Source organism: Hyla sarda, chromosome 2 (assembly GCF_029499605.1).
Source record: "Hyla sarda isolate aHylSar1 chromosome 2, aHylSar1.hap1, whole genome shotgun sequence".
Lineage (NCBI taxonomy): Eukaryota > Metazoa > Chordata > Amphibia > Anura > Hylidae > Hyla > Hyla sarda.
The window spans coordinates 167,316,239-167,460,417 of NC_079190.1; the positions used below are offsets into that span (position 1 = coordinate 167,316,239).

A 144,179-nucleotide genomic window follows, 5' to 3' on the forward strand; every position below is an offset into this window, starting at 1 on the left:
CATAAGATACTTCTTTAAGAGAAGGAACAGCATAGGACAAAGGCAATGGGAGGACACGGACTGCTCCCGGGCCATGCCAACTGAGGGTTGTGTCTGAGGAACCCACCGACTGTTGACTGGGGGTGTCAGATGTCACTTGTGATGATGTGGATGAGCGTGTTAAACAATCGACGACGGCAGATGAGTTGCTGGTGGAGACACGACCGCTGGCTGATAACGGGAGCTCAGGCCTCTCGCTGCGACTCCTGCTGCCACTCGCCCCAAGTCTGCTGCCAACTCTGCCTGAAGTATTTAGGCCTCTGCCACTCCTCTGTGCACATCCTGGCACTTCTCTGCCTGACAAACTTAGTGAGATTATGAGGGTATTACAATATGCTACACTACTCTTTAAACAGTATTTGTCTAGAACAGCAGCAGGTGATTACTTACTGCTGTCCTTGAACAGTGTGTAGGCCCTTGACAGATTAACAGGTACTAGATGACACAATACTTGGATGTACGTATGCGGTATGCACTGATGAGGGCAGTAATATGCCTAATTATTAGCAGAAAAAACTCTGTATTTTTGTAAAACACCAGCCGTTGGATACTATTGTTTGGACTTTGACAGTATGGAGCACCTTGACAGATTAACAGATACTAAATGGTACAATACTTGGATGTACCTATGCGGTATGCACTGATGAGGGCAGTAATATGCCTAACTATTAGCAGAAAAAACTCTGTATTTTTGTAATACACCAGCCGGTGAATACTATTGTTTGGACTTTGACGGTATGGAGCACCTTGACAGCTTAACAGGTACTAAATTATCACGATTCGGCTAGCTGGAGGTGGATCCTCTGTGCCAGAGAGGGATTGGCGTGGACCGTGTTGGTGGACCTGTTCTAAGTTGCTACTGGTATTCACCAGAGCCCGCCGCAAAGCGGGATGGTCTTGCAGCGGCGGTAGTAACCAGGTCGTATCCACCGGCAACGGCTCAACCTCTCTGACTGCTGAGATAAGCGCGGTACAAGGGAGTAGACAAAAGCAAGGTCGGACGTAGCAGAAGGTCAGGGCAGGCAGCAAGGATCGTAGTCAGGGGCAACGGCAGGAGGTCTGGAACACAGGCTAGGAACACACAATGGCAACAAGATCCGGCGAGGGAGTGCAGGGGAAGTGAGGTATAAGTAGGGAGTGCACAGGTGAGGATACTGATTAGCCCTGCTGCGCCAATCAGTGGCGCAGTGGCTGTTTAAATCGCAGAGACCCGGCACGCGCGCCCTAAGGAGCGGGGCCGCGTGCGCCGGGACAAAACAGACGGGGAACGGGTCAGGTACGGGAGCCGAGATGCGCATCGCGAGCGAGCGCGTCCCGCATCGCTAATCGCATCCCGGCTGGAAGTAATATCGCAGCGCACCCGGTCAGCAGGTCTGACCGGGGCGCTGCGAATGAGAGAACGCTGCGAGCGCTCCGGGGAGGAGCGGGGACCCGGAGCGCTCGGCGTAACAGTACCCCCCCCCCCTTGGGTCTCCCCCTCTTCTTGGAGCCTGAGAACCTGAGGATAAGACTTTTGTCCAGGATGTTGTCCTCAGGTTCCCAAGATCTCTCCTCTGGACCGCAATTCTCCCAGTCAACCAAGAAGAATCTTTTACCTCTGACTGTCTTGGATGCTAGAATCTCCTTCACCGAAAAGACGTCAGATGAACCGGAAACTGGAGTGGGAGAAACAACTTTGGGAGAGAAGCCGTTAAGGATGAGTGGTTTAAGGAGAGAGACATGGAAGGCATTGGGAAAACGGAGAGAAGGAGGAAGATCGAGTTTGTAAAAGACAGGGTTGATCTGGCACTTGATTTTGAAAGGACCAAGATAGCGTGGTCCCAGTTTATAACTGGGGACACGAAAGCGGACATACTTAGCGGAGAGCCATACCTTGTCTCCGGGAGCAAAAATGGGGGGAGTTCTTCTTTTCTTATCAGCAAATTTTTTCATCCGGGATGAAGCCTGTAAAAGAGAATTTTGGGTTTCTTTCCATATGGTGGAAAGGTCTCGAGTCACTTCATCAACAGCGGGCAAACCAGAGGGCATGGGAGTGGGGAGGGGAGGAAGAAGGTGACGGCCGTACACCACGAAGAATGGGGATTTAGCAGAAGATTCGGAGACTCTGAAGTTGTATGAGAATTCGGCCCATGGTAGAAGATCTGCCCAGTCATGCCCAGAAACAAAATGTCGCAAATAGTCACCCAGGACCTGATTAATTCTTTCTACTTGCCCATTGGATTGGGGATGATAAGAAGAAGAGAAGTTTAATTAGATGTTGAGCTGCTTACAGAGGGCCCTCCATAATTTAGACACAAATTGAACGCCTCTATCCGAGACGATATGCGTGGGCAACCCGTGAAGGCGAAAAATGTGTATAAAAAATTGCTTTGCCAACTGAGGCGCCGAAAGAAGGCCTGGAAGAGGGATAAAATGTGCCATCTTGGAGAATCGATTAACGACCACCCAAACAACTGTGTTGCCACGGGATAAAGGCAAGTCAGTAATAAAGTCCATACCAATCTGTGACCAAGGTTGTTCAGGAACAGGCAGAGGATGAAGGAGACCAGCAGGCTTCTGCCGAGGAGTCTTATCCTGGGCACAGACAGTACAAGCCCGCACGAAATCAACAACATCAGTCTCCAGAGTAGGCCACCAATAAAATCGAGAGATGAGTTGAAAGGATTTTTTGATGCCAGCATGGCCTGCGAGGTGGGAGGAGTGTCCCCACTTGAGAATCCCGAGGCGCTGGCGTGGAGAAACCAAGGTCTTCCTTGGAGGAGTTTGTCTGATGGAAGCTGGAGAAGTGGAGATCACACAGTCCGGAGGAATGATGTGTTGCGGAGAGGCTTCCACTTCAGAGGCATCTGAAGAACGAGAGAGGGCATCGGCCCTAATGTTCTTGCCAGCAGGGCGAAAATGGATTTCAAAGTTAAAACGGGCAAAGAACAACGACCACCTAGCCTGGCGAGGGTTCAGCCGTTGGGCAGACTGGAGATAAGAGAGATTCTTGTGGTCAGTGTATATAATAACTGGATATTTGGATCCCTCCAGCAGGTGCCTCCATTCCTCAAGCGACAATTTTATGGCCAGTAATTCTCGATCACCAATGGAGTAGTTTTTCTCCGTCGGAGAGAAGGTCCTAGAAAAAAAAAACACAAGTAACAGCATGCCCGGAAGAATTTTTTTGTAGAAGAACTGCTCCAGCTCCCACCGAGGAGGCGTCTACCTCCAATAAGAAGGGTTTACATGGGTCAGGTCTGGAGAGTACGGGAGCAGAAGAAAAGGCAGACTTGAGATGTTTAAATGTGTCTTCCGCTTGAGGAGACCAGGACTTAGTATTGGCGTTTTTCTTGGTTAGAGCCACGATAGGAGCCACAATAGTGGAAAAGTGTGGAATAAATTGTCTGTAATAATTGGCGAACCCCAAAAAACGTTGGATAGCACGGAGTCCAGAGGGGCGTGGCCAATCCAATACGGCAGATAGTTTATCTGGGTCCATTTGTAGTCCCTGGCCAGAGACTAAGTATCCTGAGAAAGGAAGAGACTGACATTCAAAGAGACATTTTTCTATTTTGGCATAAAGTTGATTGTCCTGAAGTCTCTGAAGAACCATGCGGACATGCTGGCGGTGTTCTTCTAAGTTGGCAAAAAAAATTAGAATATTGTCCAGGTAAACCACAACACAGGTATATAGAAGATCACGAAAAATTTAATTTACAAAGTCTTGGAAGGCGGCAGGGGCGTTGAAAAGGCCAAAGGGCATAACCAGATACTCAAAGTGTCCATCTCTGGTGTTAAATGCAGTCTTCCATTCGTCCCCCTCCCTGATGCAGATGAGATTATAAGCACCTCTTAAGTCCAGCTTGGTAAAGATGTGGGCGCCTCGTAGGCGGTCAAAGAGTTCCGAGATAAGAGGTAGGGGGTAGCGGTTTTTTACAGTGATTTTATTAAGTCCGCGGTAATCAATGCAAGGGCGTAGGGAGCCGTCTTTTTTGGAGACAAAAAAAAATCCAGCTCCGGCAGGAGAGGAGGACCTGCGGATAAACCACTTTTTTAAGTTCTCCTGGATGTATTCCGACATGGCTTGAGTTTCCGGAGCAGACAGAGGATAGATTCTGCCCCGGGGTGGAGTAGTACCCGGGAGGAGGTCAATAGGACAGTCATAAGACCTGTGAGGAGGCAAAGTCTCTGCTTTTTTTTTTCAAAAAACATCAGCATAATCCAGATAGGCCTTGGGAAGACCAGATACCGGGGGTAACTACAGGGTCTTGACTGTGAGTACTGGGAGCCGGTTTAAGACAGTCCTTGTGGCATGAAGTACCCCAGTTCTTGATTTCCAATGTGGTCCAATCAAGGGTTGGGGAATGGCGTTGAAGCCATGGTAATCCAAGAAGAATTTCTGAAGTGCAGTTAGAGAGGACCAAAAATGAAATTTTTTCGTGATGGGGTCATATGCACATTAAGAGAGGTTCCGTGCGGTAACGCACGGTACAGTCCAATCTTTCATTATTAACAGAGTTGATGTAGAGGGGTCTGGCGAGACTGGTCACCGGGATGTTGAACCTGTTGATGAGAGAGGCCAAAATAAAGTTTCCTGCAGATCCGGAATCCAAGAAGGCCATAGCAGAGAAGGAGAAGGTAGAAGAAGACATCCGCACAGGCACAGTAAGACGTGGAGAAGCAGAGTTCACATCAAGAGCCGTCTCACCTTTGTGCGGAGTCAGCGTGCGTCTTTCCTGGCGAGGAGGACGGATAGGACAATCCTTCAAGAAATGTTCGGTACCGGCACAGTACAGGCAAAGGTTCTCCATGCGGCGTCGTGTCCTCTCTTGAGGTGTCAAGCGAGACCGGTCAACTTGCATAGCCTCCACGGCGGAAGGCACAGGAACGGATTGCAGAGGACCAGAGGAGAGAGGAGCCGGGGAGAGAAACCGCCTCCTGCGAACAAAGTCCATATCCTGGCGGAGCTCCTGACGCCTTTTGGAAAAACGCATGTCAATGCGGGTGGCAAGATGAATAAGTTCATGCAGGTTAGCAGGAATTTCTCGTGCGGCCAGCACATCTTTAATGTTACTGGATAGGCCTTTTTTAAAGGTCGCGCAGAGGGCCTCGTTATTCCAGAATAATTCGGAGGCAAGAGTACGGAATTGGATGGCATACTCGCCAACAGAAGAATTACCCTGGACAAGGTTCAGCAGGGCAGTCTCGACAGAAGAGGCTCGGGCAGGTTCCTCAAAGACACTTCGAATCTCCGTGAAGAAGGAGTGTACAGAGGCAGTGACAGGATCATTGCGGTCCCAGAGCGGTGTGGCCCATGACAGGGCTTTCCCAGACAGAAGGCTGACTACGAAAGCCACCTTAGACCTTTCAGTTGGAAACTGGTCCAACATCATCTCCAAATGCAGGGAACATTGCGAAAGAAAACCACGGCAAAACTTAGAGTCCCCATCAAATTTATCCGGCAAGGATAATCGGAGGCTGGAAGCGGCCACTCGCTGCGGAGGAGGTGCAGGAGCTGGCGGAGGAGATGATTGCTGAAGCTGTGGTAGTAGCTGCTGTAGCATCACGGTCAGTTGAGACAGCTGGTGGCCTTGTTGCGCTATCTGTTGCGACTGCTGGGCGACCAATGTTGTGATGTCGGCGACAACTGACAGCGGGACCTCAGCGGGATTCATGGCCGGATCTACTGTCACGATTCGGCTAGCTGGAGGTGGATCCTCTGTGCCAGAGAGGGATTGGCGTGGACCGTGTCGGTGGACCGGTTCTAAGTTGCTACTGGTATTCACCAGAGCCCGCCGCAAAGCGGGATGGTCTTGCAGCGGCGGTAGCAACCAGGTCGTATCCACCGGCAACGGCTCAACCTCTCTGACTGCTGAGATAAGCGTGGTACAAGGGAGTAGACAAAAGCAAGGTCGGACGTAGCAGAAGGTCAGGGCAGGCAGCAAGGATCGTAGTCAGGGGCAACGGCAGGAGGTCTGGAACACAGGCTAGGAACACACAAGGAAACGCTTTCACTGGCACAATGGCAACAAGATCCGGCGAGGAAGTGTAGGGGAAGTGAGGTATAAGTAGGGAGTGCACAGGTGAGGATACTGATTAGGCCTGCTGCGCCAATCAGTGGCGCAGTGGCCCTTTAAATCACAGAGTCCCGGCGCGCGCGCGCCCTAAGGAGCGAGGCCGCGCGCGCCGGGACAACACAGACGGGGAACGGGTCAGGTACGGGAGCTGAGATACGCATCGCGAGCGGGCGCGTCCCGCATGGCGAATCGCATCCCGGCTGGAAGTAATATCGCAGCGCACCCGGTCAGCAGGTCTGACCGGGGCGCTGCGAATGAGAGAACGCTGCGAGCGCTCCGGGGAGGAGCGGGGACCCGGAGCGCTCGGCGTAACATAAATGGTACAATACTTGGATGTACCTATGCAATATGCACTGATGAGGGCAGTAATATGCCTATTAGCAGAAAAAACTCTGTATTTTTGTAAAAACACCAGCCGGTGGATACTATTATTTGGACTTTGACGGTATGGAGCACCTTGACAGCTTAACAGGTACTAAATGGTACAATACTTGGATGTACCTATGCAGTATGCACTGATGAGGGCAGTAATATGCCTAATTATTAGCAAAAAAAAACCTCTGCATTTTTGTAATACACCAGCTGGTGGATACTATTGTTTGGACTTTGACGGTTTGGAGCACCTTGACAGATTAACAGGTACTAAATGGTACAATACTTGGATGTACCTATGTGGTATGCACTGATGAGGGCAGTAATATGCATAATTATTAGCAGAAAAAACTCTGTATTTTTGTAAAACACCAGCCGGTGGATACTATTGTTTGGACTTTGACGGTTTGGAGCACCTTGTCAGCTACTAAATGGTACAATACTTGGATGTACCTATGCAGTATGCACTGATGAGGGCAGTAATATGCCTATCTATTAGCAGAAAAAACTATATTTTTGTAATACGCCAGCTGGTGGATACTATTGTTTGGACTTTAACGGTATGGAGCACCTTGACAGCTTAACAGGTACTAAATGGTACAATACTTGGATGTACCTATGCAGTATGTACTGATGAGGGCAGTAATATGCCTAACTATTAGCAGAAAAAACTCTGTATTTTTGTAAAACACCAGCCGGTGGATACTATTGTTTGGACTTTGACGGTATGGAGCACCTTGACAGCTTAACAGGTACTAAATGGTACAATACTTGGTTGTACCTATGCGGTATGCACTGATAAGGGCAGTAATATGCCTAACTATTAGCAGAAAAACTCTTTATTTTTGTAATACACCAGCCGGTGGATACTATTGTTTGGACTTTGACGGTTTGGAGCACCTTGACAGCTTAACAGGTACTAAATGGTACAATACTTGGATGTACCTATGTGGTATGCACTGATGAGGGCAGTAATATTCCTATTAGCAGAAAAAACTCTGTATTTTTGTAAAACTCCAGCCGGTGGATACTATTGTTTGGACTTTGACGGTATGGAGCACCTTGACAGCTTAACAGTACTAAATGGTACAATACTTGGATGTACCTATGCGGTATGCACTGATGAGGGCAATAATATGCCTAACTATTAGCAGAAAAATTTCTGTATTTTTGTAATACACCAGCCGGTGGATACTATTGTTTGGACTTTGATGGTATGGAGCACCTTGACAGCTTAACAGGTACTAAATGGTACAATACTTGGATGTATCTATGCGGTATGCACTGATGAGGGCAGTAATTTGCCTAACTATTAGCAGAAAAAACTCTGTATTTTTGTAATACACCAGCCGGTGGATACTGTTGTTTGGAATTTGACGGTATGGAGCACCTTGACAGCTTAACAGGTACTATATGGTACAATACTTGGATGTACCTATGCGATATGCACTGATGAGGGCAGTAATATGCCTATTAACAGAAAAAACTCTGTATTTTTGTAAAAACACCAGCCGGTGGATACTATTGTTTGGACTTTGACGGTATGGAGCACCTTGACAGCTTAACAGGTACTAAATGGTACAATACTTGGATGTACCTATGCGGTATGCACTGATGAGGGCAGTAATATGCCTAATTATTAGCAAAAAAAAAAACTCTGTATTTTTGTAATACACCAGCTGGTGGATACTATTGTTTGGACTTTGACGGTTTGGAGCACCTTGACAGATTAACAGGTACTAAATGGTACACTACTTGGATGTACCTATGTGGTATGCACTGATGAGGGCAGTAATATGCCTAACTATTAGCAGAAAAAACAATATTTTTGTAATACGCCAGCTGGTGGATACTATTGTTTGGACTTTAACGGTATGGAGCACCTTGACAGCTTAACAGGTACTAAATGGTACAATACTTGGATGTACCTATGCGGTATGCACTGATGAGGGCAGTAATATGCCTAACTATTAGCAGAAAAAACTCTGTATTTTTGTAAAACACCAGCCGGTGGATACTATTGTTTTGACTTTGACGGTATGGAGCACCTTGACAGCTTAACAGGAACTAAATGGTGCAATACTTGGATGTACCTATGCGGTATGCACTGATGAGGGCAGTAATATGCCTAACTATTAGCAGAAAAACTCTTTATTTTTGTAATACAACAGCCGGTGGATACTATTGTTTGGACTTTGACGGTTTGGAGCACTTTGACAGATTAACAGGTACTAGATGGCACAATACTTGGATGTATGTATGCGGTATGCACTGATGAGGGCAGTAATATGCCTAACTATTAGCAGAAAAAACTCTGTATTTTTGTAAAACTCCAGCCGGTGGATACTATTGTTTGGACTTTGATGATTTGGAGCACCTTGACAGCTACTAAATGGTACAATACTTGGATGTACCTATGTAGTATGCACTGATGAGGGCAGTAATATGCCTAACTATTAGCAGAAAAAACTCTATATTTTTGTAATACACCAGCCGGTGGATACTATTGTTTGGACTTTGACGGTTTGGAGCACCTTGACAGCTTAACAGGTACTAAATGGTACAATACTTGGATGTACCTATGTGGTATGCACTGATGAGGGCAGTAATATTCCTATTAGCAGAAAAAACTCTGTATTTTTGTAAAACTCCAGCCGGTGGATACTATTGTTTGGACTTTGACGGTATGGAGCACCTTGACAGCTTAACAGGTACTAAATGGTACAATACTTGGATGTACGTATGCGGTATGTACTGATGAGGGCAGTAATATGCCTAATTATTAGCAAAAAAAACTCTGTATTTTTGTAATACACCAGCTGGTGGATACTATTGTTTGGACTTTGATGGTTTGGAGCACCTTGACAGATTAACAGGTACTAAATGGTACAATACTTGGATGTACGTATGCAGTATGCACTGATGAGGGCAGTAATATGCATAATTATTAGCAGAAAAAAATCTGCATTTTTGTAAAACACCAGCTGGTGGATACTATTGTTTGGACTTTGATGGTTTGGAGCACCTTGACAGATTAACAGGTACTAAATGGTACAATACTTGGATGTACCTATGCAGTATGCACTGATGAGGGCAGTAATATGCCTAACTATTAGCAGAAAAAACTCTATATTTTTGTAATACGCCAGCTGGTGGATACTATTGTTTGGACTTTAACGGTAGGGAGCACCTTGACAGCTTAACAGGTACTAAATGGTACAATACTTAGATATACCTATGCGGTATGCACTGATGAGGGTAGTAATATTCCTATTAGCAGAAAAAAACTCTATTTTTGTAAAACACCAGCCGATGGATACTATTGTTTGGACTTTGACGGTATGGAGCACCTTAACAGCTTAACAGGTACTAAATGGTACAATAGTTGGATGTACGTATGCGGTATGCACTGATGAGGACAGTAATATGCCTATTAGCAGAAAAAACTCTGTATTTTTGTAAAACTCCAGCCGGTAGATACTATTGTTTGGACTTTGACGGTATGGAGCACCTTGACAGCTTAACAGGTACTAAATGGTATAATACTTGGATGTACCTATGCGGTATGCACTGATGAGGGCCTATTAGCAGAAAAAACTCTGTATTTTTGCAATACACCAGCCGGTGTTTGGACTTTGACAGTATGGAGCACCTTGACAGCTTAACAGGTACTAAATGGTACAATACTTGGATCTATGTATACGGTATGCACTGATGAGGACAGTAATATGCCTATTAGCAGAAAAAACACCAGCCGGTGGATACTATTGTTTGGACTTTGACGGTATGGAGCCCCTTGACAGCTTAACAGGTATTAAATGGTACAATACTTGCATGTACCTATGCTGTATGCACTGATGAGGGCAGTTATATATGCGTAACTAGGCAGAAAAAAAAAACAGCCAGTGAATAGTATTTTTTGGACTTGCACAGTATGTAGCCCCTTGACAGATTAACAGGTACAAAATGGTGCAAATGCACTACAGTCCACTGAACAATTACGTATTTCTGAAAAGCAGCAGGACCCAGCAGTGCAGCACCACAAAAACACAAAAAAAAAAATCAGGGATTAAACCCTAAATTGCACACTGTCACACAATTCTGAGCAGCAGAAGTTTTGTGGAGCAAATAAAAAAAATCAATTGGGCTGAAAAATGAGGAGATTAGATGCTTCAGAAAGTTCAGGCAGCTTGGAGATCTGTATGAGGCAGCTGACAGCTATCTGCCCCTCTCTGCTGCAATGCTCAATTACGTGAATAGGAGGTTTAGCAATCAATGATCCTTCTCAGTGTAACAGCACAGCACTCTGCACTCCTGTCTTTCCCTAATGCTGATGTGACTAGCAGTTGCAGTGTAACACTGTGGTATGAGCTATTCACACACACGCAGTCCCGTCCTCTCCATCTGAGTGCATAGATTAAATGAAGAGAGGCAAGATGGCCGTCGATTATATAGGGGCTGTGACATCACAGGGGTCAGTGAACACTGATAGGCTGCATCTCACATGTGATTCATGGTCAGCCCGCCTACCTTCATTCCCGCCACTGTTTCCTGCCCTCCCATAATCCCCTGCCCCATGTACTCACATGTGGATCCGCCATCTTAGGTCCCCAATAGCCTGGAACGCTGTAAAATGGAGTTTAATTAAGCGATTTGTGCGATAGAATCGCGGCGATATTCCTATTCGTTGCAAATCGAATTTTTCATGAAATTCGTGTGGAATTCTGGTTCGTCAACTTCGATTTGCTCATCTCTAGCTGTATACTTTACGATAATTTATTTTTTATTTTTTGTGGGTCAATATGATTAAAATGATACCCATGATTACATACTTTTCTATTATTGTACTGTTTTATAAAAAAAAATCTAACTTTTTTCACAAAATAAGTATTCTTACAATTGTCCTAATTTACCCTTTTTTGACAAATTATTCTGTATACATGAATGTATTTTTTGCGCCGTGATCTGTTATTTTTGGTACCACTTTTGCGTATATGTGACTATTTGATCACATTTCATATATATATATATATATATATATATATATATATATGTATATATATTTAGAATGTGTAGAATGTGATGTGACCAAAACACAGCACTTTTTTTTACGTTTACGCCATTCACCATATTGGTTTCAATAACAATATATTTTATTATATTTTGATGTGGTGATATCAAAAATTTTTATTCTAATTTTTTTTTTATTTACGCTTTTTTGGTGGTAAAATGGAAAAAAGGGGTGATTTACATTTTATTGGGGGAGGGGATTTTTCACAATTTGTTTTACACATTTTATGCTCCCATAGGGGTTTAATCCATTAACTGTCCAGTGCTATGTATAGGCATTGCACTGATCAATATTATCGGCGATCTTCGGTTTGCTCGATGTCAGACTAGAAAAGAAGACCCTGGGAGAGCGGTAGAGGCAGATGAAGGGACCTCTGTTTACCATTTTGAATGGTTGGATCCCTTGCAGCTATGCCATGGGCGATCTGATCATTCATCAGAAGGCCTGCATTGCTGCAGATGCCGTGATCTGCATTGATCACGGCATCTGAGAAGTTAATGGCGGACATGTCTGCCATTACTGGCGGGTACCGTTCTGGTGCTTGTGTCATGTGCAGGACGTAAATGTATGTCCTGGTGTGTTAAGTCTCAGCGCATCATGGGTTAAGGTGGGATGGAGCCACTGGACCACCAATGACGTGTCTAAAAACTGCTTAGATGCTGCAATCACTATTTATCCAAGCAGTAAAATATCGGACACCACAGTGATATCCGATATCTGTCATTAGTAGAGATTAGCAAAGTAACAGTGATTTGATTAGTCATAAACTTCTCGGCTCGGTAGTTGCTGACTTTAGCCTGCATAAATTAGTTCAGCTTTCAGGTGCTCCGGTGGGCTGGAAAAGGTGGATACAGTCCTAAGAGAGAGTCTCCTCGGACTGTATCCACCTTTTCCAGCCCACCGGAGCACCTGAAAGCTGGACTAATTTATGCAGGCTAAAGTCAGCAACTGCCAAGCCAAGAAGTTCGTGACGAATCAAAACACTGTAACTTTGCTCATCTCTAGTCATTAGTAGCAGTTATAAATAAATAAATAATAAATAAAAATAGTTTTTGCTCAAATCATATTTTCTAAGTCAATGGCAACATTTTTACATCCCAGTAGGCAATCAAGATAGAGGCACACATCATTGATGGTAAATTCTTCTTCTATATTAAGTATAAATACCCACACACATAGATACAGGGGTGAGACATACTGTAAAGGGGTGTACAGTCTGAACAGGAGGCAACATGGGCATATGAAGCTTTAGGAAGTTTGAAACGGCTGTTTCCTCCTGTTCGGACTGTACACCCCTTTACAGTCTGTCTCCCCCGGTTTCTATGTATGTGAGTATTTATACTAAATAAAGATTAAGAATTTACCATCAATGATGAGTGTCGCTATCTTGGTTTCCTACCTGTGATGTTTGCTACTAATGCTATGAAGCAGAGCAACATTCGAGGTGGATCATTGTAGCACTCATACAGAGCTGTGCATTTTTATATTTTGTGGCATAAAGTCTATGGTGGACTATGGTGGCTGTGCCAGACTTTTGTCCTTGACACACTAGCGAGACTAGTGTGTGGAGGGTTAATTAAATTCCTTATTTTATCTCATAGACCAACCTATTAGGTGGCCCAAAAAAACCTTTTTTAAATCCCACACCACTTAAAATCATATAATTTATTATTAAACTCACACACCAAGTGACTTAAAAACACAGGAATAGCCCTACATTTCATATGTCTGTATTGAATGCCTGTTATACAAGCCGCCAGACTTGCAGTGCTTATATCATATAAGTACACAGTCCCAGCATCTGCAGTACTGTAGGACATGTCTGGCTATACTGCTATTTAAAACTTGTAAGTTCAGGTCCCCCTCAACAGTTTCGCCATGTCCGCGGCTTTGTCAAGAGGTCCGGGACTCTTGACATTGCCACGGACGTGGCGAAACTGTTGAGGGGGACCTGAACTTACAAGTTTCAAATAGCTGGATAGCCAGACATGTTCTAGCGTACTGCAGACGCTGGGACTGTGTACTTATATGATATAAGCACTGCAAGTCTGGCGACTTGTATAACAGGCACTTAATACAGACATATGAAATGTAGGGCTATTCCTGTGTTTTTAAGTCACTTGGTGTGTGAGTTTAATAATAAAGTGTACGATTTTAAGTGGTGTGGGATTTAAAAAGGTTTTTTTAGGCCACCTAATAAGTTGGTCTATGAGATAAAATAAAGACTTTTGTCCTTGGTCTTCTATTACTTGTCCAATATTTTTACATTTTACTATTTCTGGCAGACTATGCAAACTTTTATGCAAAACTATATTTAACACCTTCCTGTCCTAGGGCATATGCATATGTCCCAGTTGCTAACATGTTAGCACAACTGGACGTATGCATATGTTCTGGCGATATCCTGATCAAAGCGATGCACTGCAGGAGATTGCTACCAGGACCCGGCTGTCAAAGCCGGGGTCCCGCCGTTGCTGCCGAGACCAGGATCATGCAGGTTTCGGCAGAATTAACCCCATAGATGCTGTTATCAGGTTCCCCCTGTTCACCAACGGCGATCCCGAGATGCGATCGCGGGATCCCGTTAGTTGCCATGGGAGCAGGAGGCCAGCTGATGGCCTTCTGTCTTCCTAGTACGGCAGCCTGTGGGGTCTGCACAGGCTGCATGTCAATGTATACTGACAGTTATACTGTGCTGCAGTACAGACGTACTAAGCACAAAATACCCCAAGGTGAGAAAAGGGATCTCAAAAATGTATAACCATGATCGTTTGCCCACAGAATAAAAATAACATAATGTTTACCATATAGTGAATGCCATAAAAGGTTATTATTATTATTCGTCAGAAATTTTCTGATTTTTCACAATATTTTGGAGTTTTTCACAAAAAATGCTGCAGCATCCACAAAGATTTACTACTTATATAAAGTACCATATGTGTAAAACATTCTCAGAATCACTTTGCTAAGTAAAAGCATGTCAGACGTCTTACCACTTAAAGAGACACAGGCTAGAGAAATTGAAAAATTAGGCTTGGTCATTAGGGTAAAAACAGGCAGCATCCTTAAAGAGTTAAACTCACCTTAAAAATGCTGTAAGATGAAAACTTCTGAAAACTTTTTTTAGTTACAGCTTCTGAGAACACTTCAATATATCTTCTTTTCCAAGTTGTTATTAAGTGCTATGAATGATCAATTTGTATTGTCTTTAATGAGAATTTCCATACACTACTTTGATGTTCCTTTTCAGAGAGTAATGATTTTCAGTTGTAAATTTCTGCTCCCTGGAAAAAACCCAACAATACGGTAAATTAATCAAGAGGGTTATAAATATGATTGCAGTGTTTTTTATGTGTCCTAGTTTTGATTTAATGATAAACTTTAGCATATTCTTTAAATAAAACATCAACAAAATAAAATTAATGCCTGTTTCTTCTGATTTGACATTCATTATATGTATTGTATTATTCAAAATTATTCAAACTAAATGACAATTTATGCTCTCAAAATACTGTCTAATCTTTTTAATCATGGTGTACTATTCTTGATGACCAAATCAACAACATTTTACTTGACATGCATAATAACAGCACAGAAATTTGAATTGGGAAAAAGCACATTAAAAATTTTTCAAATTTTGGAGAATGTGTGTATCTATTTTAAATTGGTTTCTGGCTTGCCATTCTAAACATATTGGCGATATTTATAGTCTGTGGTGTTTTAGTAAAGCTCCTCACATTTTTAGTTAGAATTTAGTTAGTTTGGATTTAATATGTTGATATTACCATTGTGCTCCATCTCAATCTGGGTCAGTTTGGCTTTTTTTCTTGTGTCAAATGGCTCCAAAATGGGTCAGAGTACATTTCACTTCACTGGATCACTATTGGGTCCCAATGGATCCCATTGACTTAAATGGATTCCGTAGGGTATTCAGTAGTTTACCAGAAGTTTGTGAAGAAAAAAAATAGTACTGATAATAGTACAATTTTTTTTCTCCACTAAACTCCTGTCGTTTTGACGCATTGCCCGACAGAGCTCTATATAGTGGAGCCCAACAGCAAAGTTAATGAGGCCTATGTTTGTCCTGGTACTGCCACCAACATTCTTACTGGTAGAGGACATACAAAGATATGGAGGCTATTGTTATATTTTGTAGTGATTTTGCACTCCCCAAGTAGTCAAGTCAAGAAACTGCCAGTCAACTTTCTTTACCAATGCTTTCAATGTGTATTTATGTTAAGGGTAGAAACACTATAGGGGACATTTATCACGGTATTAAGAGCCTTTTTTTGCTTACAAAAGTCGCACAAAAAGTTGCACGTGCAACTTTTTTAGGTAAGCAAATAGTTACAAACTTACCTAAGCAAATTTTAGTTTTAACTTTGCAGTGGTCACAAATTTATGATGTGCAAAAGTCACACATAGGCAAACCCCTTACAAAATGTTGCAAGTCTGCTCCAGGTCTGACCTGAAGTACAAAACTTCTGTACGTGAGCAAATTTAAAAAGTCGCATAGAAGTCTGACAAAAGTCTCAGCTGCAACTGTTTTGCTTTGCTTATTTCCTCCAGATTTATCAACCCCCTGTGACAGAATGATAAATATGTTGCATATAAGCAGAACTAAAGAAAAAAAAAAAGCATTCAAACTTGCTTACCAAAGCAAACAATGATAAATGTCCCCCTATATGTCCGATTAAAATACTTGTAACTTAGCCTAAAATGTGCAATCCACATTTACCGTATATACTCGAGTATAAGCCGAGTTTTTCACCACAATTTTTTGTGTAGAAAATTAAAGGGGGTGTCTGGATGATAACGAAGCCCGTGGTCTTCAACCTGTGGACCTCCAGATGTTTCAAAACTACAACTCCCAGCATGCCCGGACAGCCGATGGCTGTCCGGGCATGCTGGGAGTTGTAGTTTTGCAACATCTGGAGGTCCACAGGTTGAAGACCACTGATTGAAGGGATTGACAGGCGGTGATGATGAAGGGGGGGGGGAAGATGACAGGGTGATGATGACGGGGGTCTGGATGATGACAGGGTGAAGATGATGGGGGTGTTAATGATGGGGGTCTGGATGATGACAGGGTGATGATGATGGGGGTCTGGATGATGACAGGGGGTCGATGACGGGGTTTTAATGACAGGGGTCTGGATGATGACAGGGTGATGATGATTGGGGTTTGGATGATGACAGGGTGATGGTGACGGTGGTGTTAAGGACGGGGATCTGGATGATGACAGGGTGATGATGATGGGGGTCTGGATGATGACAGGGTGATAATGACGGGGTGTTAATTACGGGGGTCTGAATGATGACAGGGGGGGATGATGTATTTCCCACCCTAGGATTATAGTCGAGTCAATAACTTTTCCTGGGTTTTTGGGGTGAAATTAGGGACCTCGGCTTATATTCGGGTCAGCTTATACTCGCATGCTGGGCTACCCTGACATCATCTGAGTTTTTCTAGTACTCCCTCTTTTCATTCAGGTTCTAAAACACCATGGGGGACATTTATCAATGTTTGCTTATGTACTCCTTTTTTTTTAGTTCTTTTTTTGTTGAATTTTTTTTGCTTATATCCGACTTTTTTCTCAACTGGTTTCAGCTTGTTGATAAATTTATTTAACGTAAGTAATTTTTTTTTTTTTTTGCTTTGATATTGGCTCTTTCTGCTCCATGTCTGAGCTGGAGTTAATTTAGTAGGTTTTTTCATGTGATGCGACTTTTTTGCGACTTTCGTACTTGATAAATCTCTGACCACTGCAAGTCAAAAATCACTTTTTGCTTTGGTAAGCATGTTTCATTATTTTTATATTTTTTTTGCTTAGGGCACTGCACAATCAAAAAGTCACACAAAAAATGTTGAGCAAAAAAACCCTACTAAATGCTTTGATAAATGTCCCCCCCCCCCATTTGTTTGTTAACTCTTTTGCTAATAGCGCCATTGCCAGACTTGCGCGAGTTCTGTAAGCTGCATTTACCTAGCAGTTGTGAACAAGATCTTGTTTACCAGGCTTGGCTCGCTCATCTCTAATTATGAACCACCTATTCATATATTAATATAATTGCCAAAAATATTGTAACTTAGTCATATCTGGTTATATAAGAGGCCCTTTGAAGTGTTTTTCTTCTCTACAATCTTTTAAGAGGAGTGAGCACAAATAACAAAAATGACTGCCTAACAGTGTTTTTTATACACTCAATAATTGAGAATGATCATTGTAAAATAAATACGTGTTCATTGATGAAATATTGTGGAAGAGCAATGATCCAGTTAATAGAGAATATGTTGCATTCACTACATATAATAATACAGGCTTACAATAGGTCTGAAAACTTTTTGTTTTAGTTAATTACTTAATATCTAATACAACAAGGGAGCTCATTAAAGAAAAGGCAAAGAAAAGAGAAAAGGTGTCAGAGAAACTTAATTAACAGGATAGATCCCAATTAACACATTACATTTCAAGACCCGGTCTATTTTTTTGTGGCAGATCAGAGAAAGATAAATAAAACCACAGCCGTGAACACATCATGTTTATTCATACAATATGGCTAAATAACAAGTTCTGAAAAGAACAAAAGTTTATAATAGCTTCTGTTTTACAAAGCTGTCTCTCAGCTTGAAAAGACAATATTTAACCCCTTAAGGACGCAGCCCTTTTTCACCTTAAGGACTGAGCCCTTTTTCGCAATTCTGACCACCGTCACTTTACGAATTATTAACTCGAAAAAGCTTTTACTGAATATTCTGATTCTGAGATTGTTTTTTCGTGACATATTCTACTTTATTTTGGTGGTAAATTTTCAGCATTACTTGCATCCTTTTTTGGTGAAAAATCCCCAAATGTCATGTAAATTTTGAAAATGTTGCATTTTTCTAACTTTAAAGCTCTACTTGTAAGGAAAATGGATATTCACAATGCATTTTATTTTTCTTCACAAATACAATATGTCCCCTTTATGTTGGCATCATAAAATGGACATATTTTTGCTTTTTGAAAAAATTAGAGGGCTTCAAAGTAGAGCATAAATTTTCAAAAATGTCATGAAAATTGCTAAATCTGAAGGGACAGATGTTACAGAACTACAACTCCCAGCATGCCTGGGCAGTCTAGGCATGCTGAGAGTTGTAGTTTGACAACATCTGGAGGGCTACCGTTTGGGCACCACTGTAACAGTGGTCTCCAAACTGTGAGCCTCCAGATGTTGCAAAACTACAAGTTGCGGTTTGGCAGTTGCGGTTTGGCCTTCCTAGTGGTTGCCACAGTAAAGATCACTTTACTTTCACTTTCATCCCCCGTCGTGGCAACCCACTGTCTTGCGCTGCCATTGGTCAGAATCAGTTCTGACCAATAACAGGGGATAGGAGGAGATCGCAGCACTGTGACCTCGCTCCTAGCCCTCGGGATGATCGGGGCTGTCACTGACAGCTCCAATCACCACTATTTTCTGTGTGATCGGGTCACCAGAGACCCGATAAGCCCCGAATAGCAGAAAATTGCATGTCTGAATTGACACGCAATTTTCTGCGATCGCCGACATGGGGGGGGGGGTCTCAGGACCCCCCTAGGCGATGTGCCAGGATGCCTGCTGAATGATTTCAGCAGGCATCCCGGTCCGGTCCCCAACCGGCTAGCGGCGGGGACAGGAGTCCCCACGGGCGTATGCATACTCCCCATGTCCTTAAGGACTCGGGATGCAGGGCGTATGCATACGCCCGGCGTCCTGAAGAGGTTAATAATTATACAACTGCTAAATGAAAAACCCAGCATCAGTACCTAGTGAGTACTATTACTATACTGTCATGTCATAGCCCTGGTAGCATGTAGGATTCTACACCAGAAAAAATGTTACCATTAGTTCTAATGAATATGGCCACACTAAAGCACAATATAACTGTATATATCTCCTCAACACATGTCAAGGTGTGTCACAGTGTCTTTACAGTCATAAAGTATGAACCCATAGATTCTTTTTGTACCTCCAAATAATCTACTACATATATCAGTCATGTGTATATGAAGCCCTATTTATCTATAGGGGCCTTATAGTAAGTATTTATAACTTAAAGGATGATTTTATTCAAAGCAAATATCAGGACAATAGTCAAACTAGACAGGAGGATACTTAAAAGGGGGTATCCAACGAACGTAACAAATGTAATAAAACTCACTAGGTACTGATACTGGGTTTTTCATTTAGCAGTTGTGTAATTATTAAATATTGTCTTTTCAAGCTGAGAGTCAGCTTTGTAATACAGAAGCTATCATAAACTTCTGCCTTCTTGGCAAGTGTTACTCACCCTAAAAAGGGAAGCTCCACACAGGAATCTCTCTCTATTTCCACCTAAAAACCCTGGGAAATGGCAGTATTTGTAGGGGGGAATAGGGAGAGGTTGCTGTGTGGGGCTGCCCTTTTTAGGGCGGGTAACACTTGCCAAGAAGGAAATTAATAATGCAAGAGTAGGGCCTTACAGGGGAAGTTTTTACCCCCACCAGTTACAATGGACCATACGTTGTTCCCTTCCAACTTTTAAAGGTCTTTGCATCACATCAATACTTGGGGGTGTAGGTGAAACATGGTGTTTTTTGCACACCTTTCCTTTTGTTTGATAAAAAAAAAGAACTAGGTACATATATTTTATCCTAAGAATATTATTAAAAGTTAAGTTTTACATAATGCATATCCACATTACTTACCTGTGGTCTGATGCAGATGAATGCCTGTAACTGGGGAGCAGCGTCTTAAATATGTTTAGCACTATCCATATTTGTGAAGTGTTGGTGTGGCACCATGGTCAATCTACAGGGTGGGCCATTCATATGGATATACCTTAATAAAATTGGAATGGTTGGTGATATTAACTTCCTGTTTGTGGCACATTAATATATGTGAGGGGGGAAACGTTTCAAGATGGGTGTGACCATGGCGGCCATTTTGAAGTCGGCGATTTTTAATCCAACTTTTGTTTTTTTCAATAGGAAGAGGGTCATGTGACACATCAAACTTATTGGGAATTTCACAAGAAAAACAATGATGTGCTTGGTTTAAAGTAACCTTATTCTTATTTACAAGTTTCTGACCACTTATAAAATGTGTTCAATGTGCTGCCCATTGTGTTGGATTGTCAATGCAACCCTCTTCTCCCACTCTTCACACATTGATAGCAACACTGCAGGAGAAATGCTAGTACAGGCTTCCAGTATCCATAGTTTCAGGTGCTGAACATCTCGTATCTTCACAGCATAGACAATTGCCTTCAGATGACCCCAAAGATAAAAGTCTAAGGGGGTCAGATCGGGAGACCTTGGGGGCCATGCAACTGGCCCATGATGACCAATCCACTTTCCAGGAAACTGTTCATCTAGGAATGCTCGGACCTGACACCCATAAGGTGGTGGTGCACCATCTTGCTGGAAAAACTCAGGGAACATGCCATCTTCAGTGCATAAAGAGGGAGATACATAATCATGTAGCAATTTTGCATATCCAGTGGCCTTGAGGTTTCCATTGATGAAGAATGGCCCCACTATCTTTGTACCCCATATACCACATCATACCATCAATTTTTGCGTTCCAACAGTCTTGGAGGGATCTATCCAATGTGAGTTAGTGTCAGACAAATAGTGATGGTTTTGTTTGTTAACTTCACCATTCACATAAAAGTTTGCCTCAACACTGAACAAAATCTTCTGCGTAAACTGAGGGTCCTGTTCCAATTTTTGTTTTGCCCATTCTGCAGCACCTGAAACTACGGATACTGGAAACCTGTGCTAGCATTTCTCCTGCGGTGTTGCTGTCATTGTGTGAAGAGTGGGAGAAGAGGATTGCATTGACAATCCAACCCAATGGGCAGCACATTGAACACATTTTATCAGTGGTCAGAAACTTGTAAATAACTCAAGAAATAATAAAGTTATGTTAAAACCAAGCACATCATTGTTTTTCTTGTGAAATTCCCAATAAGTTTAATGTGTCACATGACCCTCTTCCTATTGAAAAAACAAAAGTTGGATTCAAAATGGCCGATTTAAAAATGGCCACCATGGTCACCACCCATCTTGAAAAGTTTCCCTCCTCACATATACTAATGTGCCCCAAACAGGAAGTTAATATCACCAACCATTCCCATTTTATATAGGTGTATCCATATAAATGGCCCACCCTGTACTCTGATGCATCAGGCATTGGTGGGTGGAAATCCTGGCTGATTCATGCCTGATTCCTCTTCTCAAGGGTCAGTCTCTCCACATTTTTGGTGGACAGACTAGTTCTCCTTGGGGTTACTATGGCCTCCTCCACACTAAACACCAGCTTTGATGGCAAACTACTGCCCGGGCAGGACAGCTTTTCCAGGGCAAACTCTGCTAGTTGTGGCCAGAAATCAAGTTTGGCTGCCCAAAAGTCCAGCGGATCTTCAAGGTGTGTTGGTATGGTCATGTCAAGGTATGCCACCAACTGCTGGTTCAGGTCCTGCTCCAGGTCTACCTGCTGCTGCTGAGTTGCTTCACTATGCGGGTGAAGTAAGCTACGACTGTAGACTCAGGCTGCTGCTGATGGAGCTGGTACTGTTCTTGCCACCCCACCCCTCCCCAGCAACCATAGCAGGGGAAGGTGAGGTCAGAGGGCCCCCCAAGTCAGACCTGCGAGAGGATGGATGATGGCACAGATAGGCATCGGCCAGCTGACTACATAGGATGTCTCTGTAGTAGGTCAGTTTGCCATCCCTCTCATTGGGGGTAAGAAAAGGCCCGCATTTTGTGCCGGTAGCGAGGGTCCAATAAGCGGGAGAGCTAGAAGTCATCCCGCTGCAGAATGGTGACAATTCAGCAGTCACTACGCAAGCAAGTGAGCATGCATCGTGTGTTTTGTGCAAGTGACTCGGAGGGACTCCCTGCCTCCATCTCCACTGCATACTGTCACAGTGTCTTGGTCCTCTGTCTCACCTTCCTCATAACTCTCTAGCTCCTCTAGCTGCTCCTGCTCCTCCTCTCCTGTCAGATGATTAGAAAAACCGCCCATCTCGCGAAACCTAAACTGTGCTCCATTGTGCCTCTCCCCCTACTCCCCCAGTTCAGCCCCTACAGTAGGCTCCACATCTCCAGTGCACTTACCAGCCATCGTTTCCAACATGTGTTGTAGTATAACATTGTTCATCCCGTAATCCTGGCGACTGAATAATAATGTGGCTTCCTCAAAGGGCTTGAGCAAACGGCAGGTGTCATGTATGAGTTGCCACTGGTTGTGATTGAAGTTACACAGGGGAGTCCCTCTATCTACTTGGAACATCAAGATATCTGTGATGGCTTTTCTCTGTTCTTACAGTCGTTCCAACATATCAAGGGAAGAATTCCAACATGTGGAAACGTCACAAATCAGACTATTTGGGGGGTGTTTTGCAGTGTACGAGTGGCTGAAGTGTATGCAAAGTTTCCTTCCCATTGTTAGGATGTCTTGCAGATGGGAGGAACACTTCAGGAACTGCTTGACAACCAGATTGAACACGTGTGCCATGCAGGGCGCATGTCTCAGGCTTCCTTGTCGCAGCGCAGACAAGATGTTCTTCACGTTGTCGGTCACCATGGTTCCAATTTCGAGTTTTCGTGGAGTAAGCCATGATTCGGTTTCTTGATGAATGACTTTTAGCAGTTCCTCCCCTGTGCGACTCCATTCGCCAAGGCAAACCATGTGAAGAACAGCCTGACACTGCCGTCCCCTGCACACATGGTATGCTGGAGAGGAACTGAGACTTGTCCGTGCAGTGAAGGCTGAGGACACAGTGGAGGATGAGGAGGCTGAGTTGCACACTGTTGCAGGACCAACAGCCTGAGAGCGTGGAGGAGGAAGCGGCCTTACCTGTCCAAGTTGCTGTTGTGCTTGTGCAAGAACCACATTCACTCAGTGGGCCGTAAAGGACATGTATTGTCCCTGACCGTAGCTACAGCTCCACACGTCGGTTCTGCCGTTCACTTAGGTACACACCAACAGGCTCAAGGACTGGCCCACCTTCTATTCTACAAAATTGTGCAGGGCTGGTATTGCCTTCTTTGCAAAGAAATGACGGCTCGGGACTCTCCACCTTGGCTTGGCACAAGCCATCAGGGACTGCAGCACCAGCAACTTGTACAGGAGCACATTCAGCTTCTGCTCCGTTGGATGAGTGGGCACATACTGTTGTCTCTTGGATATGGCACTTCATGGTGATGCTGTGTATGTTGATGCAGGGCCGTGGTGCCAACATTGGGACCCCGGCCACGCTTCACCTTCTGCCGACACATCTTGCATGTGGCCAGGTTAACATCCTCCGGATGCTAGATGAAAATCTGCCACACCGCCGAGAAGCTGATTTTCCTACCAACAGTCCGCACTGAGTGACTGCTACTGCCGCTGACTCCAGGAACCCCTGTTCCACTAACTCCAGGAAGGTAGGCTGCCATGAAGCAGGTGGTGTACCCTGGGCACGTTTGGCTCCAGACTTTGCACTTCTGCCACCATGCTGACTGCCAACCAACCATACTCCATCCATCCATGTCCTTCTCAGGTTCCTCAACAGTGTCTCCTACAGGAGCCTGAACACTCACAAAACCACCTCCCACGTCACTCTCCTCATCACTACTTGTCGCTTAGCGGAGGAAGTGGCAGATGTCTCCTCCACTTCTTGGCTGTTTAGTAGCTGCTCACTGTCCTCTGTCACTAAATAGTGGAGCTGAAATCACAGCATAAGATACTTCTGTGGGGGAAGGAACTACATAGAACAGAGGCAATGGGAGGACTGGGACTGCTCCTTGGCCATGCCAACTGAGGGTTGTGTCTGAGGAACCCACTGCCTGTTGACTGGGGGTGTCAGATGTCACTTGTGATGAAGTGGATGACAGTGTTAACTAATCGATGATGGCAGATGGATTGCTGGTCGAGACACAACCTCTCGCTGTGACTCCTGCTGCCACTCACCCCTAGTGTGCTGTGACCTCTGCCTGATGAATTTAGGCCTCTGTCACTCCTCTGTGCACGTCCTGGCACTTCTCTGCCTGACATACTTAATGCGTATATGAGGAGTAGTATAATAAGCTCCACTACGCTTAAAACAGTATTTGTCTACAACACCAGCAGGTGTGTACTTTTGGCTGGCCTTTCACAGTATCTAAAACAAACAAAGAAAGATACAGCGCTCCATGGTGTATTAAAAGATAAACCTGTGAGGTATATAGAATAAAAATTCCCTGCTCACCTATGGAGGTTGTGTTTCCACATACACAACAATGGTGAGCGCATGTAGTGGTGGTGTCCGCAGCCGACCAGTCAAACGTAGAAATCGGATGGATAGCTTCAAAGAGGAACACCGGTCTGTGCGTGGCGCTGGACACAAATGATTCACATGAATGGATAAAAGCAAGGTAGTTTATTCTCCCATCATGCTAGAATAAACTACCTTGCTTTTATCCATTCGTGTGAATCACTTGTGTCCAGCGCCATGCACAGACCGGTGTTCCTCTTTGAACTATCCATCCGATTTCACAGTATCTAGGCCCTTGAGACTTTAACAGGAGCAAAATGGTACACCACTTAGATGTATGTATATGTTGTCCACTTATGAGTGGAGGACAATGCGCTCCAGTATGCTTAAAACAGTATTTGTCTACAGCACCAGCAGGTGTGTACTTTTGGCTGGCCATTCACAATATCTATGTTACGCCGAGCGCTCCGGGTCCCTGCTCCTCCCCAGAGCGCTCGCGGCGTTTCTCTCTCTGCAGCGCCCCGGTCAGACCCGCTGAGTGAAAGTAAAACAATCTTTACTGTCGCGACCACTAGGAAGGCCAAACTGCAACTCCCAGCATGCCCAGACAGCCAAAGGCTGTCTGGGCATGCTGGGAGTTGTAGTTTTGCAACATCTGGAGGGTCACAGTTTGGAGACCACTGTTACAGTGGTGCCCAAACAGTAGCCCTCCAGATGTTGTTAAACTACAACTCTCAGCATGCCTCGACTGCCCAGGCATGCTGGGAGTTGTAGTTCTGTAACATCTGTCCCTTCAGATTTAGCAATTTTCATGACATTTTTGAAAATTGATGCTCTACTTTGAAGCCCTCTAATTTTTTTCAAAAAGCAACAATATGTCCATTTTATGATGCCAACATAAAGTGGACATATTGTATTTGTGAAGAAAAATAAAATGTATTTGGAATATCCATTTTCCTTACAACTAGAGAGCTTCAAAGTTAGAAAAATGCAAAAATTTTCATGACATTTTGGGATTTTTCACCAAAAAAGGATGCAATTAACGCCGAAAATTTATCACCAAAATAAAGTAGAATATGTCACGAAAAAACTATCTCAGAATCAGAATATTCGGTAAAAGCGTTTTCACGTTATTAATTCGTAAACTGACGGTGGTCATAATTGTGAAAAAGGGCTCAGTCCTTAAGGTGAAAAAGGGCTGCGTCCTTAAGGGGTTAAGACTTTAACAGGAATAAAATGGTACACCACTTAGATGTACACACAGGTTACACTTAATAGAGGACAATATGCTTTTAGGTCTCTGCTCACCCTAACTGGCTGGCTACTATCAGCTTTTCAGTTGTTGTACACACCAGTGCTGCAGCACACAGTTGCTTTGTACTACACCCAAAATTGCACTTTCTCTCTCAATCTCACTACCTTCCCTCAGTGCTTCTAGGGTGGATTTGGGCTTGAGGTGAATGGCTGCCATAAAAAAGCTTTTCTGTGCAACCTTATGCTCTATGTCCCCCTCTGCAATAGAACCCTGATGTGACTGGGAGGTGAATCACTGCTGTAAAAATGCTTTTCTGTGCAACACACACTGCAGTCTGTCCATCTATCTGTCTGCAATAAAAGGCTGAAGTGACTGTCTGCAAGATGGCTGCCGATTATATAGGGCGGTGACATCACAGGGGTGACTGGATGCTGATAAGCTGCATGCTGCATGTGATTAAGGGTCATCCCACCTACCCGCCTTCCCAGAATTCTTTGCCCCATGTTCTCACATATGGATCCACCATTTTAGATGCCCTGGAGCCTGGACTGCACTAAATGGAGTTTAATTAAGCGATTTTTCCTGGAATTTGTAACAAATTCAGATTTGTCAGATTCGATTCACTCATCATTAGTCAGGACCTAATATGCCAATGGCAGTGACTTTGGGGACCTCTGAGTGTTGCTATAAACATTGTTTATTATAGAGCAGCTGACCCATATTCCACCTGGCTGAACTGCATGAGAGTCTGGCACTCCAGCCCAGGTCCTGCTGCTTATATCTTAGCTCCTCTATTACTCCTAACAACTGATTTAGACTCTGTAACAGGAAGTTGCCATACTACCTTCTTCATTTTCACTATACAGTTCTTATCATTACTAACACTCTAACAAGCTGTAGCTGACATGCACCCGTGCTATAATACACAACCTACATCTAGTAGGTATACTCCTGTCTGCCTACACATTACCGTGCTGTTAGTGCATGGAACTCATGCATTGCCCATACATTTCAATTAGTGTGATTTCAGACATTTATCTTTGCTATTACCCCTAGCTACCTCCATAAGCATGACTTTGCTGTATGCATCTCTGGTTAGCTTCAGATTTATAAAGAGCTTGGCTCTATTTTTTTCTGGTGGATAGCTCCTATCTACTACACAATGACCTTGATTTAATATTTTAAGCCCAACCTGTTTTGTCGGGTTGTGCGCAAGAATTTGTGGCATCGCACCACAAATTGTGTCTCTGCCAAAATTTGCACCAGAATTTACACCAAAAAATGTAAAAACCCGGCCAACTCTTCATTTTACTCAGAAAACCCAAAAAGGGGTGTGGCCACCGGGAAAAGGGGTATGACCGCCAAAAAGGTGGAGTGGCCCCAACATTTTCAAAAATTCCCAACATATTTACTAAGATTTCCTTAGAAAATGTATGGATTTCAGCTGAAACCCCCCCACAGCTCAGAGCAGTTGTCAGAAAAGGGAAGGGAAAAACAGCATGGAAAAATACTTGTAGAGAATTAAAACCCACAAAGAAAACTACACTACAGTCTTAGTAAATCAAGGCCATTGTATGTAGAGAACAACCTCATCTCTTTGCATCAGCCCCATCTGTATATATATATATATATATATATATATATATATATATATATATATATATATTATGCCACCTCTATAATACCTTCTAAACAAGTTAAAATAACTGACAGACTGGAGAAGTCATACTCAACTTTCTCAAGGTCATTTCTGAGTGTGCACTGCTTTTATGGAAAATAATTGATTCATACAGACAAACTTTGGTTTCCTTAGAATCTCTGTGATAGATCCGCAGAGCTAAACAGTATATTTCCTACTCTCCTTACAAAGATAGAAGACCTAGGCTCTCTGTCTTCATGCTAAAATATTCAACATGGAAAACCATCTGTGGAGCCGAAAAGCCTGAGACGTCTCCTTTCCTTTCTTTTACAAAAATCCTCCTCCACCGATTACTTAGTTTGGTGGGGTAGCCAGTTCTTGGAAGATTCCTGTTTTTTTCCAAGCGTCTTCTAGACCACTGCACTTTTGGAAACTTTCAGTGCTGTCTAAATTTTTTATACCCTTCGCCAGATCTGTGCTTCTACACAATCCCGTCTATGAGTTGTGTCGGCAGTTCTTTCTACCTCTGGTGTAGAAAAGTCTCAAAGAGGATCAAAGAAATGAGAAACCCCCAAGAGTTAAATTTCAAGTTTCAATACTTTATGTCCAAAATTATAATTTTTTTCCTTTTTAATACATTTGCAAAAAATTCTAAAATTAGGTTTTCACATTCTCATTATGGGTATTAAGTGCAGAATGATGGGGTAAACATGATTTTTTTTAAATGTTTTATTAGTTTAATTGCATTCGAGATCCTGGTGGCTGGACTGCTTTGGCTATTAGACCCTGGCAAATGTTGTTATAGAGAAAAAGGTTACTACTTTTGACCAGGTTAGGAGGGAATTCCAGAATTCTATGTACCTTTGATTTAAACATTTTCAATTGCATCATGTTCTGGGGTCTTAATTTGCTGCTTTGATGTCCGGTGTAATGAAGAATGCTGTTTCTTGAAGAGAACTGTGTCCCGAACAGCTGATAGAAATGATGAGTCAGCACAGGCACTGTGATTGGCTGAGGCACCCACACACCCACCTCATACTATTGGTTGGTGTGGGGGGGGGGGGTGCAGTCTACCTCTGCTCACTATTTTGCTGCCTGGACACAGTTCTCTGCAACCCCTCCACTCTCATATACTCAGCTTTTCCCTTTTACCCAGCTTTTCCCGAGGCTTTTCCCTTGCTGCCTTGCTGCCTGGACCCAGTTCTCTACAATCCCTCCACTCTCATGTACTCAGATTTTCCCGATCTCTGTGCTTTTCGTCAGCTTTTCCTGAGGCTTTTTCCTTGCTGCCTTGCTGCCTGGACACAGTTCTTTGCAACCCTCTACTTTCATGTACTCATCTTTTCTGCAACCCCTCCACTCTCATGTGCTCAGCTTTTCCCGATCTCGGTGCTTTTCCCCAGCTTTTACCTTTCCCCCAGCTTTTCAAAGGATAGGGGATAAGATGCCTGATCGCGGGGGTCCTGCCGCTGGGGACCCCCGTGATCTTGCATGCCGCACCCGTTTATAATCAGTCCCCGGAGCGTGTTCGCTCCGGGTCTGATTACTGTCGATCACAGGGCCAGTGGCGTGTGACGTCAAGGCTCTGCCCCGTGTGACGTCATGCTCCGCCCCCCTCAATGCAAGCCTATGGGAGGGGGTGTGACAGCTGTCTTGCCCCCTGCCATAGACTTACATTGAGGGACAGAGCGTGACATCACGGGGTGCGGCGTGCAAGATCACGGGGGTCCTCAGCGGCAGGACCCCTGCAATCAGGCAACTTATCCCCTTTCCTTTGGATAGTACCCCTTTAAACTCACCTTGGGCAAGTTGCAGGTGTGGGCAATATAAAATCAGATAAAAAGGAGATAAGTCTTTGCATTGTGTGTCTGTGTGTGCCACACTAAGCATGGACAACAGAAAGAGGAGAAGAGAACTGTCTGAGGACTTGAGAAACAAAATTGTGAAATTGTGGAATTCTAGATTTGCCTTTGTCGACAGTGTGCAACATTATCATGAAGTTTGCAACCCATGGCACTATAGCTAATCTCCCTGGCGTGGACAGAAGAGAAAAATTGATGAAAGGTATCAACGCAGGATAGTCCGGATGGTGGATAAGCAGCCCCAAACAAGTTCCAAGGTATTCAAGCTATCCTGCAGGCTCATGGAGCATCAGTGTCAGCGCAAACTATCTGTCGACATTTAAATTAAATGAAACACTATGGCAGGAGACCCAGGAGGACTCCACTGCTGACACAGAGAGATAAAAAAGCAAGACTAAATTTTGCCAAAATGAATATGAGTAAGCCAAAATCCTTCTGTGAAAACATCTTGTGGACAGATGAGACCAAGATAAAGCTTTTTGGTAAGGCAATTCATTCTACTGTTTACTGAAAATGCTATGAGGCCTACAAAGAAAAGAACACAGTACCTACAGTGAAATATGGGGGAGGTTCAATGATGTTTTGGGGTTATTTTGCTCCCTCTGGTTCTGGGTGCCTTGAATGTGTGCAATGCATCATGAAATCTGAGGATTGCCAACAGATTTTGGGTTGCACTGTACAGCCCAGTGTCAGAAAGCTGGGTTTGTGTCCGAGGATAATAACCCCAAACAAATGTCAAAAAGCACCCAGAAATGGATGGCAACAAAGCGTTGGAGAGTTCTGAAGTGGCCAGCAATGAGTCAAGATCTAAATCACATTGAACACCTGTGGAGAGATCTTAAAATTGCTGTTGGGAAAAGGTGCCCTTCCAATAAGAGAGACCTGGAGAAGTTTGCAAAGGAAGAGTGGTCCAACATTCCGGCTGAGAGGTGTAAGAAGCTTATTGATGGTTATAGAAAGCAACTGATTTCAGTTATTTTTTCCAAAGGGTGTGCAATCAAATATTAAGTTAAGGGTGCCAATAATTTGTTTTATTATATTATTTAAATAAAAATTAATCTTTTATTCTTAGAGATTGTGAAGCCGTAGTGTCTACTCATGCTGCCGCCTGATCCAGGCTGTGTGATTCAGCAACTATATAGTTTAGTGATGCTGCTGGGCCTGGAACATTACCTTAAATTCCAATTCCAGGCTATGTAATTATGCCAGATTATGGTCTCCTCATGCTTCTGCCACCTTTAGGCTCTGTCATCGTGCTGCCATGTGACTACTTGTTTTGTAGTCATACAGTATTAGTTCAAAGTAAACACCGGGACATTAAACTTTGGAATGTAATATAAATCTTAAATAAATAAAAAATCGATGTGATCTTTTCAAAACTGAGACCCTATGGTCGTCGATGTCATGTTACAGTACCTGTGGAATTATCATAAGAATCCAATGAAACAGGTTGGAACGATAACAATGAACCATAACTGATTAAATGAAACATTCACACTTTCATAGTCGGGGAGGCGCTTAGAGACAGGGCCTGGAATAGGTGCTATCTCTCCTGGCTGAGGACCGCCAGCTCGATGTTCACCAGAATTGGTTATTAAAAAAAATAAAATTCTAATTAAATTGAATAAAAATGACATGAAAAAATCTCTTTATCCTCTTCAATTTAGACACCATATGGTCTCTCTGCTGCCACATCGACACTCTGCAGCAGTGATTCTAATAGCAATGCCTGTAATCTGCATGTCATACTGAACAGTATTATTTCACTAACACAGCACACTCCCTATGCGTGTTAGAACAAAGCAAAGTGTTCTACACCTGTATTGAGGCTCTCTGTAGGCCATAAATAGCTGTGTTTAATACAGATTTGCTGCAAATAAATTTGACCTGAAACGAATTTTTGGGGAAAAATAGCGAACAAATCTCATTTTTCAAAATTTCGCTCATCTCTAGTCATGATATTCTACAGGGTGGGCCATTTCTATGGATACACCTTTAAAAAATGGGAATGGTTTGTGATATTAACTTCCTGTTTATGGCACATTAGTATATGTGACGGGGAAACTTTTCAAGATGGGTGGCAACCATGCTGGCCATTTTGAAGTTGGCCATTTTGAATCCAACTTTTGTTTTTTCAATAGGAAGAAGGTCATGTGACACATCAAACTTATTGGGAATTTCACAAGAAAAACAATGATGTGCTTGGTTTTAACGTAACTTTATTCTTTCATGAGTTATTTACAAGTTTCTGACCACTTATAAAATGTGTTCAATGTGCTGCCCATTGTGTAGGGTTGTCAATGCAACCCTCTTCTCCCACTCTTCACACACTGATAGCAACACCGCAGGAGAAATGCTAGCACAGGCTTCCAGTATCCGTAGTTTCAGGTGCTGTACATCTCATATCTTCACAGCATAGACAATTGCCTTCAGATGACCCCATAGATAAAAGTCTAAGGGGGTCAGATCGGGAGACCAATCCACTTTCCAGGAAACTGTTCATCTAGGAATGCTCGGACCTGACACCCATAATGTGGTGGTGCACCATCTTGCTGGAAAAACTCAGGGAACGTGCCAGGTCCGAGCGTTCCTAGAAGGCCGGATGAAGCGCTAAGTGCATGAAATTGCCGGTGATCGGGGGAAATTATCATTGTATATAGAGCTTTTTTTGGTGTAATTTTAACAAAAAATTTGCGCAAGAGGTTTTTTGTGCATTTTTTGGCGCAAAACCTGAAATAATTTTTCATAGCCATGTCTACGGTTAAGTTTACCATAGAACACTTTCTACCGTAGAATCAAATTTTTTAACTGCATTTTTTTTCCGCCAAAAAAATGCGCAAAATCACTTTTCTTGCGCAAACATACACCACCTCGAAGGTTACGTACCAAAGTGTCTATTTTGGGACAATAAGGACTGCTACTCCCATCATGGACAGACTCTGCCCATGATGGGAGTTATAGTCCAGGGGCTGAGGTGCAGATGCGGCTTCACTGTGCTGCTGCCGGCTGCTGTATACACTGTCATAATTCATAATCCTCGGCACCGGGAGAGAGGAGCTCTGATTGGTGAAAAGCTATTAACCAATCAGAGCTCCTGTCTCCCAGCGGGGATTATGAATGATTAGCACTGTATATAGGAGCCGGCAGGCAGCGCAGTGTAGCCACATGTGCCACTGGCTTGTATAGTTAAAAGATGCGGATCGCAGCAGATCTCCGGAGAATGATCTGCTGCGATCTGCCCCTCTGCCCTTGGAGTACTACTACTATCATGAGACAGAGTCTGTCCAATGATGGGAGTAGTTGTAGTACAACGGCGCTGCTGAGGGATGGCACTTGCACATCCCCCGGCTGCAGGACCTTATAGGACTATTACTTCCATCATGGACAGACTCTGCCCATCATGGGAGTAGTAGTCCAAGAGCTGAGGTGCAGATCGCACCAGGTCATTCTGGAGAGACCCGCAGCAATCTGCATTTAAGTTAACAAGCCGGCGGTCATAATTCATAATCCCAGCCGGGAGTAGGGAGCTCTAATTGGTCAATAGCTATTCACCAATCAGAGCTCCTGTGTTCTGGAGGCGGGGATTATGAATTATGACAGGGTATACGTATAGGAGCTGGCGGCAGCACGATGTAGCCGCATGTACCGCCGGCTTGTTAACTTAAATGTGAATCGCAGCAGATCATTCTCTGGAGATCCGCTGCAATCAGCATTTATTAACTATACAAACCGCCGGTACATGCATCTACACTGCGCAGCCCGCCGACTTCTATATACACTGTCATAATTCATAATCCTCGCCGCCGGAAGACAGGAGCTCTGATTGGTGTATAGCTATTGACCAATCAGAGCTTCTGTCTCCCGGCGGGGATTATGAATTATGACAGTGTATACAGGAGCTGGCAGCGTGATGTAGATGCATGTACCGCTGGCTTGTTAACTTAAATGCGGATTGCAGCAGGCCTCTGCAGAATGAACCCGTGCGATCTGCACCTCAGCCCCTGGACTACAACTCTCATAATGGGCAGAGTCTATCCATGATGGGAGAAGTAGTCCTAAAAGTCCCGCAGCCGGGCGATGTGCAAGTACCACTTTGTCCCATTATAGGAGTAGTAGTCCAAGGGCAGAGGGATAGATCTCTGTTCACATTATGCATTTTTCATAATGGGAACAGAGCAGTGTGTTCCCAAACAGGGAGACTCCAGCTGTGGCTTAACTACAGCCCCCATGATTGGAGTTGTAGTTTAGCAACAATTGGAGGCTCCCTGTTTATGAACATGCTGCATTATGTGCGCTCTTCCCATGGGAGAGCGCAAAAAATGTACTAACATTTACTACATCAGATTTGGTGGACTGCGACGATGACCAGCGTTTTTTTATTTCAATAAAATGGTTAAGAGGGCTGTGGGGGAGTGTTTTTTTTAAATATTTTTTTCAATGTGTTGTGTTTTTTATAATTAGTTAGTGTTGTGTTTTTTATTTCAGGGTTAGTAGTGGAAGCCGTCTTGTAGACAGAATCTATTACTAAGCTGGAGCTTAGCATTAGCCCCAAAATCAGCTAGTGTTAACTTCCAATTATTACCCTGGTACCCACCGCCACAGGGGTTCCCGGAAGAGCCAGAGCCAACAGGCCTGGAGCATCAAAAATGGTGCTCCTGGGCCTAGGTGGTAACAGGCTGGCGTTATTTAGGCTGGGGAGGGCCAGTAACAATGGTCCTCACCCACCCTGGTAACGTCAGGCTGTTGCTGCCTGGTTGGTATCTGGCGGATACTGAAAACAGTCTGGCCTCAAAGCAATAGAACAAAATCCCCATGTCCACTTTTCCTGTGAGGTAGAGAAGGCGTGCACAGTAGAGCGAGGGGGGTTTCTATACTTGCACAAGTTTAATCAAAGGAGTGCACAGCCTTTGTAAATTCTGAGCAAGAGTGTAAATTAGACAAGCAGTGTAAAGGGGTAGAACTGTGTCTACAATAGACAAATAATGATAAATCTCCCCCATAGTGTATTCCGTGATGAACAGAGAATAATGTGCACTCAGTATCATTATTTTTTATCATTATGCACTGTCCTACTGTCCTTTGCAGATCTCACACGAATGTTTTGCAGATCTCTCAATGTTTTTGTGATTTTGGAAGAATTCTTTTCTGTATGTCAGAACCTATTAGGGGAACATTTCAAGTGGAAATCCTGCTTAAATGATTTATGTACAAACATGCAAAAACAGAATATTGATGACAGGTGCTTTTTAAAAGCTGATGTAGTATGTTTGTGTATGAAGATTTAGCATGATCTCACTGACCACAATAATGTTGCCCATATCTTTTACTCAATGTACTCTAAGCTTTTGCTTTTTTGTACTTTAACAACAGACATCATTCTCTCCAACAGCTGGTTGAGCATCTACTGTTGAAAATAAATACTGTATATGTGCTGTCATTGACATGAGACATTAAGCTTATCACAAGATGTCTTTGTGCGGTGACCCCCCAGTTATTAGATGCAATATGTGCAGAAACGCCCTTCAAGTGGTCCATTTACCTGGAGCGCCACCACAAAGCAGTAAGATATTTTAAATACAGTTATGCTTATATTTTTCTTGAAAAATAAAAGGTGTTTCCAGTATATCTCTACATCTTCAAGCATAAGGAGTCTCAACGTACTGTGATGCAGTATGGACAATATATTTTGCAGAATAACTTGCTTAAATTGACTTTTTATTTGCTTCTCTAGGCTATAATGTATGTACAGTATTTTTTTTTTAACTAATCCAATGTTATTACATTATCCAGACTTGGCTTTCATGTGAACTTGTTAAAACATTTATGATTTTTACTCTTATCAAGTACAATTATAAGAATGTAATGGAGACCATTGATCTTAGAGAAATGACCCTGCACAAGATGATATAAAGGCAGTCTACTATAATTTCAGTTGTCGTAAGGTCAACCTGGGGAGAAGTGTATTTTTTGTAAACTGAATGGCTTAAAGATGGATTTACACTATAGTTAAAGGTGTAAGAAGAGATCCTGGTTCCTAGATTTTAATTAAGTATTTTTAACACGTTTTAATTGGTTGGTTACAAATGAATTCACAGGTAGGGTATCATTCCGAATAAGTTGTGAAAGATCACAACATCACTATGCAAATACATTTACTGTGAACTATCAAGTCACAGATGTAATGTATGAAAATGCCTATAAGAAAGCAAAATAAAATACAAGCTATATCTTTTTTATTATACAGTATTGTACATTAACCACTTAGGGACCCAGGGCGTACAGGTTCTCCCTCGCTCCCTGGTACTTAAGGACCCAGGGCTACCTGTACGCCCCTGGGAATTTCGGTCCCTGCCTGGCGCACAGAAATCATTAAGCAAACATCCCGTGACAATCCTGTATACCATGGTCTCTAAACTGTAGCCCTCCAGATGTGGCAAAGCTACAACTCCCAGCATGCCCAGACAAATGTTTGCTGTTTGGGCATACTGGGATTTGTAGTTTTACAACAGCTGGAGGGCTACAGTTTGGAGATCACTGTGCAGTTGTCTCTAAACTGTGGCCCTCTAGATCTTGCAAAACTGCAACTCCCAGCATGCCTACACAGCATTTTGCTGTCTGGTATGCTGGGATTTGTAGTTTTGCAACATCTGGATGGCCACAGTTTGGAGATCACTGTGCGGTGGTTTCTAAACCGTGGCCCTCTAAATCTTGCAAACTACAACTCCCAGCATGCACAAACAGCAAACTGCTGTCTCGCCATGCTGGGAGTTGTAGTTGCGTACCTACAGCTGTTGTATAACTACATCTCTCAGCATCCCCTTCGGCAATCAGTCCATGCTGGGAGTTGTAGTTTTGCAACAGCTGGATGCACACTGGTTGGAAAATACTGAGTTAAACAACAGAACAAAACTGAAGGTTTTCCAACCTTTGTACCTCCAACTGTTGCAAAAGTACAACTCCCAGCATGCACGGTCTGTCAGTGCATGTTAGGACTTGTAGTTTTGCAACAGCTGGAGGTTTTCCCCCACATGTGAATGTACAGTGTAGATTCACACGGGCGGGTTTAAACTGAGTTTCCTGATTCAAGTTTTAGCTGCAGCAAATTTTCCGCCGCAGCCCAAACTCCTAGCGGGAAACTTAACGTAAACCCCCGCCTGTGTTAATGTACCTTAAAAACACTACACTATACTACACTAACACATAACAAAGAGTAAAACATTACATATACACCCCCATACACTGCCCCCCCCCCAATAAAAATGAAAAAGCAGTGTTTCCAAAATGGAGCCTCCAGCTGTTGCAAAGCAAAAACTCCCAGCATTTCTGGACAGCCACTGACTGTCCAGGCATGCTGAGAGTTTAACAACAGCTGGACGTACCCTGTTTGGGAATCACTGGCATAGAATGCCCCTATGTCCACCCCTATGCAATCCCTAATTTAATCCTCAAATGTGCATGGTGCTCTCTCACTTTGGAGCCATGTCATATTTCAAGGAAACAGTAAGGGACATATATGGGACATTTCCGTACTCAGGAGCAATTGCGTTACAAATTTGTGGGGGCTTTTTCTCCTTTTATCCCTTATGAAAAGGAAAAGACCCCCAAAATTTGTAATGCAATTTCTCCTGAGTACAGAAATACCCCATATGTGGGCGTAAAATGCTCTACGGGCGCACAACAAGGCTAATGAGTGAGAGTGCACTATGTACATTTGAGGCCTAAATTGGTGATTTGCACAGGGGTGGCTGATTTTACAGCAGTTCTGACATAAACGCAAAAAATAAATACCCACATGTGACCCCATTTTGGAAACTACACCCCTCACGGAACATAACAAGGGTATAGTGAGCCTTAACACGCCACAGGTGGATGGGAAAAGGGAAATAATAAATTTACTAAAATGCTGGTGTTACCCTAAAGTTTTCATTTTCACTAGGGAAAATTTGTAACCCCATTTCTTCTGAGTAAGAACAAACCCCATATTTGTATGTAAAGTGCTCTGCGGGCTAACTACAATACACAATAGAGAGGGAGCGCCATTGAGCTTTTGGAGAGAACATTTGGCTGGAATTGAAGGTCAAGTGTGTTTACAAAGCCCCCATAGTGCCAGAACAATGGACCCCCCCCCACATGTGACCCCATTTTAGAAACTACAACCTCACGGAATGTAATAAGGGGTACAGTGAGTATTTACATCCCACAGGTGTCTGACAGATTTTTGGAACAGTAATCCCTGAAAATGAAAAATGTAATTTTTAAGCCCACTGTTCTAATGATCTGTCAAACACCAGTGGAGTGTAAATACTCACTGCACCCCTTATTAAATTCTATGAGGGGTTTAGTTTCCAAAATGGGGTCACATGTGGGGGGTCCACTGTTCTGGCACCACAGGGGTGGGGGGGTGGGGCTTTGTTAACGAACATGGCCCCGGACTTCTAATCCAACTAAATTCTCTCTCCAAAAGCTCAATGGCACTCCTTCTCTCCTGAGCATTGTAGTGCGCCAGCAGAGCACTTGACGTCCACACATGGGGAATTTCCATACTAAAAAGAAATAGCGTTACAAATTTTGTGGGGCATTTTCTCCTATTACCCCTTGTAAAAATGTAAAATTTGGGGAAAAAACAGCATTTTAGGGGGGTTTAGGCTCACTGTACCCCTTGTAACGTTCCTTTATGTGCACCAGCAGTGCACTTGACATCCACACATTGGGTATTTCCATACTCAGAAGAGATGGGGTTACAAGTTTTTGGGGACATTTTCTCCTATTACCACTTGTAAAAATGTAAAATTTGGGGAAAAAATGCATTTTAGTGAAAAAACTAAAATCATTTACACATCCAACTATAACGAAAAGTCGTAAAACACCTGTGGGGCGTTAAGTCTCACTGGACTCCTTGTTATGTTCCCTGAGGGTTGTAGTTTCCAAAATAGTATGCCATGTGTTTTTTTTTTTTTTTTTTTTTACTGTTCTGGCACCATAGGGGCTTCCCAAATGTGACATTCCCCCCAAAATCCATTTCAGAAAAACTCCCTCTCCAAAATCCCATTGTCGCTCCTTCGCTTCTGAGCCCTCACATATGAGGTATATCCTTACTTGAGAGAAATTGGGTTACACATTGTAGGGTCATTTATCTCCTTTTACTCCTTGTAAAAATTCAAAAACTGGGTCTACAAGAACATGCGAGTGTAAAAAATGAAGATTCACTTTGCTGTTATTCCTGTGAAACACCTAAAGGGTTATAACACTTGCTGAATGTCATTTTGAATACTTTGCGGTACAGTTTTTATAATGGGGTAATTTATGGGGTATTTCTAATATGGAGGCCACTCAAATCCACTTCAAAACTGAATTGGTCCCTGAAAAATTCTGATTTTAAAACTTTTGCGAAAAATTGGAAAATTGCTGCTGAACTTTAAAGCCCTCTGATGTCTTCCAAAAGTAAAAACATGTCAACTTTATGATGCAAACATAAAGTAGACATATTGCATATGTGAATCAATATATCATTTATTAGGTATACTCTCCTAGGACTGTATCTACCTTTTCCAGCCCACCGGAGCACCTGAAAGCTGAACTAATTTATGCAGGCTAAAGTCAGCAAACGCCAAGCCGAGAAGTTTGTAACTAATTGAATTACTGGAAGTTCGCTCATCTCTAGTGGCAGCAGCACTCTTGGTCAAAAAATGGAGGATCTTAGCGCACTTTTTGATCAACACGTGTCCTCCATCCACCAAGCGGAGGTGGCCTCATTTTGGATAGAACCCTAACATGCTAAATCAATTCACCTTCTGCTGGGCATATGGCCTCTGACTGGGTGACATGCAGGATTCACTGTCAAATTGAAATTAAAAACCTCCTATGAGGTGGCCCCATTTTGGATGGGACCCTGACATGCTTAATAAATTCACCCTCTGTTGGGCATATGGGGGGGAGATTTATTAAAACCTGTGGAGAGGAAAAGTTGCCCAGTTGCCCAAAGCAACCAATCAGCTTTGTTCTTTCATTTTCCAGAGGTCTTGTTAACAATGTAAGAAGCAAGTTGATTGGTTGCTATGGGCAACTGGGCAACTTTGCCTCTCAACGGGTTTTGATAAATTACCCCCATGGCCTCTGACTGGGTGACAAGCAGGATCCACTACCAATGTAAAACCTCCTGTGAACAGTGAGGGGTGCAGGGCTAGAGAGGGTGCCACTCCCCCTTGCTTGTAAAGCAAAAACACAAAAAAGAAAAATAGCCAGCACAACTACCTAATACATTATTATATAATGCCCCTTATAGTAAATAATACCTTTTATAGTATATAATAATGCCCCTTATAGTATATACTATAAGTAGCATTATATATCAGAGGCTTTATTATATAATATAAGGGGCATTATAATATTATTATAATGCCCCTTATAGTATAGAGTACCCCACATATAATAATAATAATAATAATAATAATAATAATAATTTGAAAGTACAAGAAGAGAGTGAGGACGCACTCCGGTTTCCAGTAGGTGCAGCATTTGTTTTATTCAAGGTGCATAAAACCAAACATCTGCGGGGCGCCAGACTGGGATCAAACTGAAGCCATGGTTATAGCCATTACGCACCACATCTGCCTAATATGGTGGAACTGACAAAAGCTGGAAAAGCCCCTTTTCACACCAATACACTTATTTGGTCCCCTCCTGCATCTACTGTCTTTTTATCCCCACTATTGGGCCCAATGGCGTTTTCTAAATATGTCTGGGGATATTGTTCTGTGAAATTTAACTGGTTAAGGACCAAGCGTTATTCTGTTTTTGCACTTTCGTTTTTTTCCTCCTTACATTTTAAAAATCATAACCCTTTCAATTTTGCACCTAAAAATCCATATGATGGTTTATTTTTGCGCCACAAATTCTACTTTGTAACAAAATCAGTCATTTTTCCCTAAAATCTACGGCAAAATGGGAAAAAAAATTATTGTGCGACAATTTTGAAGGAAAAGCACAATTTTGTAAATTCTGGGGGCTTCCGTTTCTTTATTCTGTAGGTCCATACAATTAAAATGATACCCTACTTATATAGGTTAGATTTTGTCGTACTTTTGGAAAAAATCAAAACTACATGCACGAAAATGAATACATTTAAAATTGTCCTCTTCTGACCCCTATAACTTTTTTATTTTTCTGCCTACAGGACTGTATGATCATATTTTGCCCTGTGATCTGAAGTTTTAATCAGTACCCTTTTTGTTTTGATCAGACTTTTTGCTCGATTTTTATTAATTTTTTTTATGGCATAAAAAGTTACCAAAAATACCCTATTTTGGACTTTTGAATTTTTTTGTACGTACGCCATTGACTGTGCGGTTTAATTTACGATACATTTTTATAGTTCGGACATTTATGCGTGTGGCGATACCACACATGTTTATTTTTATTATGTTTTTATATTTTTTATATGGAATTTTGGAAAAGGGGGTGTTTTAAACTTTTATTAAAGGGGTTCTCCGGTGCTTACACATCTTTTCCCCTATCCAAAGGATAGGGGATAAGATGCCTGATCGCGGGAGTCCCGCCGCTGGGGACCCCCGGGATCATGCACGCGGCACTCCGTTTGTAATCAGTCCCCGGAGCGTGTTCGCTCCGGGACTGATTACAGGCGACCACCGGGCCGGCGGCGTGTGATGTCATGCCTCCGCCCCCGTGTGACATCACGCTTCGCCCCTCAATGCAAGCCAACGGGAGGGGTGTGCGGGGGGGGGGGGCAATCCACCCCACTGGACCACCAGGGAGCGTTTACAGGGTTCTTTAGATGCCGCAGTCAACTTTGACAGCAGCGATCTAAAGGGTTAATAGCCACCGGCGGCGGGAGCCCACATCATACCTGGTTTACGGCCACTGGACGAGTATACATGTCCATGGTTGTTAACCAGTTAAGCTGTTTTCTCCTTCCTCTCCTCTCAGATCTTTTCTTTATCATCCTGACTTCCCTTCCGGTCTGTCTGCAGTTATGGTGCAGGAATGGGGTTCTTGGGGCCTTTTCTGTTGGGCGGATATTGTGGATCCTCTCTCCCGCTCACTTCTTTCCTTTCCCCAAGTACAAATTCATTGGGATCTCCCCTCGTCTGAGCGCTTTCATTATCTGCAACTGCAACATTTTCTGTCCTCTACCACTGGCTCCTCAGTGGTCTCTCTGCCTACTGGGTTTGAGAGGTTATGCCGTGGTGGGCCTCAGGCGAGGGGCCTTCTCTCCAACATTTACTCCATGCTTCTCCAGCCTCCTGTGGGTGTCACGGTATCACACCGTTATATGGATCATTGAAAAGATGCTCTCAACACTGTTATTACTGTTCCTTAGTGGAGGGTTATTTGGGAAAGGGCCTCTAAGGCATCTATTTGTATGGCCTATAACCTAATATAAACTGCTTATGGGGTGGTATCATACTCCTGAGCTGTTAAACAGATTGAACCCTGACATCCCTCCTCAATGCTGGCGTTGTGAGGTAGGTTTGGGTACGGTGTTTCACATATTTTGGTCCTGTCCTCTTATAGTTGACTACTGGAATAAAGTGCAGAGATTACTGTCTGATGTTTTGGGGGTGTTGGTCCCTCTTGACCCTCTTATCTACTTTCTTCAATTTTCTCATCCTGCTCTGTCTAAGAAGCTCTTTAAGCTATTCTTGCACATAGTCTTAGCCGCCAAAACCCTTATTGCTAAATGCTGGAAGAGGATCCTCCCTCCTTCTGAATCTGATGTGTTGTCTCGCATACGTGAGATTCATTCTCTGGAATCATTAATGCCTTCCTTGAATAATTCTGTCCCTTTGTTCCTTGCAGTCTGGGAACCCTGGGACCATTTTTCTGATAGCAAACAATTAGATTTTTTCTTTTCTCTTGCTCTTCCTTGCCTCTATTTCTCTTGTTTTCCTCTCTGCTTCCGTATATGTGGTAATGTATTTTTATGTTTGTGCTTCCCTCTGTCTGTATTTCCTTCCCCTTATCTCCCTTGTTTTTGGCCCCTATATTTGCTGGCGTGTAGACACTTCCTTTTTTGGCTGTTAAAGTTATGGATCTACATGTTGGTAGTGGGGGCTGGTGGAGCGACTTCAGTGGCTGTGTCAGCTTGCCCTTGCCCTACCATCTGCTAGTTATTTCATTTGTTTAGCACCGATTCTTAATAGGCTTCGGCCCATATGATGCTTATACTATGTTTTTCCTGTTTGGATTTGTATCTATGCAAACTCTTTAATAAAAATGACAGTAAAAAAAAAAAAAAAATAATATATATATATATATATATATATATATATATATATATATATACTGACCAAAATACTGGCCCTTATTTACTAAGAGTAGGTTTCTTTGTGGGTTTTGATTCCCTACAATTTTTTTCCACAGTATATACTAAGGTTTCCCTATATTTTCCACTATCCCTACAATTTTTTTTTTACACAGTTTTTTTTGTGAAAATATGGACACGCCCCTTTTTCCTCACATGCGCATATTTGCATATGTGAATATTCACATATTCCTTTTTTTCCACTTGTGGGCCAATTAGAATGATGCAAATACACTTACCAGAGGTTATCAACAACATCCATAGCAACCAATAGTAAAGTTGCCTACCCCCTCACTGTTTTCTTCCTCGAATACGCGAATATATGAATATTCACATATGCGAATATTCACATATGCAAATATAAAGAATAAGCGAAATTCCCGAATATAGGACGAATATTCGTCTATATATTCGTGAAATAATGCAAAATCGAATATGGGCAATGCCGCTCATCACTATACCAAACCAACCTAATATGACAACTCAGATGTGAACAGAGCCTAACTTATTAAGACATATTACTTAACATATTTGAAAGTTATTTTTAGACATAAACAATCATCTGTAGTTAAATGAAGGTATGCTTACTGGGAGACCTTTCTTTTACTATCAACTGTACTTGTTACATTCTCAAATCCATTTTGTAGATTTCTCACATGAAAAAAAAAACAAAAAAACAAGGATTCAGATTTACAGTGGCCATCCTACCTTGATTTAATAGTTCAATAAGTACCTTTTAGACCTTAAAACTGCAGGAATGAACAATGAATTATGTTATGCTTTTCTGGCTTGCTTCCAACAACATTTAGAACAAAATAGACCTATTGACTATTGAGGCCTTAGTGGATACAGCTGTGCAAGGCCTTTTTGCTAAATGATATCTACCAAGATGATAAAAGTGTTGATGGACTCTACTTATTCACCTTCCTATGCTGTCTCTCGCCTCACAGTAGAATTATGGCATTTTGAATAATGTAAAAAATAATTTTCTCACCACTATATTATTTACAAATAGCTATTTAAAAGCCAACATAAAAGCAGAGAGCTTAGAAGACATTAAATAAAATAAACTTAATAAGTAAATAAAACACAGATTTATTATGTTCACAAAACCATGCACTATTCTGTTAAGCCTAAAACTCTCTACACCCATCTACATACTTGTTTTGTTTTCTTTATAATACACATTCATGAAAAGAAACGGGTCTGACAAATCTGCTAATGGATCCTAGAGTGCATTTGGAAAGTCTTCAGACTATTTCACTTTTTTTGTTTACATTTTGTTATGTTGTTGCCTTGAACTAAAACAATAATAGAAAATAATTAACATTTTCCCCTTATCATTCTGCACTCCATACCCCACAATGACAAAGTGAAAACAGAATGTTAAAAATCTATGCAAATTTATAAAAAATAAAAATAAAATACATATTTAGAACTTTTACTTAGTGGAAGCACCTTTGGCAGCAATTACATTCTCCAGTCTTCTTGGGAATGATGCCACAAGGTTTACACACCTGGATGTGGGGATTTTTGCCATTCTTCTCTTCAGATCCTCTAAAGCTCTGTCAGATTGGATGGGGAAAGTTGGTGAACAGCCATGTTCAGGTCTCGCTACAGATGTTAAATTGGGTTTATGTCAGGGCTGTGGCTGGGCCCCTCATGGATATTTACAGTGTTGGCCCTAAGCCACTCCTGTGTTGTCTTCACTGTTTGGTTAGGGTTATTGATTGGTTGGAAGGTTAACCTTCTCCACCAAAGTAGAGAGGATACTGCTGATCAGAAAAGAATTGTGAGTCCCTAAATGTAGCTGTAATTACATATATGGTACATATATCCTGTGTACTGATGGTATCTACCTCTATATGTTCCTGTATATAATCACTTATATGGTCTGCAGATTCTGTGCATAACTGGTATCTACCACTATATATGCACTGTATGGGGGAATACTGGTCTGTGTATAGTGGTTTTATTCAGTACAGTATGGTGATATTATCCAATTCTTGTGTGGTGGTACATATTTCCTACTTGTATACTGATATAATTGGTCATAGAAAAATATTGTACCTATTTTAATGTGTTTTATATATTTATATAATTATTTTATGTGTAAGGGGACATGAGAAAGGATTTGGGTGGGATTAGGGCATGACAGAAGTGTTGTCAGGATGGAGTCTTGCAGGGGGCCTTTGCTTTATTTGGTCCGGGGGCCCTTAGTGTTTCCACTTCGCTCATGCACACAGGTGCAAAATATAGATAAACAACTACTCACACGTGCTTGTATAAGTAAGTAGTAAGTTGGTCTTCATTCTGTGATTTTTTTCTAAAATGTTAGTGTATGCACTCGCAAGAGATTGAGGACCTTTGACGTGGTTGCGAGCTTGCATATTTTGGCCACAATATCAATTAATACCTCATGTTTATCATATGAATATATATTTATTTTTGTGATGTTGTCTAGCCTTGTGATACTGGGGTAGCGGGGGTTGGCAGTGTGTTGTGGGGTGCACATAGAAGATGCTGGGCAATCCGCCTGATTGAATAGTATAGGCGTCACTAATAGGTTGTAAGCCAGCATGATTTTTTGAGTGATTTATGTCCCTTTTTTATGTGTTCCAACTAATAGTATTAAGCTATTATTATAACAGCTATTCACATTTGGTTTATTTTCTCGTTTCCCAAGCAAAGACATTTCTGTGCACAGCGTTTTCAAGATTATATTTTTAAAACTAATATCTTGATGATCTCAGGGCCATAAATGAAAGTGTAGTTGAAAAGATATTCCAGTTCAGTAAATACATTGTTAATTTTAACCCCTTAATGACCACAGACGTAAATGTACGTCCTGGCTTGGCGGGACTTCCCGCACCAGGATGTACATTTACATCCTGTGTATGACCGCGAGCATCGGAGCGGTGCTCGCGTCATACACAGCAGGTTCCGGCTGCTATCAGCAGCAGGGGATCCGCCGGTAATGGCTGACATCTGCGATCGAGCGGATGTCCGCCATTAACCCCTCAGATGCCGTGATCTGTACAGATCAAGGCATCTGCGGCAATGCACTTAATAAAATAGATGATTTTATCACCCGCAGCGCTGCCACGGCGATCCGACCATCTGTAATGGCGGCCGGAGGTCCCCTCACCTGTCTCCGGCCGTCTCCCGGTGTCTCCTGCTCTGGAGCAGACCAGAGCAAAAGATCGCCGATAATACTGATCAGTGCTATGTCCTATACATAGCGCTAAACAGTATTAGCAATCAAAGGATTGCTATAGATACTCCCCTAAAAGTAGGGGTGACACCGAAACATGTAGAGAGGGGCAACTTTCTATGTTTTAATTGCATCCTAATATCCTGTTGTTTAAAGTACACAATACTGGCAGTGAATACCAGAAATAAATAGGTGGAAGAGCCTGTAGGCCCCACCAGATTAGTGCTGGTGGTGCAGTGTTAGACACCACCAACAATAGTAATACATACAAATAGGTGATTATATCCCTATGCCACATTGGGAAAGAGATGGCGTTGTGCCCCTGCATGTGGCATATGACAGATAGGGCTCACCTAATCAGGGGCTGCCAGTAGATTTCATTATTACACAGGATATAGGTTTGTCTATTTTAACCTAATCACCAGTTCTTTTTAATGTATACTTAATAAAAGGTAAATTTTAGGTAGTCAGTCCCATTTAGGACCTTAGTGCTCCGGTCTTTTTGACCTTGGAGCAATTGTGAATTATTGTTAAAGGTGGTCCTAGACTTACCTGGGTTGATTTGTGTTCAGTTAAGAACAAGACAGTTTGTCAGGGTCCATCTGGAGAACATCTTGGTTAGAAACAACATAGCCAGGGAATGGTAGACTAGTCTTCTCAAAGAGGCATTTCTCGAGTTTGGTGTAGAGACGATTACTCCATGGACGTCGCAGGACTTGGCACACATGAGTGCGATGGACCTCCAAGTTAGGCGAGAAGATCAGGATGTCATCCAAATACACCACAACACAAGTATAAAGGAGGTCCTGGAAGATGTCATTGACGAATTCCTGGAAGACGGCTGGGGCGTTACAGAGACCAAATGGCATCACTAAGTACTCAAAATGCCAGTCATGGGTATTCTAGGCCGTCTTCCATTTGTCTCATTCCTGTATTCTAATCATCATGATTTTATTGAGCCCCCGGTAATCAATACATGAGAAAAATCCAGCACCAGCAGGGAAAGAAGATTTCCGGATTAATCCCTTCTGGAGATTCTCCTTGATATACTCTGCCATGGCTTTTGTTTCAAGAGCCGACAAAGGGTAGATTCTTCCTTGCAAAGGCGTAGTACCAGGCTTAAGGTCAATCGGACAGTCATAGGGGTGATGTAGAGGAAAACTCTCAGCCTGTTTTTTGCAAAGTCCTGATATAGAGGAGGCATGGAACACCTCATTTGTGGAGTCGCCAGACATTGAGTCAGACAGTCTTGTCCCCATCGAGAGACTTCGCCGGAATGCCAGTCAAGAACCGGGGAGTGACGTTGCAGCCAGCGAAGACCGAGAAGAACCAAGAAAGAACAGTGGGGAAGCACATAGAACTTGATCCTCTCCTTGCGCAAGATTCCCACTTGGAACATTAATGGTTCAGTAAAAAATTGCACCGTAGTTAAGGCATTCCCCATTGACAGAAGAAAAATATAATGGACTCTGCTGGAAACTTAACTCTGAAGTTTCCAGCAGAGTCCAAAAAGGCTGAAGCGTGGAACGAGAATCCGGAAGAGGTGGAAAGTTGAACCGGCATGGTCAACTGAGGAGAGGGAGTATTCACACCTAGAGATGCCTCTCCCACATGCCCTAGGTGTGTGCATTTCTGGGACGGTGAGGCTGTAGAGGGCAATTACTGCGGAAATGCTCCAGACTGGCACAATAAAGACACAAATTTTCTTTGCATCGGTGAGACCTCTCCTGCTGCGTCAAGTGGTCTCGATCCAACCTGCATAGATTCCTCGGCTGCTAGCAGCATAGGTGGTTGAGGCGGCCACTGGAAATCGGGCAAGACTACGCGTCCGGGCTGGTTTGCGTTCTTGACGAAGTTCTTCCTGCCTCTCAACGAAGCGCACATCCATGCGGGTAGCCAACAGTATAAGCTCACACAAGGAGGACGGAGGGTCACATGCGGCCATGTGACCCTCCATCCTCCTTGTGTGAGGCCCTGCTGGAGAGGCCCTTTTTAAAAGTGGCACATAAGGCCAAATCATTCCAGTTCAGCTCATTGGCTAAAGTGCGGAACTGGACTATGTAATCACCAACAGAAGAGTCCCCTTGGCGAAGGTTCAGAAGCGCAGTTTTGGCTGAGGAGGCCCGTGCTGGCTCCTCAAATATGCTGTGGAATTCCAAGAGGAAGGCTTGCAGTTTGGTTGTCACTGGATCACTTCTGTCCCAGAGAGGGGTTGCTCAGGCAAGGGCCTTGCCAGAGAGAAGACTGACAACAAATACCACCTTGGCACGCTTATTCGGTAATTGGTTGCCCATTAGTTCCACGTACATGGAGCACTGGGTCACGAACCCCCTGCACAATTTTGGGTCCCCTTCGTATTTTGACGGAAGGGACAATCGAAGCTTGGGACCAAAGGATGCCACGGAAGCAGCAGGCACTGGAGGAGGCATTGGGGCAGGCTGCGGCTGCTGGGCGGAGAGGAGCTGCTTCATCATAGAGGATAGATGGTTCAACTGTTGCGCTATCTGCTGAGACTGTTAGGCCATGATGGTGGTGAGATCAGCAACACTCTACAGAGGCACCTTGGTGGGATCCATGGCCGGATCTTACTGTAACGGTCGGCGTAGTGGATCCGCTGTACCACTGGAGAAAGCTTCACCAGGGAGCGGAGTCTAAGGAGCCGCTGGTTTTCACCAGAGCCCGTCTCAAGGTGGGATGGACTTGCTGTGGCAGGTGAACTCCCAGTTCGCTACCCCTGGTACAACTAAGGAAACTCAGAAACAGGGACTGGTAGGATGGTCAGGGCTGGCGGCTAGGTACGTGGTCAAGAACTTAGAAAAACGGTTCTGGTAAATGGCTTAGACTGGACACTGGGGTCAAGAGGAAGTGCAGACACTTTATAGCGAAGACCCATTACCAGTGTGCTGGCTCTTTAAATTTCAGGAAACGGGTATGCACACATCGGAAGTCAGAGGAAGAAGAGGAGCCAGGAGAGCGGTGAGGTAAATAACCACCGGCTGACTGAGTGCAACCGTAGCCGGACATGCTGGCTGTGGTGCTGCCCGTCCCTGAAGCAGTACACGGAGACGGCCTGTGAGTACTCCCACAGCCAGCATGACTAGCCACGGTGCGACTCATGACATTCATTCAGATTTAGGATGTGTTATCTTAGTGTTCCCTTTATTTTTTTTAGCAGTGTCTATGCTTGCAACAGAAAAAATATTGAATCTTTTAAGCTAGATTCACACTGTAGAATCCACTGCCGGAAAATTTCTAACTGGAGATTATGAGTGCGTTCATCATTATGAGTGCGTTCAACTAAATTAGTAGGCGCAAGGACCCCATAAACGTTGCCATCCTGATAGATGGCAATGTCTATGGTGTTGATTCCACCAGAAAATTGAGCAGGTTCAATGTTCTGGTGGAATTATTGGATCAAAATTTTCCATTGGAAATTTTGACCATAAGATTCTGCAGTGCACCAGAATGTAATGTTCATGCAGAGGAATTTCCAATACAAATTCCTCAGCAAAATTCCTGTTGGATATTCTGTAGTTTTAACCTGACCTTATGTTGCATATGGGATCCTGCTGTGTTATGGAGGTGGTATATTATGGTTCACATAGAATTCCATGAGAAAACAGAAAAGAAGAGGGTAATATTTTAATTAAAATGTCATCACTATATTTCTCCATATAAATAATAAATAAATAAATAATTGTGTAAAAGAACACTATAGACTAGTGACCTACTGATAATTATAATCCTAAACTTTATCACTAACTAGGTATTTGCTCCTAATTAAATGACAAACAAGAAGAATGACTTCATGTCCATCCCCGCAGCTTACTCGTCCTTGTTAGCCATACAGCAGCGAAAGGTACAGTTCTGCATGCCATCAAGTAATCTCTATTTTAATTAGGTTTACAATGGAGATGCATATCTTGTTCAGTAGGTCTACAATATCATTATCCAGGCTGAGATTTCTAGAAACTAATCTCAAGAAAATAATTATTGCTTTGGTAAATGGCCATAAATGGACAATTGTTTAGATGAAATCTACACTGTATAGAACATAGTCATTGCATATTACTTTTTATGTCATCAAAAGGGAAGACAATTGTCTGCTTTAAAAAATATTTGCTGTAATGTATTTATTATTAAAACTAAAACAGATAAACTTGTGGCTTAAAAATAACAAGCAATGTCCATGCTGCTGTTTCAGGCCACTTTTACACAGCATTACTTTGGTCAATATTCTCCATCAGTATTTGTAAATCAAAATCACTAGTGTAAATCTTCCCCCCTTTTTTTTAGCTATTTGCTTTGACGTGCAAACACTGGTACTAAAATAGTACTATAAAACTGGCCTTATGCTGCATTTCTTTGTCATTATGTGTGGAATTTGCGAATTTCATTTGAGCATTGTGAGCATTGAGTCCTATATAGACCCCCGGTTCTGTCTCTGCATCACAGAGTTGTATCTCTGTCATCATGATATATCTATGAGTTTTTAAATGTATTCTATCTAAGTGTTTTTAAATGTATGTCCTAATTTTGCTATTACGTATTAATAAAGAAACCTTTCTCGGTTGGCTCCATTGGAGGACACAGAGACTGTGGTTATATCTTGCTGCCACTAGGAGCCTGACACTAGGCATACAAAAAGAAGTCAGCCCCTCCTGGCAGGATATACCCCGCCTACTGACTCTGAGCTAATCAGTTTTTGTTTAGTCATTAGTAGTCAGTAAGGTACATTGTTTAAGTTACAAACCAGTATACAATAACGGCCCAGCGGGTCTGAGTGTGAGTCAATCAGTGTGAAAGCTACCGAGTTTCTAATCGCTATGGCGACTCCGCGAGATTTAGAGCTGAAATGTGCCTGAAATATGTGTGAAAAATTTCGGGAATTTAGTCTGAAAGCATTTGGAGAGATAAGATGCGTCTCTTGAAGACATAATACATCACAACGTAAGGTTTCATTTCCTTCCAGAGGTGAGCCCTACGCATAGGACTGTTTAGGCCATTGACATTAAGACTAGCGAGTAGCAGTACCATCAAATACCAATAAAAATAGCATAGGTAATTTTTCGTAATGAGAATCATTGTATCGAAACAGAGCGCCTCCCAGCGAGGGCGACTGTTTCTCGGTGATCACTGCAGTGCATTGTACAGTATAGTCAGAACATGTACCAACAAACAAACAGAAAAACAGACAAACACAACAACAGATGCAACAATGCAAATGCAATATTTAGAAAGGATATTCAAATAGTCCAGGATAGACCGAGGTCAATCAATGGAGTGTGGGGGGGGGGGGAGTCCATGCCGCAGCCTACAGCCTTCCGCACCCGAAAGCATCCAAGACCCATTCAGGGCCCACATTGTTTATGGTGTTTGAAAATCTGTCCAGCATCAGTGTACGGTGGTCCCTTCTTCCCAGAGTTTGGGTGGTGGACGAGTAGGTGGACTTGGTATGGCCACTTTACATTGCTGAAGAACTGAGCACCCCTCATCTGCAGAGCGGATAATGTGGAGTTCACCCTTAAAGTGAACTAGTAAGCGTGCAGGGAATCCTCACTTATAAGGTATCTTTGCCTGGCGGAGTGCAGCAGTGATGGTGGAGAGGTCTCTGCGGAGTTGCAGAGTGACGGCTGATAGATCAGTGTATATCTGTATCCCGTGATACGGTGCTGTCAGGCCTCCATTCTTTCTGGAGAAGGTCATGAGTTCTTCCTTGATGTTTGGGCCGTGGGACACGGTGAGCCCTGTCCACTTCCATGTCTCCAGCAGAGCAATCAGGCAGCACAGCTTTAATCAGAGCTTTGACATAAGCAGGGATTTTTTGAGGCAAGATGGTTTCAGGCACCCCTCTAAGCTTAATGTTGTTGCGCCTGCTTCTGTCCTCAAGGTCGGCCATTTTAGCTTTGAGGTAAGTAACTTCATCTTGCATGGAGTTATGGGCTTCAATAAGAGAATTGTGGGAATCAGCGAAGTCCCCAAATTTCACCTCCAAATGGTTTATTCTGCCCCCCATGTCAGCAATTTCAGAACGTACTGGAGCGAGCAGCGCCTGCATAGCTGACAGCATAGAGCGATTTGGAAGCAGGAACATGTCCTTCATGGCAGTGTCCGTTAAGGGGACATCAGATACACGTAAGTTGAGGAGGGACTCCCCCTCTGGGCTCTCAGCAAGCAGCCTATTAATAGATGGTGTGAAGGAGGGTGAGGGGCGAGGATCTTCCAGATGCTGCCTCTGCTTGAGTGGCCTGCTAGAGGGGGATCGATCCCGGGAGCTCAGGGAGCCATGGAGCATAGTGGAGGGAAGCTGGGTTTCACTTACCCCGAAGGTTGCGGCAGTGAGGTTCGGTGAATAGCGCAAGCCGTGCGGGCCAGGTGGAGAGGCGCTGTTCCCGAACAGACAATGATCTGCGGAGGTTCTGAGCTGGTGAGTGGTGTAGCGGTTCAGGGGAGTGTAAGCGGCTTGGAGATGTGCCACGGCCTCTCCGGCAGCCATCTTGTGATTCCTCTGGGCACCTTATAAAGTTACATTTGGCCAGTTTTGCTTGAGGAGCAGACTTCTTTCTGGTGTTGGGCAGTGCAGGGGTATTCCGACACCCAAGGGTGTATAAAGCCGTTTGCTAGGTGCTAAATACGTCGCTGTAGACAGTGTAAGAGCCGGAGCCCGGACCTCGCGCATGCATTTAGCTAGGCAGCCAGGCCACGGTACAGCTGTTTAAAGGTAGGGGTAAGAGTAATGCCCAAATATTTAATGCCCAATGATTGTCAATCAAGAGGATATCTGGATTTCATCTGGTGAAGAGAGGTAGGGTGAATATTTAAAGGTAAGATCTGGAATTTTTGTGTGTTCAATTTATAGTAAGATACTGAGCTAAATGTAGACAGAAGGTCTAATACCAAGGGGAGAGACTTAGAGAGGTTAGTGAGGGATAATATAATATCATCGGCATATAATGAAATAAAATAGGAGGTAGTACCTACTGGGACGCCTGAAATTTCTAGGGAGAACCTAATTGTTTGGGCTAGGGGTTCTAAGGATAGGATGAAAAGAAGAGGGGATAGGGGACACCCCTGACGGGTGCCGTTGGTAAAACAAAAAGTGTAAGAAATTGTGCCATTGGAAAACACTTGAGCAGAAGGTTGGGAATATAATGCATGTATAGCATTTAGAATATCCCAATATCAGCAAATGCATGATCCCAATAGAGGAGATCAAATGCCTTTTTGACCTCTAAGGGGACTAATATTGATGGTAGTTTATTCCCATTTAAGTAATGGGTCAGATTAAGCCCTCTTTGGGTATTGTCCGAAGACTGGCATCCCCTCACAAAACCAGTGTTTAGCGATGGTAAGACTTCAGCCAATCTAGAGGCCAACAATTTAGCATTAACCTTCAGGTCCCAGTTTAAAAGCGAGATGGGACTGAAGTTTTGGAGTACGTCCGGATCCTTCCCAGATTTGGGCAGGGTAACTATTAAAGCTGCATGGTTTTCAACAGGGAAGGAGCATATTGAAATAATCTTGTCATGGGGGACTTAAGAGAGGAGAACTTTTTGAAATATTCATTCATGAGGCCGTCAGGCCCAGGGGATTTCCCGGACGGTAATGATTTAATTGTGTTCGCCACCTTCCATTCCATTATAGGAGCGTTCATGAATGCCAGTTGAGTGCATGAAAGAAAGGGTAAATGAACTGATGAGAGGAAACAGTTTATGGACTCTAAAGACAGCTGAGGAGTGTTAGGGTCTGCAGGCAAGTTATATAAAGAAACATTTGTGAGTTTCCCTGTTTTAGAGGGAGACCAGAGAAATGGGATTTTAGCTTTAGCGTTTCTACTTTAATTTTGTTTGCTAGCATTTTGCCTTCTTTGTCAGAATATGCATATAGATTAGCTTTAAACCTCTGGAGACGCTCCTCATGGTCCATGAATAGTTTCTCCCCTAACTTTACATGTAATGCTATTAATTGGTCCTTCAATTGTCATGATCTGTGTGCTTTGTTAAAGGATTCCAAATCCTGTATGTCAGGTAGGAGTTTATTTATTTCTAAAGTTCTTGCTTTTTTGACCCTGGACCCTAACTTTATAAAGGTGCCCCGAATGTATGCCTTCTGAGCATTCCACACTGCAGAAATGCATATAGGAGTATCAGACTGTACTTCAAAAAATTCTAATAGGTCAGCCTCTAGTACTTTGGAGTGAACAGGGTGTTGTAGCAAAAACTGGTTTGTGTGCCAAAGATTGGTCTGTGGGGAGACATCTGTTCCTCAAATTGACAGAGTTACAGGTGTGTGGTCTGACCCTGATATTTGTTAAACACTACTCAATTTACAAGAAAGATCGATACGGGAATAACTGTTGTTGGCAGTAGAGAAGAATGTATAGTCCCTCTCCGTAGTATGGTGTGCTCTCCATACATCGAATAAATCTGACTCTCTAATTATATTTGCAAGATCTTTCGAACCAGGGTGAGTCTTTTGTCTATTTTTCTTAACACTTTACATAGAAACCGACCCTGCTCTTGGTTAGGAGCATACAAAACTGCAATAGTGTATGTCACATTGTTGATTTGACCAACTACAATAAGATAATGGCCTTAAGGATCAGATATATAAGTGAATTCAGAAAAATCAACCATATTTTTTACAGCTAATAGTATACCTCTAGACTTAGTAGGAGCAGTAGCTTGGAATATAGTAGGAAACAAAACATATTTTATTCTATGTGCATCTTGCACTAAAAAGTGTGTCTCTTGGGCACACACTATTTTTCCCTGAAGACCCTTAGCTTCAGACCAAAACAAAGCCCTTTTGTGAGGGATGTTCAACCCATGAACATTTAAATACACAAATTTTAGTACTTAATGTCCCGGAATCAACATTAAGGATATGCTTGGCCATGAAGAGGGAAGTGAAGAAAGGGTGCTCCACCTAAAATAAAGAGAACAAACCAAAACCAAAAAAAGCCAGCATGATAGCTGAGAAAAAAAGAAAATGAAAAAACCTGCAAACATTAGCAGATAATATTTCAACATGGAGAATAGTCAACTTGTGCTGGAGTACCCATGAGCCGACAGGCACGTGTCGGATGAGGGTGACCCTACTTCACAGATCCAACTACTTGTCATTCAGGATCCACCCTAGAGGGTGAGACTCGAGGGGGTTTAGGTGCATAAGTTCCCAACAGATTTCATTTGGTAAGGAGCAGTGAACCTTCCTCCACTGATCTTACTACATGCATAGTAATGTCCCGCTTTTTTAGAAGGTGCACAGGGAACCCCCAACAATACATAATCTTGTGGTTTTAAAGGACTGATGTGATGGGAGCGAAAGCTCTTCTATTTTGTAACATAAAAATGTAGGGAGGTAGCTGCAACCGAAAATGTGATTGTATGGAATTCACTGCCAGATGAGTACTCACACCAAGGTTGTGTAACCCATACAACCTTATTTACATATAAAAGAGGTGTATATATGGACATATATACTGATTGCGTATTTTCTCAAATCTGGGCTTATATAGTTAGTTAAATACTAAAAAGTTGTAAATAAATTGATTTATGTGTTGGTGGTATAAGGTGAAAGAAAGAAAAGGATGTGATATATATATATATATATATATATATATATATATATATATATATATATCCAGGTATATCACCTGAGTATATGTGTATGTAGAAAATGTGTATAAATATTAAGTAGAAATTACAATAAGGGATTGGGTGATGTGAGTGGATAGTGAATGGGTGGTAAATAAGTGATTTAGGAGAATTCAATATATTTCAATATTTATTTATAATATAGTGACTATCTACCCCTGCAGGGCCCTTGCATAGGGTAGAATAGTACAATTGATAGTAAAATAGTTTAAAATGTATAACTTTTAATTAAAAATAATTAAAAAATAATAATAAAGCTTATAAAACTTATACACATATATATATATATATATATATATATATATATATATATATATATATATATATATACAGGTGTGTATATATATGGAAACCAGCTATTGTTCACTTTCCAGTATAAAAGGCAATAGTATTGGATAACCTTGCAGTATTATAGTTTGTATCCGGTTTGTGAAGATAGTTTAGTGTTCAATTGTTAGTATCACAATGGTGGTGGTAAAACGTGGATACCGGTATCCTTAAAAAAATAGTTTTTATAGCATATATTCCTATGGACGAAGGTGGTATATTGCAATTATGTATCCATATGATGGTGCACAGCACCACTTACCGATCCTCCTAGCGGTAATCCTAGGCACACAGTCAGGCTGGCGCGGCTTGCATCCGGCTCTAGGTTGGTAGATGCCTGTCTGGGGGATAAGCCGCAAAGCAGCTACGTGGGATCCTGTGATGCCGGACTGGCACGGCTGGCGTCCGGCCGATGGAAACTGTCCGGGCTGAGTGTGTGTCCACGGAAGCGGTGGTAAAATAGAGGATCAGCAGTGGATGCTGGCAATGGATACTGGCAGTGTCCTCGTGTGCTGATGCGCACATATTGCAGTGGGCCCCAGTCCTAGGGTCTCCAGTGGTTGCAAATCGTAAAGTGCGTTCCTGGCTTTTGATGAAGGTGTCTGTATCAGACTGCTGGTATAAGGTGGGTGGGCTAGACGTGTTTCGAGACACGCTTCGGTCTCTTTTTCAATAGCTATGTTGGTTTGTCTGTTATGTGGGGTTTATATAGTCACAGCATCTCTGTAATTAGTAAATTGGCTGGGCTATGGTTGAAATCAGTACTGAATCTCCTTCAGGACATGAGATCTGGATGGTTCCGGATTTTTCATGGAATATATGGATAGTGGATCAAATATAAAATATATAAAATGAAAAAGAGCATATAAGCATATTTGACCATACAATTATTGCATAGTATGGGAAAATTTAATCTTGGAGATTGCTGTGTGCAAAATTATGTGTGAGATTTATATATGTATGAGCATGTATGTGTTTGTATGGTAGTCTGAGTCAAAGAGTGATATATATTGAATGAACCACTAAATGTGTATAGTGATTTCAAAAGTATAATGAATGATATTTTAGTTTGTATCTATCTTATCGGTAGATGATTCAGTGTGTCATGTGTTAATAAATTAATAGTGTGTGTATATATAAATGAGATAGAAATATAGATATGTAATATAAATATCTGTATGAAGTATATGTGTAGAATCATGATTAGAAACTTTAGTGTATATAGATGTTAAAATATGCTATATATACAAAAATATATAAAAATATATATTGGATATTGAATATGATTGTATGGATATAAATGTAAAAGAAAAATACACATGGAAATTATATAAAATCATATAATGTAAAATGGTTTGATTGACAAATGTGTAAATAGGTTTGATGTGTTATCAGAGTTATTTGATAATTCAAAAAAAATAAAAAAAATAAAAAAACCTTTTAAAAAATCTTTCTCTTTTTTTTTTCTTTTTTTTCTTTCTTCTTTTTTTCCCTTCCCCTCCTTCCTCCTTTTCTTCCCTTTCTTTTTCCTCTCATTCTCTCAAAATTCTTTAAAATGTGATATTGTGTATGTATGTGCTATGTAGGTATATGGTATGTGTTATGTGTTATCATTAATTCTATGTATGTGTAAATGGATGTGGGTATAGATAATTTATAAATGGTTTTGTTTATAAAATGCCGAATATTTCTAATTCTGCATTAAGTCCTTTAGGGGCTAATGTGTCCATCTCATAGATGAATTTGGATTCAATTCTAGACATCTTAGCGATGAAATTGCCTCTTCTCCAGTCTGGCTGTATAGATTGTATAGCGGCAAATTGCGTACCTCTTATGTGACTGTGGTGAAATTGTCTATAGTGGGCAGATAATGTATGTTTATCGTATCCTCTTTTTATGTTATAAAAATGCTCTGCTATTCTTTTTTTGAGAGTGCGTGACGTACGGCCTATATACTGTTTATTGCAGGAGCATGTAATGATGTATATAATATTACTACTATTGCATGTCAGTAATTCTTTAACCTCTTAAGGACCCATGACGTATGCGTACGTCATGAGTCCCGGTCCTGCGATATAACGCGGGGTCACGCGGTGACCCCGCATCATATCGTGGCGGGCCCGGTGTCATAGTGAAGCCAGGACCCGCCTCTAATAGCGCGCGGCACTGATCGCTGTGCCGCGCGCTATTAAACCTTTAGCCGCACGCTCAAAGCTGAGCCGCGCGGCTAAAAACGAAAGTAAAAGTGCCCGACTAGCTCAGGGAGCTGTTCGGGATCGCCGCGGTATAATCGCGGCATCCCAAACAGCTGTAGCACAGGAGGAGGTCTTCTTACCTTCTCCTGTGCTGTTCGATCGCCGAATGAATGCTTCAAGCCTGAGATCCAGGCTTGAGCATTCAATCGCCGAAAACACTGATTGATCCATTCCTATGGAGATGGATCAATCAGTGTAAAAGATCAGTACATGCAATGTTATAGCCCCCTATAGAAGCTATAATATTGCATAAGAAAAGTGTAAAAAAATCATTAACCCTTTCAATTATCCCTTCCCCTAATAAAAGTTTGAATCACCCGGCATTTCAAAAAATAAAAAAAAAAACATTATGTAAATAATAATAAAAATAAACATATGTGGTATCGCCGCGTGCGGAAATGTCCAAATTATAAAAATATACCACTTTTTAAACCGCTTGTTCAATGGCGTATGCGCAAAAAAATTCCAAAGTCCAAAATAGCGCATTTTTGATCACTTTTTATACCACAAAAAAGTGAATAAAAAGTGATCAAGAAGTCTGATCAGAACAAAAATGGTACCGCTAAAAACTTCAGATGACGGCGCAAAAAATGAGTCCTCAAAGCGCCCTGAACACAGAAAAATAAAAAAGTTATAGGGGTCAAAATATTACCATTTTAAACGTATAAATTTTCCTGCATGTATTCCGGAATTTTTTCGGAAGTGATACAAATTCAAACCTATACAAGTAGGGTATCATTTTAACCGTATGGACCTACAGAATAAAGATAAGGTATCATTTTTGACAAAAAATGTACTGCGTAAAAACAGAAGCCCCCAAAACTTACAAAATAGTGTTTTTTCATCAATTTTGTCGCACATTTATTTTTTTTCCCGTTTCACCGTAGATTTTTGGGTAAAATGACTAATGTCATTACAAAGTAGAATTAGTGACGCAAAAATTAAGCCATTATATATAATTTTAGGTGAAAATTTTTAAGAGTTATGATTTTTTAAAGTTAAGGAGGAAAAATTGAAAATGAAAAAACGGAAAAAGCCTGGGTCCTTAAGGGGTTAATGGAATGCATTTTGAGATTGGATGAAGATGTGATTGTATCCGTTTTTTTAGGGAATTCTGTGACTTTGCAGTTATTACATTGGCCACATCTGTAGAAACCTGTCATATGAGAAATAGTGGATTGGATTGTTGAATATTGAGTAGTTTTTAACTGTTTTGTGGTAGGGGCGATTTTTAAACCTAAATTCGGTGCTTTAGTGAAAATAACAGGAGCATGTTTTGGAAGTGATGAACCGATAGTTTTGTCAAGATGTAGTAAGTGCCAGTGTTTGTTGATTATTCTTTTGATCTGGTTGTGTGAAGTGTTGAATGGGATAATTAATTTTGCTTGATGTGTGTCTTCTTCCGTTTTTTTATGGGTGTCATTGAAAAATTGTGATCTGTCTTGTGATCTTGCTTTATTTAATGAGTTTTGTAGTAATGTAACAGGATAATCTTTTTGTAAAAATTGTTGTGTTAATGTATGTGCTTCGTCTTCAAATTGGTAAGTTTCTGTACAATTACGTCTAATGCGTCGGTATTGTCCGTATGGTATGTTTATGAGCCATTGTGGTAAGTGACAGCTGTCAAAACGTATGTAACTGTTTTTGGATGTTAGTTTATGATAGGTGTTACAGATGACTTTATTTTCTCGTATTGTAATCTGTAGGTCCAAAAATTCTATTGTCTGTGTGCTGATATTTGGAGTGAATTTTAAATTATGTGCATTGTTATTTAGATGTTCTATAAATGTTATTAACTGTTCCGGAGTGCCTTTCCATATGATGAGGATATCGTCAATATATCGCTTCCAGAGGACCAGGTCTGCGCCGAGTTCTGGAGTGAGCGTGAGATTTTCCAATTGGGCCATAAATAAATTAGCGAAACTCGGTGCAAACGTGGTCCCCATTGCCGTTCCAATTAACTGTAAATAAAAATAACCATTAAAGAAAAAATAATTATGTGATAATATATATTCTATGCTGTCTAAAATGAACTGTATTTGATCTGGAGGAATGGTACTGTCTTGTAAGAAATATTTTATTGCTGTAATGCCTTGTTGGTGGTCTATGCACGTGTATAATGAACTGACGTCTAGTGTGGCTAAAGTCCAATTTGGTTGCCAGTCTAGTGATTCTATGAGTTTGATTACTTGTGTTGTGTCTTTGATGTATGATTAAGTTTGTTTAACAAATGGTTGCAATAAGATGTCAATGTATTCTGATAGATGTGAAGTGATGGATTGGATGCCGGAAATAATGGGTCTACCTGATGGTTGAGTGGGGTTTTTATGTATTTTGGGAATGCAATAGAAAACCGGTATGCGTTTTTCAGTATTCGTGATATAATTAAATTCTTGTTTTGTCAGTATCTGTTGTTGGTAAGCTTGGTTACATAAAATATGTAGGTCTTTTTGAAACTGTTCGGTTGGATTTTGAGTCAAGCGTTTATATGTCTTAGTGTCCGATAGTTGATTATTGCATTCAATATTGTATTTGTCGGTGTCCATGATTACTATGCCTCCGCCTTTGTCGGCGGGCCGTATGGTAATATTATTATCTTTTTGGAGATCTTTCATTGCCTGTATTTCTCTTTTTGTTAGGTTTTTTTTGTTGTTAATTTTTAATTTTTTTTTTATGTCATTTTCTATATTTACCTTAAATGTAGTCATAGGATCACTCATCTCTTGTTTTGGGTACACTTTAGATTTTTGTTTAAGATTTGTGTGTGTGTATAAATGTGTTGGGATGGTGTGTTCTATGGGATTTTTTTGATACTATTTTTTTAGGCATAATTTCCGCATATATTTTTCTATCCCTATATATATATCATACATTTATTCATTGGTTCACTTGGAGCAAATTTGAGTCCTTTATTTAATAGGGACATATGTTGAGTAGACAATGTTTTATCACTTAAATTTATGATTGATGTATCATCATTTAATGTATCTTGTCTACTTTGTTTTTTGGCCTTACGTCTGGGAAAATCTCACTCTCACTCCAGAACTCGGCGCTGACCTGGTCCTCTGGAAGCGATATGTTGACGATATCCTCATCATATGGAAAGGCACTCCGGAACAGTTAATAACATTTATAGAACATCTAAATAACAATGCACATAATTTAAAATTCACTCCAAATATCAGCACACAGACAATAGAATTTTTGGACCTACAGATTACAATACGAGAAAATAAAGTCATCTGTAACACCTATCATAAACTAACATCCAAAAACAGTTACATACGTTTTGTACAGAAACTTACCAATTTGAAGACGAAGCACATACATTAACACAACAATTTTTACAAAAAGATTATCCTGTTACATTACTACAAAACTCATTACATAAAGCAAGATCACAAGACAGATGACAATTTTTCAATGACACCCATAAAAAACCGGAAGAAGACACACATCAAGCAAAATTAATTATCCCATTCAACACTTCACACAACCAGATCAAAAGAAAAATCAACAAACACTGGCACTTACTACATCTTGACAAAACTATCGGTTCATCACTTCCAAAACATGCTCCTGTTATTTTCACTAAAGCACCGAATTTAGGTTTAAAAATAGCCCCTACCACAAAACAGTTAAAAACTACTCAATATTCAACAATCCAATCCACTATTTCTCATATGATAGGTTTCTACAGATGTGGCCAATGTAATAACTGCAAAGTCACAGAATTCCCTAAAAAAACAGATACAATCACATCTTCATCCAATCTCAAAACGCATTCCATTAACCAGGCTAGCGGTATTCCCGAGCGTGACTCGGGGTTAATTTTCGCTACCAGAAGCGGTAACCCCGAGTCACGCTCGGGGTAGATATCGGAGCTGGCAGCGGAGTCTCCTTACCTTCTCCTTGCGATCCAGCGATGTCCCCGCTGTGATTGCCGGTGAGAGCCCAGGCGGATGCCTCCGTCTGACTTCCTGGTTCCGTCTCTGTGAGCCGCAGAGGCTCATGGGGGTGGAACTGGGCGGGTAATTCAAATGTTTCAAGCATAAAAGTGACACACACACATAAAGTTAGGTGATACAGTGAAATCCTGTCAGATTACATTGTATCACCTCAGATTTGAAACAGTATCACCTCAGATCATCCTACACTGCCCTGCCTGCCCTTTTTGCTGTAATTTCTGCCAATAAATTTTTTTTTTACCATGGCATCAAAGCGTCACTTTAGCATCTCCAAAGCGGGTTTGGATCAGATGAGTGACAGCGGCAGCGACACAGAGCCCCTCGCAGAATTGAGCGCCAGCGATAGCGATTCGTGGCAAGATTCGTCATCCGACTCTGACACCGACCAGAGAAGTGGCAACAGCGACGATTCTGCACCCGAGCTCAGTGATGTGCGCACTTGGTGCCCTATTGATTGCGGTATGGATGAGGTACCGCCGCCAAGATTTCCGTTTACTGGATCACCTGGGATGAAGGTAGAGGTTGAGCACAATGATCCTTTGGCGTACCTAAAATTATTTCTCACAGATGACGTCATTGAAAAGATTGTCACGGAGACAAATCGCTACAACGAGCAGCAATCCGCTACTCTGCATAGCAAGTTTTCCAGGAATAGAAAATGGGAACCGGTGACTAAAGAGGACATCTGGAAGTTTCTGGGGCTAATACTTCTTCAGGGGGTGGTGGGGAAACCCCTGCAGAAATGGTACTGGACTACCAATAAATTGCTGGCAACCCCATTTTTTGGCACCATCATGTCCGAGTACCGATTTTCCCTCATAATGAAGAATTTGCACTTCACCAACAACGAGGAATTTGATGAAGCCACACATCCAGCGCCAAAACTCAAGAAGATCTGGAAAGTATACCAAATGATCCTAAAAAATTTCCAGCAGGCCTATGTGCCAGATAGAGACATCAGCATTGATGAAAGTCTGATGGCTTACAAGGGACGCCTCAGCTGGATTCAATACATCGCATCCAAGAGAGCACGGTTTGGAATAAAATCCTATATGCTCTGCGAGTCTGCCACTGGCTATATATGGAATTCCGTCATATACACCGGTAAAGGAACACAATTCAACCCCAGGTACAGCGGCTATGGGATGGCAACGTCATCAGTCCTTACACTGCTTGAGCCATTGCTGAATCAGGGGTATTGTGTAACAACGGACAACTTTTACACATCGCCTGAGCTGTACGAGTTTCTGCTAAAACACAAGACTGATGGATATGGAACCGTTAGGGCCAACCGACGTGACCTGCCATCTATGTTTGCCAAGAAAAAACTGAAAACAGGAGAAATGGTTGCCTGGCAGAAAGGAAAGATGATGGCAATGCGTTGGCGTGACAAAAAAGATGTGTGCCTAATGAGTACAGTGCATAACACCTCCACTGCCATGGTCCATACAAGAGGTGGGAAAGATGTCATGAAGCCACAACTTGTGATTGACTACAACAACACCATGGGAGGAGTCGATAGAGCCGATCAGGCGATGACATTTTATCCGGCTATGCGGAAACAACAAAAAAAATATTACAAAAAAATCTTTAGGCATCTCCTGGAACAATGCCTCTGGAATGCCTATATACTGCACAGAGGAAAGAGTGACAAGCCTCTTGTTCATTCTGACTTTATCTGGAAGGTGGCGGAGCGGATTTTTGTGAACTACCAAACGCCATCAGTGGCCGTGAACAGATCTGGACGTCGTGCTGTTGACCTTGTATGGTATGGAGAGTGTTCGGCTTGAGTCCTTTATCAAATCCTGCTTTCAAAAACTGTAGTAACGAGGACAATGACAATTGCAGGTTTTCCATCGTCAGCCAAGATTGAAACTTCTTCCACAATCTGGAATATATAAAATTTGTAGAAGACTTTCTAGATGAAAGCAAGATGTTCACTACTTCATCTGAAAGACCCAGAAGCCTTAACCTCTCCCCTTCAGATACCAGGCTGTCAACTGAAGGCGCTCCGGACGTGGATGCAAGAACCCTTTCTGTCGGAGCAGATCCGGAACAGGTGGTAACTTGAAGAACTTGCCTCCTGACAGATGTAAGACAACCGGAAACCAGGCCCTCCTGGGCCAGAAAGGTGTCACTAGAATTACAGATGGTGACTCTGCCAAAATCTTGCTCAATACTTTGGGAATTATGGGAAGTGGAGGGAAGAGGTACAGAAACTTCCCGATCCATGGTAAGGAGAACGCGTCCAACACATCCGGACGGTCGAGTCTTCTGAGAGAACCAAACTTGAGTAATCTCCGATTCTACCTGGTGGCCATCAGATCCTTTTCTGGGACTCCCCATAATTCCGTTATCATGTTGAAGTATTTTGTGCTCAGGGACCATTCTCCTGCTTGAAGAGTCTGTCGGCTCAAAAGATCTGCCTGAAGATTCGTCTCCCCCTTGATATGAATGGCTCTTAGACCCAGAACCACAGGCTCCGCCCAACTCATGATCTCTGCACAGAGTTTCTGGAGGAAGCGACAACGAGTTCCGCCTTCCTTGTTGATATAAAAAGCTGCGGTAGCGTTGTCTGTCCGCACTAAGACATATTTTTTTTAAGACAGATGACTCGTAATGGCGCAGGGCAAGCTGAATGGCTTTTAGCTCCCTGAAATTTGATGATTTCTTCGAGACAGTTGGGATCCAGAGACCTTGAGTCCATGACTGTCCTAAATGGACACCCCAACCCACAGCCGAGACATCCGTTGTAATCGCTACCTGGTTGCTTGGAACGAAACTCTTTCCTTCCTGTAAATGTAGTTTGTTTGTCCACCACAAAAGGTTGGTCCTGACCTTGAAGGAAACATTCATGGAAGCATCCAGGTGAAGAAAACGCTGGTTGGCTAGAAGAATTTCCTGCTGCAGTGGTCGAAAGTGCGCCTTCGCCCACGAAACCGCTTCTATGGTCGCCGTAAGGAGACCAAGGATGCTCATAGCCCTTCTGATGGTCAGTCTCGGAAAGTGATACAGACTCAGTATCATTCTTTTTATCAAATTGATCTTGGCAGATGGCAGGAAAGTCTTCATCGCTTGCAGATCTATCATCAACCCCAGAAATTGAATCCGCGATGTTGGAACAGGTTCCGATTTCTGGTAGTTTATTATGAATCCTACTTTTTGTAATAACTGAATGCAGGCTGATAGATGATCCTTCAATAGCTCTGGGGTGTTGGCAATAACCAGCCAGTCGTCCAGATATGGTACAATTCTCATTCCTTGAAGCCGGAGGGCTGCTACAAGGACCACCACTACTTTTGTGAATACCCTTGGAGCAGGAGACAACCCGAAGGGTAGAGCACGAAACTGGTAATGCAAAATTTTTCCCCCTTCCGAGGAAATCGCTACTCTGAGGTACCTTCTGTGCTCTTTTTTGATAGGGATGTGTAGGTAAGCATCTTTCAAGTCCAGTGATGCCATGACTTCCTCTTGCTGGACGATCCCATAAATGGACCTGATGTTGTCCATTCGAAATTTGGTTTTTAGAAGATGTTTGTTTAAAAAATGAAGGTCCACAATTAAGCGCCACTTTCCGCCGGGTTTGGGCACAGGAAAAACACGTGAATACACTCCTAGAAACTCTTCTTCAGATGGAACTGGTTCGAGTGCATTTTTTGCAACAAATTCTGACAGAAGAGTTAAGACCCGCTGGTCTTTGTCCAGATTGAGCAAATATCTGTCCCTGGCCAGGTGGCAAAACTCCAGAGCATAACCGGATCGGATTATGTTCAAAACCCACCGGTCGGAAATAATTTCTTCCCAGTTTTCCAAGAAATGGAAAAGCCTTGCACCTACCGGAACCATACTTCTGGCGTCAGAACTCCGGTTTAGGCGGAGGGGGACCTGGAGGCTTTTTTCTTCCCTTATCTTGAGATTTGAACTGGAACCTTTTATCCGATCTTTCCTGAAAACTCCGCCTGCGGAAACCTCCTCTGCCCCTTTGGTTACGGTTCCCTCTGAAGGGTCTGCGAAAGGAATGCGGCAGGACCAGAACACCATCCCATCCCTACTTTATCCAGATGTTTCCCAAATAGTCTACCTGGCTGGAAGGGGAAGGTACAAAAGTGAGATTTAGATGAAGAGTCTCCCGACCATGATTTTAACCAGATAGCTCTGTGGACGCAGTTTGCTACTGCCATAGACTTGGCTACTATCTTCAGTACATCTAAAGAAAAGTCACATAAGAAATCAGCAGCAGAATTGATAGAGGAAATTAGAGTTTTTGCATGATGATTTGGCATTTTTCTCTTTAACTTGCGAGAGAGCTGGCTGGACCACAATCTCATAGCCCTGGATACGGGAACTGAAGACAAAGTTGCTTTATTTAAAGACACCATATTAATATGTAACCTCTTTAGCAAAGTGTCAGCTTTCTTATCCATGATATCTTTTAACAGGATGGAGTCATCAGCTGGAAAAAATGCTTTTTTGGAGATTCCTGCCACTGCCGGATCTACTTTAGCAGGTTCATCCCACCGTTTAGATACTGAAGGGTCTAACCTGTATAGAAGTCTGAATCTGGATCCTAAGTCCAGACGTTTATCCGGCTTCTCCCATTCTTTATTCATGATACTTTCAAGTATCTTATGACCTGATAGATGTTTAGACTTTTTCTTAGGAAAATAAACGAGTCTTTCTCTCCCTTTAATATTATGCTTATCTTTTCCTGTCTCCACACATTTCTTCACTTTCTTTATCAACTTGTTAGTTTTTTCAGAGTTAAACAAGTAATAGTCATCAGATACATCGGACTCAGAACCGGAACTAGAAGAGGAGGATGAGGATAATTTATTTTTATAATGCTTCCTCTTTTTCCTATAAGAGCTATCAGAAGAAGAAGACAAAACTTTGACCGACTTTTTTACATGCTTCACTTTCTTGGAACACACCGGCAAAGAATCAGATGAAGAACTAGAAAGTGATCTAGTTCTCTTAGGCTTCGCACTGCTGTCAGAAGTAATAGGTACAGACATGCGTTCATGAAAAGAAGTCTCTAGCCTCATCCTCAAAGCCTTATTTTTCAATAGGAGCACAATCATCACAGATATTGGAAGATGATAAGGCCCCCAACGGGTGAAGACAGCTTATACAGCGCTTAACTTTACTGGAACCTAGAGACCTCTGCTCCATATTCTTAGAGCAGAGCTCACAGTCATCAAATGGGAAGGCATCAGGAAGGGGTTCATTGCAGAACACACAGCATCTATGTTTAGACTTTGTCTTCTTCTTCCTGCCAGATTCCGACATCTGCAATACAGGAAGAAGAAACAAACAACCAGAATGCTAGCAACAGCAGCATAACCCAGGAAAAAACAACCATAAGAACTTAAATACCTTATTAGACCAAGAGCCCGGCTGCCCAGCAAGAGGGTGAGCACACCAGACTCCAGGTCTAATATAGTCGTAACTGCCGGCACCCCGCTGAGAAGGACGCCACTGACGTCACAAGCGCGCGCCCAGCTGCCGCCTACAGAAGCAACAACTGGAGGCCGCGCGCCCAAGACGCCGGGACACACAGGAGGAGGCGCCGACGTCACAAGCGCGCCTCCAGTACACAGAAGCACAGCTGGAGGCCGCGCGCACCGCCCGGAAAAGGTAGAGAAGAAGACTCACCGCCACAGCGCATCTGCCGGAGGACCCAGGTAAAACCACGGGACATGTAGACAGGATAGGCTGACAGGATACTTCACCGCCACATAATCCTATAAGCAGAGTCCGGACATCTCCGCTCCGGAGCCCAGCCCCCGCACTGGTCCGCTCCATCCAAGTCAGGCTACTTCACTGACTGAGCCCTGCCACCTACTCCTGTCCAGGAGCAACTCCGGGACCCCGCACCGGCACATAGGGTGGCAGGGAAGGCCAGGACCCCGCACTGGCAGCATACTCACGTACAAAGATGCAGCCCAGACCCCGCAGGACTGATAGATGGGCGAACAGCGTGTGGCCCTCATCAAAGAGGACCAAAAAAAACACAGTGTGGATCTGTTGGTGAGGGTGTTTTATGGGCAATTTGGCCCAGTGTTAATTAATTAATTAATTGTATTGAGTCTAGGTGGGCGGTCCTAGTGTGTGGTCAAATGACCAGTATTACCCAGTTGTGCTGCCGGAGGCGACGATGAGGAAAGCACATACATACACAATATCACATTTTAAAGAATTTTGAGAGAATGAGAGGAAAAAGAAAGGGAAGAAAAGGAGGAAGGAGAGGAAGGGAAAAAAAGAAAAAGAAAAAAAAAAGAGAAAGATTTTTTAAAAGTTTTTTTTTTTTTTTTTTTTTTAATTATCAAATAACTCTGATAACACATCAAACCTATTTACACATTTGTCAATCAAACCATTTTACATTATATGATTTTATATAATTTCCCTGTGTATTTTTCTTTTACATTTATATCCATACAATCATGTTCAATATCCAATATATATTTTTATATATTTTTGTATATATAGCATATTTTAACATCTATATACACTAAAGTTTCTAATCATGATTCTACACATATACTTCATACAGATATTTATATTACAAATCTATATTTCTATCTCATTCATATATACACACACTTAATTTATTAACACATGACACACTGAATCATCTACCGATAAGATAGATACAAACTAAAATATCATTCATTATACTTTTGAAATCATTATACACATTTAGTGGTTCATTCAATATATATCACTCTTTGACTCGGAATACCATACAAACACATCCATGCTCATACATATATAAGTCTCACACATAATTTTGCACACAGCAATCTCCAAGATTAAATTTTCCTATACTATGCAATAATTGTATGGTCAAATATGCTTATATGCTCTTTTTCATTTTATATATTTTATATTTGATCCAGTATTCATATATTCCATGAAAAATCCGGAACCATCCAGATCTCATGTCCTGAAGGAGATTCAGTACTGATTTCAACCATAGCCCAGCCAATTTACTAATTACAGAGATGCTGTGACTATATAAACCCCACATAACAGACAAACCAACATAGCTATTGAAAAAGAGACCGAAGCGTGTCTCGAAACGCGTCTAGCCCACCCACCTTATACCAGCAGTCTGATACAGACACCTTGATCAAAAGCCAGGAACGCACTTTACGATTTGCAACCGCTGGAGACCCTAGGACTGGGGCCCACTGCAATACGTGCGCATCAGCACACGAGGACACTGCCAGTATCCATTGCCAGCATCCACTGCTGATCCTCTATTTTACCACCGCTTCCGTGGACACCCGCTCAGCCCGGACAGTTTCCATCGGCCGGACGCCAGCCGTGCCAGTCCGGCATCACGGGATCCCACGTAGCTGCTTTGCGGCTTATCCTCCAGACAGGCATCTACCAACCTAGAGCCGGATGCAAGCCGCGTCAGTCTGACTGTGTGCCTAGGATTACCGCTAGGAGGATCGGTAAGTGGTGCTGTGCACAAACCGGATACAAACTATAATATTGCAAGGTTATCCAATACTATTGCCTTTTATCCTGGAAAGCGAACAATAGCTGGTTTTCATATATATACACACCTGTATATATATATATATATATATATATATATATATATATATATATATGTCTGTCTATACGTTTTATAAGCTTTATTATTATTTTTTAACTATTTTTAATTAAAAGTTATACATTTTAAACTATTTTACTATCAATTGTACTATTCTACCGTATGCAAGGGCCCTGCAGGGGTAGATAGTCACTATATTATAAATAAATATTGAAATATATTGAATTCTCCTAAATCACTTATTTACCACCCATACACTATCCACTCACATCACCCAATCACTTATTGTAATTTCTACTTAATATTTATACACATTTTCTATATACACATATACTCAGGTGATATACCTGGATATATATATATATATATATATATATATATATATATATATATATCACATCCTTTTCTTTCTTTCACCTTACACCACCAACACATAAATCAATTTATTTACAACTATTTAGTATTTAACTAACTCCCTGCTATATGTAGACGTGGCTTATGACTGTACCACTTATAAGCAGGGCTCATCTGATATATTAAATAGCACCCTACCTGTCCCTGAGGAGGTCATGGATGGTGACCGAAACGCGTCGGACATTAAGGGAAATAACTGATGATGCTAAAATTACAATACTAAACACTCGTGGTCATTTAACAGTGTGTAATTATTGCGTCCTTATGGTGGGGAGATATTATCAGATCTACCCCACACTGTACATTCACATATATTTATATATTTTTTAAGATTACTTGATTAAAAGTTAAGTCTTAGTCACTCCTCTCCCCCCCCCCTCTTTGATTGCATAATTGACTGGGAGTATTGTCATTACTCGGTTGGGAGATACCCAGAATTCTCTATACTATTACTAACTAACTATATAAGCCCAGATTTGAGAAAATACGCAATCAGTACATATCCATATATACACCTCTTTTATATTTTGTAACATAGTTGCTGATAAATCTGCGTAAAGGGTAATCTTGGCATAGTCGCCTGGCAAGGTGGGTTGTTTTCTAGCAGCAGCCATCAGTTGATCTTTGGTATGGTAGAAGTGCAGACGTACATCACGTGGTGCATCATCAGCAAAATGAGCCAGTTTAGGGACACTATGTCAATCGCCAAGTCCAGAAAGGGACCAGGCAGGTAAAACGAGCTTAATATATTCCTGCAGAAACTGCTACAGTGCAGATGGTGAGACAGTCTCCGGGATCCCCCTGTACTTAACATTATTGGGGAGTGACCTGCCCGGAGGCTTGTCATCCCTGATTCCAGATCATAGTGTGCATCTATAAGATCATTGTGCAATGGTGCAAAATCATCCATCTTGGTTTCAGCATGTAGGACACTTTGTTGTACTTCAACTAGCTCAGCTTTGACAGCGTTAAGCATCTGTCCCACATCTGCATGTATAGACTGATAGAGAGCCAGCAGCATATTTTTCAAAGTCAGGTCAGTGACTGTAGAGCCAGTAGTAGGCTGGCTTGCTAGGCAATTGACAATAACAGGAGGCATGGAACTATTAGGAGCACTTACCCCATCATTAGCAGAGACCAGGTCATCATCCTCCAGCTGTTGACGTTGCTTCAAAAGGCTGCCACTTATAGGAGATGCTGGGGCTGAGTAATATGCACCATGGTGCCCTTCGCTTCTTCCTCCAGAGGCTGTGAGTAGAAGGCCAGTGGGAGACAGAGACAGAGCCGCAGAAATCTGTTGCAGTGACAGCAGCACTGACAAACTCTGGCTCTGGGAGGCAAACGGCTCTCTTGACGGTGCAGTCCTTGTTTGGTAGCTGAGGGACTCAGAGTGAGCGGGAGAAGACAGGCCTGCGCCATCTTGAAAGCACTGTGGGCCCGGACCAGCATATAAAACGGTCAGTTTACGTACCCTGGTGCCGGTCTTTCCCTGTTTACTGGATCTGGAAGACATCAGGAGTGAGTAACGCTCACAAAGGGTAGAAAAGTAAACAGAGTCACAAGTCGCTGCAGTTGCTTAGCAGGCATGGAGCTCGTCTCTCAGGTGGCCATCTCCAGCAAGCACCAAGCCACGCCCCCTGGTAGGGTGCAATTTAGATATCCAACGGGCTTATTCTTGTCACAGCCTAGTGGTCATGTCCAATCCTGGGTGTGGACCTGACATCACTGCAATCTCGAAACATCTCAGGATATCTGCTACACCTCCATGTTCTTCAGCTATGTGCTGCGCGATCTGTGGTACTCCCAGTCCCAATTTTGGGAGGCAAAAATGTTCCCTGAGGCGGTGGAGTACAGGCTTAATAGTGGAGCAGACATAAAACCTTTCACAGGGGCATTTCAGCACATATATGACATGCTTGGTACGGCAGGTGATGAGGTCCTTGACATGTATATAGGTTCATCCCACGGTGAAAGTCTTCCCGACTGTGAGGAACTTGCAGAACGCACATCTGAAGAGAGGCTATCCAGCAGGGCTTTTACACACTGCCTCGGAGAAAACAGAAGCATCACTTTCACAGCGACCTCATAAGTAAAACTAATTGCACACACAATCCCCAGGCAAAGGGCTTTACTTTCTCTTTCAAGTTCAATAATATGTCCACAGAGATACACAAGGCCATCTCCAGACATTGGCACCTCATAGAGGAAGATACAACTTTGAAGGATGTCGCTATTAACAAGCCTTTAGCGACCTCCAGAAGGAGTACCTCACTTAAGAACAAACTGGTCAGTAGTAAATTTAAAACAACCACCACCATTTAAAAAACAACGTGGTTGGACGCTTCCCCTTTAGAAGGCAACCACAAATGTGGCAGATGTGCGTTCTACAAATTCCTCACAGTCGGGAAGAATTTCACAGTGGGAGGAACCGATATACATGTCAAGGACCTCATCACCGTACCAAGCATGTCATATACGTACTGACATGCCCCTGTGGAAGGGGCTCCACTATCTGCCCTGTATTCCACCACCTCAGGGAACATTTGCGCCTCACAAAATTGGGACTGGGAGTACCACAGATCTCGCAGCACATAACTGAAGAACATGCAGGTGTATTAGATGTTCTGAGATGTTTTGGGATCGCAATGGTGTCGGGTCCACGCCCAGGATTGGACATGACCACTATGCTGCGACAAGAAAAGCTGGACATCTAAACTGCACGCTACCGGAGACCTCGGATTAAATGAAAGCAATGAACTTAATCATTTTATTTGATTTATCTTTTTTCCTTTGTTTGTCCATTTGCATCTCACCTTTTGTCTTCTCTTAGGTGCCGTTCCCTGATACAGCTCGAAACAGCCGGAACCTCCCAGTTTCCTTCCCACTGTTGGGGGAGAGTAGCCTATCTCAGGCTTAGGTAACAGCATTGTCTGTTTATCTGTTGCCATGGTCACAATGCTCATCAGCTGATCATCGTTGCTCATCAGCTCCTCACGGAGACCAAGCTTACTTAACTTGGTGCCATGTGCAATGTCGGGTGATGCGTGACCAAGCGGGTTTAGCCACCAAACGGAGCTGTCGCCAGTCCTCTGAGCCCGGAGGAGTCCATGTTGTTTGTTCTTCCCGTCCCTGCTTGTAACTATGCCAGATTTCTTTTAAATAAAGAATCCACAAGTTTTTGTAACATTGGGGTGAGTGCTACGTTCCATTTTTCTTTTCTATTGGAGTTTGGAAAATATGGTTTGATGACAGGTACTCTTTAAGGCTAGGGCTACAAGAAGATTTTGGTTGTGGGACATGAAGATATCAATATTGCATTTATGCATAATTTCAAGTCAAGGGCCTGTGTCCAATTAGCATTGCTAAATACTCAGAGGATATTTGGGTGCCGAGGGGGCTTGGCCGTTTCACTGAGCCTCAGGCTATATAACTGTCACAGCAATATCAGCAATTTTGTGCAGCCCATGACCACTGCATGCAGGCATGGCTTCACTCGCATGTGATGATCACAATACTGTCCAAGCCCCCGAAACATGGCCTTTACCCTTCAAGTTGGGAAAATAGCATTGGGCTGTGCCAGCATGCTCCCTAAAAGTGAGCTGCCAAGGAGCCAGGAAACACATTACTTTTTGCTGCAGGGACAACCCAAAAGATACAGAGAAATAATAGGAAAATGGGTTTGTCACACTTTCATCCACAATAAAAAGCATGTAATGCTCAATTGCTTATTTTGACAACAATTTATCTGAAATATATCTCATTCCATGCAAATAAATACAAGTAAACAGTCACCCAGGTGCAATAGTCATCAGAAACTCAGTTGTGGCATACCAGGAATTTTTCACTCCACCTGGAGCCTCCAATTCCCCACTATAAACATAGCAGTTCAACACGGAATAAGTGTTGTGGCACTCTACTACTGCAAGTATGTGTCACACTGCCCAACAGTTAATTGCCATTGTAGTTTAGATATTGAAGAATCTCATATTGTTCTCTTCTATTTACTGTTTGTAAGTAAGCAGCCCATAATCCAACTTAGTCATCTCATTTTAATGGTTCTATAGCATTTTTCATTACACAAAATAATAATCTATATGACAAATCCAAAAAGATAAAAAGAGTTATGATTAAAATAGGCCATACACAATTTGTTTAACATTCACTCAAGAAATGAAGTTCTTAATTGAAAACTGTTCTAGAAAAGAATGAGATATGTTTGTGTTTCCTTTTTTCCATTCAGTCCTCATGCTGTTCTGCTTACATAATAAAACCCAGTACTACAGTTCAGGGAAGAGGAGTCCTAATATGATTTGTTTTTGTCACTACTTAATGCTAGCCACTGTATTGGATCAATGATGCATAGCATGTTTGTTACCTTAGGTTAGATACAGGTTAGACAAACATCTAAAGGATATTTTAATGACTTGTAATTGTCTTTTTATTTTATTTTAGATGGTTCAAAACAACAGTATTGACTGTATTAAGAAAGACAAACAAATGCATACACTTTTGATTCTGTTATTAAATCTATTAACTTTGCTTGGTTGTATTTACAAATGGCTTAGAAATACAGATTTGTAGCACAGATTCATTGAGTGAAAGCAAATAAGTGCTTTATCATCACATTGCCTATATCACCCTGACAAAGACATGCCATTTGCAAGATCATTAAAAGACTATTCTAAAAATAAGATTGCAATATTTATTAGTACACCAATAACATTAATACATTGCTTTATGGTTTATAAAACCTTGGGGGGAATTTGTCATTGGTTTAAAACATTTTTATTTATTTTTTTGTGTTAAAGAAGAAGTCAAGTAGTAAAAAATGTATCCTCTGTCGGCAGGAAAGGGGATAAATGTCTGACCACTGAGGGGTCAAACCCCTGGGACCTTGGCGATCTCCCGTACGGGTATGTAAACCTACAGTACGCTGCAAAGAGCGTAGACCTTATGCCCCAATAATGAAATACAAGTAATATAAAAATATATATGTAAATTTTATTAAGTACAAAGACATAAATTAAAAATATATATGATATAAAATAGGAAAAGAAAATTCATACACAGTCAATATAAATCCATATATATAAAAATTCATCTCAATTTACAACATGTAATAATTGATGATAGTAAAAGCAGGATAAAAAAGTGTATATAAAGGGAGAGTTGAGTCCGGTAGGTGGATTTAAAAAAAAAAAAAAAAAAAAAAAAAAAAAATATATATATATATATATATATATATATATATATATATATATATATATATATATAATAAATCTATATGTACGTACAGGGGATAGGATTAAGTGTGCAGAAGTAACTAAGAATAAAGTGCAAGTGCTAAAAAATTGTAAAAACTTCTTACATAGTGAGAAATATCACACAGTGAATAACAAAGCAAAGTGCAACGTGCTAAGAAAACAGTGGTGTTTAAGCAGCATAATATGTGATGTGTTAAGTACAAAAAACAAAAGTGTACAATGGAAATAACAGTTAGATAAAATAGAAGGCAGAGGACATATAGATACCGGACTGGACCCTACACCTGCTATAAGTCTCCGACGCGTTTCGCCCGCAACCAGGCTTTCTCGAGGATTGACACTCCTCGAGAAAGCCCGGTTGCGGGCGAAACGAGTCGGAGACTTATAGCAGGTGTAGGGTCCAGTATATTATCTATATGTCCTCTGCCTTCTATTTTATCTAACTGTTATTTCCATTGTGCACTTTTGTTTTTTGTACTTAACACATCACATGTTATGCTGCTTAAACACCACTGTTTTCTTAGCACGTTGCACTTTGCTTAGTTATTCACTGTGTGATATTTCTCACTATGTAAGAAGTGTTTACAGTTTTTTAGCACTTGCACTTTATTCTTAGTTACTTCTGCACACTTAATCCTATCCCCTGTATGTACATATAGATTTATTACATATATATATATATATATCAGAAGAAAAAGGAGTCCAGCGTCCAGAAACTCGGAGGAAAATATTTATTCACCAGATGGTCATACAGGAACACAGGGTACAGTGACGCGTTTCGGCTTTACAACAAAGCCTTAGTCATACACAGATTGTACTACAAAAAGACCGGGTTTTATACATGTGGGTGGGCGGATATGACGTAACGGCACACCTGTACTAACAGGTGGACGTGACGTCAAGGCCACACCTACACAAGATGGTATAACCACCCACATGTAGAAACCAATGGCAACCGCCACTGCAAGACATGCAAAACATAAACCAAAAGAATTTTTTATCTGAGATTTATCAAATATGGACGCTTTTACATGAAAACAGTATTAAAATATTTTATAATATATTAACATACATAAATATGACAATTTCTTTATTACAAAAATATCTTAAATATAAAAGAGAAGAAAGATATCAACATCATTTGTAAGATACAGAAATCTATTTCTCATAGTAATAAAAGAAAAACCGCATATCCATGAAGCATTCACACTCATGGTTTATATAAATGAGTGTGATGCGGAATTATGCTATCGCACTACAAAAATGGAACAGCTAGAACCATGATAGTCATTGAAGAATAAACAGATAAGAAGGGGGGGAAAAAAGGGGGGGGGTGGGAAAAAAAGGGGGGGGGGGGAAACAGGGGGGGAGTGGAAGGGAGAAGGAGGGAAAGGTTAGTGTGGGAAGGGGCAGTGACCCAGAGAAGAGGAAAGAAAAAGAGGAAAAAAGAAAACTCAAAAATACTCAAAAAAGTAATGAACTCAAAAAATGCAAAAAAAAAAAAAAAAAAATCAAGAAATTATATCAGTAATGTAGGATCGTGTCCATTCTTTTATTCAAACCTTGAGGATATCTAGTCCCCAGCTTCAGGATCCAAAAGATCTCACGGTCTAGGATCTTATGTTTTAGATTACCTCCTCTAATTGGAACCGTGACCCTTTCAATCCCCTGAAGCCGGAGGCCAGAGGTATCCCCAGCATGCGCCTCCGCGCAGTGCTTGGATACCATTGAGACGTTCCTAGATAGGAAATGTGGTACATCGGAAATATGTTTCCGAATCCTCATTTTCAGAGAACTTGTAGTGCAGCCTACGTATTGTACCTGACAGCTAATGCATGTGAACAGGTATACGACACCAGTAGTGTTACAGTTAACATACTGCTTGATTGGAAAACTAGTATGGTTAACTGCAGACACAAATGTAGTAGAATTGAAAATATAGCTGCAACAAATGCACCTTTTAGCCCCACACTTGAATGATCCAATGTATGTCAGCCAAGTGGGTTTAGTCGAGGCCTTATCCTGGAACAGGCTAGGAGAGAGACGTTGGCCAATAGTGGGTGCTTTCTTAGACACACATCTATGGCCCCCTATCAAAGCCTGTTTAAAATCTGGATCACTACTTAAGATCGGCATATACTTATTGATGACCTTCTTAATTTTGTGAAACTCTATGCTATACTGGGTAGAAAACACTACTGGTGAATTATTTCTGTTATCAAACTTAATGTTTCTATTTTGACTATAGCTATGAATGACATTTCTATCATCACCATTATGTGTTTCACCGTGCATATCAGAAGTGATACCCATCAAAGACTTGCGATCTTTACCATTGGCAACCGCAAGGGCTTTATCAATGGTCCACTGTGGATAATTCCTTGCTCTAAGGCGGTTGCCTATGGAAACTGCCTCCCCACTAAAATCAGCGTCTCGGGTACAATTACGCCGAGCTCTAATGAGCTCACCGGTTGGGAGGTTTTCTATAACGTGTCTGGGGTGACAGGAATCGGCATGCAGGATGGAATTCACTGCAGTATGTTTCCTATAGGTAGATGTTATAACCTGGCCGACTTCTCTGTCACCCCACAGACGCAAATCCAGAAAATTGATCACCTCTGTCTCCACAGTTACAGTGAATTTTAAATTCAACTCATTCTGATTGAGGTATTCCGAAAATTCCTGTATGGCCGCTACATCGGACCTCCAAATAAAGAGGAGATCGTCAATGTAGCGGCCATACCACACCAAAGCGTGACTGTGGGGATTATTGGGGGCGAAGAGAATCCCCCTCTCCCACCAACACATGTAGATGTTGGCGAGAGAGGGGGAGAACTTCGCCCCCATCGAGGCACCGGTGGTCTGCAGGAAAAACACGCCATTGAACATAAAAAAATTATGCTTTAACAAATAATCTACTACCAATAGCATGTATTCCCGGAGACCACCGGGGTATCGAGAATAGGTTTCCAGAAACCAGGATAAGGCTAATGAAGCAAGATGATGTGGTATGACAGAGTACAGTGAGGTGACATCAGCTGTCACCCACTGATACTCCTCATGCCATTGTATCGAGTCCAGCATTTCTAACACATGTTTAGTGTCTCTTATATAACCTGGGATAGTAGGAATGAGTGGCTGTAGAAGTGAGTCGATCCACTCGCACAACCGTTCATTGAGAGATGAAATCCCCGCCACGATAGGCCTAAGTGGAGGGGGAAATACCCCCTTGTGCACCTTGGGCAGCGAATGGAATATAGGTATAACAGGGCTATCAATAATTAGATATTTAGCAATACTTTCTGTAATATATCCATTCGCTGCACCAAGATGCACAAGATTCAGAATAAGGCGTCAAAAAACGCCGTGCCGGCAGAAAACATCGTTCAAACCAGGCTAATGAAGCACAATCAGAAGAGGTAAAGACTTCTATTCCCATATTTAATTTATCTGCCACCACTCTTTCTCACACACAACTGGAAGTTTTGTCCCGTGGACTTTCTTTTGCCCCCACATGTAGATTTGATTTATTCCGGACTTTACTTGATTTAAACCGTTTTGTTCGTAATATCACTTTGCGTAAACATTTTGTTAATATTGAGAAAAATACCGCATCTGATGTTACTAATACTTTTTCTAGTGATGCTGTTGTATCGGATGTGTCCAATATAAATATCTCTTTGCATTCATCTCAAGTCTCTGGGTTCTCGCATGTATCCCCATTGAGCTCCACGGCCAGTTTTAGCTTTTCTGAACTTGCCCTGGCGTCCAATTTACAGGATCAATGTGATACCAGTTTTTCAACTGACATCCCTGACTTTGTCACTTCCAATAGGGACTTTTATCCCATCATGTCCCGCACCCCAGCACTAGATAATTTTCAAGATGCTGTGGAGTCAGATTTGACTATGCTGTCCATGCAAAACCATTCTGTTAAATATAATTTATCATTCAAACAAAGAAATGCTCTCAAAGAATTGGAAAACATGGACAACATAGTCATAAGACAAGCAGACAAAGGAGGAGCGGTGGTCATATTGGATAGGGGACTCTATAGCAAGTTAAATATGGAAATGCTAAATGATCTAGATACATACAGACCCCTTCCAAGTGACCCGACTCCGAAATTCAAGAAGATCCTAGAGTCCCTTGTGCATCTTGGTGCAGCGAATGGATATATTACAGAAAGTATTGCTAAATATCTAATTATTGATAGCCCTGTTATACCTATATTCCATTCGCTGCCCAAGGTGCACAAGGGGGTATTTCCCCCTCCACTTAGGCCTATCGTGGCGGGGATTTCATCTCTCAATGAACGGTTGTGCGAGTGGATCGACTCACTTCTACAGCCACTCATTCCTACTATCCCAGGTTATATAAGAGACACTAAACATGTGTTAGAAATGCTGGACTCGATACAATGGCATGAGGAGTATCAGTGGGTGACAGCTGATGTCACCTCACTGTACTCTGTCATACCACATCATCTTGCTTCATTAGCCTTATCCTGGTTTCTGGAAACCTATTCTCGATACCCCGGTGGTCTCCGGGAATACATGCTATTGGTAGTAGATTATTTGTTAAAGCATCATTTTTTTATGTTCAATGGCGTGTTTTTCCTGCAGACCACCGGTGCCTCGATGGGGGCGAAGTTCTCCCCCTCTCTCGCCAACATCTACATGTGTTGGTGGGAGAGGGGGATTCTCTTCGCCCCCAATAATCCCCACAGTCACGCTTTGGTGTGGTATGGCCGCTACATTGACGATCTCCTCTTTATTTGGAGGTCCGATGTAGCGGCCATACAGGAATTTTCGGAATACCTCAATCAGAATGAGTTGAATTTAAAATTCACTGTAACTGTGGAGACAGAGGTGATCAATTTTCTGGATTTGCGTCTGTGGGGTGACAGAGAAGTCGGCCAGGTTATAACATCTACCTATAGGAAACATACTGCAGTGAATTCCATCCTGCATGCCGATTCCTGTCACCCCAGACACGTTATAGAAAACCTCCCAACCGGTGAGCTCATTAGAGCTCGGCGTAATTGTACCCGAGACGCTGATTTTAGTGGGGAGGCAGTTTCCATAGGCAACCGCCTTAGAGCAAGGAATTATCCACAGTGGACCATTGATAAAGCCCTTGCGGTTGCCAATGGTAAAGATCGCAAGTCTTTGATGGGTATCACTTCTGATATGCACGGTGAAACACATAATGGTGATGATAGAAATGTCATTCATAGCTATAGTCAAAATAGAAACATTAAGTTTGATAACAGAAATAATTCACCAGTAGTGTTTTCTACCCAGTATAGCATAGAGTTTCACAAAATTAAGAAGGTCATCAATAAGTATATGCCGATCTTAAGTAGTGATCCAGATTTTAAACAGGCTTTGATAGGGGGCCATAGATGTGTGTCTAAGAAAGCACCCACTATTGGCCAACGTCTCTCTCCTAGCCTGTTCCAGGATAAGGCCTCGACTAAACCCACTTGGCTGACATACATTGGATCATTCAAGTGTGGGGCTAAAAGGTGCATTTGTTGCAGCTATATTTTCAATTCTACTACATTTGTGTCTGCAGTTAACCATACTAGTTTTCCAATCAAGCAGTATGTTAACTGTAACACTACTGGTGTCGTATACCTGTTCACATGCATTAGCTGTCAGGTACAATACGTAGGCTGCACTACAAGTTCTCTGAAAATGAGGATTCGGAAACATATTTCCGATGTACCACATTTCCTATCTAGGAACGTCTCAATGGTATCCAAGCACTGCGCGGAGGCGCATGCTGGGGATACCTCTGGCCTCCGGCTTCAGGGGATTGAAAGGGTCACGGTTCCAATTAGAGGAGGTAATCTAAAACATAAGATCCTAGACCGTGAGATCTTTTGGATCCTGAAGCTGGGGACTAGATATCCTCAAGGTTTGAATAAAAGAATGGACACGATCCTACATTACTGATATAATTTCTTGATTTTTTTATTTTTTTTTGCATTTTTTGAGTTCATTACTTTTTTGAGTATTTTTGAGTTTTCTTTTTTCCTCTTTTTCTTTCCTCTTCTCTGGGTCACTGCCCCTTCCCACACTAACCTTTCCCTCCTTCTCCCTTCCCCTCCCCCCCTGTTTCCCCCCCCCCCTTTTTTTCCCACCCCCCCCCTTTTTTCCCCCCCTTCTTATCTGTTTATTCTTCAATGACTATCATGGTTCTAGCTGTTCCATTTTTGTAGTGCGATAGCATAATTCCGCAACACACTCATTTATATAAACCATGAGTGTGAATGCTTCATGGATATGCGGTTTTTCTTTTATTACTATGAGAAATAGATTTCTGTATCTTACAAATGATGTTGATATCTTTCTTCTCTTTTATATTTAAGATATTTTTGTAATAAAGAAATTGTCATATTTATGTATGTTAATATATTATAAAATATTTTAATACTGTTTTCATGTAAAAGCGTCCATATTTGATAAATCTCAGATAAAAAATTCTTTTGGTTTATGTTTTGCATGTCTTGCAGTGGCGGTTGCCATTGGTTTCTACATGTGGGTGGTTATACCATCTTGTGTAGGTGTGGCCTTGACGTCACGTCCACCTGTTAGTACAGGTGTGCCGTTACGTCATATCCGCCCACCCACATGTATAAAACCCGGTCTTTTTGTAGTACAATCTGTGTATGACTAAGGCTTTGTTGTAAAGCCGAAACGCGTCACTGTACCCTGTGTTCCTGTATGACCATCTGGTGAATAAATATTTTCCTCCGAGTTTCTGGACGCTGGACTCCTTTTTCTTCTGCTGTTCCATTGGGCGAGGTCCGCGCTCTGTCCGTGCGCACCTGGGGTGAGCTGAAGCATTGTTGTTCTCTCTCTCTCTCTCTCTATATATATATATATATATATATATATATATATATATATATATATATATATATTTTAATCCACCTACCGGACTCAACTCTCCCTTTATATACACTTTTTTATCCTGCTTTTACTATCATCAATTATTATATGTTGTAAATTGAGATTAATTTTTATATATATATGGATTTATATTGACTGTGTATGAATTTTCTTTTCCTATTTTATATCATATATATTTTTAATTTATGTCTTTGTACTTCATAAAATTTACATATATATTTTTATATTACTTGTATTTCATTATTGGGGCATAAGGTCTACGCTCTTTGCAGCGTACTGTAGGTTTACATATTTGGTCTTCTGTCTTTTTAGACCCCTTTTTCATTTATTTAGAGGAGCCATTTTTTTTTGGACTCTTTTTTAGGTTGTTGGATCTCCCGTACGGGGCCCAGCTAGGCCCAGTCTCAGCGCAGGTCAGCTGGTACGAACATGCCCCCTTTAATTTTTCTCTATAGGAGAGGTGGAAAAACAGCGTTCCTGTGAATAGACGGGGCTTGTTTATACAAGCTGACTTGCTGTGTGCAAAACATCAAACACAGAAGCTCAGCCAGGGCCGAGTCAGGGCCCTGTATGGGAGATCCAGAGGTTTCCACCGCTCACCCCTCCCCTGCGATAAGACACTTATCCCCTATCCTGCGGGTAGGGAATACATTTCTTACCACCAGACATTTTCTTTAAAAAGCTGCAAAGTTTTGCACAATGGATGATTTTCTTCAACATTTTGCGACTTTTCATTTACTTTTTCAGGATGCAGGGTCATGATCCCCGGCTTTGAAGTGTGCTTATGACCGGAGAACACTTCAAACCAGGTAGGTCCCAACTGCTATCAGGAGCCAGGACCCAGGGTTAATGCCAGGCATCGCCGATGCCTGATTAAAGTTGATTGTGGTGTCTAAAATGCTGGGTTAAAGTGCCGGTTAGCTCAGTGGAGCTGATTGGGACCATCATGGTGAAACCGCAATGTCCCAATCAGCTAAGAGGACCCTTACCTGCCTCCTCGCCATCCGATCGGTGCGCTGAAGCTCCCAGCCAGCCTTGGCAGGCTGGAGCAGAAGAGCACCGATAGCACTGATCTGTGCTGTTGCATAGCATTGAAGAGCGTATGCAATCCAAAGATTGCATGGTATAGCCCCCTATAGGGACAAAAAAAAGTGTAAAAAGAAAGTTAATAAATGGGAATAAGACCCTCCCCTTATACAAGTTTGAATCACCCCCCATTTCCAATTTTTTAAATAAAATAATGTAATTGAAAATAAACATATGTGGTATTGCCATATGCGTAAATGTCCTAACTATCAAAAAATAAGGTTAGCTTAACCACTTGGTCGATGGCTTACACTTAAAAAAAAGAAAGTCCACAATTGTGCATTTCTGGTCACTTTATATACCTTAAAATCAATATTTATAAAATTCAATGTGTGTGTGTATGTGTTCGTGTGTGTGTGTGTGTTTGTGTATGTTCAAGCATCACGTCCAAACGGCTAAAGATATTAACATGAAACTTGGCACACATGTTACTTATATGTCAACAACAAACATGGGATAGGTAATTTAACCCTTACTCACCCTCATACTCCAGGGGCGGGGTTTTTGTTTAAAATCCCATTCAATTCTATGGGAAATATATGTTACTGCATAACTTCCAAACGGCTGGAGATATTTCAATTCCTGGTACACATATTACGGGTTGGGATATGAGGACGGCATAGGAGGTCGGAATAGGAGGTCGGGATAGGAGGTCGATAAAGGAGGTTGAGATAGGAGGACGGGATATGAGGAAGGGATATGAGGACGGAATAGGAGGTCGGGATAGGAGGCTGAGATAGGAGGACGGGATAGGAGGTTGGGATAGGAGGTCGAGATAGGAGGACGGGAAAGGAGGATGGGATAGGAGGTCGGGATAGGAGGTCGAGATAGGATGTCGAGATAGGAGGAAGGGATATGAGTAGTGTTGAGCGGCATAGGCCATATTTCGCGAATATATGGACGAATATTCGTCATATATTCGCTAAATTCACATATTCGTAATATTCACATTTTATTTTCGCATGTGCGAAAATTCGCATATGCGGAAATTTGCATATGTGAAAATTAGCATATGCAAATATTCTCAAATGCAAAAATTTGCACGCCAGTCTCACACAGTAGTATTACAGCCTTCTTTACACCACACAAGCTGGAAACAGAGAGGGATGATCACTATGATGTGTACTGTGAAAAAAAAATATTCGTAATTACGAATATATATAGTGCTATATTCGCGAATATTTGCAAATTCGCGAATATGCGATATTCGCGAATAAAATTTGCATTGCGAATATTTGCGAGCAACACTAGATATGAGGTTGGGATAGGAGGACAGGATAGGAGGATGGTATAGGAGGTCAGAATAGGAGATTGGGAAAGGAGGTCGAGGAAGGAGGTCGAGATAGGAGGACGGGATATGAGGAAGGGAGATGAAGACGGGATAGGAGGTCGGGATAGGAGGTCGGCATAGGAGGTCGGGATAGGAGGTCGGGTTAGGAGGTCGTAATAGGATGACCGGATAGTAGGTCGGGATAATAGGTCGAGATAGGAGGTTGAGATAGGAGGTCAAGATAGGAGGACGGGATATGGGGTTGGGATATGACAACAATATATGAGGATGGAATATGAAGTCAAAAGCTTCCTCCTCTGTTGATTTTCCTCCACAACAAGGATTAGGAAGGAAAAACCAGGCAATGCCGGGTACTCAGCTAGAAATTGAGGCGATCAAAAAGTTCCATCAAAACAAAAATGGTACCGATAAAATCTACAGACCACACGCCAAAAATTAGCCCTCTAATAGCCCCGTATGTGGAAAAATAAAAAAGTTATAGGTGTCAGAGAATGACAATTTTAACCAATTAAGGACCTAGGGCGTATGGATACGCCTTGACGACCTGGTACTTAAGGACCCAGGGCGTATCCATACGCCCGTGAGAATTTCGGTCCCCGACCACTGATATCAATCAGCAGGCACCCCGTCGGCGATCGGCGCAAATCGCAAGGGTCATACGGGTCTATGGTGAACCGGTGACCCGGAATATGGGGGATCGCGGTTGTCTAAGACACCGATGATCCCCCTGTAGGCATAGGAGTGAGGTGGCAGGGGTGCCACCTCTCCCATCCCTGCTATTGGTCTTCTATTGACCGTCAGAGGCGACGACCAATAGCAGACCGGGGGCGGGGGGGTTAACTTTTGGGGCAGAACGGGGAACCGAAAGGGAACGGGCGCCGACGTCCACTTACCGATCCGGAGGCTGCTGAAGCCTAAGGAAGCCGGTATGTTGATCTGGAGGGCTACAGTCTGAGACTGTGGTCTCTAAACTGTAGCCCTCCAGATGTTGCAAAACTACAACTCCCAGCATGCCCAGACAGCTGTTTGGGCATGCTGGAATATGTAGTTTTGCAACAGCTGGAGGGCTGCAGTTTGAGACCACTATACAGTGGTCTCTAAACTATATCCCTCCAGATCTAGCAAAACTACAACTCCTAGCATGCCCACATAGCTGTTTGTTGTCTGCGCATGCTGGGAGTTGTAGTTTTGCAACATCTGGAGGTCCACAGTTTGGAAATCACTGTGCACTGGTCTAAAAACTGTAGCCCTCCAGATGTTGCAAAACTGCAAATTCCAGCATGCCCAGACAGCAAACAGCTGTCTCGGTATGCTGGGAGTTGTAGTTGGGTACCTCCAGCTGTTGCATAACTACATCTCCCAGCAAGCCCTTCGGTGATTAGTACATGCTGGGAGTTGTAGTTTTGCAACAGCTGGAGGCACACTGGTTGGAAAATACTGAGTTAGGTAACAGAACCTAACTGAAGGTTTTCCAACCAGTGTGCCTCCAGCTGTTGCAAAAGCACAACTCCCAGCATGCATGGTCTGTCAGTACATGCTGGGAGTTGTGGTTTTGAAACAGCTGGAGGTTTGCCCCCCCCAATGTGAATGTACTATCACACGGATAGGTTTACAGTAAATTTCCTGCTTCAAGTTCGGGCTGCGGCAAATTTTTTTGTGCGCAAACTCCTAGCGGGAAACTCACCATAACCCGACAGTGCGAAAATACCCTAAAAACACTACACTACACTAACACATAATAAAGGGTAAAACACTACATATACACCCCCTTACACTGTCCCCCCAATAAAAATGTCTTGTACGGCAGTGTTTCCAAAACGGAGCCTCCAGCTGTTGCAAAACAACAACTCCCAGCATTTCTGGACAGCCACTGACTGTCCAGGCATGCTGGGAGTTTAGAAACAGCTGGAGGCACCCTGTTTGGGAATCAGTGGTGTAGAATACCCCTATGTCCACCCCTATGCAATCCCTAATTTAGTCCTCAAATGCGCATTGCCTCTCTCACTTCGGAGCCCTGTCGTATTTCAAGGAAACAGTTTAGGGCCACATATGGGGTATTTCCGTACTCGGGAGAAATTGCACTACAAATTTTGGGGGTCTTTTTTTCCTTTTACCGCTTGTGAAATGGAAAAGTTGGGGGCTACACCAGCCTGTTAGTGTAAAAAAATAAAACATTTTACACTAACATGCTGGTGTTGCCCCATACTTTTTATTTTCACAAGCGGTAAAAGGAAAAAAGACCTCCAAAATTTGTAACGCAATTTCTCCTGAGTACGGAAATACCCCATATGTAAGCGTAAAATTTTTGATTTGCACAGGGGTGGCTGATTTTACAGCGGTTCTGACAAACGCAAAAAAAAAAATACCCACATGTGACCCCATTTTGGAAACTACACCCCTCACGGAATGTGACAAGGGGTATAGTGAGCCTTAACACCCCACAGGTGTTTGACGAATTTTCATTAAAGTTGGATGGGAAAATGAAAAAAAAAATTGTTTTCACTAAAATGCTGGTGTTACCCTAAATTTTTTATTTTCACAAGGGAAAATAGGAAAAAAGCCCCCAAAAATTTGTAACCCCATCTCTTCTGAGTAAGAACATACCCCATATGTGAATTTAAAGTGCTCTGCGGGCGAACTACAATGCTCAGAAGAGAAGGAGCGCCATTGGGATTTTGAAGAGAAAATTTGTCAGGAATTGAATGTGTTTACATGTGTTTACAAAGCCCCCATAGTGCCAGAACAATGGACCCCCGACACATGTGACCCCATTTTGGAAACTACACCCCTCATGTAATGTAACAAGAGGCACAGTGAGAATTTACGCCCCACATGTGTCTGATTTTTCATTTGCACAGCCCACTGTTCCAAAGAACTGTCAAACGCCAGTGGGGTGTAAATACTCACTGCACCCCTTATTAAATTCTGTGAGGGGTCCACTGTTCTGGCACCACGGGGGGGGGGGGCTTCTCTTTACAAAAGCTCAATGGCGCTCCTCCTCTTCTGAGAATTGTAGTTCGGCAGCAGAGCATTTTACATCCGAACATGGGGTATTTCCATATGCAGAAGAAATGGGGTTACAAATTTTGGGGGTCATTTTCTCCTATTACCCTTGTAAAAATGTAAAATTTAGGGAAAAAACTGCATTTTAGTTAAAAAAACTATTTTTTTTTTTTATTTACACATCCAACTTTAACGAAAAGTCGTCAAACACCTGTGGGGTGTTAAGGCTCAGGTAGTTTCCAAAATAGTATGCCATGTGGGTATTTTTTGCTGTTCTGGCACCACAGGGGCTTCCTAAATGCGACATGCCCCCAAAAAAACATTTCAGCAAAAGTTGCTTTCAAAAAGCCAAATGTGACTCCTTCTCTTCTGAGCATTGTAGTTTGCCCGCAAAGCATTTTACGTCCTAACATGGAGTATTTCCATACTCAGAAGAGATGGGGTTACAAATTTGGGGGGGCATTTTCACCCATTATCCTTTGTAAAAATGGTAAATTTTGGGGGAAAACTGCACTTTAGTGTGAATTTTTTTTCCATTTACACATCCGATTTTAACGAAAAGTTGTCAAACACCTGTGGGGTGTTAAGGCCAACTGGACCCCTTGTTACGTGCCTTGAGGGGTGTAGTTTCTAAAATGGTATGCCATGTGGGGTTTTCTGCTGTTCTAGCACCATAGGGGCTTTCTAAATGTGACATGCCCCCCAAAAACCATATCAGAAAAATTCCCTCTCCAATATCCCATTGTCGCTCCTTCCCTTCTGAGCCCTCTACTGCGCCCGCCAAACACTTGACATACACATATGAGGTATTTTCTTACTCGAGAGAAATTGGGTTACACATTTTGGGGGCTTTTTCTCCTATTCCCACTTGTAAAAATTCAAAAGCTGGGTCTACAAGAACATGCGAGTGTAAAAAATGTAGATTTTGAATTTTCTCCTTCACTTTGCTGCTATTCCTGTGAAACACCTAAAGGGTTAACACACTTACTGAATGTCATTTTTAATACTTTGAGGGGTGCAGATTTTATAAATGGGTCATTTGTGGGGTATTTCTAATATGAAGGCCTACTTCAAAACTGATCTGGTCCCTGAAAAATTCCGATTTTGAAAATGTTGTGAAAAATTTTAAAATTGCTGCTGAACTTTGAAGCCCTCTGATGCCTTCCAAAAGTAAAAGCATGTAAACTTTATGAGGCAGTCATAAAGTAGACATATTGGGGGACATGTCTCATTTCCAGTGTATAATAGAAATTTTTTACCCCTCTGCCTGTTGTCTAAATTTGGCGTATTTGCGTGAAATTTATCATTCTTGCGCAGCTACTTTCTTGAATTGCGTTTAAATTCTCCTCAGAGCCTAAACTTACACCGCAGCTCTATTTAGTAGGAGCTTTGTCTGCAGCGTATCTGCACCTAAACAGTAAATGTGTCCTCTTTATTAGTTTTAGAATTTTTTTTCTTCATTATGTAGAGTTTTAATCTCACAATAATACCACTTTTTGCACCCAATTATAACACATCAATTATACCAATGTCCTTATTCTTCATTTAACATCTGTGACACTCCTGTGCAAATCACCTCAAAAGTACATGGTGCACTCTACCTTATGGGCCTTGTTGTGCGCCCGCAGAGCACTTTGCGCCCACATATGTGGCATCTCCGTACTCTGGCTAAATTGTGTCCCAAAAAATGGGGATCTTTTTTCCCATTTACCTCTTGTGAAAATGTAAAGTATGCGGCAACACCAGCATGTCAGTGTAAATAATTTTATTTTTATACACTAACATGCTGGTGTAGACTCCAACTGTTCCTTTTCATAATGGGTAAAAGGAGAAAAAGCCCCCCAAAATCTGTAAGGAAATTTCTCCCCAGTATGGCCATACCCCATATGTGTCCCTAAACTGTTGCCTTGAAATACGACAGGTCTCCAAAGTGAGAGAGCGCCATGCGCATTTGAGGCCTAAATTAGGGTTTTGCATGGGGGGGACATAGGGGTATTCTATGCCAGTGTTTCCCAAACAGGGTGCCTCCAGCTGTTGCAAAACTCCCAACATGCCTGGACAGTCAATGGCTGTCCGGCAATACTGTTGTTTTGCAACAGCTGGAGGCTCCATTTTGGAAACAGTGCCGTACCAGACATTGTTCATATTTATTGGGGAGGGGAGGGGGACTGTGTAGCGGTATGTGTATATGTAGTGTTTTTTACTTATTTTATTTAAGTGTAGTGTAGTGTAGTGTAGTGTTTTTAGGGTACAGTCACACGGGCGGGGGTTCACAGCGAGTTTGCTGCATCTCAATCTTGCAGCACTCCCTGTAAACCTCCACCCATGTGAGTGTACCCTGTCCATTCACATTGGGGGGAAGGGGGGGGGGGAAACATCCAGCTATTGCAAAACTACAACTCCGAGCATGCCCTTTGGCTGTCCGTGCATGCTGGGAGTTGTAGTTTTTCAACAGCTGGAGGCACACTGGTTGCGAAACACAGAAACAGACTCAGAGTTTCGCAACCAGTGTGCCTTCAGCTGTTGCAAAAACTTCAAATCTCAGCATGCAGTGACAGCAGAAGGACATGCTGGAACTTGTAGTTATGCAACAGCTGGAGGTATACTGCTGCAACTCACAGCATGCCCTTTGGCAGTCCGTGCATGCTGAGGGTTGTAGTTATGCAACAGCTGAAGGCACACTGGTTGCAAAACACTTGAAAGTTTTTTACTTAACTTAGTGTTTCCAAACCAGTGTGCCTCCAGCTGTTGCACAACTTCAATTCCCAGCATGCATGGTCTGTCAGTGCATGCTGGGTGTTATAGTTTGGAGGCACAGCTGGAGGCACACGGGTTGGGAAAAAGAGTTAGGAAACGAACAATGTTTCCCAACTAGTGTGCCTCCAGCTGTTGCAAAACTATAATTCCCAGCATGGCCAGACATGCTGGAAGTTGTATTTCGGCAACATCTGAAGGGTCAGATGTTGACAAACTACAACTCCCAGCATGCTTGGGCAGTCTGGGCATGCTGGGAGTTGTAGTTTTGCAACAGCTGGAGGTCCACAGTTTGTAGACCACTGTATAATGGTCTCCAAACTGTGGCCCTCCAGATGTTGCAAAACTACAACTCCCAGCATGCCTAGAAATCCAAAGTTTGCAGTTTTGAAACTCCCAGAGGCAGCATTGAGATCGCTTTTCGGCGATCTCACTGCTGCCAATGAAGATGCCGCCCTGCTGCTGCAAACTCACTGCGGGGACGCACCACCCCTGGGACCGCCTGGAGGATGCCGCTCGCGCCAGGACCGCTCGGGGAATCAGTGATGCTGTGGGATGGGTAAGGGACACTTAGCAGAGCGGTGTGTGTCCCGATCCCCGTGATCCGAACTCACACACCGAGCGGCTAAGTATTCTGATAGCGAAACGCTGCTATCAGCTAGTCAGATTTGACTAGCTGATAGCAGCGATCGCTGGGGGGGGGGGGGGCTGGGGGATGAAACCCCCCGTGGTCACATGGTAAGATGGCTGGCTATCCACCATCTTACCGGACGCTGGGGAAAAGTATAACTGAAAGCAGTAAATTTTAAAAATAAAAGGTGAATGATCTACAGTGTTAAGTGGATTACAAAGCTATTTTAATGTGACGGAGCTTGTTCAATGATAAGTTAGCTATCAAACATTTCCTATGTAAATGTATTAAATTGTTGGATCATAAAATAACAATACCAATATACAAGTGATCTAGTGAATAACTGAACTGTAAACAAATATTCTATATGCAAATTATTTTAAAAGTGCTTTGGAATAACCAAGGAGTAAAAAGCAATATGAAGCAAACCAAATAAGGAATTGAGATAGGAAAGTTAAAACATTCTGGTGGTTCCTTAGTAGAACTTTCCTTCAGAAATAGAAAGGATTGCTACGTGCAGTTAAAGTTGGCTTATATTTACGGGGAAAAAGACGCTCTTGCGTCAAAATTTTTGGTGCAAAGGAAAAGTGCGCAGGTAATAAATCCATGTGTACTATATATGCAGTTCCAAGGTCCCCCGTTTCGGACACATCTGGACGACATGCTCTACCAAAACATGCGCAAAAAAATGGGAAAAAAAAAGGGCTTGCGCAAAATTTTGCGCAAAAAAAATACCCACAAAACAGGGGTAAAATCTTTGATACATGTCCCCCATTGTTTATGTGAATCAATGTATAATTTATTTGGAATATCCATTTTCCTTATAAGCAGAGAGTTTCAAAGTTTAAAAAAAAATGCAAAATTTTCAATTTTTCATCAAATTTTTGAATTTTTCCCCAAAAAATTATACAAGTATCGACAAAATTTTACTCCTAACATAAAGTAGAATATGTCACGAAAAAACTATCTCAGAATCAGAATGAAAGGTAAAAGCATCCCAGAGTTATTAATGCTTGAAGTGACAGTGGTCAGATGTGCAAAAAATGGCCGGGTCCTTAAGGTATATTTGGGCTGGGTCCTTAAGGGGTTAAACATACTAATTTTGGTGCATGTAGTTTTAGTAGTAAAAGTAGAAAAATAAAATAAAACCTTCATAAATTGTGTATCCTTGTAACCGTATGGACCTACAGAATAAAGATAAGGTGTTATTTTTACGGAAATGTGCACTGCGTAGAAATGGAAGCTCCCAAAATTTGACCATGTGTCATCTCTTGTCCAGGACTCATGGACAAGCCTGAAGCTGGTGCACAGCTAGCTAGTGTCCCATTAGGTATGGGGACCCCTAGTGGTGGGATTATGATGATTAGTTTTCTTGATAAACTACTAGAAAATTGTGGAACAAACATATTACAAAAAGTTTGGATAAATATGTAAATGTATGGTTTGTAAACTTAATCATACCAAATATCCAGACTTTTAGACATGTCCATGTCCAAAAATAAATAAATAAATATATATATATATATATATATATATATATATATATGTGTGTGTGTGTGTGTGTGTGTGTGTGTGTGTGTCTTTAATAACAAGGTGATCTGCTTATATTAATGAGTAATTTCGACTAATTTTTGTAATGTGTGATTTTTATGTTGCTTTCTTATGCTGGTGATTTGCGCCTTTTAAAAAAAAAAAAAAAAAAAAACTGACTCAAAACATGCGTAACACAGCCAAACACAGAAATGCGCATATGTGAAAAGTCACAAAAATATTGAGACAATTTTACCCAAGAAAACAAGAGTAAAATGCTTCATAAATACCCCCTCTGAATTTTAGAAGGTGAGAAAAAAAAAAAAACGAAAGTGCAAAAACAAAAATTGTCCTGGTCCTTAAAGGGGTACTTTGCCCCAGACATCTTATCCCCTATCCAAAGGTTAGGGGTTAAGATGTCTGAACACGGGGGTCCCACCCCTGGGGACCCCCACGATCCCTGCTGCGGCACCCCGCCGTCATCATTACAGAGCACACTGGCTCTGTGCGGGGACGGAGTCTATCAGAGGGGGTGTGATGATCATCGCACCCCTCCCATAGACTTGTATTAAGGGGGGGAGCGTGACATCATGGGGGTGGAGCTGTGACGTCACAATGCTTAATCCCCTGCATCATCTCGTCATCACGCACAGAGCAAGTTTGCTTTGTAGTGATGTCGGCGGGGGTCCCCAGCGGCGTGAGCCCCGTGATCAGACATTTTATCCCCTAACGTTTGTATATGGGATAAGATGTCTGGGGCGGAGTACCCCTTTAATTCCAAAATGGCTCTATAAAAAAACTTGAATGAGGTGTGATATAGTTAGCTGTTGGCTGTTTTCAGAGATTTACCAAACACACAATTTTTCGACGCAATCTCACACGATCCTGGACCAAACTTTGAATTACACTATTTACACTATTTAAATATCTATGTAGAACATAAACCTAGTATAGAGTAGAAAAGAGAAGACAGACCTCAAGGTATGTATATATATATATATATATATATATATATATATATATATATATATATATATATGTAAAGATGAACAAGCTAGTTAGATATGCATAAACAATTTATTAGTGAAATACAATTGAAAGTATGTCCAAGCAGGGCCCTTGCTGTGGACTGTATACTTATTGGTACTCGAAATTCAAACATGAACAAAAAGGAACTGTTAAAATGATCTAAAATCATTGAAAATTTTCTTGAAAGTAATTGGAGGTATATATGTTGTAAAAAAACATAAACAATCCTCAATACAGCCACCCGCAAGTAGTTCAATATATTGATATTGTATCCGTGGTATTTAGTAGCAAAGTGATAGTTTGTAATAAGAGGCTGGTGCTATGCACCACTCACCGCAGCACTTCTAATGAACTCCGGGATGGAATCTCACTTGTTAGGACTGGAACGGCTGTGTGGACAGCCCGGGGATGGTGTCAATGCGCTGGTCTGGCTTTGTATCCGGAGTGGCACAGGTTAGCATCTGGCCGTTATTTGGCGGTGGAATGAAGGCAACAGTCCGGTGGTGAGTGTGAGCAGACAGCGTCCTCGTGTGTGTCCAGCGCTGCAGAGTGCTTGTCTGAGCGGTGGGCTGCAAATTGGGGGGTTCCAGCAGTTGCAAGTGCTGGAAATTCTGTAGTTGGTTGTTTTTTCAGGGTGGTCTGTATTGACAAGGTGGGTAAATATGCTAGACGTGTTTCGAGGAGACCCCGTTCTCAATAGCAATATAATAGCTATTACATTGCTATTGAAAAAGGGGTCTCCCTGAATCAGTTTAGATCATTTTGAACAGTTCATTTTTGTACATTTTAAAATTTTGAGTACCAAGAAGTGTGCAGTCCAAAGCAAGGGCCCTGCTTGGACATACTTTCAATTGTATTTCACTAAAACTTAATTGTTTATGCATATCTAACTAGCTTGTTCATCTTTACATATATATATATATATATATATATATATATATATATATATATATACTGTGATGATCCGTCTTGGTGATTAGCTCTGGGATCGTCCTGGACCACGCCACAGGATGCATTTCTTCTCAATAAACCAGCAAACAAACGCTTATAATGCAAATCTGGCACCTTGCCAGTTTTATTAGACAGGTTGCAGGGAAAGAAATAAACAAAAAGCAGGAACAAACAAAATCCTAGACCGTCTGGTCACTGACTAAACAGATCAGCTTGTCCTGACTAAGAACCGCTGAGCTTCCCTCAGCCGGTTAAACATATGTCCCCTGCAACCTTCTACTCACAATTCATGTCACTCTCTTTGAGCCACTCATAGCTCGGTCTGTGTACTCCTCAGCAGGCTCTGTCTCTTCCCTACAGCCCACATGCTGTCTCCTTGGAAGAGCCCACATTAGACTGAGTCTCCATCTCATATACACACCTTCCTTCCCTCCTGCCTCATTACTTAAGAAGCAGGTGAGAGCTTTTGCAGGGTGAGCCAAGGAAATACACCCTTTCCTTGGCACACTGCCACAATACCTTAAGGTCTGTCTTCTCTTTTCAACACTATACTACTATTTTTTGGCACGTAGGGTACGTGCAACACAAGTACCTCGGTATATATACATATAGTGTGAGCCCCCCAATCTCTTTTCTTCTTTTTTTTTCTGTTTCTAGAACATAAACCTGTTTGATAAATTTGAGGGAAGAGCACATGACAAGCGCCCAGGCTAACAGGGGCAAAAATAACTTCATTTTAACAGTGCTGCATTCAGCCATGTCTCAGCCTGGGGAAAACATACACTTATCTTTCTTGCTCAAGCAGCCAACATTTTCCTGGAGCCAATCCCATTAACATCGCTAGCTGTGTTTGGGGTTGGCTTGCGCTCTGCATGGTCAGCCAATCAGCGTCCATAATGGTGTTTCACCTTAGCCTTTGAGTGGGTAGTGTATGTGCTTACCCCAAATACAGAAAGCGCTCTGGGAAAACAGCGGTGGTGGTGGGATTAACCAAAATAAGTACGGTATTTATTGTTTTTTTTATTTTTATTTTTTTTAAATACCTTTTTAATATGCAATGCTTTTTTTTTCTATTCTTTCGTTCAGCTTGGCAGGTGGCATTGTCACCCCTAAGCAAACAATATGGTCTGTTAGCAATGTGGAAAGACTCCCATTTGTTAAAATGAATTAGGCATGGATCAGTGAGGAATTTAAACCTTATGTGCCAGATCCACTAAACCACAACCCCTACTGTCTTCTGTCTATTAAAACTATCACTAGTCCACCACTGCCTGTTGTCCACCATCTACAACAATCACTAGTCCACCCACAGCTGCCTGCTGTCCTCTGGTTACAACTATTACAAGTCCACCCACAGTTGCCTGCTGTCCGCTGGTTACAACTATTACTAGTCCACCCATAGTTGTCTGCTGTCTGCTAGCTACTTGGAAACAGCAATTGTGGCTTCACTTGCCAGTCTCAAGACACCTGTTCCTACTCTCTAAAAGGGAGACTTGTTTAACCCCTTAAGGACGCAGGACGTAAATGTACGTCCTGGTGCGGTGGTACTTAATGCACCAGGACGTACATTTACGTCCTGTGCATAACCGCGGGCATCGGAGCGATGCCCGTGTCATGCGCGGCTGATCCCGGCTGCTGATCGTAGCCAGGGACCCGCTGGCAATGGCCGACGCCCGCGATCTCGCGGGCGTCCGCCATTAACCCCTCAGGTGCCGGAATCAATACAGATCCCGGCATCTGCGACAGTGCGCGATTTGAATGAATGATCGGATCGCCCGCAGCGCTGCTGCGGGGATCCAATCATTCAGAACGGCGCACGGAGGTCCCCTCTCCTTCCTCCGTCCGGCTCCCGGCGTCTCCTGCTCGAGCAGACCAGAGCAGAAGATCGCCAATAACACTGATCTGTTCTATGTCCTATACATAGAACAGATCAGTATTAGCAATCATGGTATTGCTATGAATAGTCCCCTATGGGGACTATTCAAGTGTAAAAAAAAATGTTAAAAAATGTAAAAGTAAAAAAAAAGTGAAAAATCCCCTCCCCCAATAAAAAAGTAAAACGTCCGTTTTTTCCTATTTTAAACCCAAAAAGCGTAAAAAAATAAATTTTATAGACATATTTGGTATCGCCGCGTGTGTAAATGTCCGAACTATTAAAATAAAATGTTAATGATCCCATACGGTGAACAGCGTGAACAAAAAAAAAAAAAGTCCAAAATTGCTACTTTACTAATACATTTTATTTAAAAAAAATTATAAAAAATGTAATAAAAGTTTTTTATATGCAAATGTGATATCATAAAAAGTACAGATCATGGCGCAAAAAATGAGCCCCATACCGCCGCTTATACGGAAAAATAAAAAAGTTAGAGGTCATCAAAATAAAGGGATTATAAACGTACTAATTTGGTTAAAAAGTTTGTGATTTTTTTTATGCACAACAATAATATAAAAGTATGTAATAATGGGTATCATTTTAATCGTATTAACCCTCAGAATAAAGAACACATGTCATTTTTACCATAAATTGTACGGCGTGAAAACGAAACCTTCCACAATTAGCAAAATTGCGTTTTTCTTTTTAATTTCCCCACAAAAATAGTGTTTTTTGGTTGTGCCATACATTTTATAATATAATGAGTTATGTCATTACAAAGGACAACTGGTCGCGCAAAAAACAAGCCCTCATACTAGTCTGGCGATGAAAATATAAAAGAGTTATGATTTTTAGAAGGCGAGGAGGAAAAAACGAAAATGTAAAAATTAAATTGTCTAAGTCCTTAAGGCCAAAATGGGATGAGTCCTTAAGGGGTTAAAACCCCTAGGAAAAGCCATTGGATTTTACAATACCTACATGTGCATTTTTAACACTGGCAGGCATCTGCCATCAAAAAGGTATACCTTTTGCATCTTTATTTTAATGTTGAAAGGTATATCAAATCTGCTTATTGAACAAAGCAAAAAAAAAAAATACAACATGTCACCAATATATTCGAAATCACAGCACTTCAATACATTGTACAATATCATATGAGACAATTGTGCTCTTATCACTAGAAGACCTTATCCGTACACTCATATTACAGCTCTGTTTAATACACAACTGTAATACAGCTATTAGAAAGGTTCATGGGCCTGCCTTTAATTTTATACAGATAGAGAAGGCTTTTGTGTGGCATTGTGTAATAGGATGGCATACACCATTGAATGTTCTCCTCAAAAAGCATTTCTTCTAGGGAAGAATATCTTTGTACATGCGGCACCTAACAGAGCCTGTGCAACAGCTTACTGAAGCTGGGCAGCTCCATACTGGGAACACATACCGCCCCCAAGCAATGTCAGACACTCTGTGCATAAGTTCCTACAAAATGCTGAGCAATAGGAGTTTCTGTTCTTCCACCATTCTGCATGTTAGAAATCCACATGGACTCTGCTTTATGACAAACAAGCCCTATTTTATTTCTAGAATGTATATCATATGTCTGTCAGTTTAGTCGTCTTTTCAAATATAGCTGGAGATATGGAACCACTGAAAAATACGCATGATAACAGCTTATTTATATGCCTCAATTTTGTGCTGTTTCCATGTGCCCTTCAAAGTAATGTGGAGACACAAAAAAGAAAATGACTTTTCTCTGATAAATGAGTGTCTGACAACATGAGACAGTAACATGAGCCAAAATAAATAATTTGGGTTCTTCGCATGAACATGAAAGAACACAAGAAAGAATGTCTTATTTATGCCAGCCCTAATCCAAACTTCAGCGCACCTGATAGCAATATTAATTAATGGCTTGAAGATACTGTCATTCATTTGTTGAACTAGAAAACAATATCTGCTCAGCTTTATTCATATCCTAAAAAAACAATGTTATTAAACTAAAATAGCATAGACATTGCAAAAAATGCTTTTGCACAAGCCATTAGATTTTATTATATTTTGAATAGCACACTCTTCTGTAACACAGGTATATATAGAGTGAGATATAGTATTTTTATTTTTCAAAGTAATAGACAAGGTATAAAAAGGGAAAATCAAGTTGTTACAACTATCTTTATTGGTAATGTATGCACACTTACATAGTTACATAGTTCTTAAGGCTGAAAATAGACCATCAAGTTCAACTAATAACCTTATTCTGTCCCTCCTGTGTTTATCCAGAGGAAGGCAAAAAACCCTTATGAGGCTGATGCAAATTGCCCCATACTAGGGAATACAAATTTCTTCCCAACTCCAAATATGTCAGTCAGAATAAATCCCTGGTTCAACGTTCTGTCCTTATAAATCTATTATCTATAACCTGTAATGTTATTATTCTCCAGAAACACGTCCAGGCCCTTTTTGAACTATTTGATTATGTTTACCCTGACCACTTTCTCTGGCAGAGAGTTCAATAGTCTAACTGCTCTTAAAGTAAATCTGTGCTTGTGTAGAAACCTTCTTTCCTCTAGACGTAGAGGATGCCCGCCAAGTTATAGATACAGTCCTGGATATAAATAGATCATGGGAGAGATCCCTGTACTGTCCCCTGATATATTTATACATAGTGATTAGGTCTCCGCTAAGCCTTCTTTTTTCTAAACTAAACAACCCTAATTATGATAATGTTTTTGGGTACTGTAGTCTTCCCATTTTCTTTATTACTCTGGTTGCCCGTCTTTGAACCCTCTCCAGTTCCACTATATCTTTCTTTTACACTGGTGCCCAGTACTGTACATAGTATTCCATGTGTGGTCTGACTAGTGATTTGTACATCGGTAGAATTATGTCCTTGTCGTGGGCAAGAGCAGCTGCCCGACGCTGGTCACTACAGCTAAATTTACTTTTCACTAAAACTCCTAAATCCTTTTCCACGTCAGTTGTTCCCAATTTTCTTCCATTAAATACATAATCCCAGCCTGGAGTTTTCTTCCCCATGTGCATTACCTTACATTTATCAGTGTTGAACCGCATCTGCCACTTCTCAGCCCAAACTTCCAACCTATCCAGATCCATTTGTAACAGTGTACTGTCCTCTATAGTGTTTACCGCTTTACAGAGTTTAGTATCATTTGCAAAGATTGCTACTTTAGTATTCAACCCCTCTACATGGTCATTAATAAATATATTTAATAGAACACCACTCAAGACTGACCCCTGTGGTACCCCACTAGTAACTGTCACCCAATCAGAATAAGTACCATTAATAACCACCCTCTGTTTCCTATCACTGGGCCAGTTACTTACCCACTTACACACATTCTCCCCCAGCCCAATCCTTCTCATTTTCTGCACCAACCTTTTCTGTGGCACCGTATCAAATGCTTTGGAAAAATCCAGTTATACGACATCCAGCGATTCCCCCCGGTCCAGTCTGGAGCTCACCATAAAAGCTGATCAGGTGAGTTTTTTACAGGACCGATCCCTCACTAACTCATGCTGATATGGAGTCATACATTTATTTTCATTCGGATACTTCAAAATAGCATCTCTTAGAAAACCCTCAAACAGTTTATATACATCGGATGTATACTGTATACTATACTGTATACTAGAGAGGAAATTCTTTTCTTTTTGGGTTTTGGGTCAGGACCACAGTGCTCTCTGCTGACACCTCTGTCCATGTCAGGATCTGTCCAGAGCAGCATAGGTTTGCTATGGGCAGTTTCTCCTGCTCTGGATAGTTCCTGAAATGGACAGAAGTGTCCGCAGAGAGCACTGTGGCTGTGACAGAAAAGAAATGCAAAAATTAATGAATTTCCTCTGTATCTCCAAAGGATAGGGGATAAGATGCCTGTTCATGGGGGTCCCACCGCTGGGGACCCCCACAATCTTTCATGCAGCACCCCGCTATCATCAGCCTCCAGAGTGAACATCGCTCCAGGTCTGATGAATCACGATCACGGGGCCGGAGTATCATGACATCACGACTCCACCTGCATGTAATGTCACCCTCTGCCCCCTCAATGCAAGCTTTGGCTTGCATTGAAGGGCAGAGCGCGATATCATATGGGGGTGGAGCCGTGACATCACAATACTCCGGCCCCATGATCGTGATTCATCAGATCCGGATCAATATTTGCTCCGGAGACTGATGATAGCGGGGTGCTGCATGAAAGATTGCGGGGGTCCCCAGTGGCGGGACTCACGTGATCAGGCATCTTATCCCCTATCCTTTGGATAGGGGATAAGATGTCTTAGGGCCGGAATACCCCTTTAAGGACTCAGCCAGCTTAATTTTTGTTTTTTTCTCCTCTTCTTCTAAAATCCATAACTTTTTATTTTTCCATCCACAGACCCATATGAGGGCTTGTTTTTTGTGTGACCAAGTGTTCTTTGTAATGACACCTTTTAATTTACCATAAAAAGTAAAGTGCAACCAAAAATAATTTATTTTGTGGGGAAACTTAAAAGAAAACCACAATTTTGTAACTTTTGGAGGGTTTCATTTTTACGCAGTGCATTTTACGGTAAAAGTGACATGTTCTATATATTCTATGGGTCAATACGATTGTAATGATACCCTGGTTAACACGCTTTACTGTTATTGTACCAATTTAAAAAAAATCTATACGTCTACAGCTTTTTAATTTTTTTTTTTGTACACGGGGCTGTTTTAGGGCTCATTTTTTGCACCATGATCTGTAGTTTTTATTATTACCACTTTTGCGTATATGTGACTTTTTGATCACTTTTTATAACATTTTTCTGGGATGTGATGTAACCAAAATGCAGCAATTTCTGACCTTTTTTTTTATTTATTTACGTTTACGCCATTCACCATACGGGATCATTAACATTATATTTTAATAGTTCAGACATTTATGTGCTCAGCAATACCAGATATGTTCACAGGTGAGGAGACATCCGCCCACCATCTTGGGTGATTAGATCCCCGCTGCAGTGCTGCAGTTAATCTGATCGCCTGTTCAAAGTGCCGCACTGCCACAGATGCTGTGATCAGTATTGATCACGGCATCTGAGGGGTTAATGGTGGACATCAGCACGATTGCTGATGTCCACCATTACCGGCAGGTCCCTGGCTGCTGATAGCCAAGTGCTCGCGTCATGTACAGGACTTAAATGTATGTCCTGGTGCATTACGTCCAAAGTCATTAAGGGGTTAAATTTGGAAGATAGCTTTGAGCGATCAAATAACAATGAAATAAAACCAAAATATTGAAAATAAACATTTGAATAATTTGATGTAGTTTAATCGATACTTGATATTAAGCTCTTTTAACTGTCATTATAATGGGTCTTTGAACAAGCCCTTTTTAAATGTTATCTTTCAGTCAAATACGTCTTCCTTTATTCTCCAAGCATTCCTTTCCTAATGCATTGCATGATCAGAACTCCAAACGGCATACCAAGGTACCAGATGAACACAGTTAATCCCAAGAAAAGGAACTTCATATCAATGTGACACAGAGAAAAGTTATTTCTATCAACTGCAGCATTTACAATGGTTTTCCTTTCATAGAGTCTAAGACAATTCCAAAAAAAACTGTGTATCAAGTCAGTTTCAAATATGTAATATGATAATGTAGTAAAGGATTTATCTGAAGACAATCAACTCTTTAAGAAGTATAAAAGTTTCTATTACAAATCTTAATTCATTAGATAGATTTTGCTCCTTAGAAGTTCTTAACCCCTTGGGGCCTTGGGGACTCAGCTAATTGTATTTTTACGTTTTCGTTTTTCTTTTTCACCTTCTGAAAATCATATCTCTTTTTATATTTTCATCCACAGACGAGTATGAGGGCTTGTTTTTTGTGTGACCAGTTGACCTTTGTAATGACATCACTCATTTTACCATAAAATGTATGGCACAACCAAAAAAATACTATTTGTGTGGGGAAATTCAACAAATTTTGGAAAGTTTCGTTTTCACACTGTACAATTTACAGTAAAAACCACATTTTCTTTATTCTGTGAGTCAATATGATTAAAATGATACCCATGATTGCATACTTTTCTATTATTGTACTGCTTTTTTTATACTTTTTTAAAACTTTCTATAGCAATCTTGCTAATACTGTTCAGTGCTATGCATGCATAGCACTGATCAGTATTATCGGCCATCTTCTGCTCTGGTCTGCTCAATTTCAGAACAGAGCAGAAGACCCCTGGAGACGGCTGGAGGCAGGTGATGGGACCTGCGGCCATCATGCTGGATGATTGGATCCCCGCGGCAGCGCTGCGGGCGATCCAATCATCCATTTTAGTGACCACACTGCTCCAGATGCCGTGATCTTTATTGATCATGGCATCTGAGGGGTTAATGGTACACATCAGCGCGATCGCTGATGTGCGCAGTAACCGGTGGGTCCCTGACGGCTGATAGCAGCCGGGACCTGCCGCACAGGACCCGAGCATTGGCCCGATGCTCACGGTCTTGTACAGGATGTAAATGTATGTCCTGGTGCATTAGGTACCACCGCACCAGGATGTACATTTACGTCCTGCGTCGTTAAGGGGTTAAAGAGGACTTGTCGCCAGCTAGAAAGGCTGTAATTCTATGTGGACATTGCTGTTTAATGTACATTTGCTGAGCAGGGTGTGAGAGACTTGGTCTGGTAAACACAGGTAGTGGTGATACACAAAGGGCTGTGTGTATTGCCCCTTAAGTGTACTGTGCATTCTCTTTTCTAGGTGCAAGAGCACTAACCCTGCTCATGAAGTGCCCGAACAGCAATGCATACACTACATATACATGGTTGCTCACAGCCACCAGCCCCCTATGTTTCAGACAATGCAGTGTGTTGCACAGAAAATCTTTTTTTACAGCAGCGCTACACCTCCCAGTGGTTACAATGTTCTATTACAGAGAGGGACAGAGAGCAGTGTTTTGCACAGGGTGTTGCACAGAAGAGCAGGGATTCACTTCAAGCCCAAATCCAGCCAAGAAGCACTGATAGAGAAGGGAGTGATATTGAGAGAGAATTGAGAGGTGCAATTTCAGGTGTAGTACAGAGTAACTGTGTGCTGCAGCACTAATGTGTACTGCTGGTGTACACAAATACTTTTTTGAGTGTACTGGAGCGCATTGCCCTCCCCTCTTAAGTACATACCACATACATACATCTAAGTGGTGTATTATTTTGTTCCTGTTAAAGTCTTAAGGGCCTAGATACTGTGTAAGGCCAGCCAAAAGTACACACCAGCTGGTGTTGTACACAAATACTGTTTTAAGAAAACTGGAGCACATTGTCCTCCCCTCATAAGTGCATACCACATACGTACATCTAAGTGGTGTACTATTTTGTTCCTGTTTAAGTCTTAAAGGGGTACTCTGCCCCTAGACATCTTATCCCCTATCCAAAGTATAGGGGATAAGATATCAGATCGCCGGGGTCCCGTTGCTAGGGAGCGCCAGGATCGCGGCTGCGGCACCCTGCTATCATTACTGCACAGAGCGAGTTCGGGTGATACAGGGGCCGGAGCAGCGTGACATCATGGCCCTGCCCCTCGTGACATCACGGCCCGCCCCCTTAATGCAAGTCTATGGCGGGGGCGTGATGACCACCACGCCCCCTCCCATAGACTTGTATTGAGGGGGCGGGCCGTGACGTCACGAGGGACAGAGCCGTGACGTAATGATGCTCAGGCCCCTGTATTGCCCGTCATTACGTGCAGAGCGAACTTGCTCTGTGTAGTAATGATAGCGCGGTGCCGCAGCGCCTATTCCCGGGGGTCCCCAGCAGCGGGACCCCGGCGATCTGACATCTTATCCCCTATCCTTTGAGTGAGGCTGTAAACATTGGGCGAGATTTATCAAGGTGTAAAAAAGCTCAAAGGACAGCACCACTCGTGGAGTGTCAGGGGTTAGCTGCTAAACTCATGTGTTCATTTGTTCAGGAGTGAGGCAGCAGAGGAGACATTGAAGTATGGAGTCAGCGGAGGTGCTGGAAACAATCAATACAAAGATATGTCAGATACTATGTAACCACAGAACAAAAAGAGCTATCCGCACTCACCGCAAATCTTCTGACTCCTAGACGGAGATGCCGACAGACCCGGGCAGATCGGGATACATAGCGCTTGGAGGCTATCACCGTTTATTTTGCGCAGCAAGCGCTTCTTTATCAAGACATGTGCAAAGGAAAAGTTGCCCATAGCAACCAATCAGATTTCTTATTTCATTTTGCAAAGGCCTTATAAAAAAGGAAATATGCAAGCTGATTGGTTGCTATGAGCAACTGGGCAACTTTTCCTTTGCACTGGTTTTGATAAATCTCCCCCCTTGGGCGTTGTGGGAAGGCTGGTGGCATTGTGTTTGGAGGAGGCTGGAGTCATTTGTAGGGAATAGGGGAGGATAATGCTGGAAAAGTGCAGAGCCTAATACTAATATGTTTGTGTTGCAGGTTCCATGATGTCTTGTGCCAGATAGGGAAGAAAAAAAAAAAGGAGAATGACTGATTATTTGATAAGGGTATCCCGCTTATGTTTTTTTTTTCCAAGGGGTGCCCCAAGCCAAAATGGGGGTTGGGGGCACAAATTTCTGTTCTCGGCGGAGGAACAAAAAGAGCTAGCTACAGCTCAGTCTGTAATGTACATCATGTAACAATGTTTAGCACTTATAAGATTGCTGTTATTTTCTGTTCTTGTCTCATTAGCAAAAAGAGCTAGCTACAGCTCTGTCTGTAATGCACATCATGTAACAATGTTTAACACTTATAAGATCGCTGTTATTTTCTGTTCTTGCCTCAGGAGCAAAAAGAGCTAGATACAGCTCTGTCTGCAATGCACATCATGTAACAATGTTCAGCACTTAGCTGATCACTATTATTTTCTGTTCTCGCCTCAGGAACAAAAAGAGCTAGCTACAGCTCTGTCTGTAATGCACATCATGTAACAATGTTTAGCACTTATAAGATTGCTGTTATTTTCTTTTCTTGCCTCAGGAGCAAAAGAGCTAGCTACAGCACTGTCTGTAAAGCACATGATGTAACAATGTTTAGCACTTATAAGATCAATGTTATTTTCTGTTCTCGCCTCAGGAGCAAAAAGAGCTAGCTACAGCTCTGTCAGCAATGCATATCATGTAACAATGTTTAGCACTTATGAGATCACTATTGTTTTCTGTTCTCACCTCAGGAGCAAAAAGAGCTAGCTACAGCTCTATCTGTAATGCACATCATGTAACAATGTTTACAACTTATAGGATCACTGCTATTTTCTGTTCTCGCCTCAGGAGAAAAATGAGCTAGCTACAGCTCTGTATGTAATGCACATCATGTAACAATATTTAGCACTTATAAGATCCTTGTAGTTCGCAGACTTTGTTTAAAGATGTTTTATAATTTATGAAAAATGACCTGTATTTATTTTAAAATAATATTTAATACAATTTAAATAAACAATTGCTATACATAAAATCCAGGTAAGAAGTACAGAATGGAAGGTAACTCACTTGTCCCTACATTCTCATAGCATGAAGGACATTTCCAAAAGAATCTGCATTTCATGCTGAATAACAGTATTAATTCACTAACCCAGCACACACCATATGTTAAAGCAAGGCAAAGTTTTCTACACCCCTATTGAGGCTCTCTGTAGGGAAGAAATAGCGTTTTTAATATTGAATAAATTCGGACCGAAACTAATTTTTGGGGAAAATTTGGCAAATCGACCCAATCGAATTTTTCAAAAATTTCTGTAGAAAATTTTGTGACAACACATAGGGGGAGATTTCTCAAAACCTGAGAAGAGGAAAAGTTGCCCAGTTGCCCAGAGCAACCAATCAGATTGCTTATTTTATTATTAACCCCTTAACAACGCAGGACATATATTTACATCTGCACCAGCTCCCGCGATATAACATGGGGTCAGATGGTGACCCCGTGTCATATCGGATCGGTCCCAGCAGCTATCAACTGCCGGGACCCACGGCTAATACATCACTGGACATCACTGATCGCGTTGATGCCCGGTATTAACCCTTCAGATGCGGCGATCAAAGTTGACCGCCGCGTCTGAAGTGAAACCAAAACTATCCCGGCAGCTCGGTCGGGCTGTTCGGACCGCTGTGGTGAAATATTGGCATCCCGAACAGATTGCAGAACACGAGGATTCCTACCCACCTCTTGTGTGTCCGATCGCCGAATAACTGCTCCATGCCTGAGATCCAGGCCGGAGCAGTTGCGCTGTGAAAACACTGATCAATGCCAGGTTAATGAATGCCAGTGATCACTGTTGGAAATCAGTGTGTGCAATGAAAATAAAGTGTTAATAAATGTGATTTAACCCCTTCCCTATTAAAAGTCAGAATCACCTCCCTTTTCCCATTAAATATTTTTTTTTATTAAATATAAACATATGGGGTCAAAAATTCCAAAATAGTGTATTTTTGGTAACTTTTTATACCATAAAAGAATTAATAAAAAGCGAGCAAAAATCCAATCAAAACAAAAATGATACCGATTAAAACTACCGATAAAGATCATGGCACAAAAAATGAGCCCTCATATATTCCCATATGCATAAAAATCAAAGGTTACAGGGGTCAGAAGAGGACATTTTTAAACGTATACATTTTCCTGCATGTAGATATGATTTTTTCCAGAAGTACGACAAAATCCAACCTATAAAAGTAGGGTATCATTTTAACCAAATTGAAATAAAGAATAAAGATGATGTGTTATTTTTACCGAAAAATGCACAGCGTAGAAACTGAAGTCTTGATAAATCTCCCCCAAATATGTCAATATACACTACGCATATATATATATATATATATATATATATATATATATATATATATATATTACACATTATATTTTTCTTATAGTTCATCCTTACCATTTGGTTCTGCCTAAGAGAAATTGCTCAGTGTGAACCATTCCTTAGAAGCTTTTTCTTGCAACTGTGTGCTACAGATTGTTTTGCTTTAATATATCAATATATTGTTTTGATTTGATATATCATTTGCAATCATATGCCAATATTTAGCACTATCAGTATAATGTATTAGCAGACCATATTTTTCTTCTGGAACAACAATTTAGAAATCTCAACTACAGTCAATAGCATGATATTTTAGATTTGGTAATAAAAACGTAACCTATCCTAGTACTGGAAAGAATAAATATAGTGACTCTTCTTGAAAGCTAAAACTATGTTCTATGGATTTTGGTAGCGCTAGCAGTCAGCAGTTAGGATTCCATTTCAAAACTTTATAAAGGTTTGTACAGCGGCAAAACTGTGTCTGGAAAACATTTACTTTACTTATAGACTAACTTAAAGTCCAAAAAAATCCCTTTTTCCCACACCACAATTAAAATGTGTTATCTTTATTTATTTATTGCACAAACAATTTGTTTTACAATATATCTATGCCACTCTACTATATTTCATGTGATCAATCGTTCAGGCCATTTAATACTGTGCATCTATGAATAGAAGAATTCCTTGACATTTAAGTATTAATGCAGAAGAAATATACTTTATGGGATTATGCATATAATGAAGTTTCACAATATATTGCAGTTAGTTTCCCGCAGTGGAAATCTTCCGTACAAAATCTAAGTGTTAGCGCATGAAGAGCTGTGCATACATGCGCAGTAGCTTGTATAGTCTCACAAACAGAGTATTAGCGCACATAGCGATGCACATCTACGTCAGGAATAGAGGAACGAATAAAGTAACTCCATCCATCCCGGAGAATTTATTGGTGGTGATGAATGGTTACTGATAGCACTTTGTTCCTGTCAATCTGAAGAATGATTTGCTGGATAGGATAGAGGTTTTAAAAATCCTTGTCCCACATTTTTACATTCAGTCCTGCAGCCTCTTGATAAAGTGGCAAAACTGTTGGGGGGGTCGGAGAGTTATGGTTTTAGAAAAATGATCCACTCTACTTTCTGGCTAACATAGCTGACTGCAGCCGCTGTCAGTTAGCAACATAGTTACCTATTAGATAAGGCCGGGTGGCCTGAAGGATTGATCACACAAAATATAGTAGAGTCACACAGATATATTTTAAAACAAATTGGCCCTCATTTACTTAGAAAATCGGGTTGTAAGTCTATCTTGCTTTCTTACCCGACTGCATTTTTCCCCTGGTATTTATTATTATGTCGCATCCTGTTTGTCGCACTGGGTTTTGTAGGTTTTGGTTTCCAAATCCTCTGAGTTGTCGGGAAAAAATCCACAACAATTCAACAAATTCGGGTTGGAAACCTTTATAAATACGTGGGAAAGCTCAGAAATGTCGGGTTACACCCGTTTTTCGGGTTTGGGAGAATCCACATCGGGTCCGTCGGGAAAAAATGTCGCATCGTGTCGCAGACTGGCGCACGATGTCTGCGACATGGCGCAGACAAAGATGCGCCAAAAAGAACCGACAAAAGAAGTCGGGTTTAGAATAGTAAATGAGGGCCATTGTGTGTGCAATAAATCTATAGCTATATATATAAAACTCAACGTGTGTGTGTGTGTATGTATGTATGTATGTATGTATGTGTGTATGTATGTATGTGTGTATGTATGTATGCATGTACGTGTGTATGTATTTATGTATGTATGTGTGTGTGTATGTTCCAGCATCACGTCCAAACGGCTAAAGATATTAACATGAAACTTGGCACACATGTTACTTATATGTCAACAACAAACATAGGATAGGTGATTTAACCCCTTACTCACCCCCATTTGCCAGGGGCGGGATTTATGTTTAAAGTCCCATACAAGTCAATGGGAAGTATATGTTACTGCATAACTTCCAAACGGCTGGAGATATTTCGATAATACTTGGTCACATGTTACTTATATGTCCACTTAAAATATAGGATAGTTAATTTAACCCTTAACTACCCCATTTGTGAGTGTCAGGGTTTTTGTTCAAAGTCCCAAGCAAATCAATAGGAAATGTATGTTCCCACAAAACTTCCGTATGGCTGGAGATATTTCAATACCTGGTACACATATTACAGATCAGAATAGGAGGTCGGGATATGAGGACAGGATAGGAGGTCGGGATAGGAGGACGGGATATGAGGACGGGATAGGAGGTCGGGATAGGAGGACGGGATAGGAGGACGGGATAGGAGGTCAGGATTGGAGGACAGGATAGGAGGATCGGGATAGATGGACTGGATAGGAGGACGGGATAGGAGGTCGGGATAGGAGGTCGAGATAGGAGATCGAGATAGGAGGTCGCGATAGGAGGTCGAGATAGGAGGATGAGATAGGAGGACGAGATAGGAGGACAGGATAGGAGATCGGGATAGGAGGTTGGGATAGGAGGTCGGAATAGGAGGACCAGATAGGAGGACGGGATAGGAGGACGGGATAGGAGGTTGGGATAGGAGGTTGGGATAGGAGGATGGGATAGGAGGTTGGGATAGGAGGTCGGGATATAAGGACGGGATATAAGGACGGGATATGAGGTTGAGATATGATGACGGGATAGGAGGTCGGGATATGAGGACGGGATATGAGGTTGGAATATGACAACAATATATGAGGACGGGATATGAAGTCAAAAGCTTCCTCCTTTGTTTATTTTCCCCCCCAACAAGGATTAGGAAGGAAAAACCGGGCAACGCCGGGTACTCCGCTAGTAAATATATAAAACTCAATGTGTGTGTGTGTGTGTATGTTCCACAATCATGTACAAACGGCTAAAGATATTAACCCCTTAAGGACTCAGGGTTTTTCCGTTTTTGCACTTTCGTTTTTTCCTCCTTACCTTTTAAAAATCATAACCCTTTCAATTTTCCACCTAAAAATCCATATTATGGCTTATTTTTTGCGTCGCCAATTCTACTTTGCAGTGACATTAGTCATTTTACCCAAAAATGCACGGCGAAACGGAAAAAAAAATCATTGTGCGACAAAATCGAAAAAAAAACGCCATTTTGTAACTTTTGGGGGCTTTCGTTTCTACGCAGTGCATATTTCGGTAAAAATTACACCTTATCATTATTCTGTAGGTCCATACGGTTAAAATGATACCCTACTTATATAGGTTTGATTTTGTCGCACTTCTGGAAAAAATCATAACTACATGCAGGAAAATTTATACGTTTAAAAATGTCATCTTCTGACCCCTATAACTTTTTTATTTTTCCATGTATGGGGCGGTATGAGGACTCATTTTTTGCGCCGTGATCTGAAGTTTTTATCGGTATGATTTTTGTTTTGATCGGACTTTTTGATCACTTTTTATTCATTTTTTAATGATATAAAAAGTGACCAAAATACGCTTTTTTGGACTTTGGAATTTTTTTGCGCGTACGCCATTGACCGTACGGCTTAATTAATGATATATTTTTATAGTTCGGACATTTACGCACGCGGCGATACCACATATGTTTATTTTTTATTTTTTTTACACTGTTTTATTTTTTTTATGGGAAAAGGGGGGTGATTCAAACTTTTATTAGGGAAGGGGTTAAATGACCTTTATTAACACTTTTTTTTTACATTTTTTTTGCAGTGTTATAGGTCCCATAGGGACCTATAACACTGCACACACTGATCTCTAATGCTGATCACTGGCGTGCATTAACACGCCTGTGATCAGCATTATCGGCGCTTGACTGCTCCTGCCTGGATCTCAGGCACGGAGCAGTCATTCGTCGATCGGACACCGGGGAGGCAGGTAAGAGCCCTCCCGGTGTCCGATCAGCTGTTCGGGACGCCGCGATTTCACTGCGGCGGTCCCGAACAGCCCGACTGAGCAGCCGGGTCACTTTCACTTTCACTTTAGAAGCGGCGGTCAGCTTTGACCGCCGCTTCTAAAGGGTTAATACCGCACATCGCCGCGATCGGCGATGTGTGGTATTAGCCGCGGGTCCCGGCCGTTGATTAGCGCCGGGACCCACGCGATATGATGCGGGATCGCGGCGCGATCCCGCTTCATATCGCGGGAGCCGGCGCAGGACGTAAATATACGTCCTGCGTCGTTAAGGGGTTAAAAGGAAACTTGGCACACATGTTACTTATATGTCAACAACAAACATAGAATAGGTGATTATACCCTTACTCACCCCCATTTGCCAGGGGCGGGGTTTATGTTTAAAGTCCCATACAAGTCTATGGGAAATATATGTTACTGCATAACTTCCAAACGGCTGGAGATATTTCGATAATACTTGGTCACATGTTACTTATATGTCCACTTAAAATATTTAATCCTTAACTACCCCCATTTGTGAGGGTCTGGGTTTTTGTTTAAAGTCCCTTGCAAATCAATAACTTCTGCACGGCTGGAGATATTTCAATACCTGGTACACATATTACAGGTCGGGATATGAGGACGAAAACTCTAAAAAGACAAGAAGACAAAAGGAGGAGCGTGATCCTAGTGTATTACCATTGTGGATGCAGACATAAGTAATAATGAGATTGCGCTCACCAGAGTTGGTTATGCTCAGAGCATAACATCTATAGCATTCTGTCAATAGCGGGTCAGCAGCCTTGGAGTGCCCGATGATCCAGGGAAGTTGGCAATGAATAGCTGGTCTTGTAGTGAGAAAAAATTAGAACTCCAAATCAGGCACTTCTCCCAATAAAAGGTTTTCTTTATTTTCAGGCAAATGCATAACATATTTTTAAAAGCACTTTCAATGTGTTTCCAGCTCGAACCGAACTCTTTATCAAGATGTGCATCTATGGGATAAGAGGATGGGATGGGAGGTCGGGATAGGAGGTCGAGATAGGAGGTCCAGATAGGAGGACGGGATGGTTGGGATGGTCGGGATAGGAGGTCGGAATAGGAGGACGGGATATGAGGACGGGATAGGAGGACGGGATGGGCGGTTGGTATAGGAGGACGGGATAGAAGGTCGAAATAGGAGAATGGGATAGGAGGACTGGATAGAAGGTCGGGATAGAAGGTCAGGAAAGGCGGTCGAGATAGGAGGATGGGATAGGAGGACGGAATAGCAGGACGGGATAGGATGATGGGATGGGAGGTCGGGATAGGAGGTCGAGATAGGAGGACGGGATAGGAGGTTGGGATAGGAGGACTGGATAGGAGGATGGGATAGGAGGTCAGGATAGGAGGTCGGTATAGGAGGTCAGGGTATGAGGACGGGATATGGGGTTGGGACATGACAACAATATATAAGGACTGGATATGAAGTCAAAAGCTTCCTCTGTTGATTTTCCTCCACAACAAGGATTAGGAAGGAAAAACCGGGTACTCAGCTACTAAATCTATACATATATATATAAAACTCAATGTGTGTGTGTGTGTGTGTGTGTGTCTGTGTGTGTGTATGTTCAAGCATCAAGTCCAAACGGCTAAAGATATTAACATGACACTTGGCACACATGTTACTTATATGTCAACAACAAACATACAATAGGTGTTTTAACCCTTACTCACCCCCATTTGCCAGGATCAGGGTTTTTGTTTAAAGTCCCATACAAGTCTATGGGAAATATATGTTACTGCATAACTTCCAAACAGATGGAGATATTTTGATAGTACTTGGTCACATGTTACTTATATGTCCACTTAAATTATAGGATAGTTAATTTAACCCTTAACTACCCCCATTTGTGAGAGTCAGGGTTTTTGTTTAAAATCCCCTGCAAATCAATGGGAAATGTATGTTCCCATATAACTTCCATATGGCTGGAGATATTTCAATAATACCTGGTACACATATTACGGGTCGGGATAGGTCGAGATATGCGGCTGGGATATTAGGTTGGCATATGAGATCGGGATATGAGGACAGGATATGAGTTCTGGATATGAGATCAGGGTATGAAGACGGGATATGAGGTCGAGATAGGAGGTCGAGATAGGAGGATGGGAAATTAGGTCGAGATAGGAGGTAGGAATATGAGGTTGGAATATGAGGATGGGATATGAGGTTGGGATAGAAGGTCGGGATAGAAGGTCGGGAAAGGAGGTCGGGATAGGAGGTCGGGAAAGGAGGATGGGATATGAGGTCGGGATATGAGGACAGGATATGAGGTTGAGATAGGAGAACGGGATAGGAGGTCAGGATATGAGGACTTGATATGAGGTCAGAAAAGGAGGTTGGGATATGAGGTCGGGATATGAGGGTGGGATAGGAGGACGGGATATGAGGTCGAGATAGGTCGGGATATGAGGTCGAGATAGGAGGCCAAGATATGAGGACGGGATAGGAGGTCAGGATATGAGGTCGAGATATGATGACGGGTTATGAGGACGTAATATGAGGTAGGGATATGAGGACAGGATATGAGGTTGAGATATGAGAACGGGATATGGGGTTTGGATATGACAACAATATATGAGGACGGGATGTGAAGTCAAAAGCTTCCTCCTTTGTTGATTTTCCTCCCCAACAACGATTAGGAAGGAAAAAACGGGCAATGCCAGGTAATCAGCTAGCAAATAAATAAAGGGAACACATTTTAATCGTGGTGTGGGAAAAACTAACGTTAAGTTAGTCTATAAGTAAAATAATTAAATTGATCTGCCAACCACCGGTCTTTATTAGCATGAGAAGATGGAAAACATTTACTTATGACTGGGAGTCCCAGATGTGAAATCAATTTAAAGGAGTACTGTCAGCTCCCAAAACAATGTCTATATTGTTACTGATGAAAATTAAAGACCTTTTTAATATGGTTGTTTACATTTTTTTTATATTTAATAAAGAAAGTGCCTCCCGAAAATCCCACCTCTAGGGGTCCCCATACCAACTTGGACACTAACCAGTCCTGCATCAGCTTGTCCATGAGTCATGGACAAGAGATGACTCATGGACAAGGGTGTATGAACAGACACACCAATCACCTCCCACCCCCACTAGGGAGGAACATGCCCTCTCCCACCACACACCAATCATCATGCACCACCACAAGAGAGGGACACTCCCCCTTCCCCTGAGAGGATTTCTAACACTGATCTACATGGTCAGGATTAGGTACTAAGTAGCATATTAATTATTTTTTTGTGGGATCTGACAGGTATGCAGATTTATGGCTTCCTATCTTCCACATTTAAAATCAGTAATGGAACTTGGCAAAGTTACCCATTATAGCCGTTGATAATGGAGACCCTTATCCAGCCGATCCGGCAGGAACCTCAGAACCAGGGACTTACTGGTGGCTCATGGAAGCATAAAACTGCTGTGGATGACCTTCTGATCTTCCTGTCTAACTTAAAGCAGGCATTCCTAGTTTTTAGTCAGGTTTCGGACTTCAAGATTAATTACACAAAGTCTGAGGCCATGAATATCTCAGCATCTCTCACCTTAGGGAAGATGTTAAAATGCATGTAGCCCTTCAACCGGTACTTTTGAGGGCAATTTATCAAGACCAAGTCCGATCTGTGGGCCTTACCACCTTGGGGATGCAGGGCGTACGCGTATGCATCTGTCCGCAAATCTTTAAGGACTCAGGGCATACCTGTACTCCCTGGTCCCATTAACGGGGTTTAAACCATTCTCACCTGTCTCGCGGCCGTCCAATCGTCGATCTGCTGCTCCAAACCTGCGAGTACACTGATCAATGCTATGCTATGGCATAGCATTGATCAGTATATGCAATCAGAAGATTGAATGTTGTAGCCCCCTATGGGGGCAAAAAAAAGTGTGGAAAAAAGTTAATAAAAGTTAATTAACCCCTTCCCTATTAAAAGTTGAAATCTAATAAATAAACATATGTGGTGCTAACCTCTGTTGTCCATTTTAGGAACAGTCCAGAGCAGGAGAAAATCCCCATAGCAAACATATGCTGCTCTGGACAGTTCCTAAAATGGACAGCAGAGGTCAGCAGAGAACACTGCATTTCTTTTTAGGATTTCACTTTAGTATACAGCCCCTAAAAAGTTCTGGAAGGATTAAGATTTTTTAATAGAAGAGATTTACAAATCTGTTTAACTTTCTGGCACCAGCTGATTTAAAAAAAAAAGTTTTCCATGGGAGTACCCCTTTAAGGTGAAAATGTGCTGAGTCCTTAAAGGGGTACTCCGCCCCTAGACATCTTATCCCCTATCCAAAGGATAGGGGATAAGATGTCAGATCACCGGAGTCCTGCTGCTGGGGACCCCCGGGATCTCACCCCGCTGTCATTAATGCACAGAGCAGACTTGCGTAATGACCAGTGATACAGGGGCCGGAGCATCGTTACGTCACAGCTCTGCCCCCACGAGACGTAGTGGCCTGCCCCGCAATACAAGTCTATGGGAGGGGGCGTGGTGGCCCTCACGCCCCCTCCCATAGACTTGTATTAAGGTGGCGGGCCGTTATGTCACAAGGGGGTGGAGCCGTGACATAACGATGCTCCGGCCCCTGTATTGCCCGTCATTACACACGGAGCGAGTCTTCTCTGTGCAGTACTGATAGCGGGGTGCCACAGCCGAGATCCCGGGGGTCCCCAGCAGCGGGACCCTGGCGATCTGACATCTTATCCCCTATCCTTTGGAGTACCCCTTTAAGGGATTAAATCTCCTCTTTATGTCTTATATTGACAGAAAATACTACCTGAAATCTTATATTTTGCTCCTATTCCTTTACCAACTTCAATGCATACAAATATACATCCCTAACAGATATTTTAGATACAAGATGGATTTTTTCACAGCCAACTCATCCATTTCAAATGGGAGGATGGCTTTGCTTTTCCGAGACTTGCTGATTACTACAAAGCCTCACAACTCACACGCTGACTAGCCTTTGCCTCAACATCCTCCCATCCTCACCCTTTACATGCAGACATCAAACTTGCTATGATGAAACCTATACTTACTTCCATTCTCAAGCAAAAGACTTCAGTAGGGGAAAAATCAGACATTATTTCAATATGTATTAAATTGCTTTTTACAAAAAAAGACCACAAAAAGCGCCGAAGAAAACAGCGTGTGTGTCACGCCGAGCGCTCCGGGTCCCTATCGTCCCCCGGAGCGCTCGCGGGGTTCACCTCCTGGTTGCAGCGCCCCGGTCAGACTCGCTGACCGGGAGCGCTGCTCTGTTTTCTACGGCAGGGAAGCGATCCAAGCGGCGGGACGTCCCTGCCCACGGATCGCATCCCGTTCTGCTTACCTGCCCCGTCCTCCTGCTGATCAGTCCTGGCGCGCGCGGCCCCGCTCTCTAGGATGCGCGCGCACCGGGTCTCTCAGATTTAAAGGGCCAGTGCACCGTTAATTGATGCCTGGCCCATTCTGTTCCCAATCACTCCCACACATATAAACCCACTTCCCCTTCCTGTCCTCACCGGATCTTGTTTCCTTAGTGCCCTGAGAAAGCGTTTTGTGTGTATCCCTAGCCTGTGTATCCAGACCCCTTGCTGTTGCCCCTGACTACGAACCTTGCCGCCTGCCTTGACCTTCTGCCACATCTGACCCCGCCTTGACTTGTCCTTGTGTACCGCACCTGTCTCAGCTGTCAGAGAGGTTGAGTCGCTATCAGGTGGAACGACCTGGGCGTTACCTGCCGCAGCAAGTCCATCCCGCTTTGCGGAGGGCTCTGGTGAAAACCAGTAACCCTTTAGATTCCATTCCCCTGGTACGGCCCACACCATCGCCTCACTGACACAGAGGATCCACTCCCGTGTACTCCCCGCATACCAGTCTGGACCCTGACAGTGTGGACATAGCATTAGTCACATCAATTAGAATGCTAGCATTTCATTAACCCCTTAAGGACTCAGGGTTTTTCAGTTTTTGCACTTTCTTTTTTCCTCCTTACCTTTTAAAAATCATAACCCTTTAAATTTTCCACCTAAAAATCCATATTATGGCTTATTTTTTGCGTCACCAATTCTACTTTGCAGTGAAATTAGTCATTTTACCCAAAACTTCACGGCGAAACTGAAAAAAAAATCATTGTGAGACAAAATCGAAGAAAAAACGCCATTTTGTAACTTTTGGGGGCTTCCGTTTCTACACAGTGCATATTTCGGTAAAAATGACACCTTATCATTATTCTGTAAGTCCATACGGTTAAAATGATACCCTACTTATATAGGTTTGATTTTGTCGTACTTCTGTAAAAAATCATAACTACATGCAGGAAAATTTATACATTTAAAAATGTCGTCTTCTGACCCCTATAACTTTTTTATTTTTCCACGTACAGGGTGATATGAGTACTCATTTTTTGCACCGTGATCTGAAGTTTTTATCGATTAGATTTTTGTTTTGATCGGACTTTTTGATCACTTTTTATTCATTTTTTAATGGTATAAAAAGTGACCAAATACGCTTTTTTGGAATTTTTTTTGCGCGTACGCCATTGACCGTGCGGTTTAATTAATGATATATTTTTATAGCTCGGACATTTACACACGCGGCAATACCACATATGTTTATTTTTTTATGGGAAAAGCGGGGTGATTCAAACTTTTATTAGGGAAGGGGTTAAATGACCTTTATTAACACTTTTTTAAAACTTTTTTTTTGCAGTGTTATAGGTCCCATAGGGACCTATAACACTGCACACACTGATATCTCATGCTGATCACTGGCGTGTATTAACACGCCTGTGATCAGTGTTATCGGCGCTTGACTGCTCCTGCCTGGATCTCAGGCACGGAGCAGTCATTCATCGATCGGACACCGATGAGGCAGGTAAGGGCCCTCCCGGTGTCCTGTAAGCTGTTCGGGATGCCGCAATTTCACTACGGCGGTCCCCAACAGCCCTACTGAGCAGCCGGGATACTTTCACTTTCACTTCAGATGCGGCGGTCAGCTTTGATCGCCGCGTCTGAAGGGTTAATACAGGGCATCACCGTGATCGGTGATGTCCTGTATTAGCCGCGGGTCCCGGCCTTTGATAGCCGCTGGGACCGACCCGATATGATGCGGGGACACCGCGTGACCCCACGGCATATCACGGGAGCCGGAAGACGTAAATATACCTCCTGCGTCGTTAAGGAGTTAAAGGGGTAGTCTTTAAAGGGGTTTTTAAATCAACTGGTGCCAGAAAGTTAAACAAATTTGTAAATGATTTCTATTAAAAAAATCTTAATCCTTATAGTACTTATCAGCTGCTGTATGCACCACAGGAAGTTATTTTATTTTTGAATTTCCTTTCTGTCTGACCACAGTGCTGACACCTCTGTCCATGTCAGGAACTGTCCAGAGCTGGATAGGTTTGCTATGGGGATTTGCTCCTACTCTGGACAGTTCTTAAAATGGACAGAGGTGTCAGCAGAGAGCACTGTGGTCAGACAGAAAGGAAATTCAAAAAGAAAAGAACTTCCTCTGTAGTACACAGCAGCTGATAAGTCTGAAAGATTACGATTTTTAAATAGAAGTAATTTACAAACCTGTTTAACTTTTTGGCACCAGTTGATTAAAAAAAAATTCCAGTGGAGTACCCCTTTAAGGAGAGTAATAATATTACAACTTATGGATACTAGACTTATAAGGACAGAACACTGATCCAGGGATGTATTTACTTGAAATCAGAAATGAGTTTTCAGGTATCAGCCTCATGATTTATTTATTTTTTTTTCCTTTCTCTGCATTAAGACAGGAGGGAAACAATAGGGATATAGGTTAAACTTGATGGACTCTTTTTCACTTTTATGAACTATGGGGGGCATTTACTAAGGGGTTTAGTCATTTTTTTCTGACTATTTTTGGCGCAAAATTGTCGCAATTGCGCCTACCCTATAAATTGTGCGACTTTCCCTAGCAAGAGCTAGAAAGTCAAATTTTTTTTTCCCGCTTAATTTACGCAAGTTTTCAGTTTTGACTTGCAGTGGTCAGGAATTTATTAACTGAGACAGTCGCAGTTGCGCAATAAACTGTCGCAACGGCCGTAAAAATTGACTAAATTTACTCCAGCTCCAACATGGAGCAGGAAAAGCTGCTGCCGCCCGGGCTCCGACATACTTTCTCCCCGCTACCCTCACTGCGCTACCGGGGCACTACAGTCACTACAGTGATTTACATCCCACCCCTCTCACCTGCCAGCGCCACACAACTCCCATCTGTCTGCTGTTGCAAGACTACAAGTCCCAGCATGGCCTTACAGTGAGGACACGCTGGGAGTTGTAGTCTTGGAGCAGCGGGAGCTGAGCGGCGCGGGCGGGAGACAAGGGGGGGGGGGGGTAGCGGGGAGGCCGTGTGAGGAGCCCGGACGGGAGACAAGGGGGGTAGCGGGGAGGCCGTATGAGGAGCCCGGGCGGCTGCACTGTAATGTCAGCCCGGGCTCCTGCCCTGAGAGCCATAGGCTTTGGCTGTCAGGGCATGCTGGGTGTTGTAGTTTTGCAACAGCTGGAGGGCCACAGTTTGCAGACCACTGGTGTGTGGTCTGTAAACTGTAGTCCTCCAGCTGTTGCAAAACTAAACAGCTGAAGGGGACCGGCGAAGAAGTTAACTTACCCTTCCGAGGCTCCAGCGACGATCGCTGACGGAGATCGTCGCGCGGCACTGTCGCGCGGCAGTGTCGTGCAGCGCTGGATCCTACGGAAGCCGGTAAGTTGCGCAAGCTTCCCAACAAGGGTGCCTCCAAATGTTGCAAGACTACAACTCCCAGCATGCCTGGACACCCTTTGGCTGTCCGGGCATGCTGGGAGTTGTAGTTTTGCAACAGCTGGAGGCACCCTTGCTGGGAAACACTGGCCTAAAACAGTGTTTCCCAACCAGGGTGCCTCCAGATGTTGCAAGACTACAACTCCCAGCATGCCTGGACAGCCATTGGCTGTCCGGGCATGCTGGGAGTTGTAGTTTTGCAACAGCTGGAGGCACCCTTGTTGGGAAACACTGGCCTAAAACAGTGTTTCCCAACCAGGGTGCCTCCAGATGTTGCAAGACTACAACTCCCAGCATGCCTGGACAGCCATTGGCTGTCCAGGCATGCTGGGAGTTGTAGTTTTGCAACAGCTGGAGGGCCACAGTTTGCAGACCCCTGGTTTGTGGTCTGTAAACTGTAGTCCTCCAGCTGTTGCAAAACTAAACAGCTGAAGGGGACCGGCGAAGAGGTTCACTTACCCTTCCGAGGCTCCAGCGACGATCGCTGTCGGAGATCGTCGCGCGGCAGTGTCGCGCGGCAGTGTCGTGCAGCGCTGGATCCTACGGAAGCCGGTAAGTTGCGCAGGCTTCCCAACCAGGGTGCCTCCAGTTGTTGCAAGACTACAACTCCCAGCATGCCTGGACAGCCTTTGACTGTCCAGGCATGCTGGGGCTTGTAGTTTTGCAACATCTGGAGGCACCCTGGTTGGGAAACACTGTTTTAGGCCAGTGTTTCCCAGCCAGGTTGCCTCCAGATGTTGCAAAACTACAACTCCCAGCATGCCTAGACAGCCTTTGACTGTCCAGGCATGCTGGGACTTGTAGTTTTGCAACATCTGGAGGCACCCTGGTTGGGAAACACTGTTTTAGGCCAGTGTTTCCCAGCCAGGTTGCCTCCAGATGTTGCAAAACTACAACTCCCAGCATGCCTAGACAGCCTTTGACTGTCCAGGCATGCTGGGACTTGTAGTTTTGCAACATCTGGAGGCACCTTGGTTGGGAAACACTGTTTTATTCCAGTGTTTCCCAGCCAGGTTGCCTCCAGATGTTGCAAAACTACAACTCCCAGCATGCCTAGACAGCCTTTGACTGTCCAGGCATGCTGGGGCTTGTAGTTTTGCAACATCTGGAGGCACCCTGGTTGGGAAACACTGTTTTAGGCCAGTGTTTCCCAGCCAGGTTGCCTCCAGATGTTGCAAAACTACAACTCCCAGCATGCCTAGACAGCCTTTGACTGTCCAGGCATGCTGGGACTTGTAGTTTTGCAACATCTGGAGGCACCCTGGTTGGGAAACACTGTTTTAGGCCAGTGTTTCCCAGCCAGGTTGCCTCCAGATGTTGCAAAACTACAACTCCCAGCATGCCTAGACAGCCTTTGACTGTCCAGGCATGCTGGGACTTGTAGTTTTGCAACATCTGGAGGCACCCTGGTTGGGAAACACTGTTTTAGGCCAGTGTTTCCCAGCCAGGTTGCCTCCAGATGTTGCAAAACTACAACTCCCAGCATGCCTAGACAGCCTTTGACTGTCCAGGCATGCTGGGACTTGTAGTTTTGCAACATCTGGAGGCACCCTGGTTGGGAAACACTGTTTTAGGCCAGTGTTTCCCAGCCAGGTTGCCTCCAGATGTTGCAAAACTACAACTCCCAGCATGCCTAGACAGCCTTTGACTGTCCAGGCATGCTGGGACTTGTAGTTTTGCAACAACTGGAGGCACCCTGGTTGGGAAACACTGTTTTAGGCCAGTGTTTCCCAGCCAGGTTGCCTCCAGATGTTGCAAAACTACAACTCCCAGCATGCCTAGACAGCCTTTGACTGTCCAGGCATGCTGGGACTTGTAGTTTTGCAACATCTGGAGGCACCCTGGTTGGGAAACACTGTTTTAGGCCAGTGTTTCCCAGCCAGGTTGCCTCCAGATGTTGCAAAACTACAACTCCCAGCATGCCTAGACAGCCTTTGACTGTCCAGGCATGCTGGGGCTTGTAGTTTTGCAACATCTGGAGGCACCCTGGTTGGGAAACACTGGCCTAAAACAGTGTTTCCCAACCAGGGTGCCTCCAGATGTTGCAAAACTACAAGTCCCAGGTTGGGAAACACTGTGCCCGGCCTCCGCCCCACCTTACTGTAAGGGCATGCTGGGAGTTGTAGTCCTGCAGCTGGGGGCAGGGGACAAGCTTGTCACATTTATTATCACCTGCTCACACATCTCCTGCACCACACAACTACAACTCCCAGCATGTCCTTACTGTAAGGGCATGCTGGCAGTTGTAGTCGTGCGGGGCGGGAGATGTGTGAGCAGGTGATAATAAATGTACTAACCCATTTTTTTTGTTTTCTTCTCATTTCAGATCCGTTTATCCTGTGGACTCCTTCGGATTCGGTGGACTACTTCGATGACCAGCGTTTTTCTTTGTTTGATTTTAATAAAATGGTTAACGAGGGCTTGTGGGGGAGTGTTTTTTGTAATAAAAATTTTTTAAAACCTGTTGTGTTTTTTTCTTACTTTACTAGACAGGCTTAGTAGTGGAAGCTGTCTTATAGACAGAGTCCATTACTAACCTGGGCTTAGCGCTAGCCACAAAAACAGCTAGCGCTAACCCCCTATTATTACCCCGGTACCCAACGCCACAGGGGTGCCGGGAAGAGCCGGTACCAACAGGCCTGGAGCGTCAAAAATGGCGCTCCTGGGCCTAGGCGGTAACAGGCTGGCGTTATTTAGGCTGGGGAGGGCCAGTAACAATGGTCCTCGCCCACCCTGGGAACGTCAGGCTGTTACTGTTTGGTTGGTATTTGGCTGAGAATGAAAATAGGGGGGACCCTATGCGTTTTTTTTTTTTAAATAAATAATTAAATATATTAAAAAAACGCATAGGGTCCCCCTATTTTTATTCTCAACCAAATACCAACCAAACAGTAAGAGCCTGACGTTACCAGGGTGGGCGAGGACCATTGTTACTGGCCCTCCCCAACCTAAATAACGCCAGCCTGTTACCGCCTAGGCCCAGGAGCGCCATTTTTGACGCTCCGGGCCTGTTGGTACCGGCTCTTCCCGGCACCCCTGTGGTGTTGGGTACCGGGGTAATAATTGGGGGTTAGCGCTAGCTGTTTTTGTGGCTAACGCTAAGCCCGGTTTAGTAATGGACTCAGTCTATAAGACAGCTTCCACTACTAAGCCTGTCTAGTAAAGTAAAATAAAAATAAAACACAACAGGTTTTAAAAAAAATTTATTACAAAAAACACTCCCCCACAAGCCCTCGTTAACCATTTTATTAACATCAAGCAAAGAAAAACGCTGGTCATCGAAGTAGTCCACCGAATCCGAAGGAGTCCACAGGATACACAGATCTGTAGAAGAAGTAACCAAAAAAAAAAAAAGTGTAAGTACATTTAGGGAGAAAAAAACTGTGTTAAAAAAATGTAATAAACACACACACACACACACTAAACGCCGTTTACCACTTCTGAGCCATGACTACAATTTACAGTGATCCCTCAACTTACAATGGCCTCAACATACAATAGTTTCAACATACAATGGTCTTTTCTGGACCATCGTAAGTTGAAACCAGACTCAACATACAATGCTACAGACAGTCCAGATCTGTAAAACGTGTCAATGGCTGGAAGAACCAACCAATCAAAATGGGCATTCACTGGTAAAACCCCTGTATTACTGAAGTGTATGCACTGACTGGTATTACATGTTCTGTACACTTTACCTGTATCAGGGTTAGCTGCTCTTTTGGACACCAGGTGAGGGCAACTCCATTACTTGTTTTGGACATTGCCTGTACTGTACAGGACCCCTGAAGAAGCTCCTGTCCTCTACATAGACCAGTGTTTGCCAAGCAGGATGGCCCCATTTTTTGCAAAACTACAACTCCCAGCATGCCCGGACAGCCTTTGGCTGTCCAGGCATGCTGGGAGTTATAGTTTTGCAACAGCTGGAGGCTCCCTGCTTGGGAAACACTGACATAGACAGTGATTTACAGCTCCCAGCAGATCTTTCTTACTTTTATATGTAAGGATTTGCTTTATCTATATCAGTTATCTACTTATTTTTCTTTGTCACTTTTTCCTATTTTTGGATGACATTTTGGTGCCTTTAGAACCAATTACCCTGTTTCCATAGAGTTATGGTCTCAACATACAATGGTTTCAACTTACAATGGTTTTCCTGGAACCAATTAATATTGTAACTTGAGGGACCACTGTAGTTATTGAATTATTTAGATGTGGTGAAAAAGCTAAAAAAAACTCAAAAACAAAAGATCCAGAAGGAAACCAGCAGCCAAACCTATTCAGACAGCAGGGAAAAGGAACAGACTATTTTTTCTACTACATGAAGTAAATTTCCCACTTTTGCCTATGTGTGCCAAATTTATTAATGCCGTGCAGCAATTTAGTAAATTTGTCGCACATAGTCAAAAATGAAGTAGAAAAAAACAGGGTAAAAACCAGACTACATAGTAAAAGATTAGTAAATGCCCCCCTATGTACTTAAACACAAACACACAAACCATTGAAAAAAAAATACTGACAACTTGTAATGGACATAAACTCTGCCCAATATTTTTATGTAATTCTACTTACTAACGTGTTTTCTTGACATTATTACATGTTTGGCAGCTACAGTTGGAAGATATTTGGTTGATATGCACTGCTTGTCTATAATTTTAACAATACACAGCATTGCTTTCTATATTATTTCCTTGTCGCTTTTCATTAAATATATTTAAAGGCCGCACTAACATTCCTGTATTTTAAAAATGCTTTTTTTCTTTGTATTTTAAAATGCCAAGAAACTGTTAAATGATTGTGACTTAAATGTTTATTATTTTAGTTATTGAAAATTTATTTTTCTTAGTTTTTAATTAAACACTGAAAAATATTAAGGAAATGTTCAATTTTAAATATAAAAAAAGTAAAACTGAACAATTAGGAGCACATGCTCTGTTAAACTTTTTCTATCACCTTGTTGGTTTAGCGATCTCAGTGATGTCTTATTCACAGAATAGGCCATCAATTATTGATTGGCAAAGTACCGTACTATACAGTGAGCAGTTCATTGTATTATGGTGGCATCTGGTAACTGCAATTTGTCTCTCATTCACTAAAACTGGATGCATTTCTTTAAAGGGGTACTCTATCCCTAGACATCTTATCCCCTATCCAAAGGATAGGGGATAAGATGTCTCATGGCAGGGGTCCTGACGCTGGGGACCCCCGCAATATAGCATGCGGCACCCACCTGTTTCTGCTCCGGAAGCGCTGGAGGGTCTGGGTCCCGACCACGGGAAGGGAAGTTCATGATGTCACGACTCTGCCCCCATGTGATGTCACGCCCCGCCCCCTCAATGCAAGTCTACGGGAGGGGGAGTGACGTGGGTGCCACATGCTATATTGCGGAGGTCCCCAGCGTCAGGGGATAGGGGTAGGGGATAAGATGTCTAGAGGTGGAGTACCCCTTTAATGGAGTATGACTTTTAAAAGGAATTTTGTGGTGGTTTTTCTATTCATTAAAATTGTAACATGCATTTTTTCTGGTATTTTTCAAATTCTATAGAGAATACTATGGTAAAGATGCAAGCTACCTTAAAAAATACAGACTCAAGGAATGCACCAAAAGACCAAAAAATGGCAAAAACTTGTAGCTGACATCTGTATACATAGAGATTGCAAAAAGCTATGAGAACATATTTTCCTTATGTGTCTAAAAAGGAGTCAATAAATAAGACGAGGAAGTATCTACAAATAGCAATGCTGACTCACTTGGATGAGAAAGCCTGGGGAGATGGGCATGATTAAAATTAGTTTCCTATAATAGAATTACTTCTGAGTTATTCTTGTAAATGGGTATTCCAGTTTTATACATCTTAGCTCCTATTCAAAGGATAGAGGATAAGATGTATGATCGCAGGGGTCCCGCCACTGGGGACCCCTGCGATCTCGGTGCAGCCCCCGGCATTTTGTGCCAGGTGCTGCCTCCAAGACTTGACGTCTTGGCCATGCCCCCTAGTGACGTCACACCATGCCCCCTCCATTCATGTCTATGGGAGGGGGCGTGACAGCCATCACTACTATCGATTACAAGTGCTGCGGTGCCGCAGATGTCGTGATCTGTATTGATCACAGCATCTGAGGGGGTTAATGGCGGACATCAGTGCGATCGCTGATATCCACCATTACTGGCGAGTCCCTGGCTGCTGAGAGCAGCCACGATCTGCCGTGCATGATGTGAGTACCATCATACATTTATGTCCAATGTTGTTAAGGGGTTAAGAGACTCTACTCTGTGACTCATTTGTTTCAAGTCAGAGTGCAATTCCTTAATTTAATGGATACATGGTCCCATAGCTTGAGCAAGAGGTTTCCTAAAGAAGGCATGAGTGATTGACGACTCTCCAAAGCAGGCAATGTTTGTTTAGTATCATCAGAGCTGTGCTCGTATGACTCTACCTTCAAATTTAGATGAGGAGATTTTCAAAGATAACCAGCAGAGGGGTAGACATTCTTCCACAGGAATTTATGGAAGAATATGGATATACGCAGGATAGTCAGGATGGGGGATAAGCAGCCCAAAAAAGTTTTCAAGCTGTCCTGCAGTCTCAGGGAGCATAGGTGTCAGCATGAACTATCCGTCGACATTTAAATGAAATAAAATGCTATGGTAGGAGACCCAGGAGGTCCCCACTGGTGACAAAGAGACATAAAAAAGTAAGACTAGAAATATTTTGCCAAAATGACTTGAGTAATCCAAAATCCCTCTGGGAAAATATCTCGTGGACAGATATGACCAAGATAGAGATTTTGGTAAAGCACATCATTCTACTGTTTACCAAAAACAGAATGAGGCCTATAAAGAAAAGAACACAGTACCTACAGTAAAATATTCCAGAGCACTGGGTGCCTTGAATGTGTGCAAGACATTAGGAAATCTGAGGATTACCAATGCATTCTGGGTCACACTGTATAGCCCAGTGTCAGAAAGCTGGGCTTGCATCCGAGATTTTGGGTCTTCTAACAGGACAATGACCCCAAACATAAGTCAAATAGCATGCAGAAATGGATGGCAACAAAGCGCTGGAGAGTTCTGAAGTGGCCAGCAATGAGTCCAGATCTAAATCCCATTGAGCACCTGTGGAGAGATCTTAACCCCTGAAGGACACAGCTCATTTTCACCTTAAGGATGCAGCCCTTTTTTTTGCAAATCTGACCACTGTCACTTTAAGCATTAATAACTGCTTTTACTTTTTATTCTGATAGTTTTTTGTGACATATTCTACTTTATGTTAGGGGTAAATTTTTGCCGATTTGAAAATGTTGCATTTTTTTAACTCTCTGCTTATAAGGAAAATGGACATCCCAAATAAATTATATTGATTCACATATACAATATGTCTATGTTATGTTGGCAGCATAAAGTTGACATGTTTTTACTTTTGGAAGACATCAGAAGGCTTCAAAGTTCAGCAGCAATTTTTCTAAAATTTTTCTAAATCCGAATTTTTCAGGGACAAGTTCAGTTTTGTGATGAATTTGAGGTGCCTTCATTTTAAAAATATCCCATAAATGACCCAATTATAAAAACTGCACCCCTCAATGCATTCAAAATGACATTCAGTAAGTGTGTTAACCCTTTAGGTGTTTCACAGGAATAGCAGCAAAGTGAAGGAGAAAATGCAAAATCTTCATTTTTTACACTCGCATGTTCTTGTAGACCCAGTTTTTGCATTTTTACCAGGGGAAAAGGAGAGAAATCACCCTAAAATTTGTAACCCAATTTCTCTCAAGTAAGGAAATATCTCATATGTGTATAATAAGTGTTCGTCGGGCGCAGTAGAGGGCTCAGAAGGGAAGGAGTAACAATGGGATTTTGGAGAGTGAGTTTTTCTGAAATGGTTTTTGGGGGGCATGTCACATTTAGGAAGCCCCTATGGTGCCAGAACAGCAAAAAAAAAAAAACCTACATGGCATACTAGTTTGGAAACTACACCCCTCAAGGAACATAACAAGGGGTCCAGTGAGCCTTAACACCTAACAGGTGTTTGACGACTTTTCGTTAAATTTGGATGGGCAAATTACATTTTTTTTAATTTCACTAAAATGCCGATTTTTCCCCAAATTTTACATTTTTACAAGGGGTAAAAGGAGAAAATGTCCCCAGATATTTGTAACACCATCTCTTCTGAGTATAAAAATATCCCATGTGTGGACGTCAGGGGTTTGACAACTTTTAGTTAAAGTCGGATGTGTAAATGAAAAAAAAAATGTTTTCACTAAAATGCAGTTTTTTCCCTAAATGTTACATTTTTACAAGGGGTAATAGGAGAAAATGCCCCCCAAAATTTGGAAATACCCCATGTGTGGACGTCAAGTGCTCTGCTGGCGCACTACAATGCTCAGAAGGGAAGGAGCACCACTGAGTTTTTGGAGAGAGAATTTGGTTGGAATAGAAGTCGAGGGCCTTGTGCGTTTACAAAGCCCTTCGTGGTGCCAGAATTGGGGACCCCTCCACATGTGACCCTATTTTGGAAACTTCCCCCCTCACAGAATTTAATAAGGGGTGCAGTGAGCATTTATACACCACTGTCATTTTACAGATCTTTGGAACAGTGGACTGTGCAAATGAAAAATTAATTTTTTCCAAAAATTACTGTTCCAAAAATCTGTCAGACACTGTACCCCTTATTACATTCCCTGAGGGGTGCCGTTTCCAAACTTGTGGGGGGATCCATTGTTTTGGCAGTATGGAGGATTTCTAAACACACAAGGCCTTCAATTCCAGACAAATTTTATCTCGAAAAGCCCAATGGCGCTCCTTCTCTTCAGAGCATTGTAGTTCGCCCGCAGAGCACATTACATCGACATATGGGGGATTTCCATACTCTTCCATATATAATTTATAATAATAAATAATATAATTTTTATCCTATTTTCCCTTGAGAAAATGAAAAATTCTGAGTAACACCAGTGTTACACTGAGTGCTCCGGGCCCCCTGCTGGCCTCAGAGCGCTCACAGCGTGTGTCCCCAGGCAGCGCTCCGGCGTCACAGCATGTGCATCCCTGCTCTCTAGGGACCGTGCACCGTGACTCTTAGATCTAAAGGACCAGTGCACAGGTGATTGGTGCCTGGTCCAATGTGGTTCATTTAGGGGTTAAGCTTTGTGAGAGGGAGTGCTGTTTAGACTTAATTAGGCCTCACCTGTGCACTGCCTATAAGTACTGTCTCCTCCCACAGCCTCCTGCCGGATATTTGTTGCCTTTGTGCCTGAGAGAAAGCATTCCTTGTTCCATTGTTACCCTGACTGTTCCCGTTGCTACTGACTTCCGCCTGTGAACCTGAGCCGCCTGCCCTGACCATTTGTTACGTCTGACTACGCCTTTGCCTGATCCTCTTGTACCTTGCCTTATCTCAGCAGCCAGAGAGGTTTGAGTCGCTACTGGGTGGGACGACCTGGGGGTTACTTGCCGCAGCAAGTCCACCTCGCTTTGCGGCGGGCTCTGGTGAAAACCAGTAACTCATTAGACTCCATTCCCCTGGTACGGCCCACGTCATCACCTCTCTGGCACAGCGGATCCACCACCAGCCTCCGCTACCAGCCCGGATCCTGACAACCAGCATTTTAGCAAAAGATTTTTTTTTCCATTTTCCCATCCAACTTTAACGAAAATTTGTCAAACACCTGTGGGGTGTTAAGGCTCACTGTTCCCCTTGTTACTTTCTGTGAGGGGTGTAGTTTCCAAAATTGGGTCACATGTGGGTAGTAATATTTTTTTGCGTTTATGTCAGAACACTGTAAAATCATCCATCCCTGTGCAAATCACCAATTTAGGCCTCAAATGTACATAGTGCGCCCTCACTACTGGGCCTTGTTATGTGTCTGCAGAGCATTTTTCGCCCACATATGGGGTATTCCCTTTCTCAGGAGAAATAGTTTTACACATTTTGGCTGGTGTAAACCCCAACAAGGAGTAAAAGGAGAAAAAGCACCCCAAAATTTGTAACACAATTGCTCCCGAGTATGGAAATACCCCATATGTGGCTCTAAACTGTTTCCTTGAAATACGACAGGGCTCCGAAGTGAGAGAGCGCCATGCGCATTTGAGGACTAAATTAGGGATTGCAAAGGGGTGGACATAGGGGTATTCTACGCCAGTGATTCCCAAACAGGGTGCCTCCAACTGTTGCTAAACTCCCAGAATGCCTGGACAGTCAGTGGCTGTCCGGAAATGCTGGGAGTTGTTGTTTTGCAACAGCTGGAGGCTCCGTTTAGAAACACTGCCGTACAATAAGTTTTTCATTTTTTATTGGGGGGGGACAGTGTAAGGGGGTGTATATGTAGTGTTTCACCCTTTATTTTGTGTTAGTGTAGTGTTTTAGGTTACACTCAAACAGGCGGGGGTTTACGGTGAGTTACTCGCTAGGAGTTTGCGCTGCGGCGGAAAATTTGCAGCAGCTTAAAGTTGAAGCAGGAAACTCACTGTAAACCCACCCTTGTCAATGCACCCTGTACATTCACATGGGGGGGGGGGGCAAATCTCCAGCTGTTGCAAAACTACAACTCCCACCATGCACTGACAGACCGTGCATGCTGGGAGTTGTACTTTGGCAACAGCTGGAGGCACACTGGTTGGAAAACCTTCAGTTTTTTTTCAACCAGTGTGCCTCCAGCTGTTGCAAAACTACAACTGCCTGCATGTACAGCGGGAGTTGTAGTTTTGCAAGGTTTAAAGGGCCACAGTTTAGAAACCACCACACAGTGATCTCCAAACTGTAGCCCTCCAGCTGTTGCAAAACTACAAATACCAGCATGCCAAAACAACAAACAGCTGTCTGAGCTTGCTGGGAGTTGTAGTTTTGCAACATCTGGAGGGCTACAGTTTAGAGACCACTGTATAGTGGTCTCCAAACTATAGTCCTCCAGATGTTGCTAGGCAACTCACTGGCTTCCGTAGTCTGCAGCACGCCGCGCCAGGGAGAGGATAGCCGCCCACCGCCGCCGATCGCCGCTGGTAAGGGATCTCCGCCTTTGGTCACACTACAGTTCCCCTTTTCTGCCCTGACTACTGCGGGTGGGCAGAATGGGGGAACTGAACTTTAACCCCCCTGCCCCCGATCTTCTATTGGTTGGTCGCTTCTGACCGACCATTAGCAGGGATAGGAGGGGTGGCACCCCTGCCACCTCACTCCTAACCCTTTAGGGGGATCGGGGGTGTCTTGGACACCCCCGATCCCCCTTATTTTCCGGGTCACTGGAGACCCTTATGACCTGGAATCGCCGCAGATCGCTGGTCTGAATTGACTGGCGATTTGTGGCAATCGCCAACATGGGGGGCTCTCAGGACCCCCCTTGGCGATGTGCCGGGATGCCTGCTGAATGATTTCAGCAGGCATCCCGGTCCGTTCCCCAACCGGCTAGTGGCGGGGACTGGAATTCCTACGGGCATACCTGTATGCACTTCGTCCTTAACCCCTTAAGGACGCAGCCCTTTTTCACCTTAAGGACTGAGCCCTTTTTCCAACCAGTATGACCACCGTCACTTTACAAATTAATAACGCGAAAATGCTTTTACCGAATATTCTGATTCTGAGATTGTTCTTTCGTGACATATTCTACTTTATTTTGGTGGTAAATTTTCGGCGTTACTTGCATCCTTTTTTGGTGAAAAATCCCAAAATTTCATGAACATTTTGAAAATTTAGCATTTTTCTAACTTTGAAGCTCTCTACTTGTAAGGAAAATGGATATGCCAAATAAATTTTATTTTTCTTCACAAATACAATATGTTCACTTTATGTTGGCATCATAAAATGGATATATTTTTACTTTTTGGAAAAATTACAGGGCTTCAAAGTAGAGCAGCAATTTTCAAAAATGTCATGAAAATTGCTAAATCTGAAGGGACAGATGTTACAGAACTACAACTCCCAGCATGCCTGGGCAGTCGAGGCATGCTGAGAGTTGTAGTTTGGCAACATCTGGAGGGCTACTGTTTGGGCACCACTGTAACAGTGATCTCCAAACTGTGACCCTCCAGATGTTGCAAAACTACAACTTCCAGCATGCCCAGACATGCCTTTGGCTGTCTGGGCATGCTGGGAGTTGTAGTTTGGCCTTCCTAGTGGTTGCCACAGTAAAGATCATTTTACTTCCACTTTCAATCCCCCCCCCCACTGTCGATTCCTTACCTGATCCAGCAGGCTCCAGCGAAGATCCCAGGTCCCCAGGCATCTTCTCCTGCAGGTACAGCCTCCATCTTCTTCCCAGATCCCCTCGACATCCAGGGGCGGGCAGTCCCCTCGACATCCAGGGCCATGGCAACCCCCTGCCCTGCGCTGCCAATGGTCCGAACTCCGTTCTGCCAATGGCAGGGGATAGGAGTAGACCGCAGCTTTGCGACCTCACTCCTATCCCTTAGGCTGATCGGGGCTGTTGCTGACAGCTCCGATCAGCCCTATTTTCCGGTTGATCGGGTCACCAGAGACCCGATCAGCCCGGAATTGGAGAAAATTGCATGTCTGAAATGACATGCGATTTTCTCCGATCGCCGACATGGGGGGGTCTCAGGACCCCCCTGGGCGATGTGCCAGGGTGCCTGCTGAATGATTTCAGCAGGCATCCGGCTCCGGTCCCCAACCGGCTAGCGGTGGCGACCGGATTTCCCACGGGCGTATGGATACGCCCTCGGTCCTTAAGGACTCGGAATGCAGGGCGTAGCCATACGCCCTGTGTCCTGAAGAGGTTAAGGACTCAGGATGCAGGGAGTATGCATACGCCCTGTGTCCTAAAGAGTTTAAAATTGCTGTTGGGAAAAGGCCCCCTTCCAATAAGAGAGACCTGGAGCAGTTTGCAAAGGAAGAGTGGTCCAACATTCCTGCCCTTAGGTGTAAGAAGCTTATTGGTGGTTATAGGAAGCGACTTATTTCAGTAATTTTTTTCAAAGAGTAGGCAACCAAATATTAAGTTAAGGGTGCCAATAATTTTGTCCAGCCCATTTTTGGAGTTTGGTGTGACTTTATATCCAATTTGCTTTTTTTCCTCCCCTTTTTGGTTTAGTTGCAATACACACATAGGGAATAAACATGTTTATAGCAAAACATGTGTTACTGCAATCCTTTTCTGTGAAAAATACTTCATTTTCTAGAAAAATCTCAGGGGTGCCAACATTTACAGCCATGACTATATATATATAGAGAATATGTAGGGTGTCTAGTATGTACAACACTGAGTAAGCTTCCCTAGAATGAACAAGATAAGCATGCTAGGTAGGACATATGTCTGTGAATGGAGCCTGTATTTTCTCAGCATAGCATGCACTGGTGATCCTAGATCTTCTTAAACATCAGAAATGGGACAGGCTGGGAGCTTCCAAAATATAAAACCATTAGAAATTGGTTGGCAGGAGGATGGTGAGCCCCTGTACTTGCCTGTGGGATAGGTGGCTGTAACTCCAGGCATCAGTTGGCTTCCATGGAGTTTAGCCACTGTGTCTGGCTGGGGGTCCACAGGAAGTCAGGATAAAGTATTGTTTATACATCTTTCATTTGTCTATAGGTGATTATTTTTGTGCGGCTCTGTGCTTATGTCTTTGTCTTGCTGAAAAGTAAATCTACTGCCCAGTCTTAGGATCAAATATTTCCTACATCTCTGTCCATTGCTCCATTCAGCTTTCCTCCAATCCTGACCATTCTCCTGTCCCAACCACTACAAACCCCCCGCACTTTTTTTTTTTTGCAAACACCAGGGGGGCTTTCAAGTGTCTTTTGGTCTCTTTGCCATTTAGCCTAGATTGGTAAAGTTCTATAGTGTTGGTTCACCCTTTTGGAAGTTTATCCCATCTGAATGCAGGGTCTTTGGAGCTCACTTTTCCTACTAAGGGCCATCTCCTTCGAATACTTGGTTTGGTGGACCAGTTGAAGGAAGAGTCCTGGTTGTTCAAAACTTCCTTTATTCAAGAATTATGAAGGCCTTTGTGCGCTTAGAAACTTTCTGTGCTGCAGAAATTTTTGTACCTTTCTCCAGATATGTGCTTCTGCACAACACTGTCATCTAGCATGACAGGCAATTCTTTCCCCCTCATGGCTTGGTTTTGGCTCTGATATGCGTTATCAGCTGTGAGACCTTATATATGCAGGGGTGTATCTTCCCAAATCAAGTCCAATCAACTGAACTTACCACAGGTGACTCCAGTCAAGGTGATGATCAAGAGAAATGGGAGGCCCAAGAGTTAAATTTCTAGTATTATAGCAAAGGGTCAAAATACATAAGTTTATCCAAAATTAAAGTTTTTCTAAAATTTCTAAAATTCTGTTGTTGTATTTTTAGCACAAAGACCCAAAATGATAGAATGTAAAAATATAAAATATTTTTTGAATGCAGTGTGTGTGTGTTTTTCTTTTGTCAGAACAGGCACACTAAAGAAGAAAGGAAATCAACCATCTAGAGATGATATGTGTTCTGATAATCACAACCCCACCCAGGAGCAAAATGTTTCCTTGTAATCTTGAGAAGAGGGTGATGAAATCAATAGAGTCAATAATGTAAGTATTGTTCACAGTAGCCAATCCTGTGGAAACACTAGGTGATGGTGATAACTACTAATTGTACATAAGCAATATATCACATAAATATACAAGAAAATATGAAGCATTCATGTAAAACAACTAGATAACAAAAATATCACTCAACAATTCCAACTTTTTTTTATTAAACAAATGTATGATCACAATAAATACACATGTGAGCTGAACCTACAGGTTTTATTACATTATTATTGGAAGGTGACGTTTGCTTTAGGGCATTTGTTATGTAAATTTTATTGAATTAATTGTATATAATTGAACTTTATATTCATCTTGTAATATCCACCAAAGATCTGTCAGCAGCTGGCAAATCTATTCTGCCAACTGCCAATCTTCAAAGGTAACTACCTGGCATTGGAAGCATATTTCCTATCCAGTAAATTAAAATACTTGTTGTTCTGACATTATTTATTGTTTTCATTTGAAATCACTTCCTTGCTGCAGGTTATTACCAATATATGAAATATAAAATTGGATTATTCCTTTGCTTTGTATAATCTTTGCCTTTACATAAATATGTACCATACTCTGTTTAAAAGCGAGGTAATATCGGAGACTCGACTGTTCTGTATGACGAATGTATATAATCGTAGAGTTTTATGGTGATCTAAGTTTAGTAACTGGACTTTTGTGTATCTGTCCTCTATCTACCTTGTGCTGTACTATTTTATTGCTGGACCTATGTAGTTCCCACAAGCTGACAGTATGGAGCCATAATGACACGGACACAGGAGCTGTACTCGTGGTTTGAGGGCGTCATGTATATTAAACAGCAAAAACCTTGCTTATATGGTCAGCAGAGGAAATAACTCTGATCCTAAAGCCTTAGATTTTGATCATAACATCAAATTTGTTCATTAAAGGAAGTAGATCTGCATTTATGTGACCCATTAAAGGGGTACTGCACTGCTTGTCCTCTAAAGGATAGGGGATAAGATGTTTGATGGCGGAGGTCCTGCTGCTGGGGCCCCCCATGATCCCGCAGCACTCGGCGTTCTTAACAAACTCTGGCTTCCTGTGGCAGTGGTTGTGACATCACGCCCCTCGTGACATCACGTCTTGCCCCCTATATGCATGTCTATGGAACATTAATGGAGGAGGTGTGGCGTGACGAGGGGGCGTGGCTGTGAAGTCATGATCACGGCCTCCGGCTCCAAGTGTTCTGAACAAAATGTTCAGAACGCTCGAACACCGGATTATCCCTTTATTGACAAAGCGATCATTGGGTCCAGTTGAATTGCCATTGTAGGTAAGGCTGTAATGAAGGCCCCAGGTCTGATATCTTTGATTACCTATTAAGCTTTACTAGTTTTACTGAAAGGCATAATAGTATTACAGTGTATAATAAAAGTAATTAAAAATTGTGGCCCTCATTTACTAAGACTGTTGTGTAGGTTTCTTTGTGGGTTTTAATTCCCTACAATTTATTTTCCACAGTATTTACTAAGGTTTCCCCACATTTTGCTTTTTTTACACATGCTCTGATCTGTAGGGTTTTCCTCAGCTCAAATCCACCACATTTTATGTGAAAACCTTAGTAAATATGTTGTTTTTTTGTGAAAATGTCGGGAACACGCCCCTTTTCGGAGACAATGCCCCCTTTTTTTCAGGCGACCACGTCCCTTTTTCGGGTTTTCTTAGCAAAATGGAGAGTGAGTCGGGGTTTCTTCAATTCTGGCGCAGATTCTGGCGCAGACAGAATTTCTGGCGCGATGCGACAGAATCTGGTGCACAACCCGACAAAACATGTCAGGTTTGCAATAGTAAATGAGGGCCTGTGTCTTTAAATGGAAGAAGGAAGACAGGAGTTTAAATAATGGCTGGATAGGGCTAGTCATCATGATTTTGGTAATACCTTTTTATTTCAGTAGTCCTCTACCTTGGTGAAATAGAAGCTTTTTGCTAGTATGCAAATGAGCTCAAATGCCCAGAGGATCTTCCCACGAAATCAGGTAAGTGCAACTTATTTCCTATTTAGCTAGTGACTGTCATTCAAACCAGGTAGTTGGGTGCAAGCAGGTCATTGGGAGATGATGTAAAGACAGGCTGGACTTTCCTGGACCCTTGCCACACTGGCGAATGCACACAGGCTTTGGAGAATCATTTGCATATTATCAAAAAGGCTTATATCTTGCAGATGGAGAGGAAAATTGCAATAGAAAAGTATATCTAAAATCCTGATTACTTTACATAGCCATGGATTTATTTACAACCATGTTTTCCTGCTGACAGGTCCACTTTGTATCACAGTGGGTAAGAAAAGGCAGAAAAAAGATCAATGAAATTTAGGAAAGAACGACACAGATGTGCAGTACTATCTTTTATTATAAAGGCAATAAGGCATAACCAGACATAGGAAGATGATGGATGTGGCCATGTTTTTGACAGTTATGTGCCCTTGCTGAACTGAACCTACTAGCCAAACCAAAATTTTAACTGATATACCACATCCCATAACTATATATATATATATATATATATATATATATATATATACACACAGTGTTCCCTCAACTTACAATGGCCTCAACATACAATATTTTTAACATACAATGATCTTTTCTGGACCATTGTAACTTGAAACCAGACCCAACATACAATTCTACGGAGAGTCCAGATCTGTGAAACATGTCTTGAAACAGGCTTGAAGAACTGACCAATCAGAATGGGCGTTCGCTGGTAAAACACCTGTATTACTGAAGCGTATGCACTGAATTCCTGTCTGGTAGCACCTCCTTACAGAACAGGGAAGTATTACATGTTTTGTACTACTCTTTACCTGTGCCATGGTTAGCTGCTTCTTTGGACACCAAGTAAGGACAGCTCCATTTTACTTTTTTAGGACACTGTGTACTCTACAGGACCCTGAAGAAGCTCATGTCTACTACATAGAGAGTGATTTACAACTCCCAACAGCTATTTCTTACTTTTATATGTAAGGACTTGCTTTATCTGTATTAGTTATTTACTTATTTTTGTTTAAAGTGGTACTCTGGTGCAAAACACAGTGCTCTCTGCTGACACCTGATGCCCTTTCCAGGAACTGTCCAGAGCAGGAGAAAATCCCCATTACAAAACTATGCTGCTCTGGACAGTTCCTGACATGAACAGAGGTGTCAGCAGAGAGCACTGTGGACAAGACAAAAAATAAATTCAAAAAGAAAATAATTTCCTCTGTAGCATACAGCTGCTAAAAAGTACTGGAAGGATAAAGATTTTTAAATAGAAGTCATTTACAAATCTGTTTAACTTTCTGGCACAAGTTGATTTAAAAAAAAAATATTTTCCATCGGAGTACCCCCTTAATCCTCACTTTTTCCAATTTTCTGATGACATTTTGATGGCTTCAAAACCAATTACCAGGTTTCCATAGAATGAAACAAGACTTCAGGGAGAAACCAGGATTTTCGGCGCTGACCAAAGAGAAGGTATCGGAACCCAGGTAAAGGAAGGAGGTTTATTAGCAACGCGTTTCACCGCAATTGCGCGACTTCATCAGGCTTAATACACGGCAGTTGTACCAGGGTTATATACCCCCACGGGATTAACCCATGAAGTGCATAATTAAATATATTCCAAATCATAATAAATAGACAATATAAAATGTATAAATAACAATGAGCATACATATACATTTATAACACTCAGCACTGATCTTAATGAAATATTATATAAATTACAACTATAAAATTAAGAAGACATATATAAAGGTAAAAAATGAAAAACCAAATAGCCGCATGATGTGAATTTGATGGAAGATAAGAACAAGGTTCCCATAGGGCGTAACCAATTTAACCAAATGATTGGTAGAATGAGTTGCATGATTCATACCAAGAACATCAAATAAAGGAAGCACATTTTTATAGAAACTTAGCCAAAAACGCACTGTCAGAACAGGTTCCAAAAAATAAGAAGAAGGTATTAAAATAAAAAATAAATAAATAATAAATAATAAAAAATATTGATGAAAATATACATAGTCTAAATGACGAATAGAGCAAAATCAACGAGTATTTTCAATTGTCTCATTCAAACCATGCGGAAATAAAGTTACCAACTTATGAATCCAAAAACTCTCACGGTTAATTAAACGTTGGAATCTATTGGAAATACCCTTTGGAACCGATTCCAAAATAATCAAATTTAAAGACTCTATGCAACTATTGTGTTTTAATGAAAAATGCTTAGAAATGCTGTGTAGCATATACTCGTGTCTGATATTCCATCTGTGGCGATTCATACGTGCCCGAACTGTTTGTACAGTGCGGCCCACGTATTGTAAACCGCACTGACAAGACAGTAAATATATGGCAAAATTAGTGTCGCAGGTAAGATTACCTTTGACTTTGTATTCTTTATGTGTATACGCTGATTTGAATACAGTTGTAGATTTAATTAAATCACAGCACATGCAGCGAGACCGGCCGCATGGAGAGCTGATGGCAACCGTGTGAACTGTGTCTATAACTATAGGTTTCAATTTACCAGGGGCAATAAGATTCTGTAAATTACGAGATCTTCTAAATGTGATATTAGGAGTAGTAGGGAGAAAACTTTTGAGAATTGGATCATTACACAAAATGGGCCAATGTTTGGATAATATTTTTTTTAATGTTAGTAGCTTCGTTATTGAAATTAGTAATAAAATTATATTTGTGATGAAATGTTTTCAAGAGCGACATATTATTTATGGACGGTGACTTAGGTGTGACCAATTCTAATTGTATTTTTCCTTTTACTTTTTTATAGGCATCGGAGAGCAATTTATTGGGGTAACCTTTTTCTTGAAAACGCCCCCTAAGGACAGCAGCCTGCGCATCAAAACTGTCATCTGATGTACAGTTCTTTCTGACGCGCAGGTACTGACCATAAGGGACACCACGGAGCCAGATGGGATAATGTGCACTTTAAGTTAAGTTCACTCCTCGCATTTTATTCTATGGTAAACAAAGATTTTAATTCTTTATGTGAGAGATCTATTATATATAAAGATAAAGATAATCTTTCTACAGCAGAAAGGAATGCCATCAGATCACTACAAAATAATAGTGATCTAGTTATAAGGGGGGTGGCACTGTATTACTTGATCGTGATGACTATATAGCAGAAGCCATGAATATTCTTTCTGATACGAGTTATTACTCGATTTTATTGAATGACCCTTCCATGATCTATTTTAGCATGTATTCAGCATTAATACAGAAAGCTGCCCACCTTGGTCTGTTGAATAAGAGAGAGCATACTTTTCTTAATATTAAACACTATAATATTCCCCATTTTTATTATTTACCTAAACTACATAAGAATCCTAGTAAACCCCCTGGTCATCCTATACTTTCAGGTGTTGGCTCTCTTACAGCCAACTTGTCCCATTTTATTGATCTTTTTTTACAACCTTATGTTTTAAACTTACCTTCGTATTTACGTGATTCAACCCAGTTAATTTATGAATTAAATAATATTAGTTTACCTTTGATATTTTTTTTTTTAACCTTGGATGTCTGCTCTCTCTACTCAAATATCCAAACAGACTTAGGTCTATCAGCCATACAAAATACATTTTCGAATGATATAACACTCAGCACTGACCAATCTGCATTTTTGTTAGATTCTATTCGTTTTATTTTGGATCATAATATTTTTACATTTAACAAAGTTTTGTATAGGCAGACCAGGGGCTGTGCCATGGGGACTCGTTTCGCCCCTAGTTATGCTAATCTATTTATGGGGCGATTCAAGTCCCTAGTTATGGCACAGTCCCCTGCATTTATTGAGTTTGTTTGCTTTTTTCGGAGATATATTGACGATTTATTCATAATTTGGAGTGGCTCTTTTTCGCAGGCAGAGCAATTTGTTGGTGAACTAAACCAAAATTCTTGGGGGCTTAATTTTACTATGTAATATTCAACTCACGTAATCCAATTTTTGGATCTGGAAATATCCAGATCAGATTTGGGACACATAAGTACCATATTTTTTTTTAAAGAAGTTGATATTAATAGCTTTCTTAGCTATGAAAGTGCACATCATCCCATCTGGCTCCTTGGTGTCCCTTATGATCAGTACCTGCGTGTCAGAAAGAACTGTACATCAGATGACAGTTTTGATGCGCAGGCTGCTGTCCTTAGGGGGCGTTTTCGAGAAAAAGGTTACCCCAATAAATTGCTCTCCGATGCCTATAAAAAAGTAAAAGGAAAAACACAAATAGAATTGGTCACACCTAAGTCACCGTCCATAAATAATATGTCACTCTTGAAAACATTTAATCACAAATATAATTTTATTACTAATTTCAATAACGAAGCTACTAACATTAAAAAAAATATTATCCAAACATTGGCCCATTTTTGTAATGATCCAATTCTCAAAAGTTTCCTACTACTCCTAATATCACATTTAGAAGATTTACAGAATCTTATTGCCCCTGGTAAATTGAAACCTATAGTTATAGACACAGTTCAGACGGTTGCCATCAGCTCTCCATGCGGCCGGTCTCGCTGCATGTGCTGTGATTTAACCCCTTAAGGACTCAGCCCATTTTGGCCTTAAGGACTCAGACAATTTAATTTTTACGTTTTCATTTTTTCCTCCTCGCCTTCTAAAAATCATAACTCTTTTATATTTTCATCCACAGACTAGTATGAGGGCTTGTTTTTTGCGCGACCAGTTGTCCTTTGTAATGACATCACTCATTATATCATAAAATGTATGGCGCAACCAAAAAACACTATTTTTGTGGGGAAATTAAAACGAAAAACGCAATTTTGCTAATTTTGGAAGGTTTCGTTTTCACGCCGTACAATTTATGGTAAAAGTGACGTGTGTTCTTTATTCTGAGGGTCAATACGATTAAAATGATACCCATTATTATATACTTTTATATTATTGTTGCGCTTAAAAAAAATCACAAACTTTTTAACCAAATTAGTACGTTTATAATCCCTTTATTTTGATGACCTATAACTTTTTTATTTTTCCGTATAAGCGGCGGTATGGGGGCTCATTTTTTGCGCCATGATCTGTACTTTTTTTTGATACCACATTTGCATATAAAAAACTTTTAATACATTTTTTATAATTTTTTTTTAATAAAATGTATTAAAAAAGTAGGAATTTTGGACTTTTAAAATTTTTTTTCGTTCACGCCGTTCACCGTACGGGATCATTAACATTTTATTTTAATAGTTCGGACATTTACGCACGCGGCAATACCAAATATGTCTATAAAAAATGTTTTTTACGCTTTTTTGGGGTAAAATAGGAAAAAACGGACGTTTTACTTTTTTATTGGGGGAGGGGATTTTTCACTTTTTTTTTACTTTTACTTTTACATTTTTTTACATTTTTTTTTACACTTGAATAGTCCCCATAGGGGACTATTCATAGCAATACCATGATTGCTAATACTGATCTGTTCTATGTATAGGACATAGAACAGATCAGTATTATCGGTCATCTCCTGCTCTGGTCTGCTCGATCACAGACCAGAGCAGGAGACGCCGGGAGCCGCACGGAGGAAGGTGAGGGGACCTCCGTGCGGCGTTATGAATGATCGGATCCCCGCAGCAGCGCTGCGGGCGATCCGATCATTCATTTTAATCGCGAACTGCCGTAGATGCCGGGATCTGTATTGATCCCGGCACCTGAGGGGTTAATGGCGGACGCCCGCGAGATCGCGGGCGTCGGCCATTGCCGGCGGGTCCCTGGCTGCGATTAGCAGCCGGGATCAGCCGCGCATGACACGGGCATCGCTCCGATGCCCGCGGTTATGCTTAGGACGTAAATGTACGTCCTGGTGCGTTAAGTACCACCTCACCAGGACGTACATTTACGTCCTGCGTCCTTAAGGGGTTAATTAAATCTACAACTGTATTCAAATCAGCGTATACACATAGGGGGGCATTTACTAAGGGGTTTAGTCATTTTTTTCGGACTATTTTTGGCGCAAAATTGTCGCAATTGCGCCTACCCTATAAATTGTGCGACTTTCCCTAGCAAGAGCTAGAAAGTCAAAAAAAAAATTCCCGCTTAATTTACGCAAGTTTTCAGTTTTTACTTGCAGTGGTCAGGAATTTATTAACTGAGACAGTCGCAGTTGCGCAATAAACTGTCGCAACGGCCATAAAAATTGACTAAATTTACTCCAGCTCCAACATGGAGCAGGCAAAGCTACTGCCGCCCGGGCTCCGACATACTTTCTCCCCGCTACCCTCACTGCGCTACCGGGACACTGCAGTGATTTATATCCCCCCCTCTCACCTGCCAGCGCCACACAACTCCCATCTGTCTGCTGTTGCAAGACTACAAGTCCCAGCATGGCCTTACAGTGAGGACATGCTGGGAGTTGTAGTCTTGTAGCAGCGGGAGCTGAGCGGCGCGGGCGGGAGACAAGGGGGGGGGGTAGCGGGGAGGCCGTATGAGGAGCCCGGGCGGGAGACAAGGGGGGGTGGGTAGCGGGGAGACCGTATGAGGAGCCCGGGCGGGAGACAAGGGGGGTAGCGGGGAGGCCGTATGAGGAGCCCGGGCGGGAGACAAGGGGGGGTGGGTAGCGGGGAGACCGTATGAGGAGCCCGGGCGGGAGACAAGGGGGGTAGCGGGGAGACCGTATGAGGAGCCCGGGCGGGAGACAAGGGGGGTAGCGGGGAGACCGTATGAGGAGCCCGGGCGGCTGCACTGTAATGTCAGCCCGGGCTCCTGCCCTGATAGCCATAGGCTTTGGCTGTCAGGGCATGCTGGGTGTTGTAGTTTTGCAACAGCTGGAGGGCCACAGTTTGCAGACCACTGGTGTGTGGTCTGTAAACTGTAGTCCTCCAGCTGTTGCAAAACTAATCAGCTGAAGGGGACCGGCGAAGAAGTTCACTTACCCTTCCGAGGCTCCAGCGACGATCGCTGACGGAGTGTCGCGCGGCAGTGTCGTGCAGCGCTGGATCCTACGGAAGCCGGTAAGTTGCGCAAGCTTCCCAACCAGGGTGCCTCCAAATGTTGCAAGACTACAACTCCCAGCATGCCTGGACACCCTTTGGCTGTCCGGGCATGCTGGGAGTTGTAGTTTTGCAACAGCTGGAGGCACCCTTGTTGGGAAACACTGGCCTAAAACAGTGTTTCCCAACCAGGGTGCCTCCAGATGTTGCAAGACTACAACTCCCAGCATGCCTGGACAGCCATTGGCTGTCCAGGCATGCTGGGAGTTGTAGTTTTGCAACAGCTGGAGGGCCACAGTTTGCAGACCACTGGTTTGTGGTCTGTAAACTGTAGTCCTCCAGCTGTTGCAAAACTAAACAGCTGAAGGGGACCGGCGAAGAAGTTCACTTACCCTTCCGAGGCTCCAGCGACGATCGCTGTCGGAGATCGTCGCGCGGCAGTGTCGTGCAGCGCTGGATCCTACGGAAGCCGGTAAGTTGCGCAGGCTTTCCAACCAGGGTGCCTCCAGTTGATGCAAGACTACAGCTCCCAGCATGCCT

The 144,179-nt window shown here is 42.4% G+C and overlaps 1 long non-coding RNA gene across 1 annotated transcript; it reads right to left on the reverse strand.

The window, feature by feature from the left end:
* Positions 1-14,747: 14,747 nt before the first annotated feature.
* On the reverse strand, positions 14,748-73,185 carry LOC130357757 (uncharacterized). Its single transcript, XR_008889249.1, has 3 exons — positions 73,082-73,185; positions 71,389-71,770; positions 14,748-14,825 (listed from the first exon to the last, which is right to left on the reverse strand). It is a non-coding gene; the product is annotated as an uncharacterized LOC130357757 (long non-coding RNA).
* Between the last annotated feature and the right edge of the window lie 70,994 nt (positions 73,186-144,179).